Source organism: Syzygium oleosum, unplaced genomic scaffold (assembly GCF_021117445.2).
Source record: "Syzygium oleosum isolate NSW1041296 unplaced genomic scaffold, Sole_v2.1 Sole_v2.19, whole genome shotgun sequence".
In the NCBI taxonomy this organism is placed as follows: Eukaryota; Viridiplantae; Streptophyta; class Magnoliopsida; order Myrtales; family Myrtaceae; genus Syzygium; species Syzygium oleosum.
In genome coordinates, this window is record NW_026607503.1 from 3,936,150 (window position 1) to 4,058,934 (window position 122,785).

The 122,785-nt window shown below is 41.2% G+C and overlaps 9 protein-coding genes and 1 pseudogene across 18 annotated transcripts; 6 read left to right on the forward strand and 4 right to left on the reverse strand.

The window, feature by feature from the left end:
* Nucleotides 1-19,494: 19,494 nt before the first annotated feature.
* LOC115673992 (pre-mRNA splicing factor SR-like 1) lies at nucleotides 19,495-25,410 on the reverse strand. 9 transcript variants are annotated; one of them, XM_056319953.1, is made up of 7 exons: nucleotides 25,283-25,373; nucleotides 24,972-25,040; nucleotides 24,580-24,632; nucleotides 24,260-24,471; nucleotides 22,718-22,798; nucleotides 21,192-21,263; nucleotides 19,495-20,728 (listed from the first exon to the last, which is right to left on the reverse strand). In XM_056319953.1, the coding sequence occupies exons 4-7, from the start codon at nucleotides 24,383-24,385 to the stop codon at nucleotides 19,781-19,783; spliced, it is 1,227 nt and encodes a 408-aa protein (XP_056175928.1). In that variant the 5' UTR covers nucleotides 24,386-24,471; nucleotides 24,580-24,632; nucleotides 24,972-25,040; nucleotides 25,283-25,373; the 3' UTR covers nucleotides 19,495-19,780. The 9 variants fall into 9 exon arrangements, 8 of the variants coding, with proteins under 8 accessions (XP_056175928.1, XP_056175927.1, XP_056175926.1 ...); XM_056319952.1 differs by lacking the exon at nucleotides 24,972-25,040 and having other exon boundaries at nucleotides 25,283-25,410; XM_056319951.1 differs by lacking the exon at nucleotides 24,972-25,040 and having other exon boundaries at nucleotides 19,495-20,229; nucleotides 20,260-20,728; nucleotides 24,260-24,632; nucleotides 25,283-25,410.
* A 2,388-nt stretch (nucleotides 25,411-27,798) lies between these two features.
* LOC115673994 (microtubule-destabilizing protein 60) lies at nucleotides 27,799-30,001 on the reverse strand. Its single transcript, XM_030596274.2, has 7 exons — nucleotides 29,863-30,001; nucleotides 29,687-29,755; nucleotides 29,005-29,049; nucleotides 28,836-28,934; nucleotides 28,633-28,692; nucleotides 28,449-28,543; nucleotides 27,799-28,241 (listed from the first exon to the last, which is right to left on the reverse strand). The coding sequence occupies exons 1-7, from the start codon at nucleotides 29,893-29,895 to the stop codon at nucleotides 28,106-28,108; spliced, it is 537 nt and encodes a 178-aa protein (XP_030452134.1). The 5' UTR covers nucleotides 29,896-30,001; the 3' UTR covers nucleotides 27,799-28,105.
* Nucleotides 30,002-31,736: 1,735 nt separating this feature from the next.
* LOC115673919 (cytochrome c oxidase assembly protein COX11, mitochondrial) lies at nucleotides 31,737-36,927 on the reverse strand. Its single transcript, XM_030596186.2, has 8 exons — nucleotides 36,767-36,927; nucleotides 34,171-34,268; nucleotides 33,594-33,954; nucleotides 33,427-33,479; nucleotides 32,828-32,900; nucleotides 32,624-32,728; nucleotides 32,316-32,396; nucleotides 31,737-32,220 (listed from the first exon to the last, which is right to left on the reverse strand). The coding sequence occupies exons 2-8, from the start codon at nucleotides 34,248-34,250 to the stop codon at nucleotides 32,119-32,121; spliced, it is 855 nt and encodes a 284-aa protein (XP_030452046.1). The 5' UTR covers nucleotides 34,251-34,268; nucleotides 36,767-36,927; the 3' UTR covers nucleotides 31,737-32,118.
* A 1,324-nt stretch (nucleotides 36,928-38,251) lies between these two features.
* On the forward strand, nucleotides 38,252-39,323 carry LOC115673922 (uncharacterized). Its single transcript, XM_056319853.1, has 2 exons — nucleotides 38,252-38,560; nucleotides 38,661-39,323. The coding sequence occupies exons 1-2, from the start codon at nucleotides 38,458-38,460 to the stop codon at nucleotides 39,155-39,157; spliced, it is 600 nt and encodes a 199-aa protein (XP_056175828.1). The 5' UTR covers nucleotides 38,252-38,457; the 3' UTR covers nucleotides 39,158-39,323.
* A 2,528-nt stretch (nucleotides 39,324-41,851) lies between these two features.
* On the forward strand, nucleotides 41,852-45,631 carry LOC115673921 (uncharacterized). The gene is made up of 3 exons (XM_030596187.2): nucleotides 41,852-42,311; nucleotides 44,169-44,406; nucleotides 45,227-45,631. Exons 1-3 carry the CDS (start codon nucleotides 41,973-41,975, stop codon nucleotides 45,379-45,381), a joined length of 732 nt encoding a protein of 243 aa, XP_030452047.1. The 5' UTR covers nucleotides 41,852-41,972; the 3' UTR covers nucleotides 45,382-45,631.
* Nucleotides 45,632-49,034: 3,403 nt separating this feature from the next.
* Nucleotides 49,035-52,702, forward strand: LOC115673918 (receptor protein kinase TMK1). Its single transcript, XM_030596185.2, has 2 exons — nucleotides 49,035-51,557; nucleotides 52,059-52,702. The coding sequence occupies exons 1-2, from the start codon at nucleotides 49,226-49,228 to the stop codon at nucleotides 52,589-52,591; spliced, it is 2,865 nt and encodes a 954-aa protein (XP_030452045.1). The 5' UTR covers nucleotides 49,035-49,225; the 3' UTR covers nucleotides 52,592-52,702.
* A 6,694-nt stretch (nucleotides 52,703-59,396) lies between these two features.
* Nucleotides 59,397-62,023, forward strand: LOC115674110 (probable methyltransferase At1g29790). Of its 2 annotated transcripts, none has more exons than XM_030596442.2 (2): nucleotides 59,397-60,048; nucleotides 60,585-62,023. In XM_030596442.2, exon 2 carries the CDS (start codon nucleotides 60,600-60,602, stop codon nucleotides 61,797-61,799), a length of 1,200 nt encoding a protein of 399 aa, XP_030452302.1. In that variant the 5' UTR covers nucleotides 59,397-60,048; nucleotides 60,585-60,599; the 3' UTR covers nucleotides 61,800-62,023. The 2 variants fall into 2 exon arrangements, with proteins under 2 accessions (XP_030452302.1, XP_056175856.1); XM_056319881.1 differs by having other exon boundaries at nucleotides 60,588-62,023.
* Nucleotides 62,024-64,031: 2,008 nt separating this feature from the next.
* LOC115674097 (PHD finger protein MALE MEIOCYTE DEATH 1) lies at nucleotides 64,032-66,707 on the reverse strand. The gene is made up of 3 exons (XM_030596428.2): nucleotides 66,412-66,707; nucleotides 65,839-66,082; nucleotides 64,032-65,746 (listed from the first exon to the last, which is right to left on the reverse strand). The coding sequence occupies exons 1-3, from the start codon at nucleotides 66,704-66,706 to the stop codon at nucleotides 64,201-64,203; spliced, it is 2,085 nt and encodes a 694-aa protein (XP_030452288.2). The 5' UTR covers nucleotide 66,707; the 3' UTR covers nucleotides 64,032-64,200.
* A 1,131-nt stretch (nucleotides 66,708-67,838) lies between these two features.
* Nucleotides 67,839-75,417, forward strand: LOC115674005 (NADH dehydrogenase [ubiquinone] iron-sulfur protein 1, mitochondrial). Its single transcript, XM_030596297.2, has 5 exons — nucleotides 67,839-68,426; nucleotides 69,022-69,268; nucleotides 71,286-71,580; nucleotides 73,600-73,974; nucleotides 74,171-75,417. The coding sequence occupies exons 1-5, from the start codon at nucleotides 67,997-67,999 to the stop codon at nucleotides 75,071-75,073; spliced, it is 2,250 nt and encodes a 749-aa protein (XP_030452157.1). The 5' UTR covers nucleotides 67,839-67,996; the 3' UTR covers nucleotides 75,074-75,417.
* Nucleotides 75,418-103,165: 27,748 nt separating this feature from the next.
* Nucleotides 103,166-105,606, forward strand: LOC115673938 (NADH dehydrogenase [ubiquinone] iron-sulfur protein 1, mitochondrial-like; annotated as a pseudogene).
* Nucleotides 105,607-122,785: the final 17,179 nt, after the last annotated feature.

The window sequence follows — 122,785 nt, forward strand, 5'->3', positions numbered from 1 at the left end:
GAAGAAGAAGAAGAAGAAGAAGAAGAAAGGCGCGGGGAAGAAAGCAGGGAAGAGAGTTAGCAGCGAGAAAGAGAAGAAGAAGAAGAAGAAAAAAGGCGCAGGGGAGAAGGAGAAATGAGAGCATGCGTTAATAAACGAAGAGAAAATGGACAAAAAGAATAAGGACAAAATAAACGGAATAAAAAGCGGTTAGGGTACGTCATTCATTCCTTGCAATTTGTTTGGTGTCTAGTGCTATAGGAAAAACACTGATTCATTGATAGAAAATACCTAAAACAAGCACTTAAGTGGAAAACCCACTTCTTAAAACACACCCAAAAAAAAAAAAACACTGAAATCCTAATTATGCTTGAGAAGCAGCTCTCTCAATCACCTTCGACAACCTTTCAATCCCCGAAAAGCTCAAGCCCTTTCTTCACCGTCCCTTTCCCCCAGCCCCGGCTCTTACCCCAGCCCCGCCTCCAGCTTCTTCCCCAGCTCCATGAATCTTCCAATCCCCGAACTTCAACTGGGGACACGCCTGCAGGACATAGATGAGACACATGGTGCCGATGAACACCAAAAAATAGACCATCCCGATGAAGATAATTGCCCAGAAGCGCCGGCCGTTTCTTTTTTTACCACCCTCCCTTTCCCACGACTCGTGCCTCGACCCCCCCGGCCCCGACTCCGACCCCTGCCCCGCCTCTAGACACCGACCTCGGCCCCGCCTCCTACCCCAGCCCCGTCTCCGACGCCTGTAACGTTTTCCTAATATGGGTTACATTAATTGAGATTGTTATTATCCGCTCACGGGTTTGGTCTAATAATGTTGGATATAAAGTTTCTTAATTGGTTGGTTATGGGCCCGGCTTGTGTGGGTCGAGTTCGGCCCAGCCCGTTATGACAAGGCATGGCTGGAAAATCTATAAATAGCGCTGGAGGTCCCTCCTCTGCACCCAACTCTCCAATCTCTCTCAAACGCTCTCAAAACTCGCCTAAGGTTTCTGTGAGCCAGTTGAGGCGGTCTCATAGCGACGGGACTTCAGGGGTGACAGGGGAGAGAACCTATGGCACCGATTCGGCGTCATTTACGCATCCAGGACGATGAAATCCAAATCAGGTGCTCAAATTCAATTCATTCTTTTACCGTACCGTCAATATCTCACTATGCTAATCCTAGGGCACTCGGCAGAGCCATACGGGCCGGCCAACAACGCCGACCCAATCTCCTGCACCTGCCCTAGCCCCAGCGCCGACCCCGACCCCGACCCCGACCCTGACCCTAGCCCCGGCCGAGCGAGATTTTCCTCCCGTAGGAGCCGATTCAAACGCTTTTTCTGGCTTTTAAGTTTCCCAATCGAATCCACCAGTTTCCATACGACACTAACAAAGCCACCGAGGAAAGGAAGAGCCTCCAGAATAGTGATACTTGTTAGCATGCAAAAGTGCCTACAATCCATCTTGGTTGGCGTGACATGGGTCATCACGAGGCCCAACCCCGTGAGGAACAATGCCATGATCTGGCAGAGCCTTTGCAACTCACGATCTACCTTGGTTTCCAAGAAAGCCACCAGGGCTTCCATTTCCTCCCTAGTTTGGGCCATTATGCTAATGAGAGTTAGAAGTTACTGAAAGGAAGAAGAAGAAAGGAGAAGAAGAAGAAGAAGAATAAGAAAGGCGCGGGGAAGAAAGCAGGGAGGAGAGTTAGCAGCGAGAAAGAGAGGAAGAAGAAGAAGAAAAAAGGCGCGGGGGAGAAGGAGAAATGAGAGCATGCGTTAATAAACGAAGAGAAAATGGACAAAAAGAATAATGACAAAACAAACGGAATAAAAAGCGGTTAGTGTACGTCATCCATTCTTTGTAATTTGTTTGGCGTCTAGTGCCATAGGAGAAACACTGATTCATTGATAGAAAAGACCTAAAATAAGCACTTATGTGGAAAACCCACTTCTTAAAATACACCTAAAAAAAAAACACTGAAATCCTAATTACGCTTGAGAAGCAGCTCTCTCAATCACCTCCGACAACCTTCCAATCCCCGAAAAGCTCAAACCCTTTCGTCCCCTTTCCTTTCCCTCGGCCCCGGCTCCTACCCCAGCCCCGCCTCCAGCTCCTGCCCCAGCTCTATGAATCTTCCAATCCCCGAACTTCAACTGGGGACACGCATGCAGGACATAGATGAGACACATGGTGCCGATGAACATCAAAAAATAGACCATCCCGATGAAGATGATTGCCCAGAAGCGCCGGCCCTTTCTTTTTTTACCTCCCTCCCTTTCCCCCGACCCGGGCCTCGACACCCTCGGCCCCGCCTCCTACCCCGGCCCCTTCTCCGACGCCTGTAACGTTTTCCTAATATGGGTTACATTAATTGAGATTGTTATTACGCGCTTACGGGTTTGGTCTAATAATGTTGGATATAAAATTTCTTAATTGGTCGGATATGGGCCCGGCTTGTGTGGGCCGAGTTCGGCCCGGCCCGTTATGATAAGGCATGGCTGGAAACTCTATAAATAGCGCTGGAGGTCCCTCCTCTGCACCCAATTCTCCAATCTCTCTCAAACACTCTCAAAACTCACCTAAGGTTTCTGTGAGCCAGTTGAGGCGGTCCCATAGCGCCGGGACTTCGGGGGTTACAGCGGAGAAAACCTACGGCACCTGTTCGTCATCATTTCCGCATCCAGGACGATGGAATCCAAATCAGGTGCTCAAATTTTATTCATCCTTTTACCGTACCGTCAATATCTCACTATGGTAATCCTAGGGCGTTTGGCTGAGTCATATGGGCCGGCCAACAACGCCGGCCCAATATCCTGCACCCGCCCCCGACCCAGGGCGGACCTCGACCCCGACCCCGACCCCGTCCCCGGCCCTGACCCCAGCCCCGGCCGAGTGAGATTTTCCTCCCGTAGAAGCCGATTCAAACGCTTTTTCTGGCTTATGAGTTTCCCAATCGAATCCACCAGTTTCCATACGACACTAACAAAGCCACCGAGAAAAGGAAGAGCCACAAGAATAGTGAAACTTGTTGGCATCCAAAAGTGCCTACAATCCATCTTGGATGGTGTGACATGGGTCATCACAAGGCCCAACCCCGTGAGGAACAATGCCATCATCTGGTAGAGCCTCTGCAACTCACGATCTACCTTGGTTTCCAAGGAAGCCACCAGGGCTTCCATTTCCTCCATAGTTTGGGCCATTATGCTAAGGAGAGCTAGAAGTTGCAGAAAGGAAGAAGAAGGGAGGAGAAGAAGAAGAAGAAGAAGAAGAAGAAGAAAGGCGCGGGGAAGAAAGCAGGAAGGAGTGTTAGCAGCGAGAAAGAAAGGAAGAAGAAGAAGAAAAAAGGCGCGGGGGAGAAGGAGAAAGGAGAGCATGCGTTAATAAACGAAGAGAAAATGGACAAAAAGAATAAGGACAAAACAAATGGAATAAAAAGCGGTTAGTGTACGTCATCCAATCTTTGTAATTTGTTTGGCGTCTAGTGCCATAAGGGAAACACTGATTCATTGATAGAAAAGACCTAAAACAACCACTTAAGTGGAAAATCCACTTCTTAAAACACACCAAAAAAAAAAAAACGCTGAAATCCTAATTACGCTTGAGAAGCAACTCTCTCAATCACCTCCGACAACCTTCCAATCCTCGAAAAGCTCAAGCTCTTTCGTCACCCTCCCTTTCCCCCGGCCCCGGCTCTTACCCCAGCCCCGTCTCCAGCTCCTGCTCCATCTCCATGAATCTTCCAATCCCCGAAATTCAACTGGGGACTCGCCTGCAGGACAGAGATGAGACACATGGTGCCGATGAACACCAAAAAATAGACCAACCCGATGAAGATGATTGCCCAGAAGCGTCGGCCCTTTCTTTTTTTACCCCCCTCCCTTTCTCCCGACCCGGGCCTCGACCCCCCCGGCCCTGGCTCCAACCCCAGCCCCGCCTTTAGACCCCGACCTCGGCCACGACATCGGCCCCATCTCCTACCCCGGCCTCACCTCCGACGCCTGTAACGTTTTTCTAATATGGGTTACATTAATTGAGATTGTTATTACCCGCTTACGGATTTGGTCTAATAATGTTGGAAATAAAGTTTTTTAATTGGTCGGATATGGGCCCTGCTTGTGTGGGCCGAGTTCGGCCCGGCCCGTTATGAGAGGGCCTGGCTGGAAACTCTATAAATAGCGCTGGGGGTCCCTCCTCTGCTCCCAACTCACCAATCTCTCTCAAACGCTCTCAAAACTCACCTAAGGCTTTCGTGAGCCAGCTGAGGCGGTCTCATAACGCCGGGACTTCGGGGGTGACAGGGGAGAAGACCTACGACACCGATTCGTCGTCATTTCCGCATCCAGGACTATGGAATCCAAATCAGATGCTCAAATTCTATTCATCCTTTTACCGTACCGTCAATATCTCACTATGGTGATCCTAGGGCACTCGGCCGAGCCATACGAGCCAGCCAACATGTGGTATCAGAGCCACCATAGTCGAGAAACAGGCCGGGTACTGTTCGTATGTATTTTATTTTTTTCATCCGTTGAATCTTAAAATAAATCACATAGATGGATGGATCGTCGCGAGACGAGAAAAATGAGTGGTCGTGGGCCGCCGGGAACCCCCGCACGTGCCGCCACTCGCCGGGGTGTCGCTGAGACGCGGCGGCACAACGCTTGCCTAGGGTTTGCCGCGAGCCGGGTCGATCCGGTTACTCGACCCGTCTCACAAACTCGACCCAGGGTCCGACCCGTTGACCCGACCTGACTAAGGACCCGACCTGGGGATTGACCCGACCCAGACCTGACCCCATTGACCGAACCGGTCTGACCGGTCGGACCGGCCATTTTGGCCGGCTTAAACGTCGGCGTGGAAAGCCCACGCGCGGCGCCGCGCCTTCTCGAGGAGCTTGAGGGCGCGTTCGGGCTCTGATTGGAGCGTGCAAGGTACCGGCATGCTCGTATAAAGATTCTCTACACTGTGATATATTTATTTTACATGGTTGATACTTTTAAGGATGTGAAAATATATACGGAACCCTATATATATTTTTAGGGTATATTTTCGTATTTTCCTGTATTTCTCTATGGTTTAAAAGATACAGATTAAAGCTTACATGTATATGATGACATCAGGACGTGTAGATCATGTTTCATTGATAGTATGTATAAGGTTCAACATATATCAATGTATAGAGCAATGTAATTAGCATGATATGTAATTTTAGAGACATTGCCCATGTTTTCCAGTCTAGAATTACATCTATATAGTATATGCGAGACATAAAATTTATATCCTTAGTATGAGAGAGTTTCAATGATTCAATTTGGTAGTGACCGCCAAAGTGACACACTTGATTGAGTTTGAGAAATACCAGTCTCGTATTATTAGGATGTCTCATGTTCTAATATGTTGTCATACTCCCAAAGGAGGTGATTATGTATTGGTTCATGGAGGGATGCATGTACAGCATGCGTGAGGAATGACTGATCCTAGTGGTTCATACACCCAAAGGTGATGAATTCATAAAAGATTGGAATATATTCTCATGGCCGTTGTCATGTAGAGGGTATACAATTGCATGTCATGTATTCTGCCCAAAGGTGATTATATGATGATGTGTGTAACTCTCAGGAAAGTACTTACATGATGCTGATTATAGACATTGCTTGTTTTTAACAGTCACCTTCTCCCTGAACGACAACTCCATAAGTATTGAGGTTCTTACTGGTTCAAACTTTAAGAAATGGAAAGATGATTTTTCTGTTTGGTATGGAGCTGGCAGATATTCATATTGCTCTTACTAAGGATAAGCCAGCAGATGTCACTACTGATAGTACCGATATAGAAAAGGCACTGAGTGCTGACTGGGAAAAGAGCAATAGGATTTGGTTGTTACTGATGAAGCGATCCATTAAGGACCACTGGAAGAGTAGTTTACCAGCTGACTGCACTGCTAAAGAAATGATGAAAACCTTGCAAGCAAGGAACCGTAACTCGTCTAATGTCGAGGCTGGGACATACATTCATACACTCAGTAATATGAGGTATGATGGTTCGAGTGGGGTTAGGGATTACGTCCTTAGAATAGTAGACCTACAGACGAAACTAAATGTTCATGAGATTATCCTTTTTGATGCTTACATTGTGCATCAAGCCCTGAACACCCTTCCTATTGAGTATGGAATTATAAAGACCAACTATAATTCCCAAGATGAAAAGTGGTCGATCAATGACCTGATAGTTAGGGTGGTGGCAGAGGAAGAGAAACTGAAGAAAGATAAAGGGAATCTTGCTTTCTATGCCTCTAGTACCAGTAGTAGGAAGAGTAGTAAGTTCAAGAATCGTACTTAGACAGGAACTCCTGAAACCACCGGTCATTTGGACCATCAAGGTCTTGAGAAAACACCCTTGAAGAAGAATGGTGTTCACTGCTACTTTTGTAGGAGGAAGGGTCACATGAAGAAGGATTGCAACAAATACAAAGCTTGGTTGTCTAAACGTGAGCGTTCAGGTATTGATTCTTTGGCACTTGCTTGTAAATCCAATCTATCAGAAGTCCCATCCGGTTCCTGATGGCTAGATAGCGGTGCAACTAATCATGTTGCGTATACCATACAGGGATTCACAAACAGAAGGAAGCCAAATTAGGATGAATCAAAGCTCACTATAGGAAATAACAAGAGAGTCGACGTCGAGTTCGTGGGAGATGTCATATTAATTTTGGATTCCGATTTTAATATGATGTTAAGAAACACCTTTTATGTACCTTTCTTCAGACAGAACTTAGTTTCCATATCAAGTTTGAATGTTTGTGGCTACTCTTTTGAAATAAAGAACAATATGGTTTCTATGTTCTTTAATTCAAATAAGGTTGGGTGCTGCAATATATCGAATGGATTATACAGATTGTGTTTATCTCCCAATGATATATACGTCGCTTATACAGCTGAAAGGATTGTTTCCAAAAGACCTCTACCTAAGGAACAGTCTTATGCATTGTGGCATAAACGACTTGATCACATTTCTAAGGAAAGAGTGGAAAGGCTGATAAAGACAAACATCCTGCCTACTCTTGAAAGTGACCTAGATACTTGCGTAGACTGTTGTAGGGGTAAGATGACCAAGATAAAGAAGAAAACCGTAGTCCGTAGTTCTGACCTATTGGAGGTCATTCACACTGACATCAGTGGACCCTATACGGCAACATTGTGTAGAAATTTCTATTTCATCACATTTACAGACGACTATTCCCAATATGGTTATCTGTTCTTGATTAAGGAGAAGTCTGAGTCTCTTGACAAGTTCAAGATTTTTCGGACTGAAGTCGAGAAACAGCTGGAAAAAGTCATAAAGGTTGTCAGATCTGACCGAGGTGGTGAGTATTATGGCAGGCATGGCGATGCTGGACAGCTGAAAGGGTCATTTGCCAAATACTTGGACGATTCTGGGATAGTGGCTCAATTTACTATGCTCGGGAGTCCTTAACAAAACGGTATGGTCAAAAGGCGGAATCGCACTCTTATGAACATGATGAGGAGTATGATTAGTAGGACGAACTTACCTGATTTTTTGTGGGGTGAAGCTTTGAGAATAGCTCTCTACATTCTAAATCGTGTTCCTACCAAGGCTGTTCCAACGACTCCTTTTGAATTATGAACTGGACGTAAACCTAACCTAAATCATCTTAAAGTTTGGGGGTGTCTTTCCAAAGTAAGGTTATATAATCCAACATTGAACAAGTTGGAATCCAGGACCACTCGGTATTTCTTTGTATCATACCCAGATCATTCGAAGGGATATCGATTTTACAGTCCCCATGGAGGCACAAGAATTGTCGAATCACAGACAGCGAAGTTTCTGAAATTTGATGTAGCCGAGAAGGATAGTTGCTCACAGACCATTGAGGATAATAATATGGTAGGTATTACAGTGTCGATTTCTCTACCTGTACAGATAATTATGGAGCGTCCTACACCACAGACTGAGGCTATCGAGGTTCAGGATCTTACCATTTAGGCAGCTCCTAATGAAGTACTTTAAGCCCTTCAGGTGCAGAATGAGGAAGTAGTAGCTCCACTCAGGAGATCTATCAGGTAGAGACGATCGGCTATACCATTGAATTATATGGTCTATCTGGGAGAGCATGACTACGATATAGGCTACGTGGTTGATCCAGTAACTCATTCAGATGCTATTTCTTGTCCTCAATCAGATATGTGGGTGTATGCAATGAAAGACGAGATACAGTCTATGAAATATAATGATGTTTAGGAGCTTGTTGAATTGCCTAAAAGTTACAAGTCTCTTGACTGCAAATGGGTATACAAAACCAAAAGGGACTCCAAAGGAAAGGTTGAGAAGTTCAAAGCCAGGCTGATAGCCAAAGGCTTCACTCAGAAAGAAGGAGTAGATTATGAGGCAACTTTTTTTCCAGTCTCTTCTAAAGATTCTTTTAGAGTGATCATGGCATTAGTAGCTTATTTTGACATGGAGTTACACCAAATAGATGTAAAGACTGCCTTTTTAAATGGAGACCTTGATGAAGAAGTCTATATGGTGCAACCCGAAGGTTTTACAACTGATGATTCATGTGAGCTTGTGTGTAGACTGAAAAAGTCTATTTATGGCCTCAAGCAAGCTTCTAGACAATGGTACTTGAAGTTTCATAGTGTTGTCACTTCATTCGGTTTTATTGAAAATAAGTTGGATCAGTATATATACAGCAAGGTCAGAGGGAGGAAATTTATTTTTCTCATACTCTATGTAGACGATATCTTGCTTGCGAGTAGTGATATTGGTTTACTACATGAGACAAAGCGAATGTTGTCGAAGAATTTTGACATGAAGGACCTTGATGAGGCGTCTTTTATCCTAAGCATTGAGATCCATAGGGATCGTTCTTGCCGAGTATTGGGTTTGTCTCAGAGGACATATGTTAATCGTATTCTAAAAAGATTCAGTATGCAGCACTGCAGGCCAGGAATTGCTTTTGTCGTAAAGGGTGATAAACTGAGTCTGTCACAGTGTCCTCATACAGATGTTGAGAAAACCCAAATGAAGGATGTACCTTATGCTAGTGCACTTGGAAGTATCATGTATGCTCAAGTTTGTACTAGACCAGACATTGCTTTTGCAACACGACTTCTAAGCAGATATCCATCAAATCTAGGACACGATCACTGGGTTGCTGCCAAGAAAGTTTTGAGGTACTTAAAGAGGACAAAAGACTATATGCTGATCTATAGACATGTTCAGGACCTACAATTGGTAGGGTATTCGGATTCAGACTTTGCTAGCTGTCAGGATGAAAAGAAGTCGACAACGGATTACGTCTTTAAGTTAGTATGAGGTGCAGTATCATGGAAAAGTGAGAAACAGAAATCAATGACATCCTCTACCATGCAAGCAGAGTTTGTAGCATGCTTTTCGGCCACTACTCAGGCAATTTGGCTCCGAAACCTCATTAGGGAGTTGACCGTTTTTGATTTTGTGGATAGGCACATACAGTTGTATTGTGACAATAACTCTGCAGTGTTGTTTGTTAACAACAACAGAAGTCTCATGGGGTCTAAGCATATGGAGGTCAAGTACTTAACCATAAAGGAAAAAGTTAGGGATTGTGACATTACAGTAGAGCATATTTCCACAGATGATATGGTAGCAGATCGACTAACTAAAGGCCTTCGCCCTTGTATATGTGAACGACATGTCGTTAACATGGGCTTAGGAGTATCATGGGATGTTGTTGTTTAGTGGGAGCTGCTTTTGTCTTTGCTCTAATAAAGTTTACATCTGTGTTTCTGTTACATTTAGTAATATTTTGGATGTGTATCAACTCATTTGCATTCAATAAGGTGTTTCTGAATGCATTGTTGTCATGTTAAATACACATACAAGGTGAAAATCTTAAGGTACTGTGTAAACCTTGAGTAAAGACTATGGGCATTCAGTTATTGGGCTTAAGGATATGTCTTATTACACATAAAGTAATGTTAACAATAAGGATAAAATATATGTAGGTTCATTGGAACCATAAAGATATTCTCTAGTGACACATCAGGTTTTTATGACACTTAAGGAAAGAGAATGTGGACTAACAAAGGGGATGACACATAAGGTGAAACTTCTTATGAGGTGTCATCCGTTTGCCACACAACCATATTGAATCCATATCAGTAAAGTCTAAGGCACTTGTGACCATGAAAGGCTCTGCGTGATTATATGCAGTTAACGCCATGATTCGGTGTTTGAAACTTTATGGGATCGGATCGACTATTAAGAATTATCCATAGACCAAATAAAGGTGCACATAAGGTACGATTTCAATTAATATAGCCCAAGTGGGAGAATGTAACGTTTTCCTAATGTGGGTTACATTAATTGAGATTGTTATTACCCGCTTACGGGTTTGGTCGAATAAGGTTGGATATAAGGTTTCTTAATTTGTCGGATATGGGTCCGGCTTGTGTGGGCCGAGTTCGGCCCAGCCCGTTATGAGAGGGCCTGGCTGGAAACTCTATAAATAGCGCTGGAGGTCCCTCCTCTGCATCCAACTCTCCAATCTCTCTCAAACGCTCTCAAAACTCACCTAAGGTTTCCGTGAGCCAGCTGAGGCGATCTCATAGCGCCGGGACTTCGGGGGTGACAGGGGAGAAGACCTACGGCACTGGTTCGTCGTCATTTCTGCATCCAGGACGATGGAATCCAAATCAGGTGCTCAAATTCTATTCATCCTTTTACCGTACCGTCAATATCTCACTATGGTGATCCTAGGGTGCTCGGCCGAGCCATACGGGCCGGCCAACATGTGGTATCAGAGCCACCATAGTCGAGAAACGGGCCGGGTACTGTTCGTATGTGATTTTATTTTTTTCATTCGTTGAATCTTAGAATAAATCACATAGATGGATAGATCGTCGCGAGACGAGAAAAATGAGTGGTCGTGGGCCTCCTGGGGCCGCCGGGAACCCCCGCATGCGCCGCCACATGCCAGGACGTCACTGAGACGCGACGGCACAGTGTGGCCAAGCGCAGGCGTCCCCAACGCGTGCAATGCACGCGCTATGGTTTGCCGCGAGCCGGGTTGATCCGGTTACCTGACCCGTCTCGCAAACTCGACCCAGGGTCCGACCCGTTGACCCGACCTGACTAACGACCCAACCCGGACCTGATCCCGTTGACCGAACCGGTCAGACCGATCAGCGGTCAAACCGGTCGGACCGGCCATTTTGGCCGGCTTAAGCGTCGGCGCGTGAAGTCCACGCGTCGCGCCTTCAAGAGGCGCCTGAGGGCGCGTCCGGGCTCCTATTGGAGCGTGCAAGGTACCTGCGTGCTCGTATAAAGATTATCTACACTGTGGTATATTTATTTTACATGTTTGATACTTTTAAGGATGTGAAAATACATACGGAACTCTATATATGCGTATTTTTAGGGTATATTTTCGTATTTTCCTGTATTTCTCTATGGTTTAAGAGATACAGATTAAAGCTTACATGTATATGACGACATAAGGACGTGTAGATCATGTTTCATTGATAGTATGTATAAGATTCAACATATATCAATGTATAGAGCAATATAATTAGCATGGTATGTAATTTTAGAGACATTGCCCATGTCTTCCAATCTAGAATTACATCTATATAGTATATGCGAGACATAAAGTTTATATCCTTAATATGAGAGAGTTTCAATAATTCAATTTGGTAGTAACCGCCAAAGTGGCACACTTGATTAAGTTTGTGAAATACCAGTCTCGTATTGTTAGGATGTCTCCTGTTCTAATGTGTTGTCATACTCCCAAAGGAGGTGATTATGTATTGGTTCATGGAGGGATGCATGTACAGCATGCGTGAGGAATGACTGATCCTAGTGGTTCATACATCCAAAGGTGGTGAATTCATAAAAGATTGGAATATATTCTCATGGCCGTTGTCATGTAGAGGGTATACAATTGCATGTCATGTATTCTGCCCAAACATTGGATTGCACTCGGATGATCATTCTGAGAAACTTAAGACAACCGAGGACGGCAGCCAAACATGACAAAGATCTACAATGCACAAGTTAAATAATGTCCTTTAATCAGGCTGCCCTGCGGCCACATACAAATGGTTTACTATCTCAAACAGCAAGCCTCTTGTCCTTTCCATATCTCCATTTAATTTTATCCGAAAAGAATTTGACATTATCGAGAACCCCTGAAAGAAGGTAACTAAGGTTTCTCCTGAGTTTGGGGAAGAATATTGCAGCCGTGGAGCCTGAAGCGCTAGAAACAGAGTGTTAGATAGTATGTTCTTCACTAATGGAGGATGACAGTGCAATGTGAAAATGCACCCAAAGGATTCTACTGCTCTAAGTAATTTGCTCAATTAAGAACCATGCACCTCCTCCTGCCCTCTCTCTCTCTCTCTCTCTCTCTCTCTCTCTCTCTCTCTCTCTCTCTCTCTCTCTCTCTCTCTCTCTCTCTCTCTCTCTCTCTCTCTCTACCTCGCGATAATCCTTTTCCAATTCTGGCCTGCATCTGTGAATTCACGCCCTTGGTTATTCTTATGCATGCCTATACAGGGTAAGGCTATGCCAAATATTTGGCGCAGGCTTACTTTGCCAACAGGTACGTTTTGCCCAGTGTGTGTTTACTGAGGGATAGTACCGGTTGTCATACTGCCTAGTACTAAATACAGACTATTAGTCAAAAAAAAAATATATATATATACTGCCTGGAACAATAAATTGCCTTTACCAATGTAAAGGCAATTTATAAATTGCCTTATGGTAAAGGATCTGTCCTTTACCATAAGGCAATTTAATTTATATATATATATATATATATAGAGAGAGAGAGAGAGAGAGAGAGAGAGAGAGAGAGAGAGAGAGAGAGAGAGAGCGAAAGCGTTTATTATCTGCATTTACTGGTTAGTAGTGGTAATGGTATGAATGACCTAGTTCAAAAGTTATAAATATTCAAAGCATGAAGCTAGATGATGTCTTCTAAGCAGAATCATGATAGGACATAAGCGATACGAGCAGAAATACCTGGTAAGGCACTGATGGAGAACTTGGATGCATGAACAATCTTGGATCGAAGTTGTCGTTGATCAGGACATCATTTGTCGACGTGCGAAGAAGAAGATCTAACTATCAAGGGACGAACAAATATTACCGCACAAAACAAACACTGTGTTGTGCCAATCCGTCGCCACGCCATTAAATATCTCTAACTTTCCGAGACTAATGCACTCCGATAAAATGGTTTATTTCTAGTTTAGTACTCTGAACACAAAATTAGTTCACGCAGTTAAGCTATTATTATATGTGCCTGTGATTGCTCGGAATCATAACTAAATGAATTCACATACCTCCCTTTCCCTTTTCATATTCCACTAAATCCTAATGGCCTATTTCCAAAAAAAAGCGCAAATTTTACCTTGAGTGACAATTCTGGCTCGAATCTTTTTTTTGTCTTATAAAAAATTACTAACTTTCACTTAAATCCCAAGTTTGGCCCTAACAATTTGAAAATTTCACATCATGAGGGCCAGATTTGGAATTTAACTTAAAGTTAGTGATTTTTTATTAGATAAAAAAAAGTTTGGATCAGAATTATCACTCAAGGTAAATTTTGTGTTTTTTTTTTTGAATTAGCCCAAATGCTAACTCGACACACTAAATATTTAGAGCTTTCACTCGTTGGCAAACTAAATGGACCGATCCCATTTTCTAATTAGAGATTTACTACAATGCATGGGCTCCGAATTGAATAGTTGTTTTTACAAATTAGAAGTTAAACGCCTTCCAAACCGTCAGCCCATTTTTACACCTACTTCCAAACTTTTAGATCTTAGATTATTATGATCGTTCGATCTTGATTTCTTTAGATACTATATTTATTTTTGATTGGCGATTTAAGATGCGTGTTTTTCGAACAAATTGTATTTGTTTCCCAATGTAAAGTTTATATCTTTTAATGACGGCCACCATTTCGCACCTAGCCCGAAATTTTTAGATATTTTGATTTTGCGCTATTATGTCACACCATTTGTGATTAAGTTGTTACAAAAAACTAGAATCACTTTGAAGAAAAAGCCTTTTTTTTCCTTCTCCTTTTTGTCTTATATGAGTCGGTCGGTATTATTAAAGTTGCAAATAAAGTTTTAACTAATCGCGTTGATCATTAAATTATATTTATGGGTCACTAAAATTAATATTCATTTACCATGGGAGAAAGCGAGTGCAACTTATGCTCTTTCACGAAAATGGATATGCCCAAATTCTCAGATTGACCGACAATCCATGCAAACCTCTGCGCAAAACCTCTGCGGCACGACCAAAATTATCTGAATCCTTAATTACCGTGGTGATGGCCACGTGGCGACGGACATGAATTAATATTTTAGCTTATTAATTTCTTAGTCATTATAATTTGGATCTTTGGATTTTACATCAGGGTTAGTATCACGAAAAACCCCAAACTAATACGCCTGTGACAAATTTACCTTTTGTTAGTTTTCGTTAAATTTCATTGTGAAATTGCTGAGTTGGATGACATGTAGTAGTTAACATGTATATCAGTTTAGGGTTTTACCCTTCCGTTTGTCACCGGATTTACAAATTTGTGGTTTTTTGCGGTATTTATTCATTTTAACGGAATGTAAATTTGTCACAAGTGTAACAGTTTGGGGTTTTTGGTGGTCAAAAAATTGGTTTAGAGTAAATTTGTCACAGGTGTACCAATTTGGGATTTTTTGTGGTCAAAAATTATTTCAGAGTAAATTTGTCACGGGTGTACCAATTTGGGGTATTTCATAGTATTAACCCTTTAAATTATTAAGATAAAAAGTCTTGAGTTCTTTTTTTCATACAAAACATGTTAGTTTGAATGTTAGCTTATATTTCATTTTAATTTAAGTTTTCTCTGTTGATTTGAAATACTGAAAAAAGGTAGAAGTTGAAATGCATAAGAAATTAAAAGAAGGGTGGAGTATAGGTTGGGAGGATAATGCAGTGCCCAAGTTCTTAGCTCTATCTATCATTTACTTTTCGCGTTAAAACTGTGTAGGTTTTTCTTGAAGAAATTAAACAATAATGGAGAGTTAGGTAGCGAATGATAACCATTCTGTTCCGGAATGAGTTCCTGAACCAGAAATAGATTTTTCTATTTCTGATTCCTGGATGAGTTTCTGAGAAAAAAAACCCGTTTGATAATGACAAAAAATTTCTATTTCTAGAACAGAAACCCGTTTGATAACAGCACAAAATTTCTATTTCCTGAAATAAAAACCCGTTTGATAAACAACAGAAAATTCTATTTCCAGGAACAAAAATTCATTTTTTTAGAAATGGAATAAAAATAATAAAAAATCCGAAAAATTCATAAAAATCTTTAAAAAAATTCAGAAAATCCCAAAAAATTGAAAAATTCCAGAAAGAATCATCAAAATGTCGAGAAAATAAAAAAAATTTAGATTTCGAGAAAATAGGAAATTTGTTGAATTTTTTCAAAAAAAATCAAGAAATAAAAAATTTCAAAACTTCACAGAATTGCTTAGAATACCTATGGTCACCCACTTTTAGTGAAATTTAAATTTTTTTAGGTGCCCAAAAAAAATCAAAAATTTCAAAACTTTATAGAATAGTTTAGAATACATGTGGCCACCCACTTTGAGTGAAATTTAAATTTTTCAAGGTGCCCAAAAAAATTCAAAAACTCAAAAATTTCAAAACTTTAAAGAATGGCTTAGAATACCTGTGGCCACCCACTTTGAGTGAAATTTTAATTTTTGGAGGTGAATAAAAGCAAAAAATAAAAAATTTCAAAACTTCACAGAATGACTTAGAATACATGTGGCCATCCACTTTGAGTGAAATTTTAATTTTTTTAGGTGAAAAAAAACATAAAAAATCAAAAATCAAAAATTTCAAAACTTCACAGAATAACTTACAATACCTCTAGCCACCCAATTTGAGTAAAATTTAATTTTTTTTAGATGCCCAAATGGTATTTTTGATTTTATTTTTATTTTTTTTAGTTCCTAAAGAAAATTAAATTTCACTCAAAGTGGATGGCCACATGTATTCTAAGCCACACTGTGAAGTTTTGAAAATTTTTCTTTTTTGCTTATTTTTATTTTTTTTTCTACACCTAAAAAAAATTAAATTTCACTCAAAGTGGGTGGCCACAGGTATTCTAAGTAATTATGTGAAGTTTTTTATTTTTTATTTTTTATTTTTTTCGGCACCTAAAAAAATTTAAATTTCGCTTAAAGTGGATGGCCACAGGTATTCTAAGCCATTTTGTGAAGTTTTGAAATTTTTTTTTTTTTTCGGCACCTAAAAAAATAAAATTTCGCTCAAAGTGGGTGGCCACAGGTATTTTAAGCCATTCTGTAAAGTTTTGAAATTTTTACTTTTTTGTTTATTTTTATTTTTTTTGGAATATAAAAAAATTTAAATTTCTCTCAAAGTGGGTGGCCACAGGTATTTTAAACTATTCTGTGAAGTTTTGAAATTTTTTAAATTTTTTATTTTTTTCGGTACCTAAAAAAATTTAAATTTCACAGAAAAGTGGGTAGCCACAGATTCTAAACCATTCTGTTAAGTTTTGAAATTTTTGATTTTTTGCTTTTTTTTCTCACTTCAAAGATCGTGACTTCCATATGAATATGTGTGTTGAAGAAAATGAATTCCTCATAAATGGTTCTCACTTTTGTTCCAGAAATGAAAAACCAACTTTTTTTTGGTTCTCATTTCTGATTTCAGAATCAGTTTTGGAAGCAAACTTGTCCCGGAAATAGAAAAATGAAATTGCGTTACCAAACGGGTTTCTAGTCCAAAACTGATTCTGGGAACAAAAAACCAGTTCTGGACAGAACTAGAATGGTTTTCATGCGGCACCTTAGAGTGTGCATGGCAACGATTCTGTGCCTGGGAACTGATTCTACTCAGAAATTATTCTTTTTTATTCTGTGCCCGGAAACTGATTCTGAGCATTTGAAGGCGTTTGGTAACGGCCCAAAATTTCCATTCCTGAAATAGTAAAAGAACATAAATGCGTTTGGTAATAATATAAAATTTCTTTTTATTAATAATATTTTAATATTTCTTTCTTTTTTTCTTTTTTTTCTTCTCCTCCTTCTTGGACATGGCTGGTAAAATATTTTTTTTATTAATAATACTTTTATTAAAAATAGTTTTTTTTATTTTTTTGGCCATGGCCAGTAAAATATTTTTTTTATAAATAAATTTTTTTATTAAAATATTTTTTTTTCGACATGGCCTGTCCGCCGGCCATGGCCGGTAAAATATTTTTTTTATAAATAATTTTTTTATTAATAATATTTTTTGATTAAAATATTTTAATAAAAAATATTTTTATTGAAAATATTTTTTTTCTTTTTTTTTCGCCATGGCCGGTAAAATATTTTTTTATAAATATTTTTTTATTAATAATATTTTTTGAATTAAAATATTTTTATTTTTTATTGAAAATATTTTTTTTCTTTTTTTTTCGCCATGGCCTGGTCGCCGGCCATGGCCGGTAAAATATTTTTTTTATAAATTAATTTTTTATTAATAATTTTTTTTTATTAAAATATTTTAATAAAAAATATTTTTATTGAAAATATCTTTTTTCTTTTTTTTTCGCCATGGCCTGGTCATCGGCCATGGCCGGTAAAAATTTTTTTATTAATAATATATTTTTTTTGTTCATGGCCTGGTCGCCGATCATGGCTGGTAAAATAATTATTTTTTGTTCATGGCTTGATCGCCGGCCATGACCGGTAAAATATTTTTTAATCTCGCCAGATACGGCAAGGGTGGCCCTCGCGCCGGACATTAGAAGCTACATTAAAAACCAAGAAAAAGAAGAAGAAAAAAAAATCGATTCTCATTTTTATTCCCAGAATCAAGAAACTACTTTTGTTTTATTCTTGATTATGCTCCAAAACTGATTCTGGGCACAAATTTACAAGAATTTGTGCCCAGAATAAAAAAATTTAACAAACAGATTTCTGTTCCAAAATTGATTCTGGGAACAAATGAACAGAAATTTTCACTATTTGGCCAGTTGCCAAACGAGCCCTTAGCCTCCCACCCACGTTACTTCTCTAAAAATGATGTACGGATTTTTCGATAAAGATTTATTTGATAGTAATTATATCGCCCAAGAATTATCAAGAGAACTTATGTAATATATATTCGCAATATCTAATCTTACATACATCAAATAGCCATTATGGGAGCCGCCAAATGATATGGGTTCATGGGAGATCAGGCAATTAAGCAAAAGAATTAGTCTGTTTTATCTTGATCAAAGTGTTCGATATTAAATTTTGCGCAAACGAATTTTGAATGATAAAGATATTATCTTATAAGATTCATTATGCTGACAAAATAAAAAGTGGCTTCTATGAAAACCTTTGTAGAAAAGACAAGATGCGAAAGGTTGATGAGTGCAATATAGATTAGTACAATATATTTCACTTCCAAATTGGAGACTCTGCTGATGCTCATGATAAACAATTAACCTTAGATTAACTCTAAACCATAAATTTACAATGTCGTGATTGATTTGAAGATAAAACAAGATTGCATAACCAAAATTTAAAAAAAAATAAAGGAAAAGAGAGAATAAAAACCAAACAATGTCCCCTGTTTTTTTTTACGCAGCTGTCTGTCCTTATGCTCGGCGCTTGGTATTGCATTGGTCTCTCTCCTTTTATTCTCTCCTCTACTCAAAGTCACTCTGTTTTGTTTAGTACTCGTTTGTCGTAGAAGATGATGCAGATAAGTTTTTAGGTTTTGAATTCGGGAAAGCATGAATTCTTATTATCGCTCGTTTTGTCTTAGAAGATAATGCTGATGGGTTTTTAGATTTTGACTTCGGGAAAGCATGAATTCTTCTTGTTATGGAAGACCATGCAAATGACTATTTATGTCTTGCTTTCAGTGAGACGTGTCTTGGTCATCGGATTTAATTAAACGTGGTTTTTTGTGCTATGCAGATGGCTTTTTTATGTGTTGCTACCCTGGTTAGCTGTCCAGCATCTGCTGGTGTATGTAAATATGTCGGAAGAATTTGCAAGTTCGATTAATTAAGTTCAAAAGCAGTTCTTCAAAACACGCCACGCATCTACACACGCCCCTGAAGTCTTTAGATCATTGTGCAGTAATCCAGAAAGTACAATATGGTAGCTAAAAAGACTATACTCACCCACATTATAATCAATCCGTCACCAGCCTACCACTTACACACGTGCTTTGTTCCAAGACAATAAGCAGCCGAACCAAAGTCGAGATCCGGGTAAACACCGGAGGACTTCCTGACCTGTGATTGTCAAATTAAACGCCTTGCTACGTTCAACAATGTAAGGCTCGACCTCTTTGATGAAAAAATATATGCAGCTGCTATCGGTGAACGATACATTTCGAGCCGCTTTTTTGCCCACACTGTCCGGGGAGTCACAACTCTAGGACTATGACTTGCGAATTAGAAAAAAAGGCTACATTTCTCAAGGCAAGTAGATCGAAATATCATCCTCAATTATAACACTAAGATATTGGTGAACAAGATTCATTTCCACTGTTAAAAAAGTTTTATAGCTCACCGCAAAAATCAGCCAAAGAAAACCAAAGACTAATTAAACATGAAGGCAATTTTGTGACTCTTTCAATGCAAATGTATGTGCTCTTACAGCTCAACCTACCATCTGGAAAGACTGAGAGAGAACAAAATAAGTCAATGTGAACTGTTTGCTCGAGAAGCATTAGCAAGATTGTCCATCCCGAGGGTCCAAATGCATTTATTCTACTTCCAAGTTGATCCACCCAGTCTAATAACTTCTTCACCTTCGCTATTGCCCCTAGGAATCCTTTCCATAGTAGTACCTCCTTTTTTATCGCTCGCGTCCCCGTATAGATCCCTCAGCTTGGCTAGATTCAAAGATGCGGCGGTCTTCTCCTTAACTCCGTCTTTCAGCGGACTGTGATGATTACGGTCGAGATGTGCGCTGCCATCTCGCAAACTCTGACTCAGGCTTCTGCTCTGACTTCGACTCCGGCTCCTGCTCCTCCGAGAATCCCTGCTGCGCTTCTCATAATCCGCTCTGGTTTCTCTCTCTGCATACCTGGATCTACGGTCCGAATCACGCCTGTCCCGTTCTCGATCGCGGTCCCTCAATCTCTCCCTATCTCTCTCTCTATCTCGATCACGATATGTATCACGTGCACGATCCCTGTCCCTATCTCTTTCTCGTTCTCGTTCCCTTTCACGATCTCGATCGCGACTATGGTCGCGATCCCTCTCCCTTTCTCGATCGCGACTATGGTCGCGATCCCTCTCCCTTTCTCGATCGCGTTCACTACGATGTCTCTCTCTATCGCGATCCCGATCTCGGTCTCTATCCAATTGTGTGTCCCTCTCCGAATATTCTCGATCATCACGGCTCTGGCTGCGACGGCTAGGAGATCTTCGCAGATCATCGCCCCCACCTTTTTCATAAGGAGGTACTGGTAAGGTGCGACGAACAGGTGAGGAATCTCTAGTTGATGCCCGATGAGGAGCCCTCTGACCAAAAGACACAGAAAGAGAAGCTTTCACAGAAGGTGGTCGTCGAGCAGTTTCCTCAGACCCATGACGAGTCGTATCACCCGTCACACCAGAATGCTTGGAAGGAAGCTTCATCTTTTCAAGGTTAGCAACAATCTGCCGCAGAACTGGGACAGGAATTCTAGGAAAGAGAGTATCAAAATAGTACTGCAGTAAAACCAAAAACAATGTAGCTGTCATGATATTGCTTTAGACTCAAAATAAAAATATCAAAATATGAGAGAGAGAGACAGAGAGAGACAGAGAGAGAGAGAGAGTTAATGCATCCGCTATCCTGATACAATGGTCAGTGTACAAAAATCATTACCAGTAACATTGCTCAGTCAAACAGATCACAAAGGTGAACACCATTTGCCAAAAACACAAATAAGTAGAGTGGATAACTGCAACATTACATGTGCTGAACTGGCTAAAAGTACCATAAATCTATGTACAAAGAACAACTATATACCTTCTATGACACTCAGGTCAGCGAAAAGAAAACTTTGGTTCATTCGGAATCTATTATAGACATGACTTTCCATCAATCAAAAGTCACAGAATGAAGGTCCCAATAGAAAACAGCACACACTCGTGGTCAGTAAGCAAACTAGAGATTGGCACAGCTTACCTGCCCAAGAAGCAAATCGCGCAAATACACACCCATTGTGGTCATTCGCCCATTTGATCCTGGAGAAAATTCCTAAAAACGATCCCGAGTCAACAGTAAGTACTTATATCAGAAACATAAATTCAACGTGACCATCCAGAAAATAATTCTTCCTAGTGAAAACCACAAGCCATTACAGTTCCTAAGAACACAAAGCAGTGATGATAGATTTGGTCCTAACAAAAGTTAATCAGAGAAATACATCCAAAATAGCATCCTCAGACTACACATGAGTCTTCTTTTCAAAAAAGTTATTTCATGTCAAGCAGCAACAGAGAAAATACTACCAAAGTCACATGCATCATAGCACCTGCAAGAGAGAATTTGAGCAAGGGAACTTTAGATTTCAAATATGTACTCGCCTCATATTTATATTTCTCAGTTCCAGATTGGATCCATCAATGTTTGGGCATCATACCCACCCACACCAAAATCAATGCTTGGCTAGCTGCTTTCTGATGACTGTATCAGACATTTTAAAACCAAAAGTGCTTCTGACTAAGTAATGAACCAAGTGAGAAAAAAAAGTGTAACACAGATCATTGATCCTCCAAAGGAAAGAGATCACACAAAGATAGAAAAGGCACAGATCTTAGCTCTAGAGAAAGCAAAAATAAATTGAGAGACTGCTCTCATCAGATGCACCAGTTAAGACTACACTAAAGAGAAGGTAAAAGATAAAAGAGGACAACATAAAGAAATGTAAAAGTACTGGGATATGCAAAACTTATCGAAAGGAGAGTAAGACAAAAGCTAATTTGCATGTGGATGCTTTTTAGTTTTTACATGAACGGGTTCCTGACGCATGCATGGATGTGAATTATTAAATTCAAAAGGCAGCTCATAATATAACCGTTTTTCCATATTTTTGTTCGAGGCTTTCTAAACACTCACTAAACCTTCATTCCCCTGGTTCACCTTTGTTGCAACGTGTGACCATCATAACAACGTTTCCCAAAACATTCTCAGGGAGCAGATAGTAAAAAAATCAATTTAAGAATACAAAAAGTCATTTGTTTTGTTACAGGCAAATTTGATTGGTGCTCAGCAACTTCATAACATTAAAAGTTCACCAAAGGTAAGGAAGGTTGAAGACACTGAATATTTGTGAATATAATAAGAGCCTCAGATAGGTGAGTCAGACTTTAGGAACCCAACTAGTAATCCAATAGAAGCGCATGAACTTATAAGTCAAAATTTTCAATATCTAGTAAGCAATGAACTATCAATACAGAGAAAGCCAGTCCGTCTGCTTTCAGACCACAACGCAGAGCCACATGCTGCAGTATCTAATTCATCCCAACAAAACCAAAAGCACCTTAAGCTGTTTAGCATGAAACTATGACATCTTTTAATTACACTTAAGAATGGCTGAAGTTGCCCATGTTTCCATTCTACATTTGATAAACATAACATTTCGACCTGAAGAAGTGCTTCAGCATACTATACAACACATCCATAAAAAGTCAAGCCAAAGTTGCAGGTACCTCTTCATCTTTAACATATGGCTCACACCAACTCCACAAGGTCTTAGGATCCGCAGCATATCTCAAGTAAAGAAATCCAATCTGTAAAGTTTTTGAAAATGTGAGCACCAGCATAAGCATAAGAAAACACTAACAGCAACATAAAGTAGGCAGCCCCCTCCATTACAGAAGAAAGAGCATTGTGACGACGTGTATGAAAATCTCATGCTGTTAGCTAACCTAATCTTGAAATGCAGGCTAGTCTACTTTTCATTCTTAAGCAATGTAAAATGAAGAGTTGTGTCTGACTAAGGAGTGAGGGCATTAAAATTAAGAGGGCTTTTTGGAAAGCCACAACTATGCTTTTTTCTATGTAAGCGCTTCCTCCAAGTAAACGGAAGGACTTACTGCAAGAAAGAACTGGGAAATTTTTTTAAGGGTCCAATTCACCACAGCTAAAAGGCCCAATATGTAAAACACATGGAGACCTAATATCCCCTCTGAAGTTAAATATCCCTCATATATTCTTGTTTTTCCTGATTCCATATCTTCTTTTCTCATATGCACTTCCAGAATACCAGATGTTTGAGAGAGAGAGAGAGAGAGAGGCCAACTTAGGCGTTGCCTTTCCACATTGAAAATACATGTTAGTTACATCTCTAACCAAATAGAGAGTTTCTAAGGATGAGGGAAGCTTACACTCTAATTACTTCCACAGTAATAGAGCCCTGCTGCTTCAGTTTCCCACATTCATGAGGAATTTTCAAAATTAGGTAGGAACGATTCTGCATCTTTGAGTTGTCATTTTCAATAGCTACAGGGAGTCCATGAGAATCAGATTGTGCAAAGATTTTCAGGGGGAAAAGAGAAATTTAACGCTGAATAGTTTATCAATCACTTTGGGTTATCTTATGCACAATTTAAGTACAAAAGGAAGTGGGATTCACGCAAGCTGGTTTCTGCAAAACATGGCCAAGTCAAGCTGCACGAACTTAAAGATGAAGAATCGGCCACCTTTATTTGTCATTCAGTGGAAAGTAGACATGAAAATGCTCATTCTCTCGAGTGGTTTGAAGTTTGCTATGCTTCTAGCAATCGTGTTCTTGTTAGATAACAAGAATCTTCAAAGAAGGAATCATTTTGACAAGTAGTAACAACTAAAAACTTAAGGTTTGCAAGTGGCACTTGTTTGTAGAAGCATTAACTGGTACCAAATATTTAAGCAGATGGCCTAATTTGGAGATCTTATGCCGAATCTCTTCATGAACTTGTATTGACATCATCCTCCACAAGTTTCTTCTCTGTAATGGTGATTGTCCCTTCTAAAGCTTCTTATTGAAACTTTGTTGGAATTTCTGCTTACTTAACTAAAAGAAAACAGTCCAATGATATGGACAATGTATATTGGAAAATATACAGCAAATAAAAGCATGTTGTGAAGAATCTTAAAGTTCTCTGAACCATCAGGATCCAAATAGCTCATGCTTGAACATTTCATATTGCTGGTTCAAAAACAATTCAGCAAGCATATATAAAAACTAAGCAAGGGAAGACTGCACTTACCGCCCTTATATAAGGAGAATCTGGGTGCTTTAAGAGACCGTGCATTTGTTTGACAGTCAGTTTCATGGTGAAGAACTTGTACAGAAGACAAAATGCTGTCGAAGGACCACGGCAGTTTCCCGTCATCCATGGCTCCACGTGATCAACTTGATTGTAGATTTCATCAATCACTTCATGGTAAGTCTTCAAACGATACAGCTCCTTGAAGTAATCTGAAGAGAGGATATTCATACACAGGACTTTCTCTAGCAATGAATCAATCGGTCTGCCACTCGTTTGTATCTCCATAATTCTTAATCTAATATACGCCTCAAACTTACACAAATCTCTACTTTCCTGCAAAGCCGGCGTCGCGCAGAATCACAAGTCCAGACTGCAACATAGCATGCACCCAACTGGTATCAATGTGGGAACGAATTACCGGGCGAAAAAAGCGCAGAAAAGAAGGCGTATGCGTATGGACCACAACAAATGCAGTCACAAAAAAATTTTACCACACAAAAGCAAAAAGAAGACAGAAAAGTAAGGGATTCCTACAAATAAGCCAAAAAAAAAACACACTTTTTCACTCGAATAATGAAACTCGGAAAACCAAGACCCGCTCGACGAACATAACATCAATTCTGGAATCCACCCAATTCAGCTTTTTCATTAAAAACGATAGAAAAAGAAAAAACCCAAAATTCTACGCAAGCAGCTTATATCGAATTACCTTTCATCTCAATTTTCTGGACCACGAAAAGGGAAACACCAAGCAAGTCAAGAAGCTCCACCTTCTCCCCTAAAAGGGTATTACGGAGAGCGAGCTCGAATTATTCTACGAAAACGTAAATCAAGAAGAGCATATGAAGAATCCTATCACGAAGGGCATTCCAAAACTCGACTGGCGAAACAGAAAATTCGTCAAATTGCTCGAATTACGACCAGAACCTCGACGGGCGCGTTCAAGAAACAATCGAAAACTTTCCACCACCATGTTAACGTGCAAAAGGGAAAAGGAGAGGAAGATTACCGAGTACGTACCGATTGGAATCGAATGAAATCGCTCGCTCGATCGATCGATCGAGAGATACGCAGGAGGAAGAAGAAGAAGAAGACGAAACCCTAGAAATGGAGCTCGCAGTGCATTGGAATGTATCTGCAAGTTTGGAGCGAACAGCACAGATGAGCCATTATAAACCGAGCAGTCCGGTCCGATCCGGTCCGGTCCGGTCCGATCCTGTCCGGTCTTGGATGACTTTAGGATATTTTATTACCTATGACTATCCGGCCCAAACAGGAAACAAAAATCATTCTAAATCTTAATAAAATTTATTGAATGAATGCAAATAAATTTAAGCGATTATTAAAAGATTGACATTAATGTTTTTGAAGTAAAATGAAACGCTGGAAAGTTCAATTTTGAGCTCTTGTTTGTGATTGGATTAAGATTTATCTGACTAGTCTTGTTAGATATTAAAGAAAGCGAATCGGACGAACCGGACGGTAACTCAGTTATCAAACCGGACGGTCCGGCCTGAACTTTAAAACAGTATTTTGGGAAACTTTCTTTTCATGAATATTCAGCCCAAATAAAGAAATATTTCCTTAGCTAGTCTTTTAGGACGTTAGAGTGAACCGTATAGTGACTCAATTGCCAAACCAAGACGTTCGACGACAATTTAATGTGACTTTTTTCAATTAAATGGAACACTAGAAACTCTCATTTCGAGCTCGTGCTTATGCTTGCATTAGAATTTATCTAGCTAGTTTCTTAGTACATCGGAGCCAGGCGGTAACTCAGTTATCAAACCCCGCGGTCCGGCCATAGATTTTAGAGTGTGAGTTTGGGGAATTGCTTATGACTATTCATCTCGGATAGAAAAAAAATCTAAATCTAAAAAAAATTATGAGTGAAGTCGAATAAATTTAAACGACTTAGAATGTTAACATTTAATGTGAGTTTAGAATATTTTAGGGGCTCAACATTAAGAAAAGAAAATCAAATCTTAAGCACTGAAATATGTAGGAGGAAAAATTAAAGAAAAAGTTCAACCCAAGATAGATTGACTCTTATTTGCCTTCCTATATTATGGGTTTAAATAAGGATGCGATTGCCTTCTCCGCTAATTTGCCCCATAATATTTCAAATTCCTAGCTTTATCAACCCCAAAGTTTCTCTGGCAGAAAAACCACAAAATTTCAAATTTATTTGGATATGATCTTTATTAACAGATGTCATTACGATTTGATAAAAGCATGCCATTTCAAAGATTTCACTTCAAAATTTGGTAGTCGCTGGTGGTCAAGAATAAAGAAAATTCCATTTAGTATGGAAGAGTAATTAAAAAGAAACTTGCTTTTTAGGCTCCGTTCGTTTCGTAAAAAATGTGACATTTCTAGAAAATGTTTCGAAGAAAATGATATAATTTTCCAGTGTTTGGCTGAAATGTGAAAAGCCCCTGAAAATATTTTCCGTCGTTTGATATGGAACCTCCATTCATTGCTTTTAATAAATTTTTTATTTTTATATTTTTAAAGGGGCCATAAGAAGAGTGGAAAAAGCGCGGCCCTTTTTAAAATCAATTTTTAATTTTCTTTTTTTCCCTTCTTCTTCGCCCGATCGCTGGCTATAGGCGAGCTTGAGCCTCGCCACAGGTCGGCGAGGCTCGAGCTCACCAGATCCCGGCGAGCCGAGCCGAGCCAAGCCGAGCCAGCCTCAGGCGAGGCTTCACCTCACCAGATTCAGCAAGGTTGAGCCAGACAACCGTGGAAGAAGGAAAAAGAAAACGAAGGAAAAGACAAAAAGAAACAGAAAATTAAAATATAATTAAAATTTTGATTTTACTAAAAAAAAAAAAGTGCACGGACGAGAATGTGGTTTATCTGGATGAAAGAAAGAGAAGGAAAAAACTTTCTCCCCTATTTTAGAAGACCTCTTTTCTGTTGATGGAAAACATTTTCCTTGACCGGTTTGTTTTCCGTGAACTGTATACCGAAAAATCCGGAAAATATTTTTCTAAAAGTTATTTTTCATGAAACGAATGGAGCATTAATATATGAATAATGTTCAAATTCATTCGGATAAAACACGAAAATGGTAAATTCATCGAGAGCTCAATACGGTATAAATGGCTTTTGTCACTCCGATTCCGATTCCAAGTTCAATATCCATTGTGTTCTTTACTATATTCTACTCTTACATTGATTCGGCCTATTCATTCAAACATTATTAACAGTCTCATTTCCAACTTTGCACGATTTACTCCTTTGGAAGCCGATTTCTGTATTAGTTAACAAGATGAAGTTTGTCTTGTGATTAAGATTTGAAAATGAGCAAATTTGATTGGTTTTGCTCCACCACAGTGTCACCCACACGCGCACCACCGACAAAATTGCTTCGTTTAATACTTTTTCTGGCTGCAATCTCAGTTCCATCCACTTCAGTGTTCTAATCTGCTGCGGATTGAAAACGTCTGCTTAGCGATGATCCTGGATCTAAAGGATGAGACCCACGATATAATATTGCAGAAAGAGAGAGAGAGATTTGGATGATTAGATGGGAGGAGAGAGGCTGGTGTTGACATTTATGATACCGGTAGCATATGATACAGACTTATTTGGACTATTATAACGAGTCATATCTCTCTCTTTCTCACCAAAAACTTCTATGGGACACTTTGCAAAACCATAGACTAAGCTCTCAAAAAACTCGGGGGAAAACTCGCAACACAGGCAGAGTAAAATGGCTTATTTGCAACACTATGTAGAACCCACTCAAGAGGAGAAACAAAAGATGGATGGCGAAATCTGAGGCTGTCTCTCTAATGACTATTGTAACGAACATCGATACCGCACGCACTGCCGTCACTTGATGGGCTTCAAGGGGTGACAGTGCTGATGGAAGCTGTAGAGCTGATGGGTGCAATACATGCAGGTCCAGCATTTGCTGCTCAACATCCGGAATGACGGCTCTCTAGGGATGGTCAAGGGCCTGCTCGATCTGCTAGGACAAGAACCCAGTTAAGAATTTAGTGGCCGCTCTCCAAGTAATTGTTATTGTCTAGACCCGTTCTTCGTGTTTTAGAGAGAGAGAGAGAGAGAGAGAGAGAGCGATCCTATTTATTCTTGCTAAAGCTCATGCTTCTCAAGACTGAGCACATTCATGTGACAGCGTGAATCCAAAGTTGGGCAAGATCTGAAGTTTTACCTCTGTGGGTAAAAGGGCCTATCGAACAAAGGCATTAACTGGGCTCTAGGAATCATCTCTTTTCTCAGCAGCCGTACCTCTTCCTCTTCGATCATCTGCTTTTTGATAGATTCATATTAGAAATGGAAGTGCATTTCATAAAAATCTGGAACTTGTCAGATACCGTCTTAATTCTTTTCCACACCTTTTGCAACTTCTCTTCATATTTCTTCTGTTGCTCCATGAGATACAGCTTGGTAGCAACCTGCTTGTAGTGCCCCATTAGAAAACTCCAAGAGAACGACTAATTCATATTGAAATCGACATACTATTGATCAAGAGTACCAATCAACTTCCACTTAATACATGCGCATGATGTGATGATAGATATGCATCATGAAGACTCACCGAGTAATTGAACATCGCACGCTTGACAGCTCTCTGTTGTGTGTGGAGTTTGAAATCTACAGGCTTGGTATTTTCTTTTGCAGCAAGCTTTTGGGTAGCCTAAAGATGAACATGTAGCCTTGTGATTGAGAGAGAGAGAGACAGTTGAAATGCAGAAAAGATATCTTACCTTCGATTTGTCCGCAGAAAGTTGCTCTTTGACTTCCTCCTTTGCCTGTGGATTTAAAGTATACTTTGATCAGTTAGTTCTCTTCTTTCAGTAAGCTGAGTGACTGAAAGCTAGAAAAGATACTTATGATGAATGATGGCTCTGAAAAATAGCAAAACATCAATTTCCAAAAGTAGGTGGACCCTGGACAGGCTCAGAATATCACAGAAGTACATTGAGGCTGACTCAACAAACATAAAAAGGGAAATTAACCATCGAGCACTCAATTTTTCCTGTTCATGTCTGCTCACAAATTACTCGGCATTTTAAAGCAGATCTCTTATTTGGATGTATCCCGAACACATTGGAGAAATATAACTTGCAATAGGGTATGTCATCCTGATATCATAAATGTGGCAATGTCTTCTGTGTCGTCCAGCAAGCAGTAAATGATCAAGCAATGAAATTGCTGTCACCTCATTAACCCGATTATATCAATAAACAAAAGGTCAACTTAGACTGGAAGACCGTGTTCTTAGTGTCATCACAGTTTATACGCGACTAGGCTTCCCTGCTGCACACGCACGACTAGGCTTCCCTGCTGCACACGCTCGTCGCATGGAGTCAGGCAGTGGATACTACTGGAAAATGTTGCTGAAAGACGGAACTTGCTCTTTGAGAAATGCAATTCATTTTTACTCACCATTCTTCTGGCACTGGCGGCAGAGCTCCAAGGAAGAGCGCCGGACTCCGAGCCTACCTTCACAAATTTCTTAGTATCACAAAAACAAAGAGGAAAGCCAATCAGTCTCAGCATCGGCTATGGAGCAATAAATAATCAGGACAAGAAAAGGGACATCATAGCAAGTAACCAATTACCTTAAGTGCAGACTTTGCATGTGGTTTCTCCATGTGCTTAGCTTGGTGGTGACACTTATGTGGCTTATGAGATGCGAGTGAATCAGAGTGATATATATAGAGAAGAGGCCTAGTGTAGGAAGTTTGGAGATTGGTACTTGTCCAAGGGGTGCTCATTCATGTCTGTTGCCATATCACCAGCATTCTTCAGGAATTTGCAATGCCTTTCTTTCCACCAAACTGTCTGATTGAATCTCCCTCTCAACATATACTCTTCTTATCAGTTGCTTCAGATCTCCACTTGTCTTCTGCTTTTTAAAGTAAAGTTTTTCAAAGCTAGTTCCTCAATTAGAACTCCGTTTCGTCGGTTTTTAGTTTCCATTTGAACAACACACTAAATGCGCAATTAATGTGGAACTCTTTCATGATGAACCTATTTGGGCAAAAATCTCTCATTCATGTTCGCGATGCATCCGAAACCATTTTCAAGTTGATCACGCGGAAGTGAGGTGTGAGACCAAGTTATGTAGTAAATACTACTAAGATAATCGGTCTAGTTGTCTAATAAGTACCCCTAAAGCACTTGTTAATAAATTATTTATGTTACTTTTAATGACTAGGAACTCTACCTTACACGGGTAAACTCCAGTTAGATGATACGACATTTCACTAACCCCGCGGACTGGATAACAGGCAAGTCGAAGCTGGGCGAGGGGTTCGAACATGAACTTTATTTGCAATTGGAATATAAAGCTCACAGGACAGCGTAACCTTTCGTATACTGGCCATGGCGACCGTTTGGCATCTCTAGCTTTACGCATCCACAATGTTTTCTACAATTGCGCAAATTGACAGAGCACGAAAAAAATCCGAGTCAAGTTATGTCGACTGTGATCCGCACTAATTGCAGCCATGTCACTGGTCCAAAGAGGCAAAAGTTTGAACCAGAGGTCGTTAACACATCTGATTTTCAAGTTTTCTTGATGGAGCCGTTATCCAACCATGAACGCATAAGATGACTGAGGGAAGGGCCTGGCCTGGACTGTCCTTTTGGCTTTATTATGAAATGAGAGATAAGAAGAGGCACGTCTATTTTTAGTTAGGTCGAGAATCGAAAAATTAACCAACTGATATAGTGCCATGCATGCTTCCTTTTGAAGTTTGGGGAGTCCCAAGTTTCCTTTGATGAAAGATGTGAAAAGCTTAAGTAGTTTTTTAATGGAATGATAATGATGATCAAAGACAACTCGCTTCATTCACATTTAGCATTGGCAATGTTTTGTCGTGGATCTTACGTTCTTTATCAAATTGGGAAATATTCTATCAAGGTTTTCTCAATAGTGGAAATCACTTTATGCCGGTTGCTTTTCCAACAAGGAACAAGGACATATAGATATGACACTCATTAAACATCCTGTGCGACCAGCTTTGATTGGCACTTTGTTTTTCTTCATGATCTTCAAGATCCATTGTCTCGTGGGAGCATCTCAAGTGCCTATGGTTAGTCCATCGAAATAACTGTGCTTGTATAGGCGTAGTCAAATGGTCATATGCTTTCAACAATTTTGCTGCGAGTAAAAGAAGTAACGACTCGAGATTAGCATAGAACGATGCGGAACAAAACTGTGGATGTCTATAGAAAAGGATGCGGCTAATTGAAATGGGACATCCCTTGCTTCGAAACCATGCAAAATTGCGTGGGATCGTTGATCCCGATACTTCAATTTTTAAATGCTCTGACATGTGGTCATGTATTTATCTCTTTCACAATCTACTCGTTTGTCAATAGTATCCTAGGACAATGCTGTTGTAGAGAACTTTGTGCTGTCAAGATCTCCAATACATTTCCCCCACTTTTGTGTTATCATAATTGACCTTCAGATTGGAGGATAGGGTTCTATGGTCCAGAAAGTCAAGTGCTAGCACTCACCCTTTGTCTACCATTTGGAAAAATCAATAGCAAGTAATACACGGGCCAGTTATGAGACAGCATGTCATGTCTGAAAACACTGAAAACGCATTCCGAAACATGAAAGTTAACCTTGTTATTGCAACTCTTTTGGTAAGAAGAATGTTGCCGACAATGTTGGTTCCACATTCACTCCGCAGTGAATCTACAGATTGCCGGAAGGTGTACAACATTCATGTTTTACAATAGATTATGCCAGTCCAAGCTTAAAGCCAGTTCAATTGGCATTCTCTAAATCAGCTAGCTGCCTTTTGTCGAAGAAACTGCCATCCAAAACTTCATCAAGTTTTGCAGTACATACAAGTCAATCAGTCCTCAGATACCTTGAAAAATGTATATGACAAAACCAAGTTATTGATGCCATCCATTCTAGGATCGGTTTCGAACTCAGGGTCAATGTAAAAAAATACCTGCATATATGAGAACGCATCCAGTGTTAAAAATCTGTATTGTCTCTAAAGTCCATCTTAGCAAAGTATCAGAAGATTAGGAATATCATACTTACAGGCATATCAATTTGTTCTCCTGGAAGTAGCCGCTGCTCTTCAAAGCAAAAGCACTGTATTTTGTTGAAATAAACCGCTGCCTGACAAGCAGACGAGTTTAGCCAGAACAAATCTCAATTGTTAAGGGTAAAGCAATCTCAACGGACATGCTATCTCACTTAAGTCGTCTGCTGGATTAATCACCCCAATGAGCAAAGCATTAACAGATTTAGAGATAATTATGCACATTCACAGTTGGCTCGTATCAGTCAAAAACAGTAAATGAAGCATCCATTTTATTGGGGCAATGAATGTTGGGCAGCAGTACCTTCATGGGAGTAACATTGTATGTGGAAACGCCAGTTATTGGTGTTGAACTGCGATTTTCAGCAGTGTAAAATGCAAGAGCACTTTCTCCAGGCTTGACTCTTACCTACAAAAAAAAATTAAAAATGTTGCCTCAGTCCCTTTGATACAGGCAAACAAATTATGAGAACAGAGCATTCTAGCCAATGATCTTTAAAAGAAAAACCTCTCTTTGGGTGGGAGTAAACTTCCATGGCATCCCATCAGCGACATCAGCATTAAACTGCACCGCAATCTCCCTGTAGCAAAATCCGTATTCTCAAATAAAGAATACACTAAGAATAGATGGAAAAATTAAATAAATAGAAAAAAACCCTCTATGTGCATCTAAAAACAGTATTAGAGTAAGTAAACTAGTTTTTAGTATCTAATTTCTCATCCATAATGCCGAGAGAATGATCAGAAGGACATATCAACTCCTAGGTACAATGGAGCATTAGAAACTACAAATAATCGCATCAGAGTTTCTAATAAAGTTCCATTTATCTCTCTCTCTCACACATCTTTTTCTCCCTCTGATGATGAAAAAGCCTACCTCGGAAACCATAAAATGATCTTAAAAACCACACCGCCTTGTACAACATGTTTCTAAAGAAAGATTTCCTAAAACCCAGCCATGTATCCTACCAGCAAGAATCAGAAACTGAAATGCTATACGAAATGATAAATAGGTTCTCTGGCACAATAATGATCACTAGAAACCACCCCGAGGTACAAGCGGTTTTCGCAATCACCAAGCAGAACACTCACAATAGGTACCCATACCTTGTGGTGACAGTCCCATCATTAGCATGTCGGGCAATTTTTTCTTCAACAGTCTAAACATAACAGAGTCAACTCATGATCAGCCAGAGTGAAGAAAAGAAATATAAAACTATACAAACAGAGTACGTTGTACAGACAATGAACAAATGAAAAAACTTGAATCTCACCTCACGTCGTTGAATAGTGCCGCCATACCCAGTAGCCTGACAGAATCTTCTATACAATGGTACGGCTGCATAACTACTTCCCACCATTGCGAGGACCAGAGCTGTCAGGTATAGAAGCATTTTTCGAGATTTTTGTTCTGTGGAAGAAGCATGCGAGGCATAGTGGCGATGGGTATTGAATATAGAACTGGGTTTCCTACTATATACAGAACCATTTGGAAACTCAAAAGACTTGTTAGGTGACCAGGTACTAAATCTGCATCTTCGCAATAAGCAATATACATCGCTAACTGAAGGTCGCCCATATCCAGAGATAGATCGTGCATGACAGAAACCTAGCCCAGGAATCCCATGTTTGAACCTATACAACAATCACAATTTGCAATCAATAGGGAAAAGAATGATGATGATGATGATGATGATGATAAGAAGAGTCTGGAAGTCAGTCCTCTTCTTTCTTTCCTCGTGCAAAGGGTGGGAAATTTTTTAAACCAGCAATTATGAAAAGTTCTGACATGTTCATCACACAATTGGCTAAAATATGCTCATTCAAAATTCTGCAGTAGGATATACTTACTGAGAACCAAGAGGTGAATGCGTTATTATAACGAGGTTTGCTGACAGAAGAAATCCTCTACCAAGCTTTGACAATGACATGTTCAGGAGAGACTAGAACTGAAGAAAAGAGGCAGTAAGTGACATATGAGAAAAGGACACAGAAAGGAAGGAAAGAAACAGAGATCATCGAAACTTAAATCCCATTGAAGTATTACATGATAAAAGGAGAAAAAAGCATAGTAGCATAAAATAGTTGACCGTATCTCCGATTCCTTCGGTTTCATTGTTCAATAGGTTAGTTCGACACCACTCTCCATGCAAGCAGTGGAAAATGACATTGAATGACCTCAAATCAAAGGATACTACATGTTCAAACAGACAGCTTTAGCCCATTGAGTATTTATTTTAAGCGGATGCCAAACCAAATGTATGAACAAAAGTCTCACTGAGATGCCATAACAGCACGCTTGTTACCTCAGGGATGCTTCCCAATCCCAAGCAATAAGCACAAATAAACAAAGAAGTGAAAACCTCAAAAGGTTCAGCTGCCAAGAGAAATCAACACAGGACAACTTCAAGCAATTTCCAGTATCGGCTTCAACTTCAATTCTTTTAATGCATTTGCAGCACGAGCCAACCACAACCCACCATATCAAAACTTGCAAACTCAATAATTTCAATACAACATTCCTCTGCCTGACAAAAACTAGGAATCAATGAACCTCCGTTTCACTATAAACACTAAACCCAGCAGTTGCAGCAATTGGAAATGATCAAGACAACCCCGAAATCATCACGTGTCAATCGTACACAAAAAGTCAATAACCTAAGCCCGACACTCCCTCCGGTCAACCTCAAACTTCGTGAAGAAGCACCGCCGGATGGGGCGACCAATAAGCACAAATAAACAAAGAAGCAAAAACCTCAAAAGGTTCAGCTGTCAAGAGAAATCAACACGAGACAACTTCAAGCAATCAGCTTCAACTTTGATTCTTTTAATGCATTTGCAGCACGAGCCAACCACAACCCACCATATCAAAACTCGCAAACTCAATAATTTCAATACAACATTCCTCTGCCTGACAAAAACTAGGAATCAACGAACCTCCGTTTCACTATAAACACTAAACCCAGCAGTTGCAGCAATTGGAAATGATCGAGACAACCCCCAAAATCATCACGTGTCAATCGTACACAAAAAGTCAATAACCTAAGCCCGACACTCCCTCCGGTCAACCTCAAACTTCGCGAAGAAGCACCGCCAGATGGGGCGACCAATAAGCACAAATAAACAAAGAAGCAAAAACCTCAAAAGGTTCAGCTGTCAAGAGAAATCAACACGAGACAACTTCAAGCAATCAGCTTCAACTTTGATTCTTTTAATGCATTTGCAGCACGAGCCAACCACAACCCACCATATCAAAACTCGCAAACTCAATAATTTCAACACAACATTCCTCTGTCTGAGAAAAACTAGGAATCAACGAACCTCCGTTTCACTATAAACACTAAACCCAGCAGTTGCAGCAATTGGAAATAATTGAGACAACCCCCAAAATCATCACGTGTCAATCGTACACAAAAAGTCAATAACCTAAGCCCGACACTCCCTCCGGTCAACCTCAAACTTCGCGAAGAAGCACCGCCAGATGGGGCGACCAATAAGCACAAATAAACAAAGAAGCAAAAACCTCAAAAGGTTCAGCTGTCAAGAGAAATCAACACGAGACAACTTCAAGCAATCAGCTTCAACTTTGATTCTTTTAATGCATTTGCAGCACGAGCCAACCACAACCCACCATATCAAAACTAGCAAACTCAATAATTTCAATACAACATTTTTCTATCTGAGAAAAATTAGGAATCAACGAACCTCCGTTTCACTATAAACACTAAACCCAGCAGTTGCAGCAATTGGAAATGATCGAGACAACCCCCAAAATCATCACGTGTCAATCGTACACAAAAAGTCAATAACCTAAGCCCGACACTCCCTCCGGTCAACCTCAAACTTCGCGAAGAAGCACCGCCAGATGGGGCGACCAATAAGCACAAATAAACAAAGAAGCAAAAACCTCAAAAGGTTCAGCTGTCAAGAGAAATCAACACGAGACAACTTCAAGCAATCGGCTTCAACTTTGATTCTTTTAATGCATTTGCAGCACGAGCCAACCACAACCCACCATATCAAAACTCGCAAACCCGATAATATCAATACAACATTCCTCTGTCTGACAAAAACTAGGAATCAACGGACCTCCGTTTCACTATAAACACTAAACCCAGCAGTTGCAGCAATTGGAAATGATCGAGACAACCACCGAAATCATCACGTGTCAATTGCACACAAAAAGTCAATAACCTAAGCCCGACGCTCCCTCCGGCTAACCTCAAACTTCGCGAAGAAGCACCAGAAGGGGCGACAGGACTTGATGCCAAACGGAAATCAGGAAGCGCAAACAGGAACCCGAAGAGAAAAGAACTAAGCGAACACGCTCGAGCAATGGTACCAATCATACTTCAGAACCAAAAAAAAAAAAGACACCTCCAGAACCAACCTCAAGCAATCAATCCGCAAATCAAACACGAAAGAAGCAACAGCAACAGCAACTCACCGAGACGACGAGCAGCGCGCGGAGAGGAGAACCCCGGCGAGCCCAGAGGAGGACGCGGCGCCCGGTCTGTCTGGAAGCTTCCCGGAGGACGGGGCCGGCGTCGGCGAGGGAGATCTTGATCCGCCGCGCGAGCGGCTCCCCCGAGGCCCTGCTGGTGTGATCGGGCAACAGGACGGTGGCTCTAATGCGATAGAGGACGGCGTGGAGAGCCGGGGCTGGCGCCTTTGATAGACATGGAAAATCTACCATAAACAAAAAAATAAACGTATGAAATTTTTAATTACGGTAAGTAAGACCCTACAAAAAAAATAAATAAACTACAAAAGAAAAGTAAATAAATTTGAGACCATCAATTTAAATTGTAATTAAATGATAGAGGGCAATTTTGTCTTTGTGATGAAAATAGGGTGAATTTAGTCGTATAGAGGGTAGAAATAGTGCTCCCTTTACATTACATCTAAACCCTTTAACTTAAAGTCATTTACATTTATTCTCCCAATCATGCCCTTAGTGCTCAAGAATAAATTTTCCGATAGGTTTGCAAGATTAACAAAAACAAAAACAAAAATAGTTGCTTTTTAATAAGATTAATATAACAAAAAATGATAAATTTACTACAAATTAATTTTTTGACCACTAAAATTTCTAGACTGATACATTTGTGACAAATTTACCCACCGTTAAATTTGATTAATACCTCGAAAAACTACATCTGTAACAAACGGGAGGTAAAATCCCAAATCGGTACACTCGTTGTCACATGTCATCTAACTCTATAATTTGAGGGTAAAATTTAACAGAAATTAACGGTAAGTAAATTTATCGCAGATGTACCAATTTAAGATTTTTCGTGATTTTAACTCTTTTGATAAATACGAACAATGTTCAAATTCAATATTAGGTATATGCACAAAAATCGCGAAAAAAGATATGTACTCAATACAATGCTATGGAAAGTAAATGGCTTTTATTTTTAGGGTTAATACCATGAAAATCTCAAAACTGGTACACCTGTGATAATTTTACCAAAAACTAATTTTTTGACAAAAAAAACCCCAAACTAGTACACCTGTGACAAATTTACCCTCAGTTTGTTTTTGTTAAATTTTACCGTCAAATTGCTTTGTTAAATGACACGCGACAATTGACTGATGTGTTGGTTTTATGTTTTACCTTCTGTTTGTCATAGATATACTAATTTTTTATTTTTTTTATATTAATCTAATTTAACGGGAACTAACGGAGGGTAAACTTGTCACAAATATACCAGTTTGAGGTTTTTAGTGGTCAAAAAATTAGTTTAAGGTAAATCTGTCGCAGGTGTACCAATTTGAGATTTTTTGTGGTCAAAAAATTAGTTTGTGGTATAATTATCATAAGTTTACCGGTTTAGGGTTTTTCGTTGTATTAATTTTTTATTTTATTTTTGTTTTTTTGTCGTGGACCGTCTCCTTCCTCCTCGCCAAACTCCCCCATCTTTCCGTTCTCCGCCTTTCGGGAGCCCCCACCGCCTGGTTCATTCTAGAGTCTACTGGACTCTCCTCCTCCTCCTCCTCCTCTCTGCTTCTTCTTCCTCCCCCCGCCACCCCCCAAATACTACCGCATCGTCTCCTTCCTCCTCCGTCAATCTCCAAAACTCTGTCCGGCGGAGGGAACAGCGAACCGCCGATCTCGCCGCCGCGGCTCCGAGGATGTTCGGGGTCGTGTTCCCCGACCGGAGCTTCCCGATCGACATCTCCACCTTCGCCCAGATCGACACCTTCCACTGGGTCCTCGACATGAACACCTTCGTCGGTAAGCTCCCTTCTCTCTCTCCGTTTTTTGCCCCGAGCCCCGACGACCCATGATTGATTCCGCGCAAAAAACCCCCTCTTTTTCTTCTGGGTCCTCGCAGGCGAAGCCTACGACCAGGTCCGAGAGATGTGCATCTTCCTCCTCAACGGCCTCGCCCTCCCGCCCGACAAGGCCCTCGCCGTCTACGTCCAGTCCCCCGGGTCCCCCTTCGTCTACTGCGGCGCCGTCACCGTGTCTCGCCCCTCCGCCGTCCTCCCCCTCCCCTGGCCGGAGCCCGGGGGGGACGCCGCCGCCGGCGGGGGGGCGGCGGGGCAGCCGCTGCAGCTGACGTCGCCGGGGGCGGCGCCGCTGTCGGCGAAGATCGGGGTGTCGGTGGAGGACCTGGGGGCGCTGCCGTCGCTGGACGCGGCGGCGGGGAGGAGGATCGAGCGGATGGCGATGAGGGTCGGGGAGAACCTGTTCAACTTCATGCAGTCGTTCTGCGGGGTGGACGGGAGCAAGCTGGTGGTGCCGACGGACATCCTGGACCGGTGGTTCAACAAGTTCCAGGAGCGGGCCAAGCGCGACCCCGACTACCTCAAGGGCTTCGCTTTGTAGCTTTTTCTTCTCTTTTGTATTTGTTTTTTTGGGGCTCTCTTCGTCTGTGAAAAAGGCTTTTAAATTGATGCTTTTGCCTCGTGACTTGTATTCAAACGATTGCATCTTTGTTGAGTTGCCTAACGTTTGTACATCAATCTAAGCGGGCCTTAATATCGCCCCTGAACTTTAGCTGCCGGTGTCCTCTAATGCTATTGGAATTTATCGAATTTATTGCGATCTCTCGTGCTCGCGCACATTGAGACGACCACGATGACCTTGCCCTGTGGTCTCTTGCGCATTAGGTAGGATGACTGCCACGACCTCATCATGGTCCTCGTCAATCTCATATTGGGGTCGCCGAATTGGCGACCTCGATTTAAGGCCTCAGCCACCAAGGGCAATGCCGATTAGATGGCGGCCGAGTTTGTTGGTTGATATTGGTGACGGCGGTGGTGATCGAGTAGCGATGGTCAACTGTAGTCGAGAAGGGCCACGATGTTTTTCTTTCGTTGGTGTTGCGCAGAGAGAGAAACTTAAATAATCCAAAAGGTTGGTTATAAAATATAGTAAAGTCAATAATTAAGTATAAGGGCTAAGGCACGTGCTACGAGCGTGCACATAATTAGGTAATTATGAATGGAAGAAAATGAGTTGTTATGTGTATTGGGTAGGCATCAAATAGAGAAAGTAAGAGTAACTTAGGAACAGACCAAAAAAAAAACAAAAAAGAGTAATTTAGGAAATTTAATGGTGAGAAAAGAAAAGAAAGTAAGTGATTACTTAAGAAATGGATGTGTATGAGAAAAAAGACGAAAGGAAATATAGGAAAAGCTAAAAATGAGATATAGAGGTATTCTTAAATGCATAGGTATACACTCAACCACTTGAGAAATATAAAAGACACAAAGAGCAATTTGTAGATTATTATATTGGATTCATTTATCGGGTATCCTAACTATAAAATCTCAAACTTGTCCCACTCCTAAAGAGTTTTTAGCAATTGACCCCAAACCTCAAACTACTAACTACTTACATCCTGTTAAGATTTGGGCAGATCGACTTCCCTATTATGACCATCTTGCTACCATTCCGGAGAGAGCATGGAATGCCAAGTGCCAACATAGATAATTAATGACATTTTTACCGGTGTTATGTCCCCGCAATTTAGTATTGTAAATGTGTAAATTTGTCCTTTCATATTTAGGAAAAATCAATACATTATTCCTCTATATATAGTTCATAAATTTACATACAAATGGTGGGGATGTTTTGCACATGAGCATTGCTCCATGCATGGATAACTGAATAGTGGGCACAATCTTATGTTATTATTTTCCATTTAGAATGTTCTAAAAAGTTTCGACTTGATGGACTCGAATTAAGGTTTGTTAGGGGTAGCTTCTGTGCCCTTTGAAACCTGACAACCTACTTCCCATTGATTTCCTAAGCTAGGATAGTCACACGATATATTATAGTCAATTAATCTTTTGATTATCTCGGTATATATCATCAATTCACTCATTGAACGGACCTTTTGACTTAAGAAGGTCTAGAATCCGATACCCTTATTGGCCTCGGCAGCGAACCATCGAGAGAACTCTCCAACCCGCATTCCTCACCTGTCACTAGCATCTAGATCTACTAAAAATTACCAACTCCATCTCCCATGTCCTCTCTTATTCATCTTGCTTCTAGTTTTATTATTGCGTAGCACTAACCATTTCTTAACTTCGAGAAAAAAAAAATCCTTAAAAAGCACCTGTGATGTTTTTTAAGGAAAGAATTGTGTTGAGTTGGGTTTTAAAAATCCAGAAATCGTATTGAATTAAAAAAAATTGTATCGTAATTTATAAATAGGAGGAATAGAGGCCTAGTACTTTAAAAAATTTCTAATTTTTTGCTTCAGTCCCAATGTTATCCTAAATTTTTTCGTTCCGTAAAAAATTCCCAACTTTTGGTCCAATTCCAATTCTACCCTAGTTTTTTTTTTGTCTCGTAACAAATCACAACTTTTGGTCTAATTTCAATTCTACTCTGAAATTTCTTTTTTGTTTTATAAAAAACTACCAACTTTTACTTGAGTCCCATATCTGCCTTCGCTAACCCCCGTCCAAAATCGTCTTTAGTGACGTGTCATTTCCACGTCATTGCTCTAATTTTTTCCCAAATCCAAGAAGACATCTTTTGGAAATGAATTTTCATATCGGCGTAAACGGCGTCTTTATCGGATATGAAATCCGGATAAAAACTAGCGCAATTTGAGTTGGCTTCTTCAATTGCTCTTACTCTTTTAAAAAAAAAAAAAGGTGTCATTCTTCCGTTTAGCTCGGGAATCTTTGATTTTGCGTTGAGTCTTTCAATCTTTCGCTATAGCGAGGCACTCGTACGTGACGCTGGAACAACTTGGAAAAGGAGGGGGGGCTTTTCTGGGAAATTTCCATGTCCTTTCTTTTCTTCCGCCGAGATGGGTCCCGCACATTAGCCCCATTAGGAAATTAATTTTCACTCAGATGGACCCCACATGTTGTTGTCCACATGTTGAGGAGCCACGTGCGCAGGTTCGTCGTGGCCATGGTGGATGCTGGCGTCGCTCGTGACCGTGAGAAGGGGAGGGGGGTAGCAGCAACCCCACCTTCTCGATCCGGCGCCCCTCCCCTCCCCTACCCCGGCGGGCCCCACCAGGGACTTCAATTCTATAACCAACAAAATTCCACCGAGAGCTTTCACAGGAATCGCGAGCTCGATTCTCGCCAGTCGGTAGCCGAAGATATTTTCACACAGCCCCTTCCTCCTCGCTCCCGAGCAGTAGCAGTAGTAGCGGCGGCCCACGGCAATGGCGGAGTACGCCGGCGAGGACGAGCCAGCCAACGGCGTCCACGCGGCGGCGGACAAGGTCGAGGTCGTCGAGGTCGAGGTCGAGCGTCGCCGGGAGGCTCGGCCTCCGGCGCCGGCCCCGGCCCCGGCTCTGCACGCCGCCCTCTATCGCATGATAGCCACCGTCCTGTTCCCCGATCACGCCAGCAGGGCCTCCGGGGAGCCGCTCGCGCGGCGGATCAAGATCTCCCTCGCCGACGACGGCCCCGTCCTCCGGGAAGCTTCCAGACAGTCCGGGCGCCGCGTCCTCCTCTGGGCTCGCCAGGGTTCTCCTCTCCGCGCGCTGCTCGTCGTCTCGGTGAGTTGCTGTTGCTGCTGCTGTTGCTGTTGCTTCTTTCGTGTTTGATTTGCGGATTGATTGCTTGAGGTTGGTTCTGGAGGTGTTTTTCTTTTTTTTTTTGGTTCTGAAGTATGATCGGGATGGTTTCTGTCGAGTTTTTACACCTGGAATGCCATTCCTTACGGAGTTGGTCTGCTGAAGTTAGCTGGAGTAGCATCTGGAAACCAGTTGTGATAAGCGGCACTGTGCTGGAAATAGAGTAGAGCGACAAGGTCGGTGTGAGATTCTGGCGTTTTGATATGAGATCGATGATGTGCAGAGCTGTGGAATGATGATACGATCGACTCTTAAGGAGTCAGGTATCCTGAAATGAAAAAAAGGAATTCCCATAGAGCAGGTATGATGGTTGTGCTAAGGTGTCCTGGATTAGGCCCTTCATGCTCAGATGAGTTTCGACTGTAAGAAAGTGAAAAGGAAAGAATAGGGGAATGGGAGGTGTTTAGGATGGTTGAGGGCCGGGTGATGTTGAATTTATTTTCTTCTTTATGTTTTTTTTTTTTGCTATGAGATGTTGATTTGTCATCGTATATAGATGCATACCAAAGCTTTGACACTAGAGGCGATGTTTTGTGGTTCCTTGGCACGAAAGCCTTCAACATGTTTCAGCAACCATGCTTGCTTCCCTTGGCAGAAAGTTACAGAAGCCCCATTAGCACCCATTGCAGACTGTGTAAGTACCTGGCACAAAAGTTGGGCAATCACAAAAGTACCAGCCTATCGCAGAATAATTAACCTGACCTTTGCAAAGATATAAATAGAGATGGCAGCGACGTCTGACTGTCCAAATATATGAATAAATTAGAATCTATGTTTAATTCCTTATAACCCATTATTTAAACACAATAGATTTTAACCATTTTTTTTAATTCATATGGATTGAACAATTCACGCTTATGAAACTTTTGATATTTGATCTACACAAATGAACACTGAGAGGCTTCAATTAGAAGATTTGTCTTAACTGTAGGGGGAACAGTCAGCAGAGACAGGGAACAAAGTCCAAGTAATGTGGCTATAAATCTTTAAGTGCCTTGAATGTAAGGATCTTATGGAGGACTCCGTGTTGAACCGGATGCATAGTGTAACTTGATCATGTAGCATGTTCATGTTTCCCCTATAATGGTATAGTGTGGGTTATTGTTGGAAGAGAGGAACAGAGGTCGGCCATGCATTCTATTCCTGGGAGGTGTGATAAGTTTGCTCTCTGTTGTTGGAGTGTAGTTCATTTCCATGCCTTTGTACGGCTTGTTTACTTAATGTTATATTAATAAAACTGCTCTAGTAGCTCTGTACATTCTTTTTCAGGTAATATGCAAATTCCTTTAGCATGTACTTGCAATGTGCTAATACTCAATTATCAAAATTACAATTACTATCAGCTATTCAAAATGTGAAATTTTCAGCCAGGTGATTCTGCATTGATTTTCATTGCTACTGAATTTTATGTTGATTTCGAGTTAGCTACATACCTTTGCCAGTCTGATGGATAGCCAATTATGGTCATTTGCCATGTAAAAGTGCCAAAAATTTGGGACAGAGTACCTAACTGGTGGTTGGATGAGGGTATATAGAGCCTGATAAGCATGAGCACATCCACATGGTAGGAAAAGTTTCTGTTGGTTGTTGTTCATGCTCTACTTTTTGAGTTTCAGCTGTATAAGTCAGTATCATATGTTCTGTTTGATAAGCAAAATAGAGAACCTTTACTTTCTTAAGCATTGTCTGGCCTGAATTGGGTCACTTTAAGAAGTGCCATAATTGATGCTCTTTGAGTACTTCCAAAATGTTTATTTTGACTATTATGATTCTTGGCAGATTGGAACAATTGCTTTTCTTGCTTTGACGGGACTTCTTGTGTTCATGCTCTTTTTCCTTGCGGCAACGATCAATGCAATCGTCATTTCTCTCCTGATGTCTATGGCTGCAGTAGGGAGTGTATTGGCTCTTTTCTTTGCCTGTGTGACAGCTGTATATGTTGGTGCTCTGGTTATCGCTGTTTTTGTTATTTCTACAGCAACATGCTCTGCAGTGCTAGCTGTTCTTGTAGCTACAGGTAAACAAAGCTGGTGCTGCTCCTTGTTAAGAAGTCATACTTCAATTTATCTATTTTGGTCACATCAATAAGTTACACTACCATTTGTTTCTCACCTTCAATTATGATTTACTTATTTCTTTGTTTTAATCTTTTGTAGAATAATTTATTTGAAACGACAGAATACTAATGCATTCACATTTCAAAGTGGTTTGAAAAATCCTACTTCATTGCGCTTGCACCCGCTAACAAAAAAAAAACGACCTACCTCTGCCACTGACTAATACTATCCGAATATCCCAAGATTGCCCTCCAAGTGTCCTTTTATGGCTCGAGTTGTCTTCTTTATAAATACTTCAATTCCGCTGCCAAAGGCTGCCTATTGGCATTAGGATGATTATGGAGTTCTAGACAACTAAAGAATGGAGGTAGTGGGTTATTTTCTGTAGTAATTGTTGCAACATGGTTTGTCTTTACTGACTGTCAAATCAATACAAGCAATTGTAGCTATTTATAATTGTTGCAACATTGTTTGTCTTTACTGACTATCAAATCAATACTAGCAATTGTGCCTATTTATTTTATCAAGGGTTTCTTCTATTCATACGAGTCTGTTGCTATTGCTATTAGCTTCAGTTAGATCCACATACTTGATAGTACTGGAGCAGATGATGCATACAGAGGTTATTACTTGCCCAGAACCTTTCGTGCATCTGCCATCTATGAACCTGTTACTAGTTTCACGACTCTAGTTTTTGGATTTGAAATTCATGAGCGCATTCTCCCTTGGATTTACGGTGTGTTTTTAAACACCTGAGATGTGAATTCCATCATGGCACAGGTTGGATAGGTTTTCTTTGGACTGTCTGGTTGGCAACTAAGAAAAGCTTGGACCTTGCAAAACATTCTATCAGTGTGACTGGTTCAGCCCTCTCAGCCTATTCTACTGGTTGGCATTCCCATCACCACCAGGGACGCAGTAAAATCTCGGATTGAAGTGCCACTTTATATGTATCTCCTTGTGTAAATGTTGCTGGGGGCTTTTATGGTGTGATGAGCTGCTTTCCCTTCGGTTTTCATGATATGTACAAAGGCAGCAATGAGATTAATGGCTATGCTAGTACTTATATTTGTTTGCATGAGGTTTGGAAGCTTAATCTGTATCTGGTGCTGTTAGACGTGGTTTGTTGCATCTTATAAGTTATAACTCGGTACAGATGTGAATTCATAGTTGTGATTATCTCCACTGTCTTCTGCTTTTTACCTTTTTTTATTATTTTTTTGTTTCCAAGAAACAGGTTACTCTCTTTGGCTACCAAGATGAAGGAAAATTAAACGAGAATAATCAGAATGCTTACACACACCATTGAGACATGTACGCACAATTTTCTTTGCCCCATCGCGATCACACATTGCCTTAAGTTTATCTGAGTGTACTGTTCACTTTGTTTACTTTAGGCTTTTATTTGTCACAAACCCCAGACATTATTTCTATGTGTTGTGACAATTGGGTTAAAGAATATCATTTAGACACTGAACAGATGGGTAGGAACGAGCGTCTTGAATCTGCATCTTGGGGACGTTCGACTTTCCATTAAATCCTAAAGACCAGATATCCGATGGGAAAGTGGAAGGGAATTTCTTAATCTTTGGTTCTGATTAGGGGTGTGCAAAAGAATCGGAAACCGTTCGGACTGCCCGGGACCGCCCGGAACCGGTGGTTCCTAAGGGAACCGGTCCGGTTCCCAGTTCCAATTTTTGGGAACCGGTGGGTATCGGTTCCCGGTTCCAGGTATGGAACCGCCCGCTCGCCTACCCGGACCATACTAGTAATATAATAATAAATATAATATATTTACTTAATTTTTAATTTTTTTTAAAAAAAAAGAAAAATCCTAAATTCCTAAACTAAACATAACTCGTTTGACATTCACAGCCTCACATTAAGCCGAGAAATATATTCTTTCGCTTTCGCCTCACGCTCACTCTTTTTGGTTGATGCTCATCTAACCGTCTCCAACTCTCCATTTCCGTCTCCGTCTCTATCTTTTCGTCTCCGTCCTTGGCTAGTGGGACCGGTTCCATAGATTCACCCGGGAACCGAACCGGGCTGACGGTTCGATTCTTGGGTGGATACATGGAAACAACGGGCGGTTTCCGGTTTCAATTTTTTGGAACCGGTTCTTAGTGGGTGGTTCCGGAACCGGTCCTTAGTGGGTGATTCCCAATTCTAGGATAGGAATCGCCTACCCGGACCATGCTCATCCCTAATTCTGATCATCTTTCCGTGAGTTTTGAGGAGTATAGTTCCGTGAATCCTTCTTCGTCATGGCACAGTATTTCTTATCTTATTGCTTCGAGAATGTTTTGTGGCAAACAGGATTGCAACTTTATAAGGTCACTTGAACAGGTTCTTTGAAGTCCTCTCAAGACAGAATCATCAATGCCATGTCTTAATTGTCAAGGATTTGCCATGTTGATGCTAATGTTTCCGTACCCATCGTTTCAAGATGTGGCCAAAAATCTTTGGGAAGTTTCAAGTAAGCAAGGTGAGCTTCCTTCCTACTTCCTCATATGTCATTATCTTCTGAATGCAGGATTATGTTCCTTGTTGCATCGAAGTAACTTGTCAAGATTGTCGCGATTGCTTAATGCTTCTCCACACGGGCATGGTGATTCGTTTTGTTGGATCTTCTCGGTCTCTTCCTTCCCCTGCGCTACGTGGAAGCTCCTTCGGATTCAATAGCGCGTCGTATTCTATCAAAGGAGTTCTCAAATCAGTAGCACCACTGATTTGCACTTATTTCTGACGGCACGCGTATTGATGTGTCGTGTCCCTTGACCGTAAATGCGAATGCGGATATGGAAATGGACCACTAGATTTCCTTGTTGTAATCTCTAGATTGAGCCGAGCCTCAAGCACCGTGTGCTTGCTGTTTTTTCTCATCTCGCACGATCATTGCTGGCCCTTAATCCCATTCAATTTGTCCATAACAAAAATCAAACAAAAGAAGAGAAAATCGTTACGAGTTCAATATTGCATATGGGTTTGGAATGCGTAGTATGTAATAGAAGTTTGTTAGATTGAATTGACATATGGTATAAATGGTAGGGCATGTCATATCAGCGTGCAAGCGACGGGCCGCCTTCAATCCATCGAGTTTGATCGGGTCATTATGGGTTAGGACTTCTTGTCATCCCTAGCTTAAAGTATCTAGTGTACACCTTAGGCTCTGATTTTACCCAAATGATAGAACTTGACTAGGGTATTTCAGGCTCATACTCGACCCAAGCCGCAAGATTGTGTCCAACTTGATAGAATGTCCTGTAAGCTCAACTTCGACTTGTTTAGATTCAAGCCGTCGAGTAAATTCTCATTTGAGCTCGACAAGATTGAAGATTTTCTTAGTATACTTTCACGTATCTTTGAAATCTAAGAACGAAGTATGAAACTAGGTCCACAAGCTGGTCATGTAAAGTAGTTAATTCGAGCTGGACTTGGTGAAAACGGTCGAGCGACTCGAGCTCTTCGAACTCGACTCGGAAAACAGCCCGAGCTCGCCCCCCAAATAAGTCGAGCTGTGGAGTAGGTGCGACTGTTGGGTGACCGGACCCTAGTCCTTTCGAACTCCCCCTTAATCTTTATCCCCGTTCCTGGCCGCAAAGGGAACGTGGTCCACATAAAACGTGTGCTGGATCTTGTCTGTGACCCAAAAGAGGAAAATCGAAAAAGAGAGCGACCCTCTTTTGTCCCTCCCTTCCTCGTTGTCGCCTAACTGTCAAAATGCCCTTTTTTGGATCAAACCCTCTTTCTGCGCTGGGCTCGGCGACACCAGAAAAGACTTGGTTCTCAAGTGTTGCAGGGGCGCACAGAGAGAAGAAAGACAACTGGACCTGCAGCATCGGATCTTGGACTCACCACTCCACGTCCAAACCCTGTTCGAAACCTTTAAAAAATTTCGCCTCTTTTTTTTTTTATTTTTTCCCTCGTAAGTGGTGTAGGTTGAAGTGATCATCATCCGGTGCATGAATTGCAAGACCCTTTTAAATGTTAGGGTTAGTCGCACAAACACAAAGAAATAGAGAGTAAATAAAAATTCGAGTCACGGGATTTTATCATAATTTACCCTTAAGTTAAGGCTACGTCCAATACAGGATTTCACTATATTTAGCACTTTTCACCTTTCTGTTACATCTCTTAATTACAATAAAAAGATATCATATATACTCGGTAGCTGTTTATGGATCAAAATATATACATGCCCAAATTATAAAAGCCCGGCATCGTAAGGGCGTTATCCCCTATAACCCCATTAAGGCGGCCCCTTGGACCCTCGCTCGCTCATCGGGGAGCAAGAGCCTGTGCTTTTTTATCGATGGGGATTACGAACCACACCCTCGGCATCAAAAGCAAACATGTACAAACACTCGATTGCACACGGAATCTCTTTCACCAAGCACTCGATTGGATTAGCTGAACTTGTTTGTGCGAGTTGTTTGTAGAATTGATGATGGGTTGGGCAGGGTAAAAATGCCAACTTGGAGCCGTAGGGGAAGAGGGCCCCAACCTCCCCCACCTCAGGAATCGAAACCATTCCAGCCTTTTTCCCCATTTCCAATTTTGACCCCACCACCTTCCCTCAACTCCAACCCCCATGTGCCTCCTCTGTTTCCCTCCCTGTGTCTCTGCCTGCATTGAGCTTCATTCATAGGTAGTGCAGGGCAGAGCTCCTCTCACTGTCAACCCTCATGAGCTGAGCAAGAAAACAGAGCATCCCTCGCTAACCCCATCTTTCTCTTCTCTTCTCTCTCCGTCTCTGTCTCTGTCTCTCTCTCCAAGATGGGGAGGACCACTCGCCTCCTTCGCCGCCGCCTGCTCTGCCCTCTCCTCCTCCTCCTCCTCTGTTTCTCCGCAACCTCCTCCTCCCCGTTGGCCGCCGCCGACGACGGGGACGCCGCCGCAATGCTGGCCCTCAAGAAGTCCCTCGCCGCCCCGGAGTCCCTCGGCTGGTCCGACCCGGACCCCTGCCGGTGGCCCCGCGTGGTCTGCTCCGAGTCCAGCCGGGTCACCCGCATCCAAATCGGCCGCCAGGGCCTCCAAGGTACGCTCCCCGCGAACCTGAACTCCCTCACCCAGCTGGAGCGCCTGGAGCTCCAGTTCAACAACCTCTCCGGCTCGCTCCCGAGCCTGAGCGGCCTGAGCTCGCTCCAGGTCCTCATGCTCAGCGGCAACCAGTTCGATGCCATCCCGACCGGCTTCTTCGATGGGCTGTCGTCGCTGCAGTCCGTCGAGATCGACAGCAACCCCTTCGCCGCCTGGGAGATCCCCCAGAGCCTGCAGAACGCGTCCGCGCTGCAGAATTTCTCCGCGAACTCTGCCAACGTGACCGGGAAGGTCCCCGACTTCTTCGGGGCCAACGACTTCCCCGGCCTGACTCTTCTTCACTTGGCATTTAATGATCTCGAGGGCGGGTTGCCCCCGAGCTTTTCCGGGTCGCAGATTCAGTCGCTCTGGCTCAATGGGATGGCCGGTAGTGGGAAGCTCGGTGGACGGATTGATGTTATAGCCAACATGACTTCCTTGAAGGAGGTCTGGTTGCATTCCAACTCCTTCTCCGGCCTGTTGCCGGACTTCTCGGGGCTCCAGGACTTGCAGACCCTGAGCCTGCGGGACAATCTGTTCACTGGCCCTGTTCCGTCGTCGTTGACGGGTCTCCAGTCCCTCCAGTCCGTCAACCTGACCAACAACTTCCTCCAAGGGCCGGTGCCCAAGTTCGGGAGCTCGGTCCAGGTGGATATGGCGGAGGACTTGAACAGCTTCTGTTTGCCGGGTCCAGGGGACTGTGATCCCAGAGTGAATACCTTGCTTTCGATCGCGAAGTCGATGGGTTATCCACAGAGATTGGCGGAGAACTGGAAGGGGAATGACCCGTGCTCCGGTTGGATCGGAATCACTTGCAACAATGGGAACATCACCGTTGTGAACTTTGAGAAGATGGGCTTCAACGGCACCATTTCCCCGGATTTCGCCTCGCTGACGTCGCTGCAGAGGCTCATCCTCGCGAGCAATAATCTTACTGGTTCCATTCCCGTGGAGCTTACCACCCTCCCCGCGCTCGCGCTTCTCGACGTGTCGAGTAATCAGCTTTACGGTAAAGTCCCGACTTTTAAGAGTAACGTGATCGTCCAAACTCACGGTAATCCCGACATTGGGAAAGATAAGAGTAGTCTTTCAACGCCTGGATCACCCCACGATGCTGCAGGTCCATCAGGTAGTGTAACATCCCAAAATGGTGGTCGATCAGGCAAAAAGTCTGCTTTGATCGGAGTCATAGTGGTTTCTGCCATCGGCGGCTTGTTTTTGATTATCTTGCTTGGTTTGTTGGGTTTCTGTCTATATAAGAAGAAACAAAAGCGGTTTACCAGAGTACAGAGCCCCAATGCAATGGTGATTCATCCACGCCATTCTGGATCCGACAATGAAAGCGTGAAGATAACGGTCGCAGGATCAAGTGTTAGTGTCGGTGCGATCAGCGAGACTCATACTGTACCGGGCAGTGAAGCCGGTGACATTCAAATGGTCGAAGCAGGAAACATGGTGATTTCTATCCAAGTCCTGAGGAATGTCACCAACAATTTCAGCAAGGAAAATATATTAGGACAAGGTGGTTTTGGGACGGTGTATAAGGGGGAACTTCATGACGGGACAAAGATCGCAGTGAAAAGAATGGAGTGCGCGGTTATAACCGGGAAGGGCCTTGCGGAATTCAAGTCCGAGATTGCTGTTTTGACTAAGGTTCGACACCGTCACCTCGTCGCCCTGCTCGGTTACTGCTTGGATGGCAATGAGAAGCTTCTCGTGTATGAGTACATGCCCCAAGGGACACTTAGTCAACATCTTTTTAACTGGCCCGAAGAAGGACGTGCACCGTTGGAATGGATGAGAAGGTTGACCATTGCCTTGGATGTGGCAAGGGGTGTCGAGTATCTCCATGGTTTAGCGCATCAGAGTTTCATACACCGGGACTTAAAGCCATCGAACATTCTCCTTGGACATGATATGAGAGCTAAGGTGGCGGATTTCGGTCTTGTGCGTCTTGCACCGGAGGGAAAAGGCTCCATCGAAACCAGAATAGCCGGAACATTCGGGTACTTGGCACCGGAATATGCAGGTTAGCCCTCGACTTTAATATCAGTTCCCTCATTTACAAAGCCTTGGATATATATTCTTTATTTGCCTATGATAATTCGGTGGTAACTGGTGTTGCACTGTGTAAAATTATCTGAATTGCAACAACTAGTGCTACAATAGCAGATTAGAATATGGAAATGGCACTTCCAGAGACCAATTATAGCGTTCGTCCTCAGAAATCATGTCTTTTTCCCCTGACCAAAAAGTACTATAGATCCATACGATAACACTTCTTTGTCAAAGATCAAGCGCTTGCACTCAACTCACTCTGGTCTAGCAATCCATGGCTACGTTAGTTTCGCAAGCATTTTACATGTTTGAGGCAAGACCATTGTTGCAAAAGAGCAAATTAGCTGGAAACTAGACCTGCCCTCATTGCCTTTGACATGCCATTTTGTCTTAGCTAGTTAATTTGGATCTTCCTTCTGTTACACGTCAAACTTCTAACAACTAGACCCTGATCATGGTGATATTATTGCAGTGACTGGCCGAGTGACGACGAAAGTAGACGTTTTCAGTTTCGGGGTGATCTTGATGGAGCTGATCACTGGAAGAAAAGCGCTCGATGAGAGTCAGCCTGAGGACAGCATGCACTTGGTGACATGGTTCAGGAGAATGCACATCAACAAGGACACGTTTAAAAAGGCAATCGATCCCACGATTGATCTCAACGAGGAGACGCTCGCCAGCATCAGCACGGTAGCCGAATTGGCCGGCCACTGTTGCGCTAGGGAACCCTACCAAAGGCCTGATATGGGCCACGCCGTCAACGTACTATCTTCTCTAGTAGATGTGTGGAAACCGACTGATCAAAACCCCGACGACATCTTCGGGATCGACCTGGAGATGTCGCTGCCACAGGCCCTAAAGAAGTGGCAGGCGTACGAAGGAACGAGTCACATGGATTCCTCGGCATCGTCATCCGACCTCCCGAGCTTGGATAACACTCAGACAAGCATACCCACACGACCATACGGGTTAGCCGAGTCGTTCACGTCCGCGGACGGAAGATGACATGGAAGGTGTAAATCAGAGGGGGGGGGTGTGTGTGTGTGTGTCCATTCTGTTTGCTTCTTGTTTTTGGTGCTTTCTTGTCATGTAATCTATCTCGACTCACGATTCTTTTCACGGTTTTTTTTAGCCTGATCTGAGTTTCTAAACTTTCTTTTTATCCATTGATACTGTAGTTGAAGCTGTTCTGTATGAGGTGATCTGCAAATGGTTTCTTGGAAAGATTTTTTTATTTATACTTTCAGGCACACCCAACTTCCAGTACCATTAGATTCTTCAAATTAGGTGATTCACTCAAATTTTGTGCTGTTTGTTCTATGACAGATGCCATTCGCAGGACAGGATATTGTAATGGGAAAGTTGGGTGGGGTATGCAAATCATATGCATGCACGTGTCCATGGAATCGCAAGGGATTAAAAGAAAAACAGGGGAAGCTGAGTAAGGTCACATGCGAGTCAAAGGGCAGTTTCAACAACTCCTGCAATAATGCCTTGGGATGATACGTAGGTTTTAGCGGCCTTCATCTTTAGTTTTCCTAACTTCATATGTTCGATCTTTTTGCTTGATTACGTTAACGAATGCCCCGGGACAGATATTAAATATATCCGACGTGAAACGATTCGTCGATTTTTTTGAAGATCGATTTCACATAACATGGTAAAGGCAAGTCTACGGGAAATCGCAAGGTTTCTTGGTCGACTGTTTAACGAGGGTTCTTGAGGTGTTCGGTAATAAAATTATTAGAAGCCGTACTCGCTCCAATTCTTTTAGGATGACGAGGTTCCAATTTACATCGGTAAACTTATCTAAGCATGTCCTTAAAAAGCTTAACTCTAAAGTCTCTTCGGCACCTTAAGGGAATAAACCCTACCCTCCCAGGAGTTGAAAGTAGACCGGCCGCCAGATCGTCAAACAAGGTGTTGTAGTCCTTGTAAGTGGAAACACCCTTCCTTGGTGAGGTAAACTTTACCACAACACCGAGAATCCAAGAAAGCTCACAATAAGATAAAGGTAAGGTTTCCTTATAATGAAACGCGACCTAATGTCCGGTACGGATCATCTAAACAAGAAATTATTTGCACTCGAACGGCGAATCAAACCCGAGTATCATGGGCATATATATATTATTATGATTCATAAATTTCGACTATAGTATATTCAGAGAGGAGGAGGAGGGGTCCAAATCGGGGTGGGGTGGGCAGCTGTGTCCCCCCAAGAACACATGGGTTCACGTTCAGGTTCCTGGGCTTGCCGATGCAATTTCCACTGCTGTCATTGAATTGTTATTGTCTGGTCGTACCCTCTTTCCCTTCATTTTTCTTGTTTTAAAATTTCCGGTCCATTTCTCCAAGTTTGGGTCTCCCCATGAAATTTGACAGACCTATGCTGCAAATTATTATTTTGGGGCAAGGAGGTCAGACATGACAAAATAACTAGAAAAAATACAAAGATTAAATCTATAAGTACAATAAAAAAAAGAAAAAAACGTTCGGTAGTTAAAATCTCACTTACCGCGTGGTTAAAATAGTTTTTCACCGCCTCTTTGAGATACCCATTTACATTCTACGCTACGACACCGAATCTGCCACCACGAGCAGAAGAAGCTCACCGGACAAACACGTGAATTTGCGTAAGAACGGAGAGAAATGTCGCGATGTGTATCCCTAGCAACGGCGATTAAGAGGGCGTTTGTTTGAGGGAATTTGTTTTCTAGGAATCCGTTTTCCGAACTTTTACCTGTTTGGTTCGTTGAAAATGATAAGTCAACTGAAAACACTTTCCGGTTAAGGAAAATATTTATATATAAATTTAAGAAAGCGAATTCCCTAATCTAAGTAGGTGAAAACACTTTCCACAATTGCTCATCTTGAATTTGTTAATATTTTATTTTTTCTTTTCTTTCTTTTTTTCTCCTTTTCTTTTCTTTCTTTTTTTATTATTCTTATCATATATGTTTTAAAAAAAATCAAATTTTTAATTGTTTTTATTTTTAAAAAATCGAAATTTTTATTATTTTTAATCGTTTCCTTTTCTTTTTCTTATTTTTTCTTCTTTCTTTTTTGTTCTTTTTTTAAAAAATTCAATTTTTTTAAAAATAATAAAAATAAAAACTATTAGAAAAACTCAAATTTTTTTTTTTTGCTTGAGATGAAGTGGTGAGATTGAAATCATTTTCCAATAAAATCCAAATATCAGAAAATGATTTCGATCATATATCACCAAACAAAGGAAAACTAACCGTATTCCTAGAAAATGCATTCCAGGAAATTATTTACCTTTATCATTGAGTTTTTCGTGAAACAAATGGACCTTAAATTATCTTCTTTCGGAACGAAGGGAAGTATCTGACCATCCGGGCTTGCGAAAATTTGCACTACAAATGTATCTTTTTCGTTGCAAGTCATTTTCCGATGTCGTGAATCGAGATATTTTTATATTCGAGTACTGTGAATTGCATGATATACACTGCTACTGGCATTAAGTCATTTTGCGGATTCCATTTGAGCAAAAGAAAATATAGATAATTTCTATCAGTAATTTTTAGTCTTTCTTTCTTGTTTAGCTTCTGTCGAGTTCGGGTAGTCGGTGCTTCGGGTCGGGTGTATTCAATGGGGGCGACGAGGCCCGGCAAAGCCAAATGGGCCCAATTCGAAGCATCTAAGTAAATTGGGCCTACTGAGATTTGTGTTTCCCGGGAGAGCTTGGTCCATAAGTTCGAATCTTGGGCCTGCAAAAGGCATAATGATTTCCAAAAAATTATGTTTTCGAGGGACAGGCTTGGGCCCCCGAGGCGAGATACCCCTAAGGGTGATTGGTTCTCGGTTCGGGCGATCGATGTGCCGTAGTTCGAGCAGTATTGTCCGACCTTATTTGAAGAACTTAATAGTATGTCAAGCTAAAACCCATGCTCGATATGACCGATGTGTTTTCAATAAAGCTATTGCCATCGGCATATCGTGGTCTCGACCCAACTACAATCCTCAAGTCGAACACTAATGTCATCGATAAAAAAGAGTGTGTCCTAAATAAAGTCAAGGAAAGAGTCGTTATAACTCACCTTTCAAAGGAGAAGGGCAAATTTAAATTGTGATAAGTGAATATGTGTGCATTTTGCAATTACACATATAATTTCGATTTCAATAACTCAATAGGTTAAATTTTCTTTCTTCCGCAATTGATGCACTCAGACTGTTAATAATTAATACTGACGTGGCACCCGGTTTGCACAGCATCCACCCAAAATAATAAAATAAGTAAAATTTACATTAAAAACAAATTAAAAATCAACTGTCTTTTGCCCTTGGGATTGGAGATTGATGATCAATTAGTGCTTTCACACATTTAAATGTGAAACTTTCATAAAGAAAAAGAGAAACTCATAAATAATTCAAGTACACATATGTTTATTTTTGAAATTTTGTACGGGGTAGACCTTTCTATAGGGTACCTTGCATTGTGTATAATCTATAGTATACACTGTACAGGATGTGTACAGGACGGTATCACCCCAAATCTTGGAACCTATCCTTTACTCACCGATTTCGAAAATTTGGAATTTGAAACCTGCCTTACGAGATCTGATACCCACCCGAACCATATATGACCATACCAATTTTATAGGGTCTGCCGGTTCCATAGGTTCTCCTACACACCCGGGTGCAATTGCCACGACTCTCGAACACTCACCGACATCATGGCAGACGCTCGCCAAGTCACCATGGTTGGATAAGTTTTGCCGTCACCATGGCGGACACGCCACATGGAAAGTAGGGCAAAGAGGAAAAAGATGAGCACCGTTAACATTTCGGAAAAGTACCAAAAAGTCGGGAAAAGTGTCAAAAAAGTCATAAATCTTTGGCATTGGTGCCAATTCAGTTATAAACCTTTTGTATTGGTGCTAATTTAGTTCTAAACCTTTTTTTGGTGCCAATTCAGTTTGTAAACCTTTTGCATTAGTGCCAATTCAGTTCTAAATCTTTTGTCTTTGTGCCAATTTAATCCTTCCAATCATTTTTGGCTGGATTTTGCTGATGTGGACGCGGACGCGGACCGGCCACCGGCGCTGATGTGGATAACTTTAATAATATTTTAATATTTTAAATAATTTTTATTTATTTATTTATTTTTTCCCTCCCCTCCCTCCTTCCTCCAGCCGGTTGCCGGACTGGCGACCAGCTAGAGGCCAAAGGCCGGCGAGGTCGACCTCGCTGGCCACTAGCGAGGCTCGCCCTCGCCAGCGACTGTGAAGGCGAGCCTCGCCCAGCCGCTGGCGAGGATCGAGCCCTCGCCCGAGGCCTTCGACCTCGCGGCCTCCGGCGAGGGCTCGAGCCTTGCCCGCCTAACACAAGGCCGCCCTCGCGGCCAACCGGCGAAGGCGAGCCTCGCCAGTTGCCTCACCGGCCTCTGGTCGATCACCGGTCCGCTGACTGGCTGGAGGAAGGAGGGAGGGGAGGAAAAAAAAAATCAAAAAATATTAAAATATTATTAAAAGTTGTCCACGTCAGTGCCGATGGCCGGTCAACATCCATGTCAGCAAAATCCGGTCAAAATTGGCCGGAAGGACTGAATTGACACCAAAAAAAGGTTTAGGACTAAATTAGTACCGATACAAAAAGTTTATAACTGAATTGGCACCAAAAAAAGATTTAGGACTAAATTAGCACAAATGCAAAAGTTTTAGGACTTTTTTGACACTTTTCCCCCAAAAAGTCATATATCTATTGCATTAGTACCAATTTACTTCCTAAACTTTTTAATTAAACCAATTTAGTCCCAAATTTTTTCACATTGGTACCAATTTAGTCCATTTGGCCAATTTAGGCTGCAAATTACTGACGTGGACGTCGGCCGTCTAACATGCGTTGGCCGTCCTACATGGCATGACCCGGTACTGACATGGACAATTTTTATAATTTTTTAAAATATTTTTTTATAATTTTTTTCCTTCCAATTTTCTTCCCTTTTCTTTTTGCTTGTGCTTGTGGCCAGTCGCCGGCCACCGCCCACAGGTCATGACCGATGAGGGCTAGCCTTGCCTTGGGGAGGATGAGTGCTAACAAGGTTGACCCTCGCCCAGACTAGGGGGCCTCGTCGGCCACCGCCCACGGGTCAAGATCGGTGAGGGCTAGCCTTGCCTTGCCTTGGGGAGGATGAGTGTTGGGAAGGCTAACCCTCGCCCAGGCCAGGTGGCCTCGCTAGGCCTCGATGAATTGACACCCAGAAACAAAGGGCATCATGTTTGTTTGCAGCATTGATGGAAGCCTCAACGAGGCCAAGTTCAGAAAGCCCATGCCCTGTATTGGCATCTATATAGCAGGAGCTTCCTTAGCCTGCGCGGTTGCAATGGCCGTGGACGCTGTGGCCGGTTCTGCTACTAGAAGCTTTGGTTCCCGAGCCGCTACCTCGCCCTCAATGCCACGTCCCTGAGCATCATTGCGGTTGCGGTCAACCTCTTCGGTGACCTCAACATGCTGATGCTGTGACTGATCCTTGCCCAGGCGACGACAAGGCTCACTGGGCCTTGCCCTTGCCTAGGGGAGGCTCAGCGAGGTGCTGCGAGGCCGCCTAGGCCTGGGCAAGGGTCGGCCTCGCTAGATTTGGGGAGGGGATCGACACTTGCCCTTGCACCACCGGCACAAGCAAAAAGAAAAGGGAAAGAAAAGGGAAAGGAAAAAAAATGTTCACATCAACACCAACTGTGTCATGTAGAACTGTTAGTGTCCATGTCAGCGATTGCCGGTTTAAATTGGTCGAATGGATTGAATTAGTACTAATGTGAAAAATGTTTATGACTAAATTGATCAAATTGAAAAGTTTAGAACTGAATTGGTACCAATTCAATAAGTTCAAGACTTTTTTGATATTTTTCCCGTTAACGTTTGCTAGCTTTATCAAAACGATGTTCATACATTAGACAGCTCGTGAAGCCCATTTGCGGGTGTATTGAAAGTGAATCCTCTGTGCAGAACTTTACGCAACTATGTGCAATTCTACGGTGTCGCTTGTGACAGAGGTAGAATGTACGTATTCATGTCGAAAAAGTATCGTTCGGTAGAGTGTGAACCAGCAGGAGTGCTTGCATGCTTTTCATGCTTGACTCATAAGCACTTGCGAGGTTGACTTGTTTTTTTAAAGCAGGCTAGATTGACCAACAAACCGGGCAGAAACCTGGAGCTCGGCAATAATTTGACCAAAGCTCCATAATATGTATACAATACGTATCTTAACATACATGTTTGCGTGCTTGACGTACATGGTTCGAAAAGATTGAACACATGTACAATACATATCTTACTTTTGAGTAGACTTGTTAAAATGGGACATAGACCTATTTCTTAACCTATATATGATGAGTCGAATTGTTATATAGGTTAGTTATGCACAGTAAATAGGTTTTAACATAATGTGGATGTTAAATGAATTATAAATGCGTCATAAACGAGATCCACCTCTATGACTCTCTCTTTATTCTCTTTCTCATTCGATTTTGTGCTCGTTCAGTTTGCATTTTTACCTCAGTTTGGATATGCATTTTCCTAGATTGAGTTAAATATGGAAGCGTTTTAGTAATATTGGTGTGGTCGGGTGAGTGTCACTATATTTGTATTTTATGAAAATGTGTCAAAACGAGTTAAACGGATCTATATGAGTCGGACCATTTTTGTCCCGACCCGATCCACTCTTTGACAGGTCCTTTTTTGGGTTCCTCCGTTGTCAAATAGACACATGCCGTGCCAAATAGAAAATAACGGGCCGGTCGCATCTGAGAAGCTCGATGCATACATAGCACGGAGCCTCGAACTTCTTTTTCTTTTCTTTTCTTTTCCGGATCAAGCGATTAGACGGTGTCCCATGTCAGTTTTCTCTCGCAACTCGACTTTTTTCCTTCGTCCATTTCAATTCACTGGTCCAAAACATCCGAACTCCGCCACCACGACCACCACCTCCACCGGTTGCATCTGCCCCTAGGCAGTCTCAAAAGCTCTATCGACCTACCTGGTTGCTTCCATTCTCATCTACCGCACGGCAGGATGGCCCCGATGCCTTATCCTGGAAACTAGCAAACCAAGAAACTTTAGTACACTCAGTCTTTCGTGTGAACGACGGTTCAAAACTAGTGACTGGCTCGCGAGTTCCGTGGAGAAGCGGTCGAGAGACAAAACGCTTCCAGTTGTCGTACTTTCAGTACAGAAAACAGGAGGACCCCCATGAATCCAGGGGGCTTTCGCATGTGGATCATTAAAAACGGTTCAAACTTACTGCAAATCTTGATCGATGGGCTTCGGTTTCCGTGCAGCTGCGTCCAATTCCCCCTATCGCGGATCCGATTCTACGCAACCCCATTTCAAGATTTCATCATCTCGATGAGTCAAAACCCCCCCTGAAACAGGAGCTGTGGGACGAAGGAAGCAGTTGAGCACTACCCCATTTGGATTCTTGCTTCGGCTTGGGCAACCTGGTACAGAATAAGATATTCGGATTGGGCTACGATGAGCCAAACGCCGATCGTTGACCCTTTGAACACTCTGATACCAACTGCACTAGAATACTAATACTTTGCTTTGTTTTGCTGAAATCTGCTCGCCGGTTCATATACTCTAATGATATTCAATGAATTTCGCTCTCCATTGGCCATCGCATTGAATGCTGAAAGATCCACTGATTTTCATGCTCCTTTAATATTTTTATAGTACCGTTCTTTTGTAGTTTAAGCATGGGATTGTGAGAGACCCAAATGAGGCCTGTCCCATGTCAGAACAGAAGTTGGTTTTAACTTTGAGAGAAAGAGTTTGGCTTCTTGGACCGAAAGCCCCACCAAATCTGCCTTTCAAAATCTCAAATTTGACCTTTCTAATGATCTCATTTAAATGATGATTCCGTGAGCTGCTCCAGTCAAAGCCATATTGTGAAGAGATCGCTTTTTGGATCCCATTTCATGCACTGCATATCATCTTGCCAATTCACCTCTAGTTGAATCTCTTGTTTAGTGGGTAGTAGGAGAGACCAAGAATGGAGATTTCACATAAAAGAAGGCCCGTCGCCACCAACTGGTTCTATATCTTCCTCCTCTTGTCGACTAACCTCCTCACCCTCCTCCTCTCCGCCACTTTCTACTCCTCCTGCTCTCTCGGTCGGAGGAGCGCCATCCCCGAAGCAACGGTCACCATCCCTTCTCAATCCACGGTTCGGTCAGCTGCGACGGCCTCCCTGAATACTGCGTCGGAGGATGATCTCACCCCCGAGTTCAAGGCCTTCACTTCAGGCCAGCTCCTCCCATTCGGGGTCAACCCGAACTTCGACTCGGACACCATGTACCCTCCGGTCGGCCGCCCATGCACCATGTTCCCGGACTTGCTCCGCCGCTTCATGACCTACAAGGTGAACGGCTCATGCCCGGATGATGAGCTCCTGGCGCAGAAGCTCCTGCTCAAAGGGTGCGAGCCGCTCCCTCGCCGCCGTTGCCGCCACGCCTCGCCCCCGGACTATGTGGAGCCGTACCCTCTCCCAACAAGCCTCTGGACCACCCCTTCGGATTCTTCTGTGGTCTGGACTGCCTACACTTGCAAGAATTATGACTGCCTCATCAACAGGAAGAACAGGCAGCAGGGCTTTGATGACTGCAAGGACTGCTTCGACCTTGAAGGCGCTGAGAAGCACCGCTGGACTGCTGACAAGAGCAACGGCGGCCTCGACTTCACCATCGACGAAGTCCTGGCGACGAAGAAGCCAGGGACAATAAGGATCGGGCTTGACATCGGGGGTGGGGTTGCCACTTTTGCGGTGAGGATGAGGGACAGGAACATAACCATCATCACCACTTCCATGAACTTGAACGGCCCTTTCAACAACTTCATAGCAGCAAGAGGGGTTGTGCCTCTCTACATCAGCATCTCTCAGAGGCTTCCCTTCTTCGACAACACGCTGGACATCGTCCACTCGATGCACGTGCTGAGTAACTGGATCCCAACCACGCTTTTGCACTTCCTGATGTTCGACATTTATCGGGTCCTGAGACCGGGGGGTCTGTTTTGGCTTGATCATTTCTTCTGTGTGGGTGAACAGTTGGAGCATGTGTATACTCCTCTCATCGACAGCATTGGGTTCAACAAGATAAAGTGGGTTGTGGGTAGGAAACTCGACCGGGGGCCAGAGCTCCAGGAGATGTACCTCTCAGCTTTGCTCGAGAAGCCATTGAAGAAGTCCTGGTGATCCTGTGGTTGCTTCTTTCCTTTTCACTCCAGGGAAGACTTTTAATTTCACACAGCCTTTCTAAAGTTCAGTCAAAGGAATACAAAACTTGCCACTGTCTTTTAATCAATAGTTGGAGAAAGATTGTTATTCATTCATAAGGATTATTATTATCACTGAAATTTGCCTGTTGGATATACGCTCAGTTAGTATTTTGGTCTAAGAAAATCTGTCTATAGTATCTATTTCTGCTGGTATGTCATCAATTATCGTTCGACTAACAAGTTGTATGCTTTGCCATTCCGTTGTATTACTTCTTCCCAAGTGCTACTCATTTATGACACTCTGATGTTGTCAAGCTTGACTTCCTACTGGACTGCTTTAGCGAAAACGAGGTTGAATCGGCTGCACTTTGATGAGAAGGCATTCTTCGTTAACGTGCTGAACTCAAATTTGTATTGAACAAGGTCTGCCTGCCTGATTCATGTTTAAGGTTTATTCTCTCCCGACATAAACAAATAAAATATCTCTATTTCACAGACCAAAAGGAAGAGATTTAAGTGCTTGCACGACATACGGGTGGGGGAGAGAGAGAGGGAAACGGACGCTTCACTTAAAACTCTTTGATCAAATTCATTTGACAAAATAATAACTATCAATTCAAATGAGTACCGAGTTACAACTTATAAGATGGGAGAAATTCAGAACACTAGAGGGAAAGTTGTGACCTTTTAACCTATGCTGTCGATGGAGCTTTTCACATATAATAAGGTTGTCTGACAAAATGAACTCATGAATATGCAATCCCACAATTAAGATCCTGAAACTGGAAACAAGTCCACAGATGGCAGCTACATAAAAGTTTCCGGCTCGTAAAAACCTTTTATATGCATCCTCTGCCCAAGCACTATCAAGTGCATGGATTAGACTTCAAGCTAATACTAATAGCAATAACTGCAGACTTGAAGAAGCCTCTGATAAAAAAAATGACCTGATGCACAATTTCCATTATGCATTCTGCAGTCAGTTACGTTGACCTACTGCCTCCACTCTCCAATTGTCGACCACTGGCACCTTTGGCAGAGGAATCTAGGAATTTCGATGGAAAAAAAGACCAATTGAGTCATGAAATATCATTTCCGAATTCTTGGAAGGCAACGTTGTGAGATTCCGGATAGTACAAGTAAGCATGATCAGCAACTCGCCTTCTATACAAATTCAGAGTTCAGAGAGGCAACAACGACCCTTTTCATGAAACTTAGTGATTCATAAAAGAGGCCATTTGCAATGTTGCCCCAGCTAAATATACAGGTGTTATAGTTTTTCTGCACTTCAGCTTCGAGACTAAGGTTTAACCCAAATGTCTTAAATCTCTATTTACGAAGGGCTTGGATAATTTGAGAAACAAATGGTACACGTCATAAATTGAAGCATTACTTCTTGATAAGGAGCAGCATAAGATATGCCATTTGTAGTTACATGAACAGCTAGCACTGCAGAGCAAATTGCAGTAGGTAATCCAGCATTTGCAGGTTGATATTTGGTCAGTTAGTAATTTGATGTAACAATATTAGTCTCAAGTATCGACTATTTCTGCTAGTATGTCATTCAGTTATTGCTCGACTAACCAGTTGTTCATTTTTCATTCCTTTGGATTGTTTCTTCCTAGGGGCTCCTCATATTGAATAGATATAAGGCACTAGCTGCAGGTCTAATACTTTCCCTTCAAGTTGTGCCAACGCTCTCAGATTGTCTAGACTCACTTCCCTTTAAAATGCTTTTAGCTAACACGGGGTTACATCAGCAGCATTTCTCTGCTAAGGCATTCTTCACTGATGTAGTGGACTCAAATTCATAGCCGCTACTGCATATTTATTATCAATAATCATTCCTATCGACATGCCTATCCCTGTTATTCCATCGTATGCATGAAATCTCCACGGTTGGCTAAGAAAAAAACATATGCATCTGTTCCTACCATGTTTCACTAAAGAAGGCACATGAGTTTACATGGTCATACCGAATAAGGTCTGCCTAGTTCATGGTGAAGGTTTATCTATTCCAACATATTCAATATTTGTATTTGATAGATCAGAATTCTGTTGTTTGCAGGCAAATTCTCGTAAATTAGATCTACTAGTATCACATGCAGGGTAGAGAGAGAGAGAGAGAGAGAGAGAGAGAGAGAGAGAGAGAGAGAGAGAGAGAGAGAGAGAGAGAGAAAGAGAGAGAGTATGAGAGTGGAACAGACACTTCAATTGAAAGTCTTTGATCCCTTCGATTTTATTTGAAATATCCAAAAGAATGTATGTACAGCAATATATGTCTACCCATCTTCGAGAACCCTGACTAAAAGATCTTCAATTTGAGGATCACCATCAATAGTAAATGACCCTCTTGCTGCAATTTTCTGCCCAAAAATCTAATACTGGAGCCCCATATCAAACTCTGGCTCCTCAGTTGGAGGAAGTAGAAGACATCCGAACAGCTCAAGCTCATCTGAGTATCTAAACTCCAAGGGGCTGTCCTCTTGTCTCGGTTGTGCTACAGATTTGCAGCATGCCGAGCACGCAAACAGAGGCGGGACGCTGTCAGTATCGTCGATTCCGCAGCATCGCGTGTGCTGCCACACTTCGCAGATGTCGCAGGCCACCATTCTCTCCCCATCGTCATCTTTGGCCCCGCAAATGCATCTCACCTCCCAATTCTCGCTCCCACCTTCATATCTCAACTGACTGTTTACATCCATCCCACTTCCCCTCACCCAAACCTCCTGGCCCGACTCCATGATCCCAAACAGCACCTCGGTGTCCTCCGTTACTTTCACGGCTTCGATATCTGTCACCTCAAGGTGTTCAAAAGCGCAGTAGGTCTCCCTAAATGCGCTCTCAGCTGCTTCCTTCAAGTCCCCGACTGTAGCGTGTAGTGGAACCATGATAATCTCACCTGGCGGGACTTTCTTCCTTGGCAATGTTTCCAGCCTATCTATGCTAGGGATGAGATTGCAAATGAAAGTGAGCAACTGGTCTTCCTCATCTCGAAATGGCCATTCCTTCATGAAATGCTTGCTGTCCAGAAGCACCTGAGTAGCTGATCGAACGCAATCCGATGTGGGATAATTCAGGAATACGGTGCTGTAAACTTTTTCCACGTCCTTGTAAACATCATGCCCGACCACAAGAGATGGCCATGGTAGCGTCTCTTGAACCAACTGCTCTGGTGGTTCCCTGCCACCATCGAACTCATGGATTGTGTACTCCAGGATCCGCGTTGATGGGTTCACTGCACGGCACACGACGTAATCCCCGACGATCACGTTATTGAGGATCTTCAGCACATTGTCGATCAAGCCTGTGTCCCCGATATGTAATCTGGCTGCATCTCGCACATCTTGGCGGGTCATTCCGTTGCAGCCCAACTTTTCGCCTCTTGCTTCTAGCAGTGCGTTCACAATCACTTCCGCTGCCTGCTCCATCCTCCTTGCAGGCCATCTGCTATTAATTTCAGCTCCAGCACTCGTGAATTTTCTAAACTTTATTGGCTTCATCTGCGAAAGATGCTTGTCCTGCAGAGATGCTCTAGTTGATAGTTTCAACTTCAAGTTGGCGGGAGGCCCAGCAGCTATGGCAGGTTTGTCCTCACGAGTCGAATGCGACTTGACGGTCAACATGTACTTGAGAAGGTCCTTTATGGTGACTAAATTGGTTTCGCTCATACCTTTGTAATGACGAATGATCTGCTTGATCTCTTTGAAATGTTCGGTTCCGCTGAAATCCTCGAGGACATTGACAAGCTCAAGCGAGCCAAGAAATTCGATTGCTCGGTGATAATGGTGCTCTTTAACTCCAAAGCTTCCTCTGAGGAATCTGTAACCCCATCTTCCGAACCACGTGTGTCCATAAGCGACCCCATATAGCAACCGGAGATCCATGGACCGCTTCCTAGAGACATCCTCAACTGTCACTTTCCTGCAAAATGATTTTAAAACTAGGAATATCAGATTACTAGGTGGGTATCAGATGACATTGTGCTCACCAGTTTAACTACTACTTCACTTTACCTGACTAGTAGATTGTTGCAAATGCGGTCCCAGAGATCCATAATCTCCCTTCCGCAGAGAAACTTGGAGCCCCCTTCGATGCCATTGATACAGATTAAGTGCCCGAACCCATTGCCATGAATGAGGCCATGAAGCAGATGGTTCGGCTCTTCAAGATCGCGCTCCTCCAGAGGCCGACTCCAGCAACAGTCCTTCGGGATTATCAGGTGATACCTCCGTCTCGACATGTAATGGTTTCCCCATCCTTAATCAGGCAATTAGAAAACATCCATGAGAAAAAAAAAACACTAAAAAATTCGCAATCCTCAGATTCTATGAACCAAATTCCCAAATCAAAGCCTAAAAATCCATCATGTTAAAGTTACCACTACATCGCAATCAACCCTTAGTCCGACAAAATCAAACACATCCATGAGAAAAGAAGTGCCGATAATCTGTAACCCCTGTTTTACTTGACAAACATTTCCAAACTGTAATACACGCTCAACCCATCAAAATTCGTACTCACGAGAGAACTAACCCACGATTTAGTAGCAGACAAAAGGATGTTAAGTGGACGATCTTTCAAATTACCTGCAAATCGGCAGTGATCGCAGGAGGAGTGAGACGAGGGAGTCATGTCTTCTTGGACGGTGTACAGGGGCACGACCACGCTCGTCTTCTGGTACATCAGGAGGGTGCACCAGACGGGCAGTTCGCCGGCTCCGGCCTCCTCGGGCACCCCGCATTCTCCTAGGAAGAGGCGGATGTTGTCGCGGAACGGGCCGACCGGGCCGATCGGGCATCCGGGGTCGCAGAAGTCGCGGAAGCCGAAGATCTTGGGCCGCCGCTTCCGCTTCCCGCAAGCCTGGAGGAACGGGAGCGACATGGGGGGGCTTCGGATCTCGAAGCGGGTCTTCTCTCTCGCGAACGCCCCAGCCGCCGGCGCTCTCTTCGAACCAGAACGAATTCGCCACAAGCTCCCAAGCGAGAGAGAGAGAGAGAGAGAGAGAGAGAGATAGAGCTTAACAGATTGAAGGATGGAGTTCTTGAGTCTGTTGAAGGGAGCTTCGAAGTGGCGGTTGATTGCGGTTTGAAGGTCGGACGTTGCCCGCCAAAAAAAAAACTAACCGTTAGAAATGTTCTTTTTTTTGGTTCGTCGGATGGTGGGAAAAAAGATTTACAAAATTTGTGACAAAATCGAAATTTATTAAAATTCACGGGCTCATACCGAGAAATCTCTCGATTTTTAAATTGATTAAATTTTTTTCTCATCGGGCAATCGAATATTTGAGAAAATTTTCCTTTCTGGCCCCATTAATTACCTCGATTTTGTAAATTTTGGCCTCGCGCGATACTTGGGTGCTGCGTCGCTTTGATTTTTGCCGATGCATGCTGTTCCGGCTAGATGGAGGGAATGATGTGGGTAGCCACGTCATTCTTTTCATTTCGATTTCACCGAGGAAAAATTTAGCTGATGTCAATCACACGCCTCACCACTGTCGGGTGGCTATCGACGGCGATCCTACCTCCCTCCCTCCCTCCCTCCCTCCTCCCTATAATGGGGTCGTGATCACGATCAAAAGGTCCGCACGGCTTGAAAATTTGAAGGGGCCTTAGAATCGAGGTGCATGCATGCTCACGGGCGAGCATGGCTCTTCGCGAACAGATAGAACGAGAGAAGAAATTAAAAAAAAATATTTTCGCCGCCCACGAATACAAACACAACCTTGGTCATCTCCGCCTTCAATTTTCCATGGACTTTGCCTTTCCCTTCATAGATTTTTTCCTTTTTTTTTTTTGTATTTTTGGTCGAACCTTCATAGAATTTCATATTCACTTGAAATTTTTTTGAATCTTCCACACAGCCGTGCGTGAGGCCCATTATAGGCCCGGCCCAAACACGAAGGAGGCCCAAATCAAGAAACGGGTCGGTCGCGAACCGGGGCAACGACCCGGCCCGGAGTTGCTGTCGTGTGGAGAGCATCGGACACAAACGCAACCTTATCAAGTGTAATCACTGATCTCTCTCTCTCTCTGAGTCTCTTCTTCTGCGATTCAGCTTCGACGAGCTCAGCCGTCTCCCTCGCCGTCGCCGGAGATCGCCCGCCGCCAGCGTACGAGCACCGCTCCGTCCGACGGTGGTAGGCCGACAGGAGCTTCGAGGGGGCCGAGGAAAATGGGGCTAGGGTTGTTGGCTTCGAGGGCTCTGAGACCCGCGACCTCGAGGCTCCTCCGGAACCCGAGGGGCGGGTTCGCCAGGGCGATCGTGTCCACGCCGGAGCTCCAGAGGCCCGAGGTGGCGTCGGCCGCCGCCGCCCCGGCCCAACCCGATCCGAGCCCGGATCTCCCGCCCCGGAAGCCCGTCGCCGGCGCCCGGGTCCATTTCCCGAACCCGGAGGACGCGATCGAGGTGTTCGTGGACGGTTACCCGGTGAAGATTCCCAAGGGCATGACGGTCCTGCAGGCGTGCGAGGTCGCCGGGGTCGATATCCCGAGGTTCTGCTACCACAGCCGGCTGTCCATCGCCGGGAACTGTAGGATGTGTTTGGTCGAGGTCGAGAAGTCTCCGAAACCAGTTGCTTCCTGCGCTATGCCTGCGCTTCCTGGTAATTTAGGGGAGGGGAGGGGGGGTTTAGTTGTTTTCCACAGTTCTTGTTTTCAACTTTCAATGCGTTTACTTTTGAATTTGATTTTGTTGTTGCCAAAAGGTTGGGAAAAGGAAATGCAACTTGCTGAAGTTTTGGGGTGATTCTCTTTTTTAGCCTTAGATTGTTAAAATTTGGACGTTGGTTCGAACTAATTTATCTGACTGTGTGCTCAATGCACATGGGGTCCAAGTTAATGATGTTATAATCTGGATTTCATTCCTTCGTATCTTCTGATTTTGTCGTTATTCGTTTGGTGTAAGATTCTGCAAAAATTCGTGATTGGCTTTATGCTTGTCAGTGTCACTAGTCCATCGAATCAGTTACATTTGCTAATATCAAGAAGTATATGCATTCAAGACCAGTTAGACGAAGGCTGTGCTTATATTATTGATTGATAGGCTATTCCTCTGGTTTTGTGCAATATTTTCCCCAGTTGTGATTCTGAAATTTCAATGACCGGTTAGTTCCTGTAGTTGTCACATATGTCGATTGGAATTTTTAATCTCTAGGTTACTTTCGGGCGATGTACTTATAATCAGAATTTAATCGTCAGGGATGAAGATCAAGACGGACACTCCAATTGCTAAGAAAGCACGAGAAGGGGTGATGGAGTTCTTGTTGATGAATCATCCCTTAGATTGTCCAATTTGTGACCAAGGTGGAGAGTGCGATCTTCAGGATCAATCTATGGCTTTCGGGTCGGATCGAGGACGGTTCACTGAAGTGAAGAGATCAGTGGTCGATAAGAATCTGGGCCCTCTGGTAAAGACTGTCATGACTCGCTGTATCCAGTGTACAAGGTTAGCATTTTCGTTTCTTTAATTAGCATCATTGATTTTGCCGGCACCTTGTTTAGTTTTTCTTTCACTTATTTCAAAATTGATTTCTTGGGGAACTGGAGAATGTTTCGTTGGTATTTATGTACAGCGGTGGGTTTTTTGCGTGTATGTGATACATTCATTCAAAGTGCAATTGTCTTGGTGTTTTGGGTGAAAAAGTTATGTTTTTGGGAGTCGAAAGGGATTTGTAGAGGTCTTTCATGTACTCATTTACAATTCCAAGTTGTAAGACAACATCAGCAATTAGTATCATTTCTTTTAAATAGGGATTGGGAGTATCATCTATTTTAAGGGATGGGCAGGCTTCGAACTTGATAATCAGGATTTATTGTTGCTATGACTTGATGCCATATCTTTGGCAGCTGAACTGTTTGCCAAAGTAGAATCTTAGATTATTAATACATCTCTATATGAATCTTTTAATAAAAGGAAGTAGTTTTATTTCCATGTTCCTAAGAAAGATAATCTTGAATATGAAAGGAACTTAGATAAGCATAGTGTTCCCATTTGTTACATAGAGTGGAACACTATGGTCCATGAAAGGAGTTGTCTTAGAAATTGATGCCGAAATGTGTGTCCAGTGTTTCTGATGTTTCCATTACATGCTTGCTGTCATTTATTGGCTAGGGGGACACTTAACACAATACATAGAGTACTACAACTGATTCATGCCCTTTCCTTGCTTATCTACTCTCAATTCTGGTAGTCCTTTTTCTTAAGGTATCTTTTTGTCATGAGTACTTTAGTTTGATATCCTTCAGACATTGTCATCTACCAATGCCTAATGGGATTATCGTTGGTCATTAAGGAATAAGATAATTTATATGATGTTCTACAACACAAAAAGTAGAAAGCAGAGTGTGATCCATGCCATGAGAAAAGGTGTTTTTTTCGCGGGCAATATTTTTTTGTCAAAGGAAATGTCATGAGTACAGTAGTCGTCCTAGGGTAGTAACTTAGTTCTGCCATATTTTCTTCATAGGAAGGAAATGCAATTGAACAAATGTGAAATTTCTGGGGATTTGCCTGACCCCGCACAGTCATCTATATATAAATGGAAAGAACCTCTGCACATAGTCAATGTGCCCCACATGTGATACATCCATCTATTATTTATAGAGACTGTAAATTCATCTCAAGCACTCTGATGTAATGTTAAGTTTGTTGATGTCCAAAATGATTTTTTTGGAGGGCTAACAGGAGGAGATGTAATTCCATGCAAGTAGGCTTCATCATGTGATTTTCATTTTTGATATGCCAAATTTGTCAAAATTTCTGAGATAATGGTGTCCATAAATCTATGAGCTTCCATAAAACTGGGTGTTCTTGGTGGGAAGTTGCTTACTTGAGCGCAGGTGAATATTGTTTCCCACAGATATCATACTGGTGATTAATTAAAATTGAAAGAAGCAAATTCTTAAGATACCTCCTAATTTTTTTGATATTCTATGCTTTCTAGTAACTCAGGGCTTTGCTGACAATTCACCTTTAGCAGCTTTCTTCTATGATGTCCTGTCCTGATTTAAAGTTCTGAATTTCTTATTTCTTGTGATGGGTTTTTGCCTCTGAATTTTCTTTTAGATTGCTGATTTCCTTTTCTTAACATGGGTGAACCTGTTGAAGCTTTTCCACTTTCCATTTCATGTCTTCTAGTGTGTTTTACATTTTTGCCAACTTTCTGCCATATTTATGAAAGCTGTTTCTTGTAAATTTCCCTCAGAGATTGTTCTTTTTTGGGCTTCGATGATGAACGCAGAACTTGTTTCCTTTCTCTAGAGTATCTCTCAACATTGCACTTGCTTGGTTAACTAGCTTAGTTAATAATATTTTCAAGTCTTGTATAATTGGGATTGGTCTTCTCTTGTTCTTTCATATTTTATGGGGTGGGCTTTGTGATTGTTGTGTGCTTTGAGCATTTTCATGTCGCTCTTGGTCCTCTTAGATCCGTCGCTTACATAGGTGTGTACTCTTCTAACAGATGTGTCAGGTTTGCAACTGAGGTTGCTGGTGTTCAAGATCTTGGCATGCTGGGACGTGGTAGTGGAGAGGAAATTGGAACTTATGTGGAAAAACTCATGACAAGTGAACTTTCTGGAAATGTAATTGATATTTGTCCTGTTGGTGCTCTAACCTCTAAGCCCTTTGCATTTAAGGCTCGAAATTGGGAGTTGAAAGGAACAGAGACTATTGATGTTACAGATGCAGTTGGTTCAAACGTCCGGATTGATAGCCGTGGTCCAGAGGTTATGCGTATCCTTCCGCGGTTGAATGAGGTAATTATTCATAGCGTACTTCCTGCCAGATTTGGTTCTTAACTCCAAAAGCAAATTCTTTAAAGGAAACTTTTGTTTATTGCGGCTTTAATGGACAGGTTTTCTTCTTTGACTAACTTAAAAAATAGTCTGTCTAGATTTTCTATTCTGGGCAGAATAAAAGTGCAAGCAGAAAATAGTGTTTCTTGTTTGTGATAAGAAACTTACTTAAGAATGGAAGCTCTTCTGAAGTTATAGAATCATAATTCAGGTTTTGGTTGATTGAGGTGACTCTTGTTTCTGCTTAAAATTTGGAGCAACATGGTATTTCCCTTTTCCAATGGTGCTTTGCTCTGGTTGGTGAAAATTGCTCAAAAGGCTTCAAGGTGTTGCCCTTGGTTTTCTACCTATTATGTTTGTGGTATTGAATGCGTCCATCTTGAGCCTTTTTTGCAACCTAATGAATGACGATTAGTGTGAGGTTTGTAAGAGAAGTGCTGCAAGAAAAGTTATGAGGAATAGGTGTAGCAGTTATAATGTGTTGGGCAGACTGTAGGATAAATATGTAGCTGAAGCATGAGGTTTGTTAGTGATGGGTAGGCAGTGCTGCAGCTAAGATAGAATTGCTGCAAGAAAAGTATGAGTACATTCGTCTAGAAAAATTGAACAGAATAGCCTAATCACTATCAGAAAATGACGATATACTAGACAGATACATGTCCTGATCCAAACTTGCTAATTAAAGTGCCTTAGAATGGAGATTCATTTTAAGACTAATTACTATTGAGTTGCTTTTCTGTATATACCAACAATTTGATGTACTTTTATCCTGAAGTTGGCTCAAGCAGTTATCATATCATAGATGGTGTTCTTGAAAAGGTTCATCATCTTGGGATAGTCAGCAACATCTTTATGTTCCAATAGAAGCGTTTGGCAAGCAACAATGTAAAGAGAATTTAAAAAAAAAAATTCCAAAAGGATTACTTTTAAATAAGTTTATGAAGGATAACTAACCTTTTTACTTAATTAAAATCTATTTATAACTTATGTAGCTCACCTTGTGGGCGAATAATTACCCTATTAATGGAGCTCATCATGGACACTAATTGACTAGTTCTCTTAGGGTAAGGTTTCCCCTATTACGTTTGCATACAATGTATTGCTAGAGTACAGAGAAGATGTACTTGTTCTCTTAGGCTAAGGTAGAAGCCAACTAGTTTGCCTCTTAATGGAGCTCATCAAGGGCACTAACCTTCCATAATACGTGAAGACGCCTTGATGTTTGCAGTTGGATCATATGCTTGATAGAAAATTATAAAGTTGTATTCTATCTGATCCCTGTGATGTCTTACATTCTAAGTTATCTCCTCTCATATATGAATCATTTAAAATTTATTAGTAAACTACAAAATTGAAGAAAATGATTTAAGAAGATGAGAAGTTGAAAAAATCAGTTGCTGCCAACAGATTCTTCAAACTGATTAAATCAAGCTGAATTAAGTGCTTGTTGGACTTGAATAAGCGCTGAGAAAAGGACTTAATTTTGCAACAGCTCCTGATAAGTGCTTATAAGCTCGAATAAGCACTGCCAATCTTAGCCTAAGAATAATATGCTTTAAACTTTCTCGACGCTGCTATAATGTTGTGGGCCACATGAGGATGGTGATTTGGCTGCTGTATTTTTCTATCACAATCCAATGATAAGCACTTCCAATTCAGTAAAAATTGCCAGTCCTCTTGTTGTGTTCTATCAAGATATCTTTCTGGCTGCTGTGTCTGAATTGCTCGACGTTGCTGATGAGTTGCATTGATCCTGTCTGGGGTAGTGCAGCATGCCGTTTTAACTATCATATGAGATTTTAATTTGGTGGAGATTGCAATTTCGCAAACAAATGAGTGGACTTCTCTCTTTCCCTTCCTTCGCATCCTCTCCCCTGCTGTTCTCTCTTGTACAAACTCTCTTAAACAGATGCATGTGTATGCCTGCACACACATTGAGAACTCTCGGTGGATTATTCAGCTTTGGAACTTTTGCTGCAGGATATAAATGAGGAATGGATATCCGATAAAACTCGTTTTTGTTATGATGGACTTAAGAGGCAGAGGCTTAATGACCCCATGATTCGTGGTGCTGATGGGCGTTTCCAGGCTGTGAGCTGGCGTGATGCCCTTGCCATGGTTGGTGAGGTTATTCATAAAGTTGCACCTGAAGAGATTGTTGGTGTTGCCGGCAAACTATCTGATGCGGAGTCTATGATGGCGCTCAAAGATTTCTTGAACAGAATGGGGTCCAATAATGTAATGTGTGAAGGCAACGGGAAGCACCCTAATGCTGATCTGCGATCAGGATATATTATGAATTCTGGCATTGCTGGTCTGGAGAAGGCAGATGTTTTCCTTTTGGTTGGAACGCAGGTAATGTGTTATTATTAGATTGTTGAGGATGACCACGACCGCTTTCATGATAATATTTTGGTGATGAAAATCTTTAATTCCTTCTAGAATAGGATATTTGCAACTTCCTTGTGGCTTTGACCCTTTCTTTGAGATCCATGGTTTTCATGTTTATTTGATCTGACTTCCGGCTCTCTTTTCTGTTTTGTTCCACCAGCCAAGAGTAGAAGCTGCTATGGTGAATGCCAGAATCCGCAAGACAGTCCGTGCTACACATGCAAAGGTGGGTTATATTGGTCCACCAACCGATCTCAACTATGATCACGAACATCTTGGCACAGGACCTCAAACTCTGACTGAACTTGCTGAGGGGCGCCACCCCTTCTGCTCAACTCTTAAAAATGCCAAAAACCCAGCTGTTATTGTGGGTGCTGGGCTCTTTGAGAGAGAGGATTTGGATGCTATTTTTTCTGCCATTGAGACCATCGCTAAGAACGGGAATGTTATGAGGCCTGACTGGAATGGTTACAATGTGTTGCTTCTACATGCTGCTCAAGCTGCAGCCCTCGATCTTGGTCTGGTCCCACAATCTCCTGACAGCATCAAGTCTGCGAAATTTGTGTATCTGATGGGTGCAGATGATGTCAACTTGAAGGATATTCCTGATGATGCATTTGTAGTCTATCAGGGGCATCATGGAGATCAAAGTGTATATCGTGCCAATGTCATTCTTCCAGCATCCGCCTTCAGCGAAAAGGAAGGTACATATGAAAATACTGAAGGATGCGTTCAACAGACTCTCCCTGCAGTTCCAACAGTCGGCGATGCAAGAGATGACTGGAAGATCATTCGTGCTTTGTCGGAGGTTGCAGGAGTTCAGTTGCCTTACGATAGTGTTGGAGGGATCCGGTCCCGGATACAGACAGTGGCGCCGAATCTCGTGAGCGTGGATGAGAGAGAACCTGCCACATTTTCAACTTCTACAATGAGACCCAACACAAACCAAAAGATCAGTCCAAACGACTTTGGAACAGCAGTAGAGAATTTCTACATGACTGATGCTATAACCAGAGCATCAAAGATAATGGCGCAATGCAGTGCGATGCTGTTGAAGAAATAACCGCTGATTGGAATGGTTTTAAATAAAGTTGCAGAATGGCTTTCTTGTATGTTGCCGTCTTTGGGCTGTGTAAGGGAGTTTTTTGGTATTAGACTTAGTTTAGACACTTCCGCCATGCCATATGGAATTGTGCACATAAATGGCATATTGCTCCGTACTTCGACACTTATCTTTGAGGATTCTTCTCTTGTGGGTTCAAGGGTAACTCGAGAATCTAATTATTCGGTGTTTTCCGAGAAGGTATTACCTTGGCGACTTATCTGTTTTAATTTTGTAAATTTCCAAGTTGAGACTAGTTTTCACTATTCACTTCATCATATTTGAAATAAAGCCATCTTTCATCTTCCGGTAGTAGCAGTGATGGTTGCACCCTCCGGGTTTAAGTGATGATAAACGGTCGTCGGAGTTTTTCTTTGGTTTTCCCTGTTCGACTGATTGCTAAATGTGCGAGATTTTGGTTTTCTCACTCTTAAAGTGTCGGCATCCGATGCTTATAAATCCAAGGTGCCTGGACTTTAGTTTAAGACTAGTTTGAGCTGTTGAATTTTCACTTGAAGACAGTGACAACGTTTATATGTTTCGATCCAACAAGATGTTATTTGTAACAAGTAGTTTTGTTGGTTGGTTAACCTTTGAAAGCAATCTGGGTGCGGCAACACATTGAGGAAACAACCTTGAATCTGGCACAAGAAAGTAATTGACACAGAATTGGACTAAATCTTTGCCTGGACGATGGTGTACAGGAGTAAAATGTGGGGGATTTCCTTCGAATAGAAACGAGAACGGCCCTTAAACTCGTCCCATCTAGTCATTTGTCAGTCCCTCTATGAGGATGTCAGCTTACACCGAAGTTATAGTTCATTTCCCAACTAAAATGCAGGGTTAGTGGTTTGAAGGTTTGGCCGGCTCAACCGTGGGACCTGGAAGCTATCGGCATAGGGTCCGTTCTCAGATTTTGGAAACTAGAGTTGAACTTGGATCAAGTTTAGGGAACTGGCCGGATTTTTTTTCTTGTTTCATTCTTTTTATTCCTTGAAAGGTGAAAGTTTATCGATGTACATATCCATTAATTCACAATATTTAAAATCACAATTCCGAGCAATAAACGGCGAGAAGTAAAACACCGGCTAATGCAACAGGGAATTATCCAACTCATCTTTTAGCCAAGCAAAACGTAACATCGAAAATCTTCACTTGTCAAAAGCACATAATGTGATGCATGAATTATAGAACTTAATTCTTTAATCATTCATAAAAAAATTCTCTAAATTTTAACCAAGGTATGACAAACATAGTTAAAATGTGTGAAAATAAAATAAAACAAACAACAAACATAATTAAAATGTGTTAGGTCAGAGATTGGACCCCAGGGTCTGAGGATCGACCTTGGAACTGAACCATACGGTGTTGGTTTCCAATTTTTTGGGACCAATGACCAAACCATTTCCTATGGGAGCTGGACTACACAGTATTGACCTAGGGGTAACCCTGGACCGATGCTCACCCCTATTATGTACTGTGGATTTTTTAAAGGGAAAGTTATTCAAAAAATTCTAAACCTATTGCACTTTAAGTCAATTTAGTCTCAAACCTTTCAATTTTGCCAATTGAGTCCTAAAACTTTTGATACTTTGCAAATTGAGTCCATTTAGTTGATTTTTCCTGGAAATTGTTGACATGGACCTAGTGGTGCCACATATAACAGTCAGCGTCGATGTGGATAATTTTTTATAATTTTTTTAAATTGAATTTTTTATAATTTTTTATTCTTTTTCTTTTTCTTTACTTTCTTTTTTTCCTTTTTATTCTTTCCTTCTTCGAATGGCTAGTTGCCGGTCCTCGGCAATGGTTGGCGACCGGTCATAAGCGAGGGTTGACGCCAGATTCGGCAAGGCCCGACCCTCACTAAATCCGGCGAGGGCAAGCCTCACCTTGCAACTAACGAGGCTCAATGGCGAGGTCCGGCAACTGGCTAGAGAAAGAAAGAAAGACAAGAAAAGGAAAAAGAAAAATAATAAAAAAGTTCAATAATTTTTTTAAAAAAATTATCTACATTAACGCCGGCCATCCTATGTCACCACCGGCGGCCATGTTGGCAATTTCTTGCTAAAATTGACCAGATGGACTCAATTGGCAAAGTGTTAAAATGTTTAGAACTTAATTGGCCAAAGTGCAACAAGTTTATAACTTTTTGGATAATTTTCACGATTTTATATGGGTTCTCTCAATGTCGGGTCCGAGATTGGCCTCACCTTGCAACTGGCAAGGCCCGACCTCGCCATCACTGGGCAAGGTTGACCTCGCCTCTGGCCGGTCACCAGCCATCACCAAGGTCCAATGATTGGCTAGATGAAGAAAGAAAGAAAAAGAAAAAAAATGGAAATAAAAAAAGCTCAATATTTTTTTAAAAAAATTATAAAAAATTATCCACATCAGTGCCGGTCATCCTATGTGGCATCATCGGTGTCTATATCAGCAATTTCTTGTTAAAATTGACCGAATTGACTTAATTGTCAAAGTGTCAAAAGTTTTAGAACTTAATTGGCAAAATCGAAAGGCTTAGAAGTCAATTGGCCAAAGTACAATAGACTTAGAACTTTTTGAATAATTTTTCCAATTTTATATGGGTTCTCTCAAGGTCGGGTCCGAAAGAGGGATCTCATATTGACATTGAGAAAATCGGACACAAGTAGTGGGGTTTACAATATCTAGAGTAAAGAAGTTCTCAAATTAAAGCAAAGTCTACGTAGAACTTGGTGGTGAATTGGCAATTTTGAATTTGTCATTACCTCAATAGCTTTATTTCCAATTAGCTAGGGTTTAGGGTTTGGCTCCTGTGCGTACTAAAGTTGCAACCACTTGATTACTTGCTCACGTAACATAAATATACCAGTAGCCATTATGGACAAAATAATACAAAAGTGCCCTCCAAAGTCCAAACCCACCCTAATGATATCCACTTGTTATGAGAAATGGACAAGAGGATGATGCTAACTACCAAGTACGTGATGATACAAAGGGCATTGTCCCGAAGTCTGAGCCTATCATACCGGCCTACACAAGTCAAGGAAAATTGTTCAAAAACTCTTAAACCTATTGCACTTTTGCCAATTCAATCTTAAACTTTTCAAGTTTGTCAATTGAGTCCTAAACATTTTCACTTCTTACCAATTAAGCCTATCCGGCCAATTTTGACCCCCCGGAGCTGACGTGGACGCCGCCCAACGCCGGCCGTCTGGCCACCACTGACGTAGCAATTTTTAATTTTTTTTTGAATTTTTTAATATTTTTTCCTTTCCTTTTTTTTTTTCTAGCCTTCTTCCCTTTGGCCGATTGGCCAGAGGCGAGGGCAAGCAAGGTCGACCTTGCCGGCCTCGGATGAAGCTTGCCCTCACCAGCCTTTCGACCTCGCCTTGGCTGGGCAAGGCTCGACCTCGCCGTCGCGACCCAGGTGATGGCGAGGTTGGCCTCGCCTTGGCTGGGCGAGGCTCGACCTCGCCCAGATCTGGCGAGGCCGACCTCGCCGTCGCCGTCGCCGTCGCCTGGGTTAGGACGGTGAGGTCGGGCGAGGTTCGACCTCGCCCAACCACCTCGTCGGCCCTCACCGGCCTCTGGCCGGTCGTCGAACCGGCTAGAGGGAAGAAGGCCAAAAAAAAAAGAAAAGGAAAGAAATAAAAAAAATAAAAAAAAAATATTAAAAATCGTCACGTCAGCGTTGGTTGGCCGGCTGGCGTCCACGTCAGCTCTGGTCAGCCAAAATTGGTTGGATGGACTCAATTGGCAAGAAGTGAAAAGGTTTATGATTCAATTGGCAAACTTGAAAGATTTATGATTGAATTGGCAAAAGTGCAATAAGTTTAGGACTTTTTGGACAATTTTCCCCAAGTAAACATCATAGTATCCATAGTATTTATAGATAGACTTCTTCATGGTCAATGGGCAAAACGAATCTTTCTCCTAGAGCACATACAAATAATTACTAGCTAAGACTTGTGTATGGATTAACATTATAAATGCGAAAAAAAATTACCCAATCAACCCTAAATATATTGTACATATGCCAATTCAATATTGAACTTTTCAATTTTGCCAACTTGTCTTAAATCTTTGCTTGAAATTTCAATATTGTCATTCTAATTAATTTTTGCCAGAAATCACCGACATAGCAATGCAATCATCACCGGCGTTCAACGTGGCACACCTCTGTGCCAGTGATTTCCGACAAAAATTGATCATAAGGATTACATTGGAATTTCGCGTAAAGATTTTGGACTAAGTTGATAAAATTGAACTGAATTGGCATTCGTATAGTAAGTTTACGAGTCATCAGACAATTTCCCCTTATAAATGCTTATCAACCACTTCGAAAGCTTCAGGATAAGTCTGACTCTTTAAGGTTTTAGATTATATAGATATGGCTGACCAGCCCCAATTGTGGTCCAAACAAGAGAGAAAATTCATTAGAAAATGGAGGAAGATGATGATTATTTATAAGAGGGATGTGGGTGCGCTGAAAGCTGCTGGTATGAGTTAATTATTTGATAATTTTGACCTTATCAGCCTTGGCTAGTGTTTGTTCTACATAGTGAAGGCATCGACTGCATGGGCATGGTTTTGGTGGTCTCACTGAGAAATTTCTTTCTTTCTTTTTATTAATGTATGCTCTCCAATTATTGTTCGCGAAATAGCTTAGTAGTTCGCTTTCTAGTCCTTATTTAAATAGGATTGTAGTTACATTTTGGATACGTCATTGAAACTCTTCTGGCAAAATAATGGTCCGACGTTACTCACCCTACAAGTTGGAATAATTATCGGATTACATCTCAAATAGAAAAAGTATTTTGCACTACTTAATTAAAACCAAGTATAAATTAAAGTTAGCTTGGCCTCGGAAAAAAAAATGTGATTATTCAATTGGAGCTATTTTCCTTCATCTCTGTTCAGAAGAAATTTCCTCCGATCACATCGCTGAATGGTGGGTGATGAGGAAAAGTGTCAGAAAAATCCTAAATCTATTGTATTGATGTCAATTTAATCATAAACCCTTCAATTGGTAATAGCAGTGGTCACACCCTTTGGGTTTAAGTGACGATAAATGGTCAATGAGTTTTTCTTTCGTTTTTCCTGTTCAACCGATTGCTAAATGTGTGAGTTTTCGGTTCTCTCACCCTCAAAGTGTAGATGCTTGCAGGTATTAGGCATCCGATGCTTATGAATCCAAAGGGTCTCGACTTTAGTTTAAGACTACTTTGAGCTGTCAAATTTTCACTTAAAGACAGCTACACACAGAGGAAAGAAAGCTGTCACCCCTTAGTCAGACACAACTCTTCAATCTTAAGAGTGAAAGGTAGATTAGCCTGCATTTTAGAATTAGGATAGCTAACGACATGAGATTTTCACACACTTCGTCAGAATGCTCTTTCTTCTGTAATCGAAGGGACTGCCTATTGCTGTTAGCCTTTCCTTATGCTCATGATGGCTCTGATTAGGGGTGATTGGTTCCAGCCCGGTTCCGGTTTCGGTCCATTCCAATAGAATCGGTCACTTATTTAGCATGGAGATGAAATTCAAAAAGAAAAATGGTGAGAGATTTCGATTTTTCTCCGGCAAAAAGAAAGAGGTCCAACCAATCAATCGGAGAAATTTTTCATGCTTTTCTCTGGCAAACTTCGACCAGCATGATCAAAGGAATTAATTCCTCCAGACGTAAAAAGGGGCAACAAATGTGGCAGTGATTGAAGAGGGAAGCAAAGGAGATTGTCTCCATTTTATTTTGGTAACAAATTGGCAAGGGAATCTAGTCGTGAGCATACAGAGAGGGATATTCTCTTCGGAAGATAATGGGAAAGGTCGGTCAACAGGGGAGGGATAAACGGAAAATATGAATAAAAAGAAAGAGGGCGAGAGATTTAAGCACTAATGAGAGCGAAGCAAATCAGTGAGACTATTCATGCCACTCTCTTCGCTTAATTTTTTGAAGAAATAAATATATATATAGTCCGGTTTGGTCTATACGGTTTGGTCCGGTTCTTCCTTGGAACCGGGAATTGGACCGCCTGGATATCGGTTCCACTCTAAAAAACCAGGAACGGGACCGGCACTCTCAGGAACCGGACCCAACCGGCCGTTTCGGTCCGTCTTGCTCACCTCTAGTTCCGCTGTTTCCAAAACCTTTGCAGATTGGAATTCTATACTTGATGTGCTAAGGATCCTAAGACATCATGGAGTTGGTGTGAACCATACGTTAAAGATGAAGAGGTACCTGTAACTTGGCCTTGATATTTTATCAATGTGTTTTGTAGTGTTATATCGAAGCACTTCTTCTTATTCGGATGTTATGTTTATTAAATACCACACAAAGAAAACATGGGCAACTTCAGCCATTCTTAATTATAGTATGGAAAGAGTGTTGCTAAAAGATGTCCTATAAATATGCTAAATGACGTGAGGCGCTTTTCGTTCTGGTGGGATGAATTAGATACTGCAGCATGTGGCTCTGTCTGTGGTTCTCTATATTGGTGACTCATGGCTTACAAGCTACTGAAAATTGGAACGTATAAGTTCATCTACTTGTATTGTAAACTAGTTGGGTTCCTAAAGTCTGATTCATCTATTTTCTTAGGCTTCAACCTTCCTTTACTTTGGTGAACCTTAAATGTTCTAAAGTTGTTGGACAACAATCAGACTTGCCTGTAACACAAAAAAAAGTGACTTTCTTTATCCTTAAATTTATTTTCGACTATCATGTTCCAGAGAATGTTTTGGGAAATGGTGTTATGATGGTCACATGCTTTATGTTGCTACGTAGGTGAATCAGAGGAGTGGATGTTCTATGAGTGTTTACGGAGCCTCAAAACAAAGTACGAAAGAAGTATCTTATAAGCCTGCCTATTGAATCTAATGTTTCACGTCCATGCATGGGTCGGGAATCCATTAATATAAAAACTAAAGAGCAGCAACATGCAAACTAGCTTTTGTCTTACTCTCTTTCGAAGTTTTAAATATCCCAGTACGTTTATGTTTCTTTATAGAGTTATACCACGAAAAACCCCAAACTGATACATCTGTAACGAATTTATTCCGAATTAATTTTTTGACCACCAAAAATCCCAAATTGGTACACCCGTGCGGAAGAATTCATATCTTAAATGTTTTGTATTGTGTAACAATTTAATTAACATGTTGGTAACTAATAATACATTTTGTGTTGGGATTAAATCTAAATCTGAGATGGCGCAAATAAAAGTATGAGAATGAAATTGAACAAAATAATGATAAGTCATAAATTGAACGAAATATTCCGTTGTCAATGATTCTAAGGGAAGAATCGCATTGAATCACTTATTTAAAGTTCAGCGATGACTTAAATTTACTTTAGTTATTCAAGTATTGCGATGATTTTAGATTCCTTTTGCCTACGTGGAAGTTTATTTTAATCACTGTATTTAGTGATCTTTGTAGTAAATCGCTGTAATGATATCTGATTCGATGAAGTTTTTGTCTAGAGTAGATCTCATCTCTAGACTTTTTCCGAAAGCTCTTGAAAAAATTACTTTCAAAGTTAGATTCAAGTGCCGTAGGATTACCAATTTACCTATGTTGGCAACATAGGTCCACGGTGTAATATTGCGGCCTTTTGCAAGAGAAACAAGACTGGCAACAAATAATGCAGAAGCCGCTTCTTGCAGTATTCAACCTAAGTTGAAAAGTAATTTTATATAGAAGTCGGTCTGTCATACTTTAAGCTTTGCGGTTTGCCCACACTATAATTTTATGTTCTAGAAGTCAGCATTCAACCAAAAATTTCAGCTGAACCATGATGCATTTGCCGAGGATATGGCAATCTACTGCAATATTTTTTAGGTCAAAGATAGATCGGAACTATTTACTTCAATTTGTGACCAAGTCTCCATAACAAGAGAGCCGATAGCTGAGTATTGAGCTAAGAACAAACATAGACTACATTTAATTGTGTTTACACCAAAATCGGCATAGATGTCAAGTTGGTTTAATGTAAAAATCCGACGGACAATGGAGCTCAGTCGTCTGCCGAAGTACGTTTGGATAAAATTCGGGAATGCTCTGATACCATGTGAATGGCACCATGTCCCGAATTCGGTGATTGGAGAGAATCGGTAATTTTACCGAAATATGAAAAGTTTACATTTTGGGAAATGCTGAAACTACTGAAAATCGACAAGATCACAACCCAGCCACGTGAATCGTGACAACAGGAAGTTATGAGCAGAAAGCGGGGATAGTGAGCACGAGCAGATCGTGGGAGATTATTTATCCAAATTGGAAGTTATCCCAGCGGTTGAGATCAAGTTTTGGTGGACAATGAAATTGGAAAACGTGGATAGAAAAGGCAGTTATTGAAAGCGCCAAGATTCAAAGTTTGAAAACAAAGAAGTAACCGACGAGCAGTTGCAGGATAGGGAGAGATACAAATACTTAGAGGAAGCAAAGACGGAAGGATCATCAACAACAATACAAAAATACTCAAGCTTATCTGCACTTTAGCTTCCTCTGCACTTTTACTTCCTGCGTTTACAGCTTCCTGTAGTTTTAGTTAACCTTCAAGTCCTTTACAACTTTCATAGGAGTATTGTAACGTAGTTAGAAACTTTGTTGATCTCAGATCCATTTTCAATCCACTCAATTTCCACCCGCTTCCATATAACCCTGCACTACACTCTGTTTTTCACCACGATATTCCTAGAAATCAAGCCACAGAACCTACTTTAATAAAAACCGAAAAAATCGAAGTTTCGGTGAAGGATATTCCTCGTCATAAAACGAGCGAACATCTTTTTGGCACGCCCGGTGGGACCTGTGTGGTAAGATTTGGAGAAATTGTGAGAACTAGGCAATCTGAAGGACTACCAGTCGGTAACGTCAACAATCCAGTTGATGAAGCACGTTCTGAACATTCTGCGGCTAATCAAGTAGAGGAGAATGCCGACATTCCTCGGCAATTAACTGAAGAACAAGCCCGCGCGTTGGCACCAGGTAATACCTTGGTAGCCACGATGAAAAGGATGTTTGAGGAACAGCAGAACGACCTTACCAATCATATGGTGCGACATGTGACTGATGTGATAAAGCCCATGGTGATTAATGCTATAAATGAGGTAATATCACGTCCCGGTTCATCTTCTCAAGTTCCACCCTTTTATGCAAATCCTTTTGGGTCAACATCGTTCCCACCAACATCGGGACCTCCTCATGTGGGATATAACGGTAATGGGGGATCAAGTTCTCAACCTCCTGTTAGGATTATACCAAGACCAGAGAATCCTACCCCTATAAACCTCGTGAATGGTGTGAGTGCTTATAATTTCCCTCAAAATGTCCCGAACGATGTTAATTTGGTTAATCCCATGGTCACAAATGCTCCACCAGTGATGAATGTACCTCCACCAGTGAATATGCCCAATGTTGACCATATCAGACCACCTGCGCCTCAACCGTATCCTCATGTGATAGAAAACCCTCTTTATAGGCCACCACTACCCGTTAATTCCAACATGGAGCGAGCAAGGGTGAATCGACCTTAATGAGTTCGATCCTAGAGGTCAAGATCCTTGGTTGGGCCAAGCAAAATTTAAGGCCATGGAACCCGAGATAGAGTTGCGAGGCGGTAATGCAACAATTGGCGAGAGAGGAATGCCAAGGCCGAGTGTATAGGAAACCACATCCCGATTGGGTTGACAATATACCATATCCGAGGGGTTTCAAGATGCCAGATTTTGTTTGTATTTACAGGAGAAGAGGATCAGTCAACTGTGGAACATATGGGTCGATTCTTAGCACAATGTGGAGAAGCTAGAACTAATGAGTATTTAAGGTTAAGGTTGTTCCCACTGTCTTTGTCAAAAACAACGTTCACTTGGTATACGAATTTGCCTGCGAATTCTATTCAGACATGGACGGAAATGGAGAGGCAGTTCCACTCTCAATTTTACCGAACGATACCAGAGGTAACGGTAGCCGATTTGGCCAGGATGTATCAATATGGTACCGAAATGGTAGATCAGTTTATTGCACGTTTCAAGAAATCCAGAAACCGATGCTTAACATCACTTACCGAAAAGGAGTTCACGGATTTGGCTTTTAATGGCTTAAGGTTCAACCTTAAAGAAAGATTTGAAGGACAAGCATTTGACGATCTCTTTCAGTTGAACGCACTGGTTTCCAAGTACGAACACTTGTTGAAGGAGAAAGATAAGAAGCCGAATAAGGACAATCGGCATACAGTGGCATTTGCTGAAAATACCGAACAAGGTGATATAGCCGAAGAGGAGAATGAAATAGCTGTAGCAACTATGGTGCTTGAAAAACCATATGTGTGCCCAGCACTAAAGCCAGCCAGGATGAGAGATGCATCCAAGTTCAAGGCCAAGGTGACAAATAACTACTCCTTCGACATCTACAAGTTGGATGAAATATTTGACCTGTTGTTGAAGGATGGAGTGATCAAGTTATCTGAAGGGCAAATAATTCCGCCAAAGGAGGAAATGACAGATAAGAGGTATTGCAAGTGGCATCACTCTATAACTCATGATACGGTGAATTGCATTGTATTTAGGAAGACTATTCAAGAGGCAATTCGCCAAGGCAAGATTAAGTTTGCTGAAGACAAAGGCAAGGCCCCAATGGAAGTGGACACAGACCCTTTCCCGAACATGATTAGCATGGTTAACATACGAGATATGACAGGCGATGATAACAAGCAACTTTGCACTCGTTGTCACCAAGAGCTAATTCATCAGGATCGGGAAATACCCAAGTTCCAATACATGAGAGGAACAAGGGGGAGATATCGATCAGGATCGTTTGTCCGCAGAATAGGTAGACCACAGGTAAAATCTGAGATTGTGCTATCGAAAATTGTACGGTACAAGCTAGAGATCAGGAAGTTCAATCAAGACAAACAGCACATGTTCTCGAAAGAAAAGATGTTAGTCGTAGATATGAGAGGAAGGAATATCACCATGATTCATCGCAACCAGCTTTCCCACTTCGGGAATCGGCCACTCAGGTCCATGAAGAAAAAGAAACATTACCCAAGCCTGCAAAGAAAAAGAACTTATGGCAACGATATAAAGAAGGTGATCCTAAAGTCGGATTGCTTGGAGAACCTAGTGGGAAGTTTGACTATGTGGTTTATTACGGAGACACGGATGACTATACACCTCTATCATTACCAATTGTGCCGACTGGCTGGGGAGATGAGTTTGATGATCCATCACCATCAAATTCCCAGGAAACCCACAAGCGAAAAACAGTTAAGGTGCCACACAATCCTCCCGAAGGAAAATGGTCAACAGTTAAATTGCCAGGACAAGCATCTTACAGAACCATCAAGAGGCGTTTTCAGCAGATGAAAAACAGGCAAAGGAATTTCCAGAATAGACAAGCTAAAGGTACAGCAAAGCAGGATTTACCTTTTACATTTGTCAGTAAGAAAGGTAATTGGGTCTGGAAGAGAAACCCTGATCAAAAAGATCAGATTAAATCAGAACTAGGGAATTTGGGAAATAGCTCTCGAGTTGAAATGAGAAAAGAAGAAGTTTCACAAGCTTCCTCAGACAGTTAATTTTGGGCAGTTCATTGTAGCCCTCAACCCAAGACATCAAGGAAAGGTAGGGCAAAAGAACTTGGGTCATAAATGGTCACGAGGAAATGACAGGAGTTACCGAATTGGCTACTCCAAAATGTCAAAGGAATATGGTCATCCATTACGGATAAATATGATCCATGCTAAACTTCCAGCGGAATATGGAACTAATTTGGTAGTGGAAGAAGATACCGAACACATTTTGGAAAAGGAGATAGCCATGGCAGAATTCCAGTTCCCCGACAAAGAAGCCATTAAGTTTGATAAGGTACCTTCTGAAAAAGCAAAGCATCTAAGATCCTTGGTTATTTCAGGAAAGGTCAATGGTAGGTCTGTCGGTAAAATTTTTGTAGATGCCGGAGCTACTTTGAACCTCGTATCTTACAAGTACTTCAAGAAATTAGGGAAGGATGATGATGACATTATCCCTTCCAATGTTCAGTTGGCTAATTTTCTTGGGGAAGTTACCGAAGTCAAGGGGGCAATAGTGCTGGACTTGATTATAGGGTCCAAGTCGTCCAAAACGACTTTCTTTGTAATAGAGTATGATGGTTCATGTAATCTGCTGCTCGGAAGAGATTGGATACACTCTAATCAGTGCGTACCTTCAACTTTACATCAAGTCTTGGCATTCTGGAATGGCGAGAAAGTGGAATATGTTGAGGCAGATTCGGGATATGCTTCAATCGGGTGGATTGACATTTGCCGAAAATATCGAGACTGTGCACATGAAGGTTATGCTGTTGAAACACCAGGGACAGATCCACAGTCCCTTGCTTATTGTCGCTTCGGGGATGTGAAAGCTGAATGGATCCCTAAGTCAAGCTTGGCATTGAAAGAACTACATACTCTATATGGAAAGCGAGTCAGTATTGCAAGAAGTTTGTGAAAGGTACTTTATACATTTGGCGGAAATGGCGCATCAAAAGGTTGGAGCCTCAGATTGTATAGATGAATGGGAAGACCCATTAGTCAAAGAAGACAGGACAATGGAGGCTCAAGATCCATTATTAGAGGTTGATATAGGAGAGCCTGGTTGTTTCCGCCCAGTGTATGTAAGTACGTTTTTGCAAGGGGGCATGAAAGAAAAGTTCATTAACCTGATCAAAGAGTACAAAGATTGCTTTGCATAGAACTATCATGAAATGCCTGGTTTGTCAAGAGATATTGTAGAGCATCGCCTTCCAATCAAGAAAGGGTTTCGTCCGCATAAACAATTAGCAAGAAGATTTGCTCCAGATGTGGTCGATAAAGTTAAAGAGGAAATAGAAAGGTTGCCGAAGGCAAAATTTATTGAAACAGCCAGGTATGTTGAGTGGCTTTCAAATATTGTCCCTGTGAAAAAGAAGAATGGGAAGCTGAGAGTTTGTATTGACTTTCGGGATTTGAATAATGCTACTCTAAAGGATGAATACCAAATGCCCATGGCAGATATGTTAGTAGACTCAGCATCGGGAAATGAAATGTTATCCCTGATGGATGGTCATTCGGGTTATAACCAGATATTTATCGCTAAGGAAGATGTCCCGAAGACAGCATTTAGATGTCCTGGTGCAATCGGGACTTTTCAGTGGGTGGTTATGCCTTTTGGACTAAAGAATGCAGGAGCTACGTACCAGCGGGCAATGAATTTGATTTTTCATGATATGATCGGTAAATTCTTAGAAGTTTATATTGATGACGTGGTGGTTAAATCAGCCTAAGAAGATCATCTGGATTATCTTGAGCGAGCATTTATTAGGACGAGGAAGTACAAATTGAAGATGAATCCAGCCAAGTGTGCCTTTGGAATATAAGCAGGAAATTTCTTGGGATTTTTGGTCAATCAGAGAGGAATCGAAGTTGACAAGAACAAGACAAAGGCTATCATGGAGCTTTCTCATCCTACGTCAAAGAAACAATTGCAGATGGTGATCGGGAAAATAAACTTTCTAAGAAGATTCATTGCCAATTTGTCTGATAAAATGGAGCCGATGACACAGCTTCTGCGTCTCAAAAAGCAGGATGAATTTATGTGGGAAGAAAAACAACAGAAGGCGGTTGATTTGATCAAAGCTTATCTAATGAATCCGCCTGTATTAGTACCGCCAAAAGCAGGCAAACCACTGAAATTGTACTTATCAGCTACCGATATAACTATCGGGAGTATGTTGGCTCAAGAAAATGAGAATGAGAAAGAACAAGCGGTATATTATTTGAGCAGGGTGTTAACTGATGTTGAAAAAAGATATACCGCAATTGAAAAATTATGTCTATCTTTATACTTTGCTTGTATGAAGTTAAGGTATTATTTGCTGCCAACTACAGTACATGTGATCGGTAAGACTGATATAATAAAATATATGCTATCCCGACCTGTTATAAAAGGGCGTATAGCAAAGTGGGCCTTTATCTTGTCTGAGTTTGATTTGATATGTGCCGATCAAAGCAGTAAAAGGCCAGGCCATTGTTGATTTTCTTACCGAATATTCATGTTTACAACTGGAAGAAAATGAGCAAAGTCTCAGTCAAGTGCTACCATGGACTATGTATTTTGATGGATCGCGTGCTAAGAGCATGGCTGGAGCTGGATTGGTAATAATTTCTCCTGATGGGAAACTTACAAGGTGCGTCTATAAGTTAAATTTTGAATGTTCAAATAATCAAGCCGAATACGAAGCATTGATTATCGGACTAGGAATATTGATTGAGTTGAAAGCACAGTTTATCAAAGTATTCGGTGATTCACAATTAGTGGTGAAGCAATTAAGGGGAGAATACCAGTGTTTGAATGAAAATTTGATTGGTTATTACTATCTAGCTAAGAAGCAATTAGAGCAATTCATGGGGTACGACATAGTCCATGTTAAAAGAGATACAAATTTTGAGGCTAACGAGTTGGCTCAAGTAGCTTCTGGATACCGAATATCAAAAGAGTTGGCTGACATCATAACCACCATAACACTATCGGTACCTTCTATTGAACAAAGAAAGATACCGATAGCAGTTAGCGAGGTAGTCCAAAAAGAGGATTGGAAGCAAAGTATCATCGAGTATTTGAAGAATCCAGATTCAAGAGATCGAAAGCTGAGAAGACAAGCCCAGAAATATGTCGTATTAGGAGAAGAATTATACCGAAAATCCTCAGATGGATTGCTTTTGCGTTGTCTTGATGAAGATAATGCAAAATTGGTTATGGCAGAAACACATGAAGGCGTATGTAGAGCCCATCAAGCAGGAATCAAGATGAGATGGCTGTTAAAAAGGTATGGATATTTTTGGCCAGCAATGATGCAGGATTGTATCAATTATGCCAAAGCATGTCTTTCATGTCAAAAACATGGACCGTTGCAACATGTACCTGCTATGGAGCTCCATTCTGTTATAAAGCCGTGGCCATTCAAAGGATGGGCAATGGATATAATTGGTAAGATCTATCCATCCTCTTCTCATAAGCACAGTTACATTTTGTTAGCCACAGATTATTTTACGAAGTGGGTGAAGGCCATTCCATACAAGAGTATAACACAAAAGACCGTGATCAAATTTATGGAGGAAAATATAATTCATCGATTCGGCTTGCCTGAATCAATTACCGCGGATCAAGGTACAGTGTTCACTGGAAGTGAAGTAAAGGAATTTGCGCGATCAAGAGGAATCAAAATGATTTATTCCACACTATACTATCCTCAAGCAAATGGACAAGCTGAGGCTACTAACAAGGTTGTTATTGGTCTGATCAAGAAACATCTAGAAGAAAATCCAAGGGAATGGGATACTTTATTGTCAACAGTATTGTGGGCATACCGAACGTCACGAAGATCAAGTACAGGTATCAGCCCTTATATGCTTACATATGGACAAGAGGCAGCTTTACCAATGGAAATAACAGTGCAATCTTTAAGAGTCCAATTACAGAGTGAAATGTTGCCTGAAGATTATAAAGATTGGATGCATATAAATCTAGATGAATTAGATGAAGTTCGTGAGGCTTCTTTGGATCAGTTGATTGCACAAAAGAGAAGAGTAGCCAGAGCTTTTAACAAAAGAGTTAAAGTTAAGCAGTTTGTGGTAGGGGATCTAGTATGGAAAGCGATATTGCCTTTTAATCTCCAAAATAGAGAATTCGGTAAATGGTCATCAAATTGGGAAGGACCCTATTTAGTTACCGAAGTGCTAAGTGGGAATGCATACAGGTTGATGGATGTCAATGGAAAAGAACTATCACGTTCTATAAATGGGAAATTCTTGAAGAAATATCATCCATCAATCTGGGAAACATAAGGAGATTTATTCATCCACTAAAAGTCAAAATACATTCTGATCTTGATTACAAAGATTTGCAGATCCTTAACAAGTTTGAGATTTTGGGCTACAAGATTAGAATGTAAGGCAAGATTCGGGTGAAGTTCAGAAAGTTGTTCTTCAAGATACTTCATGTGACGAGAATGGAAGCGGACAACTTCAAACTTCTCCCAAGCTTCTCGAAGCAATTGCCTGTACCTGTTTGAAGAAACTTCAACCATAGATCTAATTCGAGAAATTTCATCTCTGATCACTCTCCGTTCTACACGACGATGATTCAAAAAGAAAGTAAGGAGTCGACGTGCCATCTCAACGTCATCTTTAGCTTGAGTACAAGACTCCTGGGTTTGAGCATATTCAGCCTTAGAATCTTGCAATCGGGAAAACTCCTTCTCAATCTGAAGTTGAAGAGCATCAGCTTCCACAACAACAGGTTCCAAATTCCAAATCTCCCTCACATTATGTTTGAATGTATCAAAGTTATCAGGGAATAAAGAACATAGCTCCCAGACCAGATCCAGAAAGGTAGAATCTGCAGACAGAAATACTTTGGATTTGAAGAAGTCTGTCAGGTCGGTAATTTCTACCTTATGATTGTTGTTCAATAATAAAGCATGGTGTCCTTGAGACAGTAGTTTGTGTAGTTGCCTCCATAAGGATCGATCACCTATAGAGAATGAAGCAAGTTGTCCATGTTAAAGGGAATGAAGAATGGTCGTCAAAGTTCAACTTTGATAATGTTCAGTAGAAAGTTTACCTTCATAAGTATTACGACCATTTTGTGATCGAGACCAAAGAAGCAGCTGAGATGAAGAACCATGTGAAGACATCATGAACAGGATTGTGAGTTTGCAGGGAATCTGTGGCAAGCTTAAGCAGTTATAAAAGGGAGCAGATCGTGGAGGATAATGTGTCAGAATTTTCTTGGAGAGATGGGATGGAGATGGAATTTGATTCATGCGTGTGGATAAACAGTTATTAAGTTGGTAACCAATAAGTTCAGAGAGAATGAATGAGAGGGAAGATTAGCGTTTAATCTTTCAGTTACGCAAGTTGCAGGGGAACAGTTATCTTTGAGTTGATTCAAGTATCCAAAAGAACCAGACAAAGATAAGGAGCGACATTTGGGTAGAACGTTTGAGTTACCGATTGCTAAAATATCTTTGAATATACAGCATCGGGAATTTGCTCTGTCGGGATATTCTACAATTAAGCAAATGCAAGGAAGACCAAGAATAGAATCCAACAAGTGGTTTCGGCATTTTATCTCCAATTAGCCAATAGGGTCTTGGCTTCAGTTACAAAGTCTCTTAATCTAGTCTCTAGCCTGTAGTTTTCATCCATGATCTCTGCCATTTTCTTCTCATGAACCTTAACTAACCCAGCAGTATTATCAAACTCTTTCTCCAATTCCCTACATTTCTGCATCTTGCGTCTAAGTGTGGGAGAAAAGTTTGAGACTGCGAATTTCTGATCTACAATTTGAGCATCCACCATCCTCAGTTCTGCTTCAAGTTCTGCTTTTCTGGCCTCCAAGCTTTGAAGTTTGCTTGCCTCAACCTTAAAATGATTATAGAAGAGATGAGCATCTTCACGCTTGCGGGCTAACTCATCTTGGATTGCCAGTCCTCGGCTTTCTCCAAAGAGAAGATGGGGGAGATGATCAAGATTGATTCTGATTGTAGTCACAGCATCTACAAAGCCAACAGCGAAGAGATCAATCTTGTCTTGAAATGAATCAGACAAGATAAAGGATGGATGGCCAGAGCATATTTCCTGGAAAAGATTCCTCGCTTGGCGTTCTTTGTCAGAGTCAATGATCAACTTCCCATAACCAGGCTCTAATAGGTTTAAGAGCAGTTCCCACTTAGCTTTAGCCACTTCTCTAGGAACGTCGGCAAGCATTGACAAAGTTGAAGGCCCTGAGGAATCAGCAGTCATTGAAGAACTGGGATGAGTACCTGCCAATATTCTTTCCAACTCCTCCCGTTCTGCTAAAGAGAAAATTTCTATCTGAGCAGATGGATTGGGCACAGCAGAGGATGTTGAGGGAGGTAAAGCAGTGATAGTCTGAGAAGTTGGTGGCACTTGCACACTCAAAGGTTCCTGAATCGTCGTTTCTTCAAGCGTTGGAAGCTCTTGAGGTGCAGAAGCAGGTATGTAAGAAGCTGCAGTTGTAACATATGTGTATCAGATAACTGAATAGAAATTTCGAGTCAAATACAGGGCAATGACATTTACTAGTAAGAGCTAGAGGAAGATTTTCTTCAGGTTCTATGACATTGGTAGAAGTATCCTGCGTTGGTATACTCTCTTGAGAATCTGAAATAGGAGGTTGATCTTGAACCAACTCAGCAGTAACTTCTATCAAAGAAGCAGGAATCACTGGTGAAAGATCTGGGTCTGATATGATAAGAGCCTTGCTAGGAGAAGGAATAGGGGAAGCAACACTGGATGGATCAGTCTTGGGAGTATCTGGATTAATCAAAAGACATACAGGTTAGTGCTAATATGCACATTGCTAATCTCCATAAATAAAGCAAGAGAAGTACCTCTTGGTGTGCGCGGTTTCATCATAGCTCGAAGCGTGAGCTCTGAAGATTGATCAGATGTTGGAGGACCCTTTGGAGATTCTGAGGAACGAATAATTACTTTTCTAAAATCACGTTTTGCTAGTGCTTTCTTTGGAGCAATAGAGTCTGAAGTTTTTCTTTTCTTGCTCACTGCGAGAGTATGATGTTAAATGGGAGGCTGAAAATCAAACAAAACATATATTGAAAGTCATAATCAAATTACCTTTGGAGGGTTCTATTAACTTGGTTGGAGGCATATTCACAGCCTCAATTGCTTTTGATGCTACAGGAGGAACAACATCTCTTATTTTTGAAAGAATCAGGTCCAGAGGATCTGAAAACACAGTCTTTTGATAATCCTTCCACCAAAGGTCAAAATCGGCTGAAGAGTAATCGGAGTAGCCAGTGAATTCGATGACACGGGACAATTGGTAGATACCCCGTATCAACGTGGTCAGTTCATTAAAAGGCTGATCATCCTTCAGCTTGCAAGTTAATTTATCAAAAGAAGCAACAGAGAAAGTGTAAAGGGCAGGAATAGGAACTCCTTGAATTAACCCAAGTTGCCTGGCACAGTATTGGGGAGAATAGATTTCAAAGCCAGCAGCAAACCTGCCTTTTGTTGAAAATCTCACAGGGAGATCAACAGAAGTCAAGACAGATTGCCAAAAGTCACTTTTGTTCTTTCGAAAGGCAGGAAGGTAAGATTTGAATTGAGGGGTGAAGAAAGGAGAGAAAGAATGTGGATTCTCCTTAATGGAATAAATTTGGGAAATAAAGTACCGAAAACAAGAGGATGGTCCTTTAGGAACAGAGACCAGTTTCCTGCTCAAGGTTTGGCAGACTAGTTGGTCAGGAATAGAAACCGAGAGAGGCTGGATAACTTGATCCTCGGAAAACCAAGCAGGGAAATAGAAGGTTGCCCATGCTTGAAGAAGCTAAAGAGGACCACCAAAAACGCCACTAACTTCATCTGAAGCAGTGGAGGAAGAAGCATGGGCTAAACCCCGATAGAGCAAGGCCAACAATGTCTTGCCTAAAGAAAGTTGGGTCCCTGAAGCTAAATCAGAAGCAACAGCAACAAAATCGTTCGAGACCCTAACTATAGGGTGGCAGAAAAAGAATTTACAGAGCTAGTATAAAAGAAAAGCAGTGTGCTCTTCGTCGGTAATTGCACTTTCCTTCTTAAAGTAGTTTTTCATGAATGTCCCATAGGCCATTTTAGAATCAGATAATTTGCCGAGCGGCGAATGAGAATCTGGAGACAGGGTAGATGGGTCTGTACCCAAAGGAGAAAGCCCAGTAAGGCAATGTACATCAAGCAAAGTTACCGACATAGGAGAAAAAGGGAAAAAGAAGCAGTTGGTCGAAGATGACCAAAAACAGGACAATGCGCCAACTAGTTCTCGATTCACATGGTGGTCGAAACAACTAAGACGCAAAGCATCGTGGATGGAAAGGGTATTCCAAAAAGAACCCTTAGAAGGAAGAAGATGAAGGTACCATTGATAGAACTCAGAATCAAAATCGGAGAAAGCCCTAAGGCGAGAAGGACGAGAATACCACTGGTACGCCAAAATAGATGACTCATGGATGGGAAGTACCTCAACCTGATGACGAGGGAAGTGGTTTGACAAGCATTGTGGAACAAAAAAGTGATTGTAAGCAGCAGGGCCGAGGATATAAGAATCTTCAAAATCATTATGTACAGAGAACATATGAGATCCTTCTTTGAAATTATCAGAATCCCGGAATAGATAATACCGGTCGAGGGCATCCGACGCAGAAAAGGAGAAAGTTTGGTCCTTGGAAGTTTTGGAAGCCATGGATTTTAGGAGAGTGTCGAAAAAGATTGCAGAGAGTCGAAAAGGTGAAGATGTAGAAGAACGAAAAAGGAACAATTTTTATCAAAAGTGTTTTGAAGACGAAAGGGTAGGCGCGCGAAGCAAGGTGACGAAACGACGTCAAGAATAGGTACTATTTCTTTGACATTTAAAAGAATTAAAAGTTTTTTTAAATTCTTTTAAAAGGGGGCATTTGTTTACACCAAAATCAGCATAGATGTCAAGTCGGTTTAATGTAAAAATCCGACGGACAATGGAGCTCAGTCGTCTGCCGAAGTACGTTTGGATAAAATTCGGAATGCTCTGATACCATGTGAATGGCACCATGTCCCGAATTCGGTGATTGGAGAGAATCGGTAATTTTACCGAAATATGAAAAGTTTACATTTCGGGAAATGCTGAAACTACCGAAAATCGGCAAGATCACAACCCAGCCACGTGAATCGTGACAACAGGAAGTTATGAGCATAAAGCGGAAATAGTGAGCACGAGCAGATCGTGGGAGATTATTTATCCAAATTGGAAGTTATCCCAGCGGTTGAGATCAAGTTTTGGTGGACAATGAAATTAGAAAACGTGGATAGAAAAGGCAGTTATTGAAAGCGCCAAGATTCAAAGTTTGAAAACAAAGAAGTAACCGACGAGCAGTTGCAGGATAGGGGGAGATACAAATACTTAGAGGAAGCAAAGACGGAAGGATCATCAACAACAATACAAAAACACTCAAGCTTATCTGCACTTTAGTTTCCTCTGCACTTTTACTTCCTGCGTTTACAGCTTCCTGTAGTTTTAGTTAACCTTCAAGTCATTTACAGCTTTCATAGGAGTATTGTAACGTAGTTAGAAACTTTGTTGATCTCAGATCCATTTTCAATCCACTCAATTTCCACCCGCTTCCATATAACCCTGCATTACACTCTGTTTTTCACCACGATATTCCTAGAAATCAAGCCACAGAACCTACTTTAATAAAAACCGAAAAAATCGAAGTTTTGGTGAAGGATATTCCTCGTCATAAAACGAGCGAACAAATTGCGAGATATAAGTCGCGTAGTTTGACTATGGTGAAAAGGAAGTCGAATTTGATATTCCATCAAAAGACCATCGCAACTTCTTAATAGAAAATTAACAAGGACGAGAATCTCTAATTTTGACAAGAGCAACAAATGATTTTATCACCTTGCCCTTCCAATCGAGTGACACTTCACGTGACCCTATCAAGGACCAATAGTTGATGGATTCTGCCACATCCACAGCCTTAACTCCGTTGGGATAGACAATTTGGTGTTCACCGTATCCATACATATGAAAAGGATACTCTCCAGCTATCCTCGGGTAAACATGGATCTCCATGCGGCCTAGCCAATCTTCTTTGAAAGGAGCACTTGGGACGTCAATATGATCTCCCGGCATTAACTCATGGTCGAGCACCCATCTCATTGCATTGCCATAATTAGGACCACTCTTCATAACGTGTGCGTGCAAATGATCTTTTGTGATACACATGAAAGGAACATTTGAGGCTTTCTTGATTCGACATGTATGGCCCGATAACACCCTCTTTGCCGCATGAAGGAACCCGACCCAGGTTGGGATAATCTCCTCAATAGCTCTTCGGAAGCCTGCACGATTAGGTAGGGCTACAACTTTCTCAGGAAAAAGTCGCGAAAAATCATGAGGCAATTATTTTTTTACGACAAAGTTGACCTATAGGTTTTCCTAACATAGGATTATATATGAATTAATCGGTAAGGTTGACCATGCTCATTGGAATTGACAAAAAAGAAAGTATTATTACAAAGAGGGCAGTACGTAAAGCAAACAAATAATAATTTTAAAAAATTGTTCCCCTTGTCCGGCCATTTGCTTGGCCCGTCTTATAGTAGTAGCCCTAGGAAGGCTAAGACCCATCTTCCTTGCACGATTTTTGTTGCTCTTGTTGTTGTGCTTGAGGCAATACTCAACAATGTCAGCAACTCCGCAACAGGCAAACACACCCAATGGAAGACCCAGATTTATCAATTAATTCAAAGTATACCAATATAAAGAAAGAAGAGCCAAAAAGGTCAATATACCCTTCCATTCATCTCATTGATGGCAGGGATATTGAAAGTAACAGAGTCTTCGCATTCTGCCCTGGTTGGATCAATCAGCAAAACCATTTTTTCCTTTTGGCACAAGAAAGATAGTAATCAGTAGCTGTGTGTTCAGAAACAAAAACCTGAAACCTAAACAGCAACCAAGTTCGACTCGCAAACCTCAACATCGGCGTCTCTTGAACCGCAGATGCCAAACATGTTGGCAGCCGTCATACACTACTGAGCTATCCTCCTCCTCCTCCTCCTCAAGCATCTTCTCCTTCTTCTCTTCCATATATCTCTTGTAGTGCCCTTAGACATAAGAAATATTTAAAAGATATATTGGATCTGGAACCTGAATCTATGATCCGGTTGGTTATTGGACACCCGCTCCAATTTTCAAAAACATATTACATAATCCATGCTATACCAGATACAGATATTCTTTATATGGATATTGATGTAGGCGTTTGCACCAAATAATGAAAACTAACAACACTCAAAGGTTTGTTATCATCACTAAATGTAGATAAAATTATTAGATGTCGATAAGATACTTGTATATCTCATCTACTTGCTGTATTCTATCTGATCATTGTATTGTAATTTCTTAAATTCTAAGGTATCCCCTCATTATCTATGAATCATTTAAAATTTATTAGTAAACTACAAAATAGAAGAAAATGATTTGAAAAGATGAGAAGTGCAAAATATCAGATGCTGCCAACGGCTTCTTCAAACTGATTAAATCAAGCTGAATTAAGTGCTTGTTGGACTTGAATAAGCGCTGAGAAAAGGACTTAATTTTGCAACAGCTCCTGATAAGTGCTTATGGGCTTGAATAGGCACTGCCAATCTTAGCCTAAGAATAAAATGCTTTAAACTTTCTCGACACTGCTATAACATGGTGGGCCACATGAGGATGGTGATTTGGCTGCTGTAGTTTTCTATCACAATCCAATGATAAGCACTTCCAATTCAGTAAAAATTGCCAGCCCTCTTGTTGTGTTCCATCAAGATATCTCCCTGGCTGCTGTGTCTGAATTGCTTGACGTTGCGGGTGAGTTGCCGTTGATCCTGTCCGGGGGTAGTGCAGCACCCCGTTTTAACTATCAAATGAGATTTTTATTTGGTGGAGGATGCAATCTTGCAAAAAAAATGAGTGGATTCTCTCCCTCTCTGTTAAATATGTCTTGAATTTTATGTACTCGGTCCGGTTCATCACCCGACCTGACATATTTTTTGTGCGACCCAAAAGTGAAGAAAAAATTGAGATTTAGTTCGTGACGCGGAGGGTTGGGCCGATAGGCCCAACCCGAAGCAAGCGAACAAATCTCTATGGCGGACCGCCCAAGCTGGAGCAAGCGAGGAAATTTTTTGGGGAGCACTATTTATACTGGGGCTAGGTTTTTTCATTGATAGAGAGATTTTCGTTTTGTGAGAGATTTGTGAGCCGTGAGGTTTTGTGAAGTCGTTTTTTCGACTTCTGAAAACTGTACTCTCTTTAATTATAGTGGAATCTTGTTTTTGCCTCACCCGTGGACGTAGATCACCTTGTGATCGAACCATGTAAATCCTTGTGTTCTGTATTTGTTTTTCGCGGTTGTCTCCAACAACTGGTATCAGAGCCTAGTTCGATTCTAGGGTTCTTTGAGATGGCATCTTTGAAGTTTCAGATCTCATCTTTTGACGGACAGAACAACTTCGGATTATGGAGAATAAAGATGAAGGCTTTATTGAGGCGAGAGGGTACGGTTAGGGCGCTCGACGGAAAATATTCAGACGATATGACCTCGGCTGAGATTGAAGAGATGGACGAGAAGGCGCATAGCTCGATCCAGTTGTCTCTAGATGACAAGGTTTTGCGAGAAGTCGCCGATGAGGAAACAGCGGCCGGTCTCTGGAAGAAACTGGAAAGTCTCTACATGAAGAAATCTCTAACATCGAGACTTTATTTGAAGCAGCGTCTTTATACCCTAAAGATGTGTGAAGGTACGTCTGTTCAGGAACACTTGGATGAGTTTAATAAAATTGTTCTGGATATGAAAAATTAGATATTAAACTCGAGGATGAAGATCAAGCTTTGATCGTGTTATGTTCATTGCCTACCTCATACGAGAATTTTGTGAACTCGATGCTTTATGGACGTGAATCCATAACTTTGGGGGATGTTAAAGCATCTTTGAATTCTGCAGAACTGAGAACAAAATTGAATGGGAATACCAGTGAAAACAAAGCAGATGGTTTGTTTGTGAGAGGCAGGACCAAGAGCAGGGATAAAGCTTTCCGAGGGAAATCTGTTGGTCGTTCAAAATCTAAGCCACCTGGAGATAAGATGAACGTTGAGTGCTACTATTGTCACAAAAAAAGACATTACAAGTCAGATTGTCCTTCGCTCAAGAAAAAGGATAAGCAGCATGGTCAAAGACAAGATTCGGCGAATGTTACAAATGAAAATGAGTCTAATGCGTCAGACAGTGTTCTTACGGCATGCTCTACTGTTAATTTCTCCAATGATGTTTGGATAATGGATTCGGGAGCATCATATCACATGTGCCCAAATAGGGAATGGTTCACCACATACGAGCCATTGAATGGTGGATCAGTCTTGATGGGGAATGATGCTGTATGCAAAGTCGTGGGTATTGGTACTGTTCGGATTAAGTGCCACGACAAAGCAGTGAGAACCTTGACTGAAGTAAGACATATACCAGACTTAAAGAGAAACCTTATCTCGTTGAGCAGTTTGGACTCCATTGGGTGTGTGTACTCCGGTGGAGGTGGAGTTCTCAAAGTTTCAAAAGGCAATCTAGTTGTGATGAAAGGAAGCAAGGTGAATCACTTGTATCATTTGCAGGGTAGCACAGTTATGGGTCCTTCAATTGGCACAAGCAATTCCGTTTCTGATAATGATATAACGAAATTGTGGCATATGCGTTTGGGCCACATGAGTGAGCGTGGCATGACAGTTTTGAGTAAACGTGGTTTACTTTGTGGGGAGTAGATGACCTCGCTAGATTTCTGTGAGCATTGTGTTCTTGGCAAGCAATGCAGAGTCAGATTCAGTACGGGGACGCATTCGACAAAGAGCACACTCGACTATATCCATTCCGATTTATGGGGACCAGCACAGGTTCCATCTAAGAGTGGTGCTCTTTACTTTGTGACATTCATTGACGATTATTCCAGGAAGGTTTGGGTTTACTTTCTGAAAAGAAAAAGTGATATGTTTGAAACCTTCAAGAAGTGGGAAGCCCTTGTTGAGAATCAGACAGGGAAGAAGATCAAACGTCTTAGGACCGATAATGGTCTTGAGTTCTGTGGTGGCGATTTTAATGAATTCTGTGCAGATGCAGGTATCGTTCGACACTGTACAGTTACGCACACTCCACAGCAGAATAGAGTGGCAGAACGTATGAACATAACTCTATTGGAGAGAGCAAGACGCATGCTCTCTAATGCTGGCATGGAAAAAGGTTTTTGGGCTGAAGCTGTTAACACGGCTTGCTATCTGGTTAATCGCTCTCCTTCAACAGCAATAGAATGCAAGACTCCTTTTGAGATGTGGTCAGGTAAGCCTTGTGATTATTCTAATCTAAAGGTTTTTAGATGCGCTGCTTATTATCATGTTAAGGATGGTAAGTTAGAACCTAGAGCAAAGAAATGTATTTTTGTTAGGTATGCTGATGGGGTGAAAGATTATCGTTTATGGTGCCAGGAACCTAACTCACCTAAGTTCATTATTAGTAGGGATGTTACATTTAATGAAATGCATATGCTTGATCAAAGGAAAGTTGTTGATGAGTCTGCAGGAAAACATGAGAGTGATATGAATGAGGTGGAGGTTTAGGTGGAGCTTCCAGAAAAAACCTCTCAGAATGATTTGAACGAGCAAATTGCTCCTGTTGATTCAAGTTTAGATGAGGAAGCTGTAGATGAGGTGGAGCAGCCATACTCTATTGCTACTGGCAGAGAAAGGAAGCAGACCCGGCCTCCTCAGAAATATGGGTTCTTTGATCTGGTGGCTTATGCTCTTACGACAGCAGAAGATATGGGTATTCAGGAACATTTTACCTATACGGAAGCTGTTACTTGCACAGAATCAAAGAAATGGGCCGTTGCTATGGTTGAGGAACTTGAATCACTTCACAAGAACCAGACTTGGGACTTGGTGCAGTTGCCTAAGGGAAAAAGAGCCATTGGGTGTAAATGGGTCTTCAAGAAAAAGGAAGGAATTCCAGGTGTTGAAAATGCTAGATGCAAGGCTCGGCTCGTAGCTAAAGGCTACAATCAGAAATTGATTATGATGAAGTTTTCTCCTCTGTGGTAAAACATACTTCCATTCGTGTTGCTGGCTATAGTTGCTCAATTTGACTTAGAGCTTGAGCAACTTGATGTGAAGACTGCTTTTTTGCATGGCGAGCTTGAGGAAACTATTTATATGGCTAAGCCCGAGGGCTATTATGTAGAAGGCAAGAAAGATCATGTTTGTAGATTGAAGAAATCCTTGTGTGGTCTGAAGCAGTCACCAAGACAGTGGTATAAGAGATTCGACAGCTTTATAATAGGGAGTGGTTATCATAGGAGCAATTATGATAGTTGTGTCTACTTCAGGAACGGTTTAGATGGATCCTTTGTCTATCTTTTCTTATACGTGGATGACATGTCATTGCTGCAAAGAACATGTCAGATGTGTTGATCTTGAAGAAACGGCTCAGTGAGGAGTTCGAGATGAAAGATTTGGGTCCTGCCAAGAAGATCTTAGGAATGGAGATTCAGAGGGACAGGAAAGGAGGGAAGTTATATCTCTCACAGAGGAGTTATATTGAGAAGGTACTTGAGAGGTTTGACATGCAAAACGCTAAGCCCATCAGTACACCGCTGGCATCCCATTTTAGACTCTCAGCTCTACATTCACCTCAATCAGAGGTCAAGGAGCCTGCGATGTCTCGTGTCCCATACTCCAGTGCAGTTGGTAGCATTATGTATGCTATGGTATGCACTCGTCTCGACATTGCACAGGCAATTAGTGTAGTTAGTAGATATATGGCGCATCCTGGAAAGGTCCATTGGCAGGCAGTGAAATGGATACTTAGGTATCTTAGAGGCTCCGCAGAGTTGGGCCTAGTGTTTGATAGAAACAGTTCCAACGGTACCTCAGTTGTGGGATTTGTGGATTCCGATTTTGCAGGTGATCTCGATAAGAGGAGATCTTTGACTGGCTATCTTTTCACACTATCTAGTTCGGCTATTAGTTGGAGGTCAACCTTACAGTCGACAGTTGCTTTGTCTACTACAGAGGCAGAGTATATGGCAGCAGCAGAAGCAGTGAAAGAAGGTATTTGGTTAAGGAATCTTGTTCAGGAACTTGGCTCCAGCATGAAGACAATTCAGTTGTTTTTTGCGACAATCAGAGTGCTATATACTTGATTAGAAATCAAGCATATCATGAGAGGACTAAGCACATCGATGTCAGGTATCACTTTATTCGAGAGGCAGTTGCCGAGAGAAATATGACAGTAAAAAAAATTGGTACAGCTGACAATCCTGCTGATATGTTGACCAAGCCAGTCCCCGCCAACAAGTTTAAGCATTGCTTGAACTTGATTGGCATGCTTGGTTGAGTTTGCCCCTTCTGGGGCTTTGGTGGCGAGGTAAATGAAAGTTCCACATTTGTTTTTGAAGTGGATATGTTCTTTCGTTGCATCCCTTGTTTCCTACACCGAGTTAGCTCACGTAAGCTTAGGGATGTGAGAGAATGTGTTCGGCTTCTTGACTGTTTTATTTTGGGAAATTCAAGCCAAGGTGGAGATTTGTTAAATATGTCTTGAATTTTATGTACTCGGTTTGGTTCATCACCCGACCTGACATATTTTTTGTGCGACCCAAAAGTGGAGAAAAAATTGAGATTTAGTTCATGACGCGGAGGGTTAGGCCGATAGGCCCAACCCGGAGCAAGCGAACAAATCTCTATGGCGGACCGCCCAAGCTGGAGCAAGCGAGGAAATTTTTTGGGGAGCACTATTTATACTGCGGCTAGGTTTTTTCATTGATAGAGATATTTTCGTTTTGTGAGAGATTTGTGAGCTGTGAGGTTTTGTTAAGTCGTTTTTTCGACTTCTAAAAACTGTACTCTCTTTGATTATAGTGGAATCTTGTTTTTGCCTCGCCCGTGGACTTAGATCACCTTGTGATCGAACCACGTAAATCCTTGTGTTCTGTATTTGTTTTTCGCGGTTGCCTCCAACACTCTCCTTTCCTTCCTGCGCATTCTCTCACCTGCTGTTCTCTCTTGTATGAACTCTCTTAAACAGATGCATGTGTAGACCTGAACGCACATTGATAACTCTCGGTGGATTATTCAGCTGTGGAACTTTTGTTGCGGGATATAAATGAGGAATGGATATCCGATAAAATTCGTTTTTGTTATGATGGACTTAAGAGGCAGAGGCTTAATGACCCCATGATTCGTGGTGCTGATGGGCGTTTCCAGGCTATGAGCTGGTGTGATGCCCTTGCCATGGTTGGTGAGGTTATCCATAAAGTTGCACCCGAACAGATTGTTGGTGCTGCCCGCAAACTATCTGATGCGGAGTCTATGATGGCACTCAAAGAGTTTTTTTAACAGAATGGGGTCCAATATTGTAATGTATGAAGGCGGTGGGAAGCACCCTAATGCTGATCTGCGATCAGGATATTTTATGAATACTGACATTGCTGGTCTCGAGAAAGCAGATGTTTTCCTTTTTGTTGGGACGCAGGTAATGTATTATCAGTTATTTGTTGAGGGATGACCATCCAGACTGCTGTCATGATATGGTGATGACAATCTTTAATTCTTCCTAGAGTAGGACATTTACACCTTCATTGTGGCTTTGACCCTTTCTTTGAGATCCATGGTTTTCCTGTTGATTAGATCTGACTTCCGGCTCTCTTTTCCATTTTGTTCAACCAGCCAAGAATAGAAGCTGCTATGGTGAATGCAAGAATCCGCAAGATGGTCCATGCTACACAAGCAAAGGTGGGTTATATGGGTCCACCAACCAATCTCAACTATAATCATGAACAACTTGGCACGGGACCTCAAACTCTGACTGAACTTGCTGAGGGGCGCCATCCCTTCTGCTTAACTCTTAAAAATGCCAAAAACAAAGCTATTATTGTGGGTGCCGGGCTCTTTGAGAGAGAGGATTGGGATGCGATATTTTCTGCCATCGAGACCATCGCAAAGAACGGGAATGTTGTGAGGCCTGACTGGAATGGTTACAATGTGTTGCTTCTACATGCTGCTCAAGCTGCAGCCCCTCGATCTTGGACTTGTTCCACAATCTCTTGACAGTATCAAGTCCGCGAAATTTGTGTATCTGATGGGTGCAGATGATGTCGACTTGAAGGACATTCCTGATGCATTTGTAGTCTATCGGGGGCATCATTGGAGATCGAAGTGTATATCATGCCAATGTCATTCTTCCAGCATCCGCCTTCAATGAAAAGGAAGGTACATATGACATTCGTTCAGCAGACTCTCCCTGCAGTTCCAACGGTTGGTCATGCAAGGGCTGACTGGAAGATCATTTACGCTTTGTCAGAGGTGACAGGAGTTCAGTTGTCTTAAGATAGTGTTGGAGGGATCAGGTCCCAGATATGGACAGTGGCGCCGAATCTCGTGAGCATGGATGAGAGAGAACCCGCCACATTTTCAACTACTACAACGAGACACAATATAAACCAAAAGATCAGTCCGAATGACTTTGGAACAGCAGTAGAGAATTTCTACACGACCGATGCTATAACCAGGGCATCGAAGATAATGGCGCAACGCAGTGCAATGCTGTTGAAGAAATAACCGCTGAGTGGAATGATTTTAAATAAAGTTGCAGAATGGCTTTCTTGTATGTTGCCATCTTTGGGCTGTGCAAGGGAGTCTTATGGCATTAGACTTAGCTTAGACACTTCCGCCATGCCATATGGAATAGTGCACATAAACGGCATGTTGCTCCGTACTTTGACACTTATCTTTGAGGATTCTTCTCTTGTGGGTTCGAGGGTAACTCGAGAATCTAATTATTCGGTGTTTTCCGAGAAGGTCATACCTTTGTGATTTATCGCTTTTAATTTTGTAAATTTCCAAGCCGAGACTAGTTTTCACTATTTTCACTTCATCACACTTGAAATAAAGCCATCTTTCATCTTCTGGAAGTAGCAGTGGTGGTCATACCCTCCGGGTTTAAGTGATGATAAAACGGTCAGAGGAGTTTTTCTTTGGTTTTCCCTGTTGGACTGTTTGCTAATTGCGCAGAATTTTTGGTTCTTTCACCCTCAAAGTGTAGATTGTTTGCTAATTGCGCAGAATTTTTGGTTCTTTCACCCTCAAAGTGTAGATGTTTAGGGCCCGTTTGGTTCAACTTTCCAAATACTACTTAGGAAAATACAAATACATGCAAATGACGTTTGGTAAAAAATCGTTTGTAAAGCTATTTTTGCCCAAGTAGTGTTTGATAATTTTTTTTTTACAAAATGGCTTTGGGAATTATCTTTTTATTAAAAACAAAAACCTACCCTACCCTTTGCCGGAGCTGGCGAAGGCCTATGCCAACTGGCAAGCTAGATTTGGCGCCGGCGGCCGTCGCCCAAGGTCGGGCGACCCCTGGCAAGCCAAATCTGCCACCGGCAACCGTCGCCCAAGGCCGGGCGACCCTTGGTGAGGGTCGCACGACCCAAGCAGCCGTCACTTGAGTTCGAGCGACCCGGGCGACGGCCGCCTGAGTTCGAGCAACCCAGGCGACGGCCGCCTGAGTTCGAGCGACCCAGGCGCCGGCCGCCTGAGTTCGAGCGACCCAGGCGCCGGTCGCCTGTGGTCGCGCAACCCGAGCAGTAGACTGCCTCGCGTGACCCAGGCCGGCGTCGCTTGGGCGGTCACGTGACCTCTGGTGGCCGTCGCCTGGGTCGTGCGACCTCGACAGCCTCTTGCCGGCCCGATCCAGTGTCGGCCACCCTCGCCAGCCTCCCTCACCGACCGCCTCATGAAGAAGATGAATAGTAACAAGAGAGGCAAAACCGGAATAAGCCAAAATAAGTGAGGGTAGTTTGGGGACAAAAAATTTGGGTTCAGCATTCCAAATGCTAGCATTTGGCTAATGGACTTCCAAATGTTGAACCAAACGGTTCAGCATTTCCCCAAGGGGCTTTCGAGGCCAAAAGCCCCTTCCAAATGCTAAACCAAACGGGACCCAGGTATTAGGCATCCGATGCTTATGAATCCAAAGCGCTTCGACTTTAGGTTAAGACTACTTTGAGCTGTTCAATTTTCACTTGAAGACAGCTACGTACAGAGGAAAGAACCTTGAATCTGGCACAAGAAAGCAATTGCTCAAATTGAAATGCCGCCGAATCGGACGAACTCTTTGCCTTGACAGGATAAAAAAAGTTGGGGTTTCCTTTTAGGACGGCCCTTAAACACCTCCTATCTAGAGATATGTCAGTCGCTCAATTACGATGTCAGATTACATCGAAGTTATAGTTCATTTCCGAATGTCGGCCCTTAACACACTATATTTAAAACTGCAATAATTTTTTTTGCTTTTATCTTTTGTAATCCTTGGAAGGTCAAACTTACTCTCTCAAAGTATATATCCATTAACACATTATATTTAAAACTGTAAGACTGAGAAACAAAACGGCGAGAAGTAAAACACCAGTAAAGAAACAAAAAGAAATCTAAAGCAATGGGGAATTATCCAACTCATCCCTTACCAAATGTGTAGTTAAAGCAACAACAAAAATCTTCACTTGCCAAAAGCACCTAACGTAAAACATGAATTATATAACTTAATTCGTCATTCATCCATAAAAGATTATTCTAAATTCTAATCACGTAAAAAAAAAAACAAACGTCATAGTTAAAATGTGTTCGGTCCAGAATCGATCTAGGGTATAGGATTGGGTGAGGGTCAGTCTTGAAAATGGACCGCATAGTGCCGATTCCCAATTTTTGGGACCAAGGCCCAGACCATTTTCCACAGGAACTAGACTGCACAATGTTGGTCCAAGATCGATCCTGAACCGTTGCTCACCCTATTAGAAAGAGTACTTCAAATCTTTATATGGGCTTTCTCAATGCCGGATCGGAAAGAGTGATCTTGTGTTAACATATTTTTCTAAAAAATAAAGAAGAGATTCACAATATCTAGCGTCGAGAAGAAGTTCTCCAATTGGAGCAACTCTACGTACAACTTGCTGGTGGGGATGGCAATTTTGAATTTGTCATTATCTCAATAGCTTCTTTTCCAACTAGCTAGGGTTTGACTCCTATGCCTACTAAAGTTGCAACCACTTGATTACTTGCTCATATAACATAATAGATAAATACCAGTAGCCATAATAGACAAAATAATACAAAAAGTGCCCTCTAAAAGTCCAAACCACCTTAAAGATATCCAGTTGTCATGAGGAACGGACAAGAGGAAGATGCTCGCGAACAAGTACATAATGTGTAGGCACTGTCCCAAAATCCGAGCCTATCATACCGGCCTACACATCACATTATCCATAGTATATATAGATACACTTCTGCGAGGTCAATGGGCAAATCGAATCTTTCTCCTTGGGCACATACAAACAATTACTAGCTGAGACGTGGATACGGATCAACGATACATATGCGAGAAAATTACCTAGTCAGCTTTCTAAATCTATTATATGGATATCAATTCAGTTCTAAATTTTCAATCTCACCAATTTAATCCTAAACATATGCATGACATTCCAATATCATCCTTTTGATCAATTTTCACCAGAAATCGCTGACGTGAGCAGTCCAGTCATCGTCAGGCTCCAACGCGGAACAACGCTATGCTATTGATTTCCAGCAAAAATTTATCAGAAGGACTACGTTAGAATTTCGCATGTAGATTCAAGACTAAGTTGGCAAAATTGAAAGGTTCCGAATTGAATTGGCATCCGTATTATGAGTTCATGAATGATTAGATAATTTCATCCTATAAATGCTTATCAACCACTTCGAAAGCTGCAGGATAAGTCTGGCTCTGTGTGTTTTAGATTGTATAGAAATGGCTGACCAGCCCCAATTGTGGTCCAAAGAACAGAGAAAATTTATTAAAAGATGGAGGAAGGAGATAATTATTTATAGGAGGGATGTGGGTGCGCTGAAAGCTGCTGGTATGAGTTAATTATTTAATAATGTCGATTTTATCAGCCTTGCCCAGTGTTTGTTCTACCTAGGGAAGGCATCGACTGCGCGGGCATGGTTTTGGTGGTCTCCCTGAGAAATTTCTTTCTTTCTTTTTATTAATGTATGCTCTCCAATTATTGTTCGTGAAATAGCTTAATAGTTGGGCTCTCTAGTCCTTATTTAAATAGGATTGTAGTTACATTTTGGATACGTCATTGAAACTCTTGGCAAAATAATGGTCCTATGAAGTCACTCTACAAGTTGGAATGATTATCAGATGACATCTCAAATAGAAAAGTATTGGGTTAATACCATGAAAAACCCTAAACTGGTATACCTGTGATAAATTTATCAAAAATTAATTTTTTTTATCATAAAAACCCTAAACTGGTACACCTATGACAAATTTACCCTCCGTTAGGTTCCGTTAAATTTTATCGTCAAATTGTTGAGTTGGACGACATGTTACAGTTGATAGGTGTACCAGTTTGGGATTTTACCCTCCATTTATCATAGATGTACCAGTTTGTGATTTTTTGCGGTATTAATCTAATTTAACGGAAACTAATGGAGAGTAAATTTGTCACAAATGTACTAGTTTGGGGTTTTTGGAGGTCAAAAAATTAATTTATGGTAAATTTGTCACAAGTGTAGGTGATCAAAAAATTAGTTTGGAGTGAATTTGGCAGATGTGTATCAGTTTGAGATTTTTCGTAGTATTAACCCAACAGTATTTTGCACTACTTAATTAAAACCGACCATAAATTAAAGTTAGCCCGGTTTCGAAAAAAAAATGTGTCCACGTCAACAATTTATGGCCAGATAGACTCAATTGATACAAATGTAAAAATGTTTAGAACTAAATTGGACCAATTAAAAGATTTAGAACTAAATTGGTACCAATGTAATAAGTTTAAGATTTATTTTTTTATACTTTTCCTGTTTGTCAAAGTATAGTTTATAGCATACAATTCAATGTTGGAAAGATTTTTGTGTAGATAATGCCTGGATGCTTGTGTCGTTTCTCATGGATCACTCGTGTTTGCTCCTTGTACTGAGAGCTTGCAGTGAGTTTGGTCCGACCACATCTTTCGTCGACAATGGAATTTGCAAAGATACATTTCAAAAGCAAAGAGACAAAATATATTTGACTATCGAGAATTGGTCAAATTCTTAAAAGATCCCACCAACTTACACTAGGGGAAGAAAATTACCCCATCTTTCAAACAAATGATAAAATTTCACCAACTTTTATCCACGGGATAAAAGTAGCCACCATTAAAGTTTTCGTCCTGGCAAGTTGACGGGGCACACAATGTGGCTAGCGGCGTTATTGTGTACAAAAAGACACGTCAACAAGAGCCCAAAAGACGCCGTGGACACGTTAGCAAAACCTAGAGAAGTCGTTTCTCTAAAAAAAAAGCGTTGTCATTCCTTTTAATTAAGATTAAATCTGCTTCACGAACGTTTCAGGAGGTCACCGTAGCATCTTTTCTTTACTATTTTGTTTCTTCAAAACGTCGTAGTTAATCACATCATGTGCCACTTGATCTTCTTTGGACGGAAAATTTTAAAGGTTGGTACTTTTTTCTCTCGGGTAAAAGTACATATACTTTTTTAATATTTGGAAAGTAAAGTATTTTTGTCTGGCGGGTAAAAGTTGATACGTGATTTTTGGAATTTGGCCGTGACTATTGGAGAAGTTAAAGATTAGAACGGACTCGTGACAAACATATGAACCAGGGAACGTTAGGGTCATGCGAATGATTTCATCCAAGAATTTTCATTTGGTCACCTGTGACTTCAAGGTCGGAATGCTTTATTGAAGAGCCACTAAAGCCACATTTAGGACAAGTACGAAACACTTATGAAAGAAATTGACATTTGGAACTCAACGAAGAAATTGCTGGTGCAATTAGTCGAGATTGTTGTTGTGAACCTGTAAATCACGTGGTACTTTCACCTGGGGAAACTATCTTCACGTCCGAACTCATTAAAAATATTAAGTTGAACCCACTTACATTCAAAAACAAACAAATGAGTTATAGACAGCTAAGATATATCAACGTCATTACAGCGTGCCACCACACCAAATTCCGATATGGATTTCTTCCATTTTAACTCACACGTGCACTTCAACAATTGTAGTGGTCCTGTAGTTATGATTGTGATACACCTTACAAGTATCTGTAGTAATAGAAAAAATAGAAAACATGTCAGTATAGCAACATAATACGATTTCAACCATTGAAATGAACCAAACTTGACCAAGGAATTTCTAATGACCCATCGGAAGCTCCCACGTGTGAAGGCAACAAAACCAGCATGTCAGAACCACGCCATCAGCAAACCAAACATACCCAATGCTATTAAGGGTGCGTTTGTTTCACAAAAAACGTAATGTTTTTGGAAAATATTTTTCGGAAATTCATTTTTCAGGAAAATGGTTAATTTTTCCTTGTTTGGTGATTTTGATCAAAAAAGTTTTATGGTGCTTGGATCTCATTTGGAAAATGATTTCAATCTCATGACTTTATCTTAGACAAAAAAAAATCGAATTTTTAATTTCTTTTATTTTTTATTTTTTTCTTTTTCTTAGGGCGGAAGAAGGAAAAAGAAAAGGCAAGAAGAGAAAAAAAGAAAAGAAAAAATTAAAGAAAGAAAGAAAGAAAAGAAACAAGAAAAAAAAAAGAAAATATTAACAAATTCAAGATAAACAATTCTGAAAAGTGTTTTCACCTTCCTAGATTAGGGAATTCACTTTCTTAAATTTATACATGAATGTTTTCCTTGACCAAAAAGTGTTTTCGGTTGACTAATCATTTTCGAAAAACCAAATAGGTGAAAATCCGGAAAACACTTTCTTTCAAACAAACACACCCTAAGTCTTGGTTAGACGTCACTTAAACCTCATCTAATTGGCAACCACATCGGTGCCTCCACTAATTAAAAGGCCACGCCTGCACTGGTCCACAAAACGATCTAGATCTCATTTCGTTAAGGTTTTGGACTCTTGAGAATCCTAATCTGAATACTTTGCATTTCGCTTCTTTCCCAAATTACTGACTTAAGCATCGGAGGGCAATCGGGGTCCTAAACCCGGACACCTTGACCCCCTGGCTTCTGATTTGCAATTGCATTGCAGAAGCTCGGCCATGCTCGGTGAGGTGGTTATCCAAAGTTCAGCAATAACTTAACTAAACCTGGTAATTGTCATTATATAGTTGAGAAACAATGAAGGACATGCAAAGTCAAAATCTTCCCATACATATCGTTCTGTTAACACCTATATGTGTCTGAATCTAACTCTCATTCAAATAGAGTTTAAACAGAGTTTTCTTTTGGAAAAATAACACAAATGGTCCCTGAATTTTCAAGTTGTTCAATATGATCCCTGAATTTTTGCCCAATGTACAATTTGGTCCTTGGACTTTTGGTATATATTCAAACTAGTCCCTAAATTGAAAAATGTTCGATATTATCCTTTCATTAATTTAAGTTCAGGGATAACATAGAACATTTTCATATAGTCCAGGGACTAGTTTGAACATGTACTAAAAGTTCAGGAATCACATTGAACAAAGTAAAAGTTCAAGGATCACATTGCACGTCAGATTAAAATTTAGGGACTACATCAAATAAATTAAAAATTCAGTGACCACATAGTAAGTTTATGCACCATTTGTGTCATTATCCCTTTTCTTTTCATAGAACTCAATTCCAAAGAAGACTAAAACAGTCGTCATCAGACACATCACTTACTGATCTCCTGAACATTCCCTAATTTACACTTTAAGACAAAATGCATCTGGTGCCTACAAACACTCCGATCGTGGCAAACCCCATGCACGACTTAACAAAAGGGCTAAGGCGTGATGGCAGTCCGGGCACATTTGCACCCGATGCGCTCAAGCATCGCCATGACTTGATTCGAGACTTTTAGACCAAGGAGGCCGCGGTAAACAATATCATGAAACCCTAGTGCAGGAAGATGAGCTTGGACAACTTCATGAGAAATTTTACAAAGTACGGCACATAATATATAAAAACTCGCAGTATTATTCAACAAGTAGAAAACGACAGCACCCACCAGCCTCCCTCGGTCTCTTGACCTGAAACAAAAATGAATAAAGAAATACGGAAGCCGCAACCTGTTTTGGCTTCGCCACATCTGCAAGACTGCCTATCCGACATCCCTACCATTATCCACGAACTCCACACGTTTACTTTGCAAAGTTACGATGGATATGTCGGAATGTATCGGCGACCCACGACCAACATTCCCCGCACAAACCCAATAAATTAATCAGATTGAACAGAGACTCTCGCGTTTAACCCTAAAAGCTAAGCACATCTGAATAAATCGAATGTACCGCTATCCTTTTTGTCTCTAGCTCTACATGGGGTTTGGTACTAAGGTAGAGATCTCGTGATCGGCGCGGTTGGTCTTATCCCGAGACGAATTATAAAACAATTATTATTCCGCCATTATCTGTTAATCCATTGTATCTCGGTAACATGGAATTATAGAGCCCTGAACGAGACAGGAAGTAGTTCCATATGAATTGTACTCGGAGGAGTTGGATGCTTTCGAATGTGCACGTGATATGTGTAATAATGGACAATTAGGGGTCATATCTGTTCTAGTAGTCATGTGATATCAATTATGAATAACCCGTCCAAGTATATTTGGTAATCGAAATCTTTGAACATGCGGAGAAAACGTTGGAATGATTCATTTGTCTTGTGATTGGTGATCGACATTGTTGTCTTTTTTATTCTTTCATGGCTCCAAGATTTTCAGAAAAACAAAAACAACAATAATAATAAAATTAAATGGACAACTGCTAGATCGGTTATTAAATGAGCAGTAATTGAGGCGTCCCGAAAAATTTGGGACACTACAACACCCTTAACTGGCACAAAAGCGATCTGTATATATAAGTATTACATGCAGCGACTTTATATATATAATTCTTGTTTAGTTTTAGGGTTTCTGTTATTACTTTTCACTCTATAAGAAGTTTTAGGGCATGTTTTGTGCTATAGCTAATTCAGTTCTAAACTTTTTAAATTGGCCAATTTAGTCATTATTTTTTTAACAATTTGCCAATGTAGTCCTAATGCCAATGTTTTTTATAATATTTTCTAAATTTTCGAAATTTTTTCTTTTTTCTTTTCTTTCATTTTCTCTTTATTCCCTGTTTCCCTCCACGACTGTGTCACGTAAGACGGCCGAAACCCACATCAATGATTTCTAGTCAAAATTAGCCAGAAGAACTATATTAGCAAATCGTCAAAATGTTTAGAGGTAAACTGAAAAGTTTAGGATTGAATCAACTACCATACAAAAAGTTTAAGATTTTTTCGAAAATTTTCCCTTTTGTGCTGGATTGGTGCTTAAGCAAATTTTCATTGGATCTCCTTTACAAAAATGTTGGAGCAATATATATTTCAATGAGTGTTTCCAAGTGCGAGGCTCAAGAACAAAAAGGGTTTATAATCGATTATTGACCAAGTACAAGTTTGATATGTTAATTAACGGACAAATTTCGTGCAAACTATTATATACATAGTTATATAGCATTATGAATGAGAACATGGTCTCTATCAATCCCAATCAATCTTATATCAAAATAACTCCAAATATCATTATTGATCTTTTGGACAAATCCAATCTGGTGAGCTCACGGATCCGGTAGTTGTTGTGTAAAAATCAAGTGATGCAAGCATTTGCATAGAAAATAAGGCAAATAGAAACTTTCTCACAGATGGAAATTCTTAGACCGTGACCAACCTGCTTAAATAGTACTTTTAAATTGACATATAATGTTTCAAAGGGGTACCATTAGGGTATTTATTAAGAGTCATAATTCATGAATCTAGGGTTTTTCCACTTAAAACTTTGTTAGTAAAACAAAATAGCCATCATATTTAATTCCACGAGCATCCCATCTGTTGTCGACCATCGATGAAAATTCAAGAGGAGGGTTTTAAGATATGCTTGTTTCCATCATGATGTACAATGATAAAGAAAGCAACGTCAGTTGGTATGTGCGCTTCTCCGAAGATAATGTTGTGAATGGACGGATAGATTTGTAGGATTTGGACAAGTACATCATCTCACGACTGGATAGAGAAAACAAGGCTAATCATGCATTGTCTCGTCAGGAAGCACATCAATCAATATGATCATATCGTCCGAGCGACTGGATAGAGAAACCAAGGCTAATCTTGTATCGTCTCATCCGCAAGCACATCAATCAATACAATCACGTCGCCCCCGCGCGCACGGACGCACACATGCTTGTTCCGATAAGCATCCACATCAAATTAAGGACAAGATAAGAAGGTGGGTTCATTTGTCCCTTTCCTCTGGTCTTTTTGATGATGCCCCAAAGGAAAACCATGCTCGAGCATGAACTGGAGAAACTGTAATCCGTGACCAACTTGAGATGGGAATCCGTGAACGAGTTCACGGTCGTCGTGTCTTTTGCTTTTTCAGTGCCTTGTTGGTCTTACTTTCTCCCGTCGTTTTGTCTTTGGGCTATGCTTTGCTTGTCAGAAGTGGAAAGAGCACGAGCTAGTAAGAGCTCGTTCAGTCGGTAAAAGACGTTAGAAAGATATTGTACATGACAGTTGGTGATCACATAAGCAAAGATTGATCAAAATTTCTGGTTTGTGTGGCTTTCACTTTTTTCCTTCTGGTTGTTTGTGGTCACAATAATTGTTGAAATATCACATATCGTTTGTGGAGTATATATGTTTGTGTGTGTAGAGGGTCTTGCTCCATCTATCAATTAAAACTTTTGGATGAAGACGTGATTTAAAAAAAAATTACCAAAAAAATCCTAAATATATTTAATAAGTATCAATTCAGTTTTAAGCCTTTTTATTTTCTCAATTTTTTTGGGCGAAATTGTGTTAACTGAATCCTAAACATTTCGATGATTTGCTAATGTAATCCTTTCGGCCAAGAACCGTCCTACTTGGAGCGCGTAGACGATCTTTTATTTTTTTTTAATTTTATGAATTTTTTTAATTTTCCTTTTTTTGTTTTCCTTTTCCCCGAGGTCGGTGGCAACAGCCGGCCACAAACAAGGGTTGCATTCATCGGTCTCAGGGGAGGGTCACCCTTGCTAGCCACAAACAAGCCTGGGCGAGGGGTGGCCGGCAAGGGGCGACAGTTGCCCAAGCAAGGGCAGCCCTTGCCCATGGTCGGCCGAAAATGGCAAAGAAAGGAAAAAGAAAAGAAAAGAAAAGAAAAAAAGAAAAAATTCATAAAGTTAGTTGCAAAAATTCTCTAGGTCACCGTCTTACGTGTCACGTGCCACGTAAGACGGCTGGCACTCACGTTAGCGATTTCTTGGCCGGAAGGATTACACTGGCAAATCGTTAAAATGTCTAGGACTCAATTAGTACAATTGAAAAGTTTAAGATGAAATCGGTATCCGTACAATAGGTTTATGACTTTTTTTGTTATAGGTTTCGTATTTTTAATATTCTAAACACGTACCCTCAAGCGTAGGCTGAATTTTATGGCCTATACCTAAAGAGTAGAAACATGCAATTGAGGAGGTAAACAGGGCGGTGCAAAATTTTGAAATAGGGAATAGCCAAAAAGAAATAAAAAGCAAAAGCATAAGTTCTATTATGGTGTTCCCATCTACCGTCTCTTGCGTCTTAATTTCGACAGGTGTCCCGCTTAAGCTCTTGCCAAAACCCTAAACGCCAACCAATAGAGACTGCCGCCATCATCTTTTCTTGATGGCCTTCGCCGTTGAAGCCGCTGTCGTCCCCTTTGCACAGTCGAGCCACGACGCTTCATCACCAGCAGCCAATCTTTCGCTGGTTTCTCTCTCTTTGGTCTATCTCTGCTTCTTGTCCCCGACGAGAACCAAGCACCAGCTTGGCCGCCAAGACTCAACGAGCTTCAAACCAATCATGAAGCCCCTTGGAATTCCAAATCTAAAGGCCTAACACATTGCGGATTGGCTCGACAACGACGACAAGCCGGTCCTTATCTGAAAGGTGATGGAAGAGTCGAGAGAGAGAGAGAGAGAGAGGAGCATGGTGTTACAGTTAAATATCCAATGATTTCGGCCGTCGCACGATTAGATGAGTGTCAGGTCACGTGTTAACATCAAGTTTGATTTTGATAGTATATTGGCCCATGATGGGCGATAGGTAATCCGCGCCCTTACCAATTGATCATTTGATTTTCCCAACGTTGAAATTCCAAATCTAAAGGCCTAACACGTTGCGGATTAGCTTGTCGACGATGACGAGCCAATCTTGATCTAAAAGGTGATGGAAGAGTTGTGTGAGAGAGAGAGAGAGAGGAGCTTGGTGGTATAGTTAAATTATCGATATTTTTGGCGGTCCCACTATTAGATGAGTGTCAAGTCAGGTGTTAACATCGTGTTCGATTGTAATATTAAATTGGCCCATGATGAGTTTGTGGGAATAATTGTGACCCACATTATATTATTAATTAATGATTGTATAATTATTTAAATACTAAAACAACTATTGGCAATGAGAAAGTGCAAATCTTTTGAAAAGATACCACTCTTATGAAGATAGAATATGTTTTGATGAAAACACTTATTGATAGCCTTTATAATACTTAAAGACTAAAATGGATTAAAGAAGAGAAATCAGATTTCTTTATTTTCTCCAATTTCTGTAACAATCATTTTCTCAAAATTATTGCTATGAATAAATGTATGTCTTTGTCCCTCTTACTATGAATAAATTATGAAGATCTAAAATTCTTTAATTTATAATTTCTGCATAAAGAATTACATTATTACTTACAGGGCGATAAGGTAATATGCGTCCTTATCTATTTGTCATTGAATTGTGAACCATTACACAATACTTTAAACTTTAATCTTATTACAGCCATCAACACTCTGCCAATTTTTTCCATTAGCATTTTGATGCACTTGACCTTTTAAGGATAAAAAAAAAAATTTCTTTTTTATTTTTTGGAACAAGTGCATTAGAAGTTCTAAAACTTATTACGAAAATACAATCGAGTCCTAATATTTTTAAAAGGTGCAATTAAGTCCTAAAACTTGTCAGGAAAGTGCAATTAAACCATAAAACTTTCAAAAAGTGCAATTGAGTCCTAAAACTTTCAAAAAGTGCAAAAAAAAACTCAATTGCATTTTTATGATAAGTCCTAAAACTTGTCAAATTGGTCCAATCAAGTCCTTCCGTTAATTGCATTTTTTGAAAATTTTAGGACTCGATTGCATTTTTATTATAAGTTTCAGGATTTTATTACATTTTTTTAAAGTTTTGGAACTCAATTGTACTTTCGTGATAAGTTTCAGAACTTTCAATATATTTCTTCTTCTTCTTCTTTTATAAAAGAAGATAAATCACCCTAAATCCCGTGAAATATACGAGTGAAACACATCAGCCCGGAACTCTTGAACGTTAGATACACCCCCGCCTCTTGAATATTGCTTAGAAAATGCATGCCTTTCCAAAAGCCAAACTTTGCTTTATCATTAGAAAACAAAACACGGGGGCTGTCCACCTCACCTTCATGTACGATTTTGACAATCGAACCTGTGTTGCGGTCAACGACATCGTGCCATGCCAAGCACGTCTTGTCCATTCAGCTTGAAGTCGAAGTCGGAGTCGGAGGCTTATGCTTTGCAAATTGCAAGGCAATTATTTGTGTCCGGAGGGAGTCAAATCTGGTTGAACCAATGGATACGTTTCTCAATTCCGTGTGGAAAGAGTTTAGCGGTTGACCAATTCGGATCAACTTTCCCTCTCTGGTCCTTTTCACCAACTTAGAGAGCTACTGCATAGTTGGATGTTGAGGGATCCAGCTGGTGCTTTGAAGCATATCCCAAATTGGTTTCCTTCTTCTTCTTCTTCTCCTTGAATGATTTTTTCAATAACCGAGCGACGTAGCAAGCCAGAGCGATGGTGCTATCGTGTTCTGATCGGCTGTTTGATCGGGCAATTCTCGTTCTCGTCGGGAAGCAGTCCATGCAATGCTCCGAGAAGATTCGAGTTGAAGGCTGGAGGTTCTTACCTTACTTGCCGTCGGAGAAGAACCGATCGAGTTTCGAGAGACTGATGGTTACGTCCCCCTTGCTTGGACATCAACAAGTTTGAAAGGATGAAGAACGTTCAACCTCCGAAAGCAACTTCACATCATTACTCGAATTAGTTCGATAGATTTGCGTCATCAAAGTCCAGCACTTCACTCGTCCAAAAAGTCCTAAACCTATTACACTTTGATCAATTCAGTCATAAATTTTGCAATTTTTTCAATTTAGTCATAAACATTTTCACGTTTTTCCAATTGAGTCCATTCGGCTAATTTTAACTGGAAATTGCTGACGTGGACGCTGATAGTGCCACATAAGACGACCGGCGCTGACGTGGATAATTTTTTTTATAATTTTTTAAAACAAAATTGAATTTATTATTCTTTTCTTTTCTTTTTTCTTTTTTCTTTCTTTTTTTTCAACCAAGTCGGCCGACCTTCGTCGGCCATCGTCGGTAGGCCCTCACTTGTGACCGGCGAGGGTTGGCCGGCAACCCTCGACGGGCTTGGAAAGAAAAAAAAAAGGGAAAAGCAAGAAATAAAAAAGAAGATAAAATAATAATAAAAAATTCAGAAATTTTTTTTTAAAAATTCTAAAAATTATATACGTCAGCGCCGGCCATGCCACGTAAGATGGCCGACATCCACATCAGTGATTTTCAGCTCAAATTAACCGAATTGATTCAATTGGCAAAAATGTGGGAATGTTTAGGACTCGATTGGCAAAATTGAAATGTTCGAGATTGAATCGGCCAAAATACAATAAGTTTAGGACTTTTTGGACACTTAGCCCCTCCACGTCGCGATCGTGCGAAAGAACTTAGGGTGATGACTCATGGTCAATTTGTCAACACGAGCACACAATGCTAGGGGATTCCGACGTATGAGCGAGCGTGCATGCATGGGGGCCTCTCCTAATTCCTAACGAAACCGACGCCACAAGTCTAACATCGCAAGTATCCATCTATCTACCTACACACGTTGACCAAATTCTCTTACGTCTCCTTTCATTTTTATTTATTTAGTTTTTTTTATTGATGTAATCACGAACGTCGTGAGGCGCCGCCACGTGGGCCGGCCAGTTTTTGCCACTAATATCGACGGGGACCATATCGAATATAATAGCATCCATAACCAGCTTTCTTATATTCTTTTTTCTTTTGGTTGGAGAATATTAATCTTTTGGAGTTTCTAAGCAAATGGGTCGGCAAGAGAAATTCTTGCTTGCTTTTTCTTTTTTCTTTTTTTGTGGAATTTTTATGGAAAAATTTGCAATTTTCTTGATTGTGTTTCCGAGTCGATTTGGTAATATTCCGCGAGCTCGAGAGTTTTCTTCTTTTAGGGATGGATTTGCATTCATCACTAAGGGTGCATTCGTTTCGTGGAAAATAAGTGATTTAAAATATTTTCCAAAAAATAATTGCTTATTATCGCTTACAAAAATAAATGAATGGAAAAAATTTTCATCGCCCATAGAAATAGTTAGCCATAGATTGTTATCGATGATGGAAATATTTTCCGTTGAATAATTTTTTTAAATGATATAAGCAATCATTTTTCAGAAAATATTTTCCAAATCAATCATTTTCCACGAAATGAACGCACCAAACAAAAGGTTTTATTTCCATAAGAATTCATCAGTTATTATGTGTTGACAAAGAAAATGCACAAGGCTTAAATTAATAGGTAGAGGGAGATGTGCTAAATCAAGTAATAACACCGTGTGGAATTTGACAAATGGGGGGCCGAGCATGCGAAATAAACTGGGTGTAGAGCCCAACTCTGATACCACCTTAGAATATCTAACCCAAAAACTTAAACTAATCGGTGGAAGGATATCACATGTGTATAGACAAGTGATGTGGAATATTTTAACAATACTATATATATAAATTCTAGCCAAACCACCGATTTATTAAATGTCGATAAAATATATTATAATTCTGCGAAAATTCAACGTTTTCTGAAAATTAAAATAATCATAATTATGTCAGTGTGTTTGGTGGGAACAAGATCAGCAGTCTATTGGGCCCATGCATCGGCCATGCAAAAAGAAAAGTAATGTGAACTAGATTCAGAAATTCACCTAAAATGAATCGATGCCTTTAGATGATGCCTGCATAAAAAGGTGGAATAAACAAATGCAAAGCGGAAAGCAAAGCAAAGCAAAGCAAAGAAAGGAAAAGAAAAACGTGGAATTGCTTTAAAGATCATATAAGAGGCCTGGACGCGGACATTGCAGAACGGTCCTTTAACATATTGGCTTAAGTGACTTGCATTCATTAGCTACACCTATACATATAAAATTATAAATATAAGGCTCCATCTGTTTTGCGGAAAATGAATGATTTAGAAATAATTTTCTTCAAAATGGTCGCTTGTATCACTTATAAATATAATTGAACGAAAAATATTTTCATCGTTTACGAATATGTTTAGACATAAGTTATTGTTGATAATGAAAAAATATTTTTCACTGACTAATCATTTCGAACGATCATTTTTAAGAAAATATTTTTCAAATCGCTCATTTTTCCATGAAATAAATGGAGCCTTGGAAATTATATACGTTCTATCAATGCAATATGTGATATTACGGGTAATTTCGAAGCGAAAAATAAAATGATTTGGTGGCGGGAAAAAAAGAAAACAAGAACGTGTAAAAAGAACCACACGTACAAGAAAGATATTCTGGCGACGGGTACAGGTCAGAAATGGGCCGCGCGATTTGTGGTCCGTCGCTCTCAAAAAAATAGACACAAAAAATCGGATTCTTGTTTCCTATATGTGTTCATCGTTTTTAATGTTTTTGTTCGAGTATTACATGAAGAGTTTAATTAAGAGAATTTTACATCTAGATATGAACTAAACCACATATCCCGGTACCTTCGCTTAACTCTAATATGAGCCCGTCAACATATCAAATTGACCTACATTCATTTAAAAGCTCAAGCCAATGCGTTAGGTATCAATCGGGATTATTAATTGTTCTACACCACATCGATTCTCCTATATGAGACTTTTCTGACACAACTTATGCCCGCATCCCAACACACACAAACAGTCGTTCAACATAAAATTGTGCATACATCACACACACACACACACACACACACACACATACAAGGAGAATGACACAAATGACACAATGTGTAATATAATCCCCGAACTTTTAATTTGTTCAATGTGATCCCTGAATTTTTTGTAAATGTTCAAATCAATCTACCGACTATATGAAAATATTTAATATTGTTCTTGAACTTAAATTAATGGAAAGACAAAATTGATTATTTTTATATAGTCCAATGATTAGTTTGAATATGTACCAAATGTTCAGAGACCACATTGCATGTCTTGTCAAAGTTTTATGACCATTTATGTCATTTTTCATATATATATATATATATATGTGTGTGTGTGTATGTATGCGCGCAAAAATTACTATTATCTATTTATTTGTCTTGCATTTGCAGTGGACGCCAGAAGAGCAAATGGGGTTCTTCGTCCTTTGGGAAGGACTCGAGGGGCCAAACGAGGACATGGAGGGCAAAGACAACTGTCCCACAACACGAACAAAAATATCTTCTTCCCACAATTCGATGAAAAGTTTCAAATAAAACACTACGAAACGAAATGACACACATGACCCGACAATTTAACTCCCTCCACATGAACATATAACTCCACACCATATAGATAAAAATCCCCGTACAAGGTTTCGCTAATGAGCATCTTACCCTACATTTCTTTGAGTAAATGAATCGAAAATGTTTACGGTGAATGCTCGGTTCGCCGCGCAACTTTCACATCTCACATCCATCATCGAAGATCGGTTACCTACCCGTTACGAACAGAATTGCCCGCGTTGATCGTGATAGACGTGCGATGCGTAGAGGAAAGGATTGCGCTGGTCGCACATTCAACATCGACACCGAACGCCTAAGAGAAAAGCTACCCTTTTGAAATCAGTGACGAAGTACAATAACGATGGAATTGCTTGATTGACTTGTCTTATTAGGGTTCCGATCTCTAGCCTCG

Bases quoted from the DNA above. Each gene is read 5' to 3' on its own strand.
- LOC115673992 (XM_030596265.2), bottom strand. From the start codon at position 24,547: ATGGAGATACAAACGAGTGGCAGACCGATTGATTCATTGCTAGAGAAA. The intron at 21,264-22,717 runs GTACCTGCAACT...GATCGTTTTTAG, and splicing joins CATATGTTAAAGATGAAGAG to GAATTTTCTCCAGGATCAAA. The intron at 20,729-21,191 runs GTAAGCTGTGCC...GTTTTACTGCAG, and splicing joins GCGATTTGCTTCTTGGGCAG to TACTATTTTGATACTCTCTT.
- LOC115673994 (XM_030596274.2), bottom strand. From the start codon at position 29,895: ATGGAGAAACCACATGCAAAGTCTGCACTTAAG. The intron at 29,050-29,686 runs GTGAGTAAAAAT...TTAAATCCACAG, and splicing joins CCGCCAGTGCCAGAAGAATG to GCAAAGGAGGAAGTCAAAGA. The intron at 28,693-28,835 runs GTGAGTCTTCAT...CACTACAAGCAG, and splicing joins GTGCGATGTTCAATTACTCG to GTTGCTACCAAGCTGTATCT.
- LOC115673919 (XM_030596186.2), bottom strand. From the start codon at position 34,250: ATGTCATTGTCAAAGCTTGGTAGAGGATTTCTTCTGTCAGCAAACCTC. The intron at 33,955-34,170 runs GTAAGTATATCC...ATTGTTGTATAG, and splicing joins CATTCACCTCTTGGTTCTCA to GTTCAAACATGGGATTCCTG. The intron at 32,729-32,827 runs GTTTTTCTTTTA...TTTTTTTTGTAG, and splicing joins TTACTCCCACCCAAAGAGAG to GTAAGAGTCAAGCCTGGAGA.
- LOC115673922 (XM_056319853.1), top strand. From the start codon at position 38,458: ATGTTCGGGGTCGTGTTCCCCGACCGGAGCTTCCCGATCGACATCTCC. The intron at 38,561-38,660 runs GTAAGCTCCCTT...GGGTCCTCGCAG, and splicing joins CGACATGAACACCTTCGTCG to GCGAAGCCTACGACCAGGTC.
- LOC115673921 (XM_030596187.2), top strand. From the start codon at position 41,973: ATGGCGGAGTACGCCGGCGAGGACGAGCCAGCCAACGGCGTCCACGCG. The intron at 42,312-44,168 runs GTGAGTTGCTGT...GATTCTTGGCAG, and splicing joins GCGCGCTGCTCGTCGTCTCG to ATTGGAACAATTGCTTTTCT. The intron at 44,407-45,226 runs GTAAACAAAGCT...ATCATGGCACAG, and splicing joins AGCTGTTCTTGTAGCTACAG to GTTGGATAGGTTTTCTTTGG.
- LOC115673918 (XM_030596185.2), top strand. From the start codon at position 49,226: ATGGGGAGGACCACTCGCCTCCTTCGCCGCCGCCTGCTCTGCCCTCTC. The intron at 51,558-52,058 runs GTTAGCCCTCGA...ATATTATTGCAG, and splicing joins CTTGGCACCGGAATATGCAG to TGACTGGCCGAGTGACGACG.
- LOC115674110 (XM_030596442.2), top strand. From the start codon at position 60,600: ATGGAGATTTCACATAAAAGAAGGCCCGTCGCCACCAACTGGTTCTAT.
- LOC115674097 (XM_030596428.2), bottom strand. From the start codon at position 66,706: ATGTCGCTCCCGTTCCTCCAGGCTTGCGGGAAGCGGAAGCGGCGGCCC. The intron at 66,083-66,411 runs GTAATTTGAAAG...TGCCTGATTAAG, and splicing joins CGATCACTGCCGATTTGCAG to GATGGGGAAACCATTACATG. The intron at 65,747-65,838 runs GTAAAGTGAAGT...ATCATTTTGCAG, and splicing joins TGCAACAATCTACTAGTCAG to GAAAGTGACAGTTGAGGATG.
- LOC115674005 (XM_030596297.2), top strand. From the start codon at position 67,997: ATGGGGCTAGGGTTGTTGGCTTCGAGGGCTCTGAGACCCGCGACCTCG. The intron at 71,581-73,599 runs GTAATTATTCAT...CTTTTGCTGCAG, and splicing joins TCCTTCCGCGGTTGAATGAG to GATATAAATGAGGAATGGAT. The intron at 73,975-74,170 runs GTAATGTGTTAT...TTGTTCCACCAG, and splicing joins TCCTTTTGGTTGGAACGCAG to CCAAGAGTAGAAGCTGCTAT.